This window comes from Tripterygium wilfordii, chromosome 8, assembly GCF_013401445.1.
Source record: "Tripterygium wilfordii isolate XIE 37 chromosome 8, ASM1340144v1, whole genome shotgun sequence".
Classification (NCBI taxonomy): domain Eukaryota; kingdom Viridiplantae; phylum Streptophyta; class Magnoliopsida; order Celastrales; family Celastraceae; genus Tripterygium; species Tripterygium wilfordii.
In genome coordinates, this window is record NC_052239.1 from 9,432,331 (window position 1) to 9,554,226 (window position 121,896).

The window sequence follows — 121,896 nt, forward strand, 5'->3', positions numbered from 1 at the left end:
TACGGTAATATATGTTAAGGCTGATGGAGTTTTTGAAAATGGCTTTTCTTGTTGTTCAGATGGATCCATCGGAGCGATACTGCTACAACCCCATTTTGCGATGGAACCCTCAGGTGGAGGATTACTTTTTAAAAGCATATGGAGCTGACCATTTCTCTCGCATCTCTAAAGCGCTGACGTAATTCAACGATCCTCTGTGTTGCCTCTGTTTGTTTTTTGCTTAAAGCCTTTATCTTTAATATTTGCAATTCCGCTAATTTTGTTATCTTCCAGATAACTAAATTTTGTTTGGAGTTCTTATGAATTTTCACGTTTGATATTCTCATTATGAAGTAATGAACAACGTTGTTTCTACTTTCTTGCTGTTACATTCCTTCTAGACGAGTTGGATATGTACTCAGATGAAGGTGATGCTGTCTATTTTTGTTCAGATATCCTTCTTGCTACTCTTCAATCCGGGTGAATCCGTTAAAGACAACAAGTGATGCTGTAATGGAGAAATTAAAGGAATTTATAAAAGAAACTAGAAACGGTTCATTGGAGTCCAAAATTTCCATTGACTCAGACGACTGTAGTATGGTGGCATCGGGACTGGCTGATGATGTAGCAAAGACCTTCGATGAAGACTTACAATTTGGCCCAGTCTCAAAGTGTCAAATACCTGGATTGGATTATGTCCTCTTTGTTAAGGGTTCTGGGCCACACACAATTGATTATGGTTATGCACCTGACAGACCTCCAAAGGAGGTACTTGTGAGTAGAAAATGTGCTGAAGCAGTTCTGCGAGGTGCTCAGGTAAGCTCATCTATGGCATCTGTGGAATAAGTGGGTGTGCAACCGCCAACCAATTAGAAATACTTACTATCTTGATTCCTTTCGTTGCATGAATAACATTCTTCATTAGTTGAATTTCCTGTTATAGTTATCACCAACCAATCAAAAGATCCATATTTTATACTTCAAGTTTTATTTGATTGTTTCTAGAATTGTGGTGTGCTCCATGGAAATTACATTCACTATTTTTCATCCAAGTTATGGATAGTATATTCTTTCACTTGTTTTCTCATAATTGTTTATTTTTAGGTGTATGTTCCTGGTGTGATAGCTTGCAGTGCCCATGTTGAGAAAGGAGATAGAGTGGCAGTTTCAGTTGCTGTTGAGCAACCCGGTGTTGATGGTAGATGGGGAGTTGGCATAACGCGTGGGACTGTTCTACAGGCACTAGAGTCAGGCACTAATTATTATTCCTCCCATTAAATTATACTCGTTAATATTGGTGCTTCTCTATATTTTTAGAATCATATGTTCCTGCCTATATTTCTTGAATATTGAAGAATGACTCATGTCATTATGTCATTGTAGATCCTTATCATTTTGAGAGAAGTGGTTTATATATTGGCCAAGGAACAACAATGTTGTCAAGGGCTGGGATTTTCCGTGTTCCAGGAGGAATTGCTGTGGACATGAATAATCAAGTATTTAAGTTGCCTTCTTTTAATGGTATATCTTTTATCAGGAACTTCTGTAATTGCTGCACTGGAAATGTGATTTACCACGATTAGGTCAATTTGATAACAGAAAATGGCTTTCTGCCAGTTGAGGGTTTTCCTATGTGCATCGTTTGAGGAATATGCATTCTCTTTCATTGTTTATCATGCTGTCATGCTTATAATTCGATTTAGATCTATATGTTATGAGATAGTTTTAGGTGCTGCTGTTGGATTTTCTTTACTGTTATTATGAATGGTTTAGTTAGTAGCTCATTTTAGGCAGCAAAAGGTTTTGGTTTTTCTCATATCTCCAATTTATCTTATAATTAACCCGACTCTTGGTAGTAATGATGCTTTGGTATTGAAATTGAATATAAGAAAATACATATAAAAGGACAAGACACTAAATTAATACTAGTTGACTGCCCTTGAGACATCAAATTTGAGGCTGAGCTTTAAGCTGATGGTAAAGTGAGGGCAATATTTGGTGCTTAATAGCAGAAGATTACATTGCCTCTTTTTTTCACAGAGTTTGTTTCCATAATCCATGCTTTAGATTAAATATATGGTGGCTTTCCACTAATAAAAATGGCGGTTTAAGTAATGCTGGTCTTTTGATACACTATCATTGTTTTACCTTTATGAGATGGATCTGCCCACTTAGTTACTTCATTGTTCATCTTATGTCTTTGTGAATGGTGCCTGATTGCGCTATGGGACATAGTTGTTCATCGTTTTTGGGATCCCGTGAAAGTTTTTTATTTTGGGGTGGTTTTTTTTTTCTCTACAGATGTACTTGAGGGGGAAATTTTTCTTCAAAATCTTCCAAGCATTGTTGCTGCTCAAGTCCTTGGTATATATCACAATCCCTAGTTTTATCTTGCTTTATAAAATTATAATGCATAATTATCTTCCAACAGTAACTATATTATTGATCGGTGGGTCTACATGTCAAATTTAAGTGTCTCCATTTTGATTTTGTGACTTAGATCCCCAAAAAGGTGAGCGGATATTAGATATGTGTGCTGCACCAGGAGGGAAAACAACTGCAATCGCAATCCTGATGAAGGATGAAGGAGAGGTTGTTGCAGTTGATAGATCTCATAACAAGGTACACATTCTGATATGGTAGATGCTATATGCATGAATACATGAATTAAGTTCTTATGGATACAGAAAGATAAGAAATGCAAAGCCACTTGCATCAAATTTCTATTCTCAGCATCCATATTTATGTTAGAAAATTTATGGTCCAAACTTGGGTTGTTTTACTTAGCAGTCATTACTTTATCATTAATTTGAGGGATTCTGCATTATACAATTTGATTTTTTTTGCTCTTTGTTATTTGAAAATTCTTTTCATTATTTGAGGAGCATAATTTTTTCCCGCATTTTTAGGTGCTTGATATTCAGAAGCGAGCTTCTGAAATGGGCTTGAAAAGTATAATGACTTATAAGCTTGATGCTACCCAAGCTGTTTGCCGAATAGTCCAATCCAGTGATATGAGCGTTGATCAAAGTTCTGACACACTGAGGCTGCCTGAGGAAAATTTGTCATCTACTGCTGGAGGATTTAGTGCTGATAAAATATACCAGCAAACTGGTGTGCAATTCTTTTTTCTTCTTTGATATAATGACTTAGTTACTCCTATTGAATCTAAATCATTTTTTACTACTTGAAGCCATGTCTTCTTTGATATAATGACTTAATTATAGAAGTTCAAAATGAATGATTGTGGTGATTTCTACTGTATGACGGCATCTATCTCTTCCTGATTTCCTTGAGTACCCATGGAAGAAAATTTGAGGAAAAGGAAAGAAAAAAATCATAAACATGGATCCCTCACAGGCCAATGGAGCAGTAGTTGTGTGAATAATTGAACTCTTATGATAAAAAGATAGTAGTTTCGCCTGGATTGTATTTGCATCGCTGTTGGCAGTTACAGTCATGGCTGTTTTTCTTCCTTATTATAGACATTATTTAATAAGAATTCAGTAAAAGTCATTTTCATGGACATACACGTCCTTTGCTTTGAGTTAAAGCTTCAGGATGCCACAGCATGGCATATTTCTGCCATCAGATCAAAGCTTGGCAATAAGTTTTTTTCCAATTTCCTAAAGTTTAATCTTGGTGGGGCAAAATATTATTGGACTGCAGTTCCTCTCTGTTATTGTTATTCTTGTTTGGTTCTAACGAGTGTTGATTATCAATAACTATCTGATGATGATGCAATGATCAGCAATTGTTTTTTCCTATTGCATTTTTTATGCCTCAAGAAAAATCTATGTAATTAGTGATGTCTCTAACTTTGACTATTTTAGTTAGCAATGAAAAAGCAAATGAGAGAGCTTACATTAGCAGAGCTGAGATCAGGAAGAATATGCGAAGAATGAGGAATGGGCCGGGAAGAAATCAGTGTTTGGGCAGTAGGGTTGAGAGTGCAAAAGGTTTCCATCCTAACAGCTTTGATCGAGTTCTTCTTGATGCTCCCTGTTCTGCTCTTGGTTTGAGACCTCGACTTTTTGTTGGTGAGGTAGGATCATCTGCTTGATGGCTTTTTGAAATTTAACCTTTTCCATATCATAGTATTTGTTTCTTTCTTTTGCAGTGCTGCAAGTTCTTGAGGATTTGAAGTTTGAACAGATGTTTAATAAGTTTGGGCCATTCTAGAAGTCAAATTCCTGAAATTTTATAAAATGTGTTATTTTCTCGACCCTTAATCCCGTTGATGCTTTAATTAGAAGTTAGAAGGTATTGTGTGTTTTGGTCAAAAAATATGCTGACATTAGGATTTTAAGGCATGCCTCAGACTGTGGGGCTGCCTTCTAAAAGTTATAGGATGAGTTGTGGCATTTTGTTTGTTTCTGTTCCTCTCTCTTTCCTTTTTCTGTTTTTCTTATGAGATACAGCTTTGTGATGGGGTTTCAATGGCAGCAGTTGCATGCTCTCTAACTTTCTGCCTTTTTTTATATTTGGTATATGTGATTTTTTTTAATTTTATATATGGGGGGAAGAAAAGGTGAATGCATTTTGTGCTCTAAAGACTGAAACTCATCTAAAAAGCAACTTAAAGAATAAATTTGGATTATCAAAAAAATGTGCTTGTCTTGCCTTTTGGCTTCATAAAGTCCTACCTGCTCTGTCATTTTGGCTTGCGGCTGCTGCTAATTCTCCTAACTAGTTACGCTGTTATCACTTGAGCAGGCTCTTATAAAGTATATGTATGTGATTGCTATTTGTCTTTAACTAGTTACGCTGTTATCACTTGAGCAGGCTCTTATAAAGTATATGTATGTGATTGCTATTTGTCTTTTTCTACAACTTAATTGTTTCTTTGTGTTCTTGGGAAAGTTGAATATGATTTGTTGTTTGTTTTCCAGGAAACAGTGGAATCTTTGAGAAGCCATGCAAAGTATCAGAGGAGGATGCTTGACCAGGCCGTTCAGTTAGTTCGACCTGGTGGAGTTATTGTGTATTCAACGTCAGTATGCAGGCAACATCCTTCTCATTGTTCAAATGCAAACTTTGATTTATATTGTATGTGAGTAGCAACAATGGAAGAATTTTTCCTGCCGAGGTGATGAAATTTGTGACCTTATGATATACAATATGATAGCGTCTTCTTCTCCTCCCTCTGTCAGTTAGATTTGGATCCTTGACCTATGTCAATGTCATCTTCTCATTTAATTATCTTAGCTCTTTTTATAACAGTAGTCTAAAGCAAAATCACCCTTTTAAATTTTAATTGCCTGTTATTTTAATACGCACTGTAGCTCAATATTGTAAATGCTTTTTCAACATCATCGTAAAAGATATTGAAATAAACCATTAATATCTTGTTCGTTCGTTTCTAGGTGTACAATTAACCCTGGTGAAAATGAAGGATTGGTACGATACGCTCTGGATACATACAAGTTCCTCTCATTAGCAGAGCAGGTTAAATGCCACAAGCACTGATTATGCTTTCTTGTATTGGGAACTATATTGTCTGCTGGGTATGATTTATTAAATGATATCAACCATGTAATTGTTCATGCAATGGAAATTGAGTGTCTTGTTGTGATGCATTTCAGCACCCAAAAGTTGGAGGCCCTGGCATTGTTGGTCGTTGTGAATTGCCGGATGGATATGTTGAGTAAGTACTGTTTCCAGATTACATGACTTTGTATACGCTTGAAATTCCATTTCCTTTCATACAACCTTAATTTTTTCACTTTGATTTTCTTTTATCCTTATTGGTTACTAGCTGTTACATTTGAATCTGCAGGGAATGGTTGAGACCTGGAGAGGAAGAACTTGTTCAGAGGTTTGACCCATCATCTCCCCTCGACACTATTGGATTTTTCATAGCCAAATTTTTTGTTGGATCTAAAGATGCTTGACTTGGGGAAAACATGCAACTGACCAAGAGCAGACCAGTTTGCTAAGTCCACTAGATGATATCCTATCTATGCTCAGACTTCTGTGGCCTTGTACCATTATGCCTTCTGTAAATACATTTTTTACTGTCTTTTTGCCCTATTAGAAGGCTCAGAATTAGCAGTGTTGGACTTCATTTCAAAAATTTATGCTGGCCTGTTACTTGTTAACAAGATTTTCAAGCTTATTTGTATCATAATGTATTCGTAACTTTCAACTTGAGATTCAGTTTTCCTGACAAAGAAACAGAAGGCAGTATGCCTTTGCTGAGCCCAATTCTGCATCAATAGAACTAAAACCATGAGTATGATTTAAGCATCCCTAGTTATAGTACCCGGTTTTCGTCCGGCCCAAAAAAATAGAAAAATAGGAAAAATTAAAAAAATATAATAATAATAATAATTCAAAAGCCTGTTTTGGAGCCCGTAAGCTCACAAAAATTCAAAGTCTGTTTCTTGGACCCACAAGCATGCAAAAAATCTTAAAGCCTATTTCTTGAACCATAAGTCCATAAAAATTCAAATCCAAACCCAATACAACTAAACCCTAGAAAATATCTAAAAAATAGGAGAATTAAATAAATAATAAATAAAACCTTAAAAAAGAAAGGTGACAACTTTTTAGGGTTTTGCAAAAACATTAGAAAATACCAAAATATTAATTTCTTAAGATTTTTAAGGAGAGAAGAAATAGGGTTTTGAGGACATCTTGGTAAAAAGAGAATGTAGGGTTTTATGTGATCACATTATATAAAGAAACGGACAATTGGCAGTAAGAGCACTTTAGACAACTTAATTGTAAAAAGGTCATGGACATTTTTAAAATTGTAAAAAAGTGCAATTTAAGGGTAATTTGGTCATCTGACTTAAGATATTTTTTAGTTTATACCTATAATACCCTCCTCTTTCTTCTTCTTCTTCTTCTTCTTCTCCCTCCAACTATCCAACTCTAGTGTGTCCTCTCTAAAGAGAATACTCATTCTCAGTCCAAGTCAAACACTATGGAGCCCATTCACAACAGCTAGCTATCATTTGTAATCATTTGTCAATGGAGCCGCTAGCTATCATTTGTAATCATTTGTTTATTTATAATCATTTGTTTATTTGTTACCGTTGTAGTTCTTTTCTGTACATATACTCAAACCGTGCTCTATTGTAAATTAAGCAAAGCAATCAATTCCAAACTCTTTTATGGTATCGGAGCAGGACAACTCTCCAGAAACCAATTCTTCTTTTTCCTCCATGGCATCAGAAACAAACCACTCACATGGAGATGGATCTGCGTTAATAGCAGCAAATGGCAAACCTGTGGTAGCCATTAATGCAAATTCCCAGCTTGCCCAAAAGCTGAAGCCCACCAATTTCACTTTGTGGAGAGTTCAGCTTGTTACAGTGCTGCGAGGATACAGACTTATGGGTTTTGTAGATGGAAGCACTCTCTGTCCACCCAAATCAGACTTTGCTGAGTTTGACTATTGGGATCGTCAAGACAGTCTCCTTCTCAATGCCATTGTAGCTTCTCTTCATGAAACTGTCTCACCGCTCTTGGGTGATGTATCCACAAGTGCTGAAGCTTGGAAGAAGCTTCACCAACTTTATGCTAATCAATCCAGATCCAGAAAGATCCAGCTACGACAACAGCTTCATAATCTTCAACGAGGCAACCGAACAATGGAAGAGTACCTTCACTACGTCAGGCAAATTGCTGACGAACTTGCACTAGTCAAAAATGCGGTCGATGATGATGATCTTGTACTCTACATCCTTGATGGTTTAGGTGCCGAGTACAAAGGTATTGTAGAAGCGATTCGAGGTCGTGAAAATCCCATATCTTTTGAGGATCTCCATGATCGTCTTGTCAGTCAAGAGGCTTATCTAAAGAAATTGGAGGAGAACCAGTCCATTAATGTGGCCACTGCTCACTACTCTCAAAAACAACATACACATAGATCTCAGAATTCTGGGCACTCCTTTAACAACTCACAACCAAGGTCCTTCCCTCCTCGTCAACACAATGGCGGGGGAAATGGTAGCCTAAAATCACATCAGCAAACCCATGGTGGATCTGGTTCTCATCACTTCAACAACAATGGTTTTCGACAACGGCCTCGTGTCATGTGCCAGATCTGTGAAAAACCTGGGCATTCAGCCAGAGTTTGTAGGAAACTCAAATCGTTTGTCACTGAGTATGCACCTAGTGCTAATTATGCTTCCAGTTCAGTTGGATCTGCTCCCTCTACTGTGCAACCGTGGCTGGTGGATTCAGGTGCAAGCCACCACATGACACATGATCTTGGAAATCTTTCAATTCACTCTGAATACGATGGGACAGATGAAGTAAAAATCGGTGATGGATCAGGTTTGCATGTCACTCATGAAGGGTCTTGTAATCTTCACACACGACTTCACAAATTTACACTTGCACACACTCTATGTGTTCCTGCCATTAAGAAGAATTTGATTTCAGTACACCAGTTTACTAAATCCAATAATGTGTTTATTGAGTTTCACCCTAACTATTTTGTTGTGAAGTCTCAGAATTCAGGGCTCCCTCTGGCTCGGGGCAGATGCATTGATGGCATATACCAATTCACTCCTTCTCTACCTATCTCAGCTCATTTTGCTCAAAAGACAAGTCTCAATATCTGGCATCAACGCCTTGGTCATCCCAATCACACTGCCTTACAATCTCTGTTGAATTCAATTCCAATTTCCTATTCTAAGCATGAAAGATTTTCTGATTGTAACTCTTGCAGTATCAATAAAAGTCATCAGTTGCCTTTTAAGTCTTCAACTCTGTCTTCATCCGCTCCTCTTGAAATTGTGTTCTCTGACGTTTGGGGACCAGCTGCTACACCTTCAATCTTTGGTCACAAATACTATTTGCTTTTTGTAGACCAGTTTACTCGTTATACTTGGATTTTTCCCCTAGTTCAAAAATCTGATACAATGTCTTTTTTTTTGCAATTCAAGAACATTGTTGAAAATCGCTTTACTACCAAAATCAAAACCCTCTATACCGATAATGGGGGTGAATTTCTCAAGCTAAAATCTACACTCTCCCAACTTGGAATCTCATGGATGCAATCCCCTCCTTACACTCCTCAACACGTAGGACTAGTGGAGCGAAAACATCGCCACATTGTAGAGACCGGAAAAACTCTTCTATCTCAAGCCAACCTTCCATTCTCCTTTTGGTCTCTTGCTTTTGAAACAGCTACTTATCTGATTAATCGTCAACCTTTAACCCCTCTCAAACACCGTTCTCCTTACCAGCTACTTTTTCAACAACTACCGAATTACCATAAGTTAAAAATTTTTGGGTGTTTATGCTACCCCTGGCTTCGGCCTTATACCAAAAGCAAGCTTGACCCTCGCTCCACTCCTTGCATTTTTGTTGGCTACTGTACTTCACAAAGCTCATTCAAGTGTTATGATCCTCAGACCAAGCGTCTTTATCTTTCTCGTCATGTTGTGTTCAAAGAACACCTCTTTCCTGGCATCTCAACCTCTTGCCCTCCTCCATATGATTCCTCCGATGTTATCTATCAAGGACAATTGCCCAACCCCAACCATCTTACCTCCCTCCCTGCCTCTTCCTCCTTAGATTTATCCTCTCCACCTTCCCCATTATCAGCCTCTCATGATCCTCTTCCTCCTACTGGTTCCCCATCTAACTCATCTTCTTCTAGTCCCCTTATTGTTGCTGAACCCATCTCCTCTACACCTCTTCCTGCATCTCTTCCTCCCACTCCTCCTCGTACTCACTCCATGGTTACACGATCTATGAATAATATTCATAAATCCAAAGTTTTGCACCACTCCACCGTTCATCCTACTCCTGAATCTCCTGAACCACATTCAGTCCGTGAAGCACTTAAAAGCCCCCATTGGACAGCAGCAATGACAGAAGAAATCCAAGCCTTACAAAACCACCACACATGGACCTTAATTCCCCCTGATTCCACTCATCGCCCTATTGGATCCAAATGGGTATTTCGCCTCAAACGAAATCCCGATGGCACTATAAATCGCTACAAAGCTCGGTTAGTTGCTCAGGGTTTTCTTCAACGCCCTGGGTTTGATTACTCTCAAACCTTTAGTCCGGTGGTCAAGCCAACCACTATTCGTCTTATTTTCTCTATTGCTATTATGAAAAACTGGCCTCTTAAACAACTCGATGTCAATAATGCATTCCTAAATGGCACATTGACTGAAACTGTTCTCATGAAACAACCCCCCGGATTTGTCGATCAGCAATTTCCTCATCACTTATGCCTTTTACGCAAGTCTTTATACGGTCTCAAACAAGCTCCCAGAGCTTGGTTCACCGCTCTCCGCACCACGCTGCTTCACTTGGGTTTTGTTAACTCTAGAGCTGACTGCTCACTCTTTATTTACACATCTACTTCCGCTGTTCTTTATTTACTGGTTTATGTTGATGATATTATTCTAACTGGCTCTAGTTTATCTTTAATTCACAGAATTACTGCAGCTCTCGCCCATAAATTCTCTCTCAAAGAGCTTGGTGATCTCTCTTATTTTCTTGGTATTGAAGTTGTTCGCACTACTGCTGGTCTCTTTCTCTGTCAACAGAAGTATATTCATGATATTCTCCACCGTGCTACTATGCTGGATTCTAAACCTGTTGCGACACCCTTACCTTCAAACTTCAGTCTCTCACAATTCTCTGGCACTGCCATATCTGATGCATCCCTCTATCGTCAGCTCGTTGGCGCTCTTCAGTACCTGTCTCTCACGCGCCCCGATATAAGCTTCGCCATTAACAGACTCGCTCAATATCTCTCTCGTCCTACCACTGCTCATTGGCTCACTCTCAAACGCTTGCTGCGATATCTCAAAGGCACTTGTCATCATGGAATTTTTCTCCCATCGGATTGCTCTCTGAAACTCAGAGCATTCTCTGACTCTGATTGGGCCGGTAACCCTGACGATCGCTCATCTGTCTCCTCTTATATAATTTTTCTGGGTCACAGTCCCATCTCTTGGCGCTCTCGCAAACAACGTGCAATTGCTCGCTCATCTACTGAAGCGGAATACCGCTCCCTTGCTTCTACAGCTTCTGAAGTTCTTTGGATTTCCAGTCTTCTCCATGAATTGCACCTTCCTATCCTTGCTCGGCCTGCTCTTTACTGTGACAACCTTGGTGCCACGCATCTCAGTCTCAATCCTGTCATGCACTCCCGAATGAAACATATAGCCATTGATCTACATTTCCTACGTGATCTCGTCAACAAGAAAGCTATTTCTGTGCAGCACATTGACACTCACAATCAACTCGCAGATATTCTCACGAAATCCCTTCCGCGATCACGCTTCTCTGCTATCAGGTTCAAGATCAGCATCCGCGATGGATCCTTGATCTTGCGGGGGCATAAAGAGAATACTCATTCTCAGTCCAAGTCAAACACTATGGAGCCCATTCACAACAGCTAGCTATCATTTGTAATCATTTGTCAATGGAGCCGCTAGCTATCATTTGTAATCATTTGTTTATTTATAATCATTTGTTTATTTGTTACCGTTGTAGTTCTTTTCTGTACATATACTCAAACCGTGCTCTATTGTAAATTAAGCAAAGCAATCAATTCCAAACTCTTTTACTCTCTTTCTCTCATTCTTCTCTACTAAAAGTTATCTCCTTCTTTCTCTCCTTCTTCTTCTTCTTCTTCTTCTTCTGGTTCTCGATCTGGTTCTTCGTTGTCTTCTTCTCCGTTTTTGGCCGAGTTTCTCCTCTCTTCATCTCCTTCTTCGTCGTTGCTCAATCTGGACTGCGTCGAGTTGCTCTGCTTCGTTTTTGACAGATCTGGACTATGCTTCATTGTTCAATCTGGGTTGTGCTTTGTTTTTTTGCAGATCTGGACTCTGGTTCGTTTTTTGCAGAGATGTATCGCTATAGTATCACTATAGTATCACCAACACCAAAAAACCACTAAAATGATGAAACTAGTATGCATACTTCATTTTCCTAACTACTTTTCCTTTCTTGATTACCTCTCTTGTTCGTTTTGAAAAAACATTTACAAGTGCAGAGATGTATCACTATAGTATCACGAACACAAAAAATTCATTAAAATGATACAATTGAACCAATATGCATACTTCTTCTTCCTAATTACTTTTCCTTTCTTGGTTTTCTTTTCTTGGTTTGTACATCTCTTGCTCGTTTTGGAAAAACATTTACAGCTGCAGAGATGTATCACTATAGTATCACGAACATCAAAAATCCACTAAAATGACATAATTGAACCAGAAAGACATGTAATGCTATCAAATTTACATTCTAACATTTAATCATCATTTTATGAGCCAAAAATATAAATTGAACACTAAATTGGATCTTCTATTTAAAAGTATCACTATTGTATCACAATTCGTGGAGAGAGAAAATCAAAATTGAGGTTATTTTGGTAAAAGATGATCCCCAGTGTACTTTTTTAAAAGGATGTTTTAGTGATTGCACTTTTTTACAATTAAGTATAATCTAGTGTACCGGCCTCCAAAAGTCCCGTAAAGAAATGTGGAGCTTTTTGTAAAGGGGGGCCAACAATAGGAAAGAGGGAGCCGCACAATTGAAAGGAGAAAAAAAAAAAGAAAAATCGGAAGGCAGAGTTGAGAGAAAAAGGGGAGAAGAAAAACAGAGGGTTTTGAGAGAAGGGGAAATCGGGTCAATAGGGTAGCCAGATAACACAAACAAAAGGCAGAAACACAAGTAAAAGAAGGCAAAAGAAGGGTTTCTTTTGGTGAAGGTGTGCGCTGCACAAAGAGGAGGAAAAGAGTAAAGGAAATCGGGAGAAGGTAATAATATACACTCTAACGTGCCTATGTAGTTCCTCATTTCATACTCGGCATTCAATTTGATTGGTCTGTGATTGCTGCTCCATTCCTTTGCATTCAAATCTGATTCACATCGTTGGTTTGTGTCTTGTTATATATGGTTCGTTGGTTTGTGTATTGATTCGATTCCGCTTGTGTTGGTTTGTGGTCATGTGGTTTATGTTTGCTTTGATTTTCTTTATTAGAATATGTGTTAAGTTTACTTGGATCTCTGCTTTTTCGCATTGTCTATTCAAAGATCCAGTCGAAGCTAAGGGTCAGCTTAAGATATTCATTTTTTTTGCAAATATTGTTTGGTTTGATTTGTTCACTGAATCAATCTATTAAGTCGTTCCACTTCTCTTGCGTGATATTCACATAGTGGCTTATTTTATTCTTCGTCTTGTTTTTGTATATATTTCGTCCGATTAATGTCGGATCTCACCTCATCAGTTTAAGATCCGTCTAATAGATGATGTGGTTGGTTTTGTTCTGTTTCATATGGATAGATGGTGAGTAATTGAGTCAATAGAATTAGCACTATCCTTGATTTCCTTTATCCTTGTTAGAGCGTGAATCTCGTATGTAGGACGGTCCAGATCTGAATTGGAAAAAATATGTTTATATGCATCATGAAAAATTATGTGTATACCTGTGTTAGATTGGATTTGGATTTTGACGTTACATATTAGTATTCACTTTTAACTCAATCTTATGTTTGTTTTCGGATTTGGATCGTGTTGGATCTTACTTGGGCCGGAGTGTGCATTCGGAGATTGGACCGGATTTGAGCAATTAACGGGCTTCCAATTAACGGGCTTCATGGATCATATTTGTATTGTATATATAATACTTGTATTTAAATTTTCCTTGTATATGTCTCTTGGGTTTTTGTTCTTTTTGACATGTATATATCTTTGTAAATGTAAATATGTAATAGGGTAGTGAAAATAATGAAAAGTAGTATAGAGTAGTGTAGTTTAGTTTCATTTATTTTTAACATGATTAGTATGCATGTTTAGAGGTTTAGTTTTGCCAATCTATCAATTCAATAATCACGTCTTTACCAACTTTTCACATAAACAAATTAATGGATACTATATTAAAGTCAATTAGGAGGAGGACTTGATGACATTCAGCTCCTGCCTAGACTTTAATTGTGTTATCCTTATTTAAACACGATGATAAATTAATTTACTAGATACCTAAATTAAAGTTCATTAGGAAGAGGACTTGATGACATTCAGTTCCTGCCTAGGCTTTAATTATGTTATCTTTTCAAATTAAAGTGTCATTTGTATTTCTAAACACAATGATAAATTAATTTACTAGATACCTAAATTAAAGTTCATTAGGAGGAGGACTTGATGACATTCAGCTCCTGCCTAGGCTTTAATTATGTTATCTTTTCAAATTAAAGTGTCATTTGTATTTCTAAACACAATGATAAATTAATTTACTAGATACGTAAATTAAAGTTCATTAGGAGGAGGAATTGATGACATTCAGCTCCTGCCTAGACTTTAATTATGTTATCTTTTCAAATTAAAGTGTCATTTGTATTTCTAAACACAATGATAAATTAATTTACTAGATACGTAAATTAAAGTTCATTAGGAGGAGGAATTGATGACATTCAGCTCCTGCCTAGACTTTAATTATGTTATCTCTTCAAATTAAGGTATCATTTGTACTCGACAAATAATGGTAACTAAATTGAAGTTAATTAGGAGGAGGACTTGATGACATTCAGCTCCTGCCTATGCTTTAATTATGTTATCTTTTCAAATCAAAATATCATTTATATTGGACAAACAACTTTTCAAGAAAAAGCACATAGATCAATCTAGATAACCTTTTAGGGAGTTGTGGGGTGCCTAACACCTTCCCCACACTCAGTAGACCCCCTTACCTATTCTCTGGTTCGTAGACCATTTTTAGTGTCCAATTGCACTTAAATCAATTGGTGGCGACTCTAAACATTTTTTCATCCTTTCATCGCCGGTCCACGTCGTAACCCCGGTTACGACACTAGTCCTGCTACAAGCAGCAATAGCTAGTAGTTGAATCAGTAGAAACTCCACTGTAGAACTCTGAACAATATCTGCTACAAAAGTAAATTCAACCATTTCATCTATGTACATGTAAGCCATTGATTCATTGCCTGGTAATGTTGAGTTCATCATCTCCATCATACAAGTCTTTCAGTGTTCTTACAATTATCTTTACACATTTGAGGTGAGAGGCCATTGTGTTGAGTTTTACTTTTGTGATACAGTATATTCTTTTTAGATGTTTTTGCTTGACTTAATGTTCATCAAGTATAAAAGAGAAACATATTACTTTAGGTATTTGTTTTTGTAGCTAAAGGAGTCTGAAGAGAAGGTCATAGCTCTAAGCAAAGAAAAAGAACAACTTATTAAGCAGAGAGATTCCGCTTTCAAAGTGGCACATTTATGGCGTTCTGAGCTTGCAAAAGCTAGAGAGCGTGTTGTCATATCAGAAGCTGCTGTTGTGAGAGCAGACAAGAAGGTCCGGGTAGTGGAGGCAGATGCCGAAGCTAGAATCAAAGAGGCTGCACAGAAAGACGCAGCTGCAGTGAAGGACAAGCAAGAGCTTTGGGACGCAACGGAGCTTCAAAGGTTTAACATCTTGCCCCTCTTAGAATATTGCAACTTTTGTTGTAGATCAGAGAGCTTTGGGAAGCAAGTATCTTTTTGCAAGTAGAAAATTATTATGATGTAGATTGAGTAGTGTGATAATGTTTGTAAGTAGTCCTAGAATATTTGTTAAGTATCTGGCTGCCAAACTTTCCTGTTTGACGTTGGAGGTGAACAATTTCCCAAGGATGTAGACTTGTTAGAAGAGAATGTTGTTAAAGCTCGTCTTAGTCCCAGTCTCTGGAGAGAGTGTAGTCCACCACATGGCAACATATCAGGTCAACTTCTGGACCATAAACGAGGGTAAATGGAGTGATATTCAGGCAACAGATGCTAGGATAGCTGATGTAAGAGAAATTGCTGCAGAAACAGAAGGAAGCAGCCTGGATATTCCTGTTGTTAGCTCACCAATAAGTAGTCACGAGGACCAAGGAGCCAATGCCTTTCGTCAGCCTTAATATGAAACTTGATACCTTTACAGAGCACAAAGGAAATTAACTGTAGGAAGTGTGACACTGTCTAGTGTTCTTTTTATTTGGCCAATTAGAGGAGATCTATAAACTTTCTCTCCTTTTTCCCCCTCATCAAGTAATTGACACTATTTGATAGGCAGATTTGGAAGGAATGTTATGGTATGTCAATCCATGTTGAAGGAAATTTGATTACCTTCTTTTTGTGTATTTTGATAGGCTCAGAATAATCTCTCTACTGTTACTAAGTGAGAGTGTAATTATATATCATTTGTTTTAACAAAAAAAATCTGATTCATATGTTAAGTTACTTGTTTGAATCTCTTAACGTGTGTGGGAGGTTATAAGTTTTAACACCCTCTCTGTCGTAATTTAACGTTATATCTGCACTAGGTTTCGGCTAAAGACTTAAACGGTCCACGTAATTTGCGAGTATTGTATGTGGCTCGTAAATTTACCATTAGAATAGAGTACGTTGAGCTGTGCTTTCCCTAATAAAAATATGAGTCCCACACCCATTGATATAATAATATTATTTTTGAGACACCACATAGGCCCGTTGGGCAGGCCTAAACAGCAAGTGAGGCCTGAAACCCCAGGCTGGCCCGGGCCAAGTCTAGACACAGCAAATGACCCTTAACCCATGTGAATGCCCAGCTTTGATCACTTCTACTCCGGAAACAACAATAAGAATTAACTTTTGGCATGTAAAACTTAAATAACAAGAATCCAATTGAGTTTTCAAAATTGTTTTGATTGTTGAAGTAGTCGCTCATCATTGCAAAGAGCAAAGCAAGTAAGCAACAAAGTGAGGAAAACTAACATACTGAACAAGTTCAGAAAAACAACTTAGTACAGTATCATTTATCCAATCCAAGATCCCAATGTACATGGTATAATAAACAACTCCGCTCAACCAGTTTACACACCATGCTTTGTGCTTACCACACAAGACCGTTTTGGAATGGACTCTCATTCAATGGTTTCTCACAATCAATCAAGTTTCATTTCATGTGGAAGGGAACATGACTATTTTCTCACCCATCATCTCAAATGGTGAAAAAACTCAATGCGGTTTCGACAACAGTACTCCACTGATTCATCAGTAAGATACAACTGATTTAGAATGCGTCGAAGGTTGCTGCAACTGAGAAACAGCAGTGTCATTTTCATCACAATCGTCAAACACCATGGGTCTCCCATCCACATGCTTCCTCTATTTCACAAACTATAGTCAGATTTTTTTCTTTATAGAACTATATTCAGAGTTCATACGAGTGGAAGGTAAAGGCAAACTGATACCAGTAAAATAATAGAAATTGACTAAACTTTTGTTGACAATTTTACTTGGAACAAAGCCCCTATGAAATTGCATTCCTAATCCTACTCAACAATAAATAGATTGAGATGAGAGTATGAGACCAACCTGGTTATTTTTAACTAATAGATCACTCCTTAGCAGACATCGTAATCCAAAAACAACACACACAGTGGCGAGCATACCTTTGAGAAATGAAACTCTCTTCAGAAAGTGCCTTTTCCAACCTCTCCTCAAATGGTGTTGCATGCCACCTCACTTTCTGATCCTGCAACAAAGGCAGATTTCAAAAATGACAATGGCAGATTTCATAAATGCTGCTTCCAAGAGGCAAACAATAGGAGGAATAAAGAAAGCCCTGAAACATACTTCCTTATACTTGTTAGTTGAATTTGGAATTCCATTCCCATCCCACCACTTCAGCGAGATTTGAGGTTGCTCATTCTCATTCCAATGAGCAGCAACAAGCCCAATGATAGGTCGGTTGACCGACACCAAAGTGTGTGTGTGTACTTACCCCAAGTGTAGGGTATCGTCAAGTAATAAACCGGTGAGTGCGGTATCGATCCACGAGGAAGCAATGCAAATTTGAAGTGAATGATATGCAAATGACTAGCTAACACTAATAAACACAATGACTATCAAATAAAAGCAAGTAAAAGAAATGGGCCGAATGACTCGGTAGCATGAGCGATTTTATAATCAAAGTAAGCACAAATTGGATTTAAAACAATTAATTAAAAACCTAGTCTCTAATCCGTCCCGGTGGTTACTCGGTTCTCATACTCAAGGTATCATTGCAAACACACACAACCATACACAATGCATTGTGTGATACTATCAATCATGCATATGCAAAGAGAATTGAGATATAAGACTTCAATTCATACATGTAGGCCATCGGGTCTCTTAATCTACGATGAACGCAAAGGGATAAGCACCTAATATTATGGATTAATGTTCCCCCTTGGGGCTCGGCTTGGCTAACACCCTAGTTTCACACTCAAAGATCAATTAACCATAACTCTCCCATGCACATTCCTAAATTAACCCAAAACCCCATCATCAATACACATAATTAATAGCTATGCAATGGAAAACTCAATTAATTAAGGAAATCATGCAATGGGTTTAACAATTCTCAATCTAACACATTAGATGCAATCCCTAGACTAGACAATCCAAGAATACAATCAAATATGTCATTCTCATATATCCAATCACACAACTATCACGAAATTAAAAGAGAAGGATCGAAACTACGACCCTTTGAGCATACCTTGAGTAATCGAAACCGAGCACCCACCGTTTGGGACTAGAAACTAGAAAGAGAACTTAGCCACCCATCATAATGGACATAAACATCAATTTTATAGATGAAAATCAATGTCTACACACGAAATCACAAGAAACCAAGAAAAACTTAGAGAGAGAAATAGAGAGAAAAACAATGGAGGCAAGAAGTTGGAGGAGATGAATTGTGTGGAAGCCAACCAAATCTTGGGGTTTTCTTCTCTTTTTACAATAGAAAATACCTAACTACCCTTATAAAATCGTTTCCCATTGGTTACATACATGATTTACCCCAAATGCCCTTGAAATTTCGGTGCAGAAAATTGCAGATTCGCCGTAGGTGTCCGGACGGGTGTCCGGATGCTTCATGCCTCCAACTTTGTCCGAACAAGGTCTGATTCCAAGCTCTTGTGATTTCCACCATTGGATCTTTTTCCATCTTCAAATCTCGACCTTCAATTACATGTGCAAATCTTGGCATGTGCACTTGCAGCCATCTTTGACCATTTGATTAAACTTGCACCAAATCTTGACCTTGGTATCTCCAACAATTTTGTCATCTTTGACCATTTGATCAAACTTGCACCAAATCTTGGCATTGGTATCTCCAACAATTTCCTTTTAAATGTGTAGCAACTTGCAGCCATCTTTGACTCCAAAAATCAAGTAAGATCTTCTTTTAAGTCAAAAATTGCAAGCAAGAATGTTGTCTTATGCACAACCATTGGATTCACCTTTAAATGATCATCTTAACCCTTCAAGTCTTGTTGTAATCTAATCCATTCATAATTCAAAACAATTCAATCTCGGCCATAGATTAGTGTACCGTTGGAGCTTGTAGTCTTCAAGAATATCTTCATAATCTAAGTCCCGACACCTCACAGCAAAAAGTGCCCAAAAAGTGCTCCAACTTGCCCAATTCAGTCATTTAAGCCCGATTTCCTGCAGAACCAACGGGAAACATGTATAAGGGTAAAATTACTTTATTTAAACACAAATGAATTACTATAAGCACTAGAACCTCCTAATTAGATAGTATTAGGACCTCAAAATAGAGGTCCGGTCACACCCCCCAACTTAGACGTTGCTAGTCCCTAGCAATGCAAACACTTCTAAAAATAAAATCCTAACTCACTGACGTAGGCATCACGGTTGCATTTAGCATATGCAACAAGCCTTTAAACCCCTAGGTCACCCTAGTGGACGAGTTGTAGTCTCGTGAGGGCTTATCAGAGCGATACCCACAAACACTTGCCAAGGGATCCACTATTACTTTGAAAGCACCATAAATGATTCTTAAGTTCTCACATGCAAGAAATAGAGCTAATCCCCCAATTCCCCCGCTAGTCGAAAACATGCAAAATCTTTAGACAACCAATCTCAATCCCCTCAAAGATGACTAAGAACATTTTATAATATGTAAAATATATGTGCAATCAAGCAAGACAACTCAACACATTCACACAAGTAAAACCTTGTTACGGAACCTTTTGGTGTTCATAAATCCCCAATCCCAAATGTACACAAAAATATAAAAACATTGTGCTAAGTAAATGACTTACACAATTGGATTAAATGTATGTGTTTATAAAAGATAATTTGGATGGGCATAGCTTTGAGAAAGAAATCACCTACAAGAGCAATTAATGCATCCGCCAACTCACTTGCTTACCTTGAATCAAATTCATCAAAAGGTTAAATGGTTTGTAATGTGGCTAAGGGACAAGGTAGGAAGAATTTGGACTAGGTAACAAGTTGCAAGGTTAAGTTCAAACATGTGAGCTAAATTCTCATTTTGTCACCCCTTCCATTGCACCACAAATTCAAACACTTCTCATCCTTTACACACAAAGGATTAACTTTATTGCATACACCTCTTTTTGATTTTTTTCTATGCACTTTTTTTTTTTCTCGAAAATGAATAACATTTGAACAACAACCCTCAAATTTTTTTTTTCAACATAAGAAAGGGTAATATCACTACCAACTTTTTTTTTTTTTTTTCAAGCTCCTACTCAACCTTGCAACAAAAAGTGGGAAGTATTTAAGGAAGTGGTGCACACAAGGCTTGTAAGTGAAATAAAAAGGCTTAAAGAAATTTAGGCTTATAATCACTCACAAAGGAATAGGCTAAGCTCAAATCTCTCAACCTAATGAATCATTCAATCCTAAGTTCACAGGCAAGTGGCAGAATACAAAAATCACACTTCTCAGTAATCAAATGTAATGGATGCAAAGCTATTGAAGAACACGTACATAAGATGTCAAATGAATATCAATGAATAGCATCACCCAGAACCCAATGTATATCAAGGAAGAATGGCTCAAAAGATTGAGAAGGGATAAAAGGTAGTTTTCCAGACAAAATGATCCAAAAACGTAGTCATACATATGCTTCAATGCCAAGATGCCCACTTAATCACAGTTTTGATATCAAACTAGGTCCCAATCATCCCAAGAAAGATTGATCATAGTCATCCTACTCAATCACATGCTTCGACTTCACAAAAGAAATCAAGAAACCTACTCTACACTTGCACGTTCGAACAAGAATAAGAAATTAACGTTGAAATTGGTAGTGAATCCCAAAAGCATCTACCCTTCCCTTCCTAAAGTCCATCTAGCATGTATGAACAACAAAGCATAACACAATAGGATAGAGGGTAGGAAATCATACCATACTCTTCAAAAGTGATCGGAATCATGAGAAACGAAGCGTATCCTGAAAAAGTTAATACCAACCACACTATCCAAGCATGACACAACAAGATTTTATTTTATTTTATTTTTTTTTAATTTTAATTTTAATTTTTTTTTTAATATTCACAAAAGCACATCAAAATAAAGCAAGTTTACAATGAATTCACAATATTCCCTCACCCCCCAACTTAAATGAGACATTGTCCCCAATGTCAAGCATGATAAACAAGGCAAGAACAAATTGTAAAATGCATTGTGAACATACAAAAACACACCAAAAATGAATGAAAAATAATCTAACACTACATATTTACAAGAGAGCTCTTTTCATGCACACTAGGAAGGAGTGGGATCCACAAGGTCCCATTCTTCGGCCAATTCATTAAAATTTTCCAAGTATGGTTTCAAACGTTGGCCATTAACCTTAAAAGTTTTTCCACTCCTAGGATCATCAATGTCAATGCTTCCATATGGGGAAACCTTGCGGACAATAAAAGGTCCGGTCCATTTGGTACGTAACTTCCCGGGAAACAAGTGTAACCGGGAGTTGTATAAAAGAACCTTTTGTCCCTCATGAAAAACTTTCCTCACAATGTGCTTGTCATGGTATCTTTTCATTTTAAGCTTAGCAATTTTGGCATTTTCGAAAGCATCATTCCTCAACTCCTCAATCTCTTGGATTTGGAGTTTGCGATGCCCCCCAACTTGATCGGTGGAGTCATTCAAAGTGCGAATGGCCCAATAGGCCTTGTGCTCCAATTCCACCGGCAAGTGGCAAGCCTTGCCATAGACAAGTCTATAAGGAGACATTCCAAGGGCAGTCTTATATGCAGTACGGTAAGCCCACAAAGCATCAATCAATTTTGAAGACCAATCTTTTCTATTGGGACCAACCGTTTTTTCAAGAATACGTTTAATCTCCCTATTTGCCAATTCCGCTTGGCCACTTGTTTGTGGATGATATGGGGTGCCAACTTTGTGCAAAATGCCATATCGTTTCATCAAAGTTCTAACCGGGGCATTGCAAAAGTGAGACCCACCATCACTTATGATGGCTCGAGGCATCCCAAATCTTGAGAAAATGTTTTCTTTTAAAAATTTTATCACAACTTGGTGATCATTTGTTCGAGAAGGGATAGCCTCTACCCACTTTGACACATAATCCACACCAACCAAGATATACAAATAACCAAATGAATTAGGGAAAGGTCCCATGAAATCAATGGCCCAACAATCAAAAATTTCCAAGATGTTAATAGGTTGGAGGGGCATCATCTCACGTTTTCCTAAATTACCTAACCTTTGGCAATTTTCACAAGATAGGCAATAAGCATGGACATCTTTGTGCAAAGAAGGCCAATATAAGCCACTTTGAAGAATTTTGGCCGCGGTCTTTTTGGAGGAAAAATGGCCTCCACAAGCATATTTATGGCAAAAGGCCATGACACTTTCAAATTCATTATTGGGGATGCACCTCCTAATCACTTGATCGGAACAATACTTGAACAAATAGGGGTCATCCCAAAAGAAGTTTCGCACATTGCGAAGAAATTTGGATCTATCAATCTTGCTCCAATGAGATGGCATTTTTCCGGACACCAAAAAGTTGGCGATGTCCGCATACCATGGAGTCAATTTGGAAGAGATGGCATTGGTGAGGAAGAGTTGTTCATCCGGGAAATGTTCATTGATGGGTATGCCATGTGAAATCAAATTTTGTCCGGGAAGTCTAGATAAATGGTCGGCCACTACATTCTCCACTCCTTTCTTATCTTTAATTTCAAGGTCAAATTCTTGAAGTAAGAGAATCCATCTTAACAACCTAGGCTTGGCATTCGCTTTTGAAAGCAAATACTTTAAAGCCGCATGGTCGGTAAAGATGATGACTTTCGAGCCAACCAAATAAGATCTAAACTTGTCCAAAGCAAAGACTATAGCTAGTAATTCCTTTTCAGTGGTGGTATAATTCACTTGAGCATCATTCAAAGTCTTACTAGCATAGTATATAACATGAGCATTTTTTTCTTTTCTTTGTCCTAGGACCGCCCCAACCGCCACATCACTTGCATCACACATGAGTTCAAAGGGCATACTCCAATCGGGAGTTTGCATAATGGGTGCGGTGGTTAGGGCACCTTTCAAATCATCAAAGGCTTTTTGACATTGTGGTGTCCATTCAAAAGAGACATCTTGAGCAAGCAAGTTACTTAAAGGTTTGGCAATGGCACTAAAAGAATTAATGAACCTTCTATAGAAACCCGCATGACCCAAAAAAGATCTCACATCTTTAACACATGTAGGGGGAGGTAACTTTTGAATTAATTCAATTTTTGCCTTGTCAACCTCTATCCCTTTGGATGACACAATGTGTCCCAATACAATTCCATGTGTCACCATGAAATGACACTTTTCCCAATTGAGAACCAATTGGCTCTCCTCACATCTTTTTAACACACATGCCAAATTAGCAAGGCATTGGTCATAGGTATCTCCGTAAACCGAGAAATCGTCCATAAAGACCTCCACAATCTTCTCAACCATGTCACTAAAGATACTCATCATGCACCTTTGAAAGGTAGCCGGAGCATTGCATAACCCAAAAGGCATGCGTCTATAAGCAAAAGTTCCAAATGGACATGTGAATGTGGTTTTATCTTGGTCTTCTAAGGCAATCTCTATTTGATTATATCCGGAATACCCATCGAGGAAGCAATAATAGGCTCTACCCGCCACTCTCTCAAGGACTTGATCAAGGAAGGGTAAGGGGAAATGGTCTTTTCGAGTAACCATATTGAGTCTACGGTAGTCAATGCACATACGCCACCCGGTTTGAATTCGAGTGGGAACCAATTCGTTCTTGTCATTCTGAACTACCGTAACTCCGGACTTTTTGGGGACCACTTGGGTAGGAGATACCCATTTGGAATCCGCTATGGGATAAACTATCCCCGCGTCAAGCAATTTTAGTACCTCCCCCCTAACTACCTCCTTCATGTTCGGATTTAAACGTCTTTGCATTTGTCTAATGGGCTTAGCTTCCTCTTCCATGTAAATCCTATGAGTACAAACCAAAGGACTAATACCCTTCAAATCAGCAATTGTCCAACCTATTGCCCTTCTATACCTTTGCAACACTTGAACAAGTTTCTCTTCTTGGGAAGAAGTAAGTAGGGAAGATATCACAACAGGGTATGACTCATTCTCTCCCAAAAACACATATTTCAGCTCACTTGGTAAGGGTTTCCTTTCCGGTGTTGGTGGATGCTCTAAAGATGATTCAAGCTTAGTCTTGGAAGGTTCTAATTCCTCAATGGGTGGGTTGAATCGTCCTATGCTATGGATAGCTAAAGACTCCAAAACCTCATTAATTTCCTCTTCCTCAACTAAAAATTGACTACCTTTTTCACTCAAAGCTAGCACACCTTCCACCGAATCCCTAGCAAGAGTTTTCTCTAAGTTCTCCTCAACATATGAATGGATCCAATCTACTTCCCTAATGTCTTCAAACTCTCCCATTTGCTTAGACACATTAAAGATGTTCATCTCCGCTGTCATATTCCCAAAAGATAGCACCATGACACCATTCCTACAATTGATCAAAGCATTTGAAGTTGCTAGGAAGGGTCTACCTAGAAGGACCGAGATTGGTTTGCTAAAGCTAGGGAGGGGTTGAGTATCTAAAACCACAAAGTCAACCGGGAAATAGAATTCATCCACTTGAACTAGCACATCTTCAACTATTCCTCTAGGAATCTTGACGGATCTATCGGCTAGTTGCAAGGTAATTCTTGTAGGCTTAAGCTCACCTAACCCTAATTGTTGATAGACCGAGTATGGAAGGAGATTAACACTAGCACCTAAATCCAACAATGCTTGTTCAATCCTATGGTTCCCTATGACTATTGGAATGGTAGGGCAACCGGGATCCTTATATTTAGGTGGAGTGGTGGCTTGTAAGATGGAGCTTGCTTGCTCCGTAAGAAAAGCCTTCTCCTTCACATTCAATTTACGTTTCACGGTACACAAATCCTTGAGGAACTTTGCGTACGAGGGAACTTGTTTGATGGCATCTAAAAGAGGTATGTTCACTTTCACTTGTTTGAAAAGTTCAAACATCTCTTTGTGTAGAGCCTCATTGGTTTTCTTCCCTAAGCGGTGAGGAAATGGTGGCCTTGGGATACACTCTCTATCCTTAGATGTGTCTACCCTTGTCCTATGTGATTGCCCCTCACTCTCCTCTTCTCCTCTTGGTATTTTCTCACATTTTTCTGAATTTCTGGATGAAGTGTCCGGACAATCCAAAATAGGTGTCCGAACACTTGCACCTAGTGAATCATTTTCCTGCACAAATTTCTCCAAACTCTCTTCCTTTCCACTATTTCCTTTGTCCTTTTTCCCCACTCTATCACCAAAATTCTGCACATCATCACTTTGATCAACATTCTCATTTGGTATGGGTCTATCCACAATGCGTCCATTCCTCAAAGTGAGGATGGATTGGGCTTGTTCATGCCCACTCACCCCCCCACTAGTAGATTCTAGTAAATTGGCTTGTTTGGATGGATTGGGGTATGGTTGAGCTGGGAATTTACCCTTCTCATATGTGGTGAGAGCTTGGGTGACCTTAGTGATTTGACTCTTAATATCCTCAATGGCCCTATTGGTTTGTTCTTGGAATTTGGTGGCCTTTTGATTCTCCCCTATTTGAGCTTGCATGAAAATGTTAAGAGTGTCTTCAAGAGACCTCTTAGGAGGTGGAATGTAAGGTTGTGGAGGTGGTTGTGCAACACTTGGAGGAGGCAAATGTTGTTGGGGTGGATTGGGGAGTGATTGGGATTGATCATTCCCATCATTCCTCCACCCAAAGTTTGGATGATTCCTCCAAGGGTAATTCTCATTGTACGAATTGTTGCCTTGGTGATTGGTAGGGTAGGGCTTCCTAAAGTTCTGAGAATTGTTCCCATTGTAACCTTGCCCAAATAGGACTTCCTTACAAGCCGGTAAGGCATTACACTCATCCGTCCTATGATCCCTACTTTCACACAAAGTACAAGCAACTTGTTCATCAACACCAACTGCATTTATAGGGGCCTTTTGTGACTCTAAGGACTCCAATTTCTTGGACAACAAAGCAAGCTTAGCATGCACATCATCATTTTCATTCAACACAAACTTGCCACTAGAGCTTGGCACAACCTCATGTCGGGTTAGGGGAGGAGCTTCCCAAGATCGGGATTCCTCCGCCAACCCATCAAAGAAAGTAAATGCTTCATTGGCATCCCTATTCAAAAAGTCACCTTGAGTCATAGTGGAAACCAATTTCTTCAAAGATGGAGTCAAAGATTTGTGGAAGAAATTCACAATTTGAAATTTTTGAAATCCATGGTGAGGACACATAAACAACAAATCTTTAAACCTCTCCCAAGCTTGGAAGAAAGTTTCATGTTCTTTGCAATGAAAATTCATGATTTGTGTTTGATAAGAAATGGTACGGTGGGAAGGAAAATATTTGTTGAGAAATTCTTCTTGCATTGCCGCCCAAGTCGCAATGGATTGGGGGCGCAAGTTCTCAAACCATTGTTTTGCATGATCCTTCAAAGAGAATGGAAAAAGTTTGAGTCTCAAAATTTCTTGTGTGCATGTAACATCACCAAAAGTAGTACACACCGATTCAAAATCACGCACATGTGAATATGGTCGTTCCGATTCCATTCCATGGAATTTGGGAATCATTTGGAACATTGATGGTTTAAGGCTCACGTTTTGTTGGTTCGGTGGCATGATGATGCAAGAAGGTTGAGTTTGCCTTGCGGGATGCGTGAGCTCCCTCAAAGTGCGATGCTCTTGGGCATGAATGTACTCCACAGGAGGAGGTGCATGTAAATTTTGCCCAAAAGGAGCATATTGTGGCACTTGTGGCATTGGGTAATACATAGGATGCACATAATTATATGGGGGAGGCATATGGTATGCGGGAGGCATATTGGGAGGTTGGTAGACATTTTGTGGGGCAATTTGTGCCGCATTGTCTTGTTGAAGTGGTTGAGGTGCATTTTGCAAAGCATGCTCAACTTGAACATTTGGTAAATTCTGGGCATTTGGCACATTTTGGGCATCTTGCCCTTGCGCCGGATTCATCAATTCATCAATGTTCACACGTTGCAAAAGACGACGTAATACATCAAGATTGATATCACCCCCACGTACACTCCCCGCATCACTCGCATTTATGTCACCACCTCTCCCATCTCTATTAGACCCATGCCCACTAACGCTATCTCTAAGATGAGACATGATGGCAAACAAAGCTATCAAGTAACACGAAAGATGACCACCAACCAAGTCAAGTAACACCAGATTTTTTTTATTTTTTTTTTTTTTCAATCAACAAACAACCAAGAGCAATATCAAGCAAGAACAAGAGCAAAGATAGGAATAGAATGACAATCAACCTCAGGAACAATTACACACCAAGATGTAGCAAGTAGTGATAGAAAGAAAAATGCGCAAAGCTCTCTCAAACAACGTATCACTACCAAGCAGCAAACAAGGTGGCATCCATCGCCCACAGGAATCTAAGTTAGCCCCATCCGCCAAGTTCTCCTCACAATTTTTTTTTTTCTCTTTTCAGCAACTACACTAATTCAACTACACTAGAAAGCAAGTAAAAGGGAGGAACGAAGTTACCCTTGAAGCGTGACCGTGCTCCTTCCTTATTTGATGACGTTTAATAGCATAAAGCTAGCATCTACAAGCCACCCAGCTCCGTCTTTAACACTCGCTTCCCCGGCAACGGCGCCAAAAACTTGACCGACACCAAAGTGTGTGTGTGTACTTACCCCAAGTGTAGGGTATCGTCAAGTAATAAACCGGTGAGTCCGGTATCGATCCACGAGGAAGCAATGCAAATTTGAAGTGAATGATATGCAAATGACTAGCTAACACTAATAAACACAATGACTATCAAATAAAAGCAAGTAAAAGAAATGGGCCGAATGACTCGGTAGCATGAGCGATTTTATAATCAAAGTAAGCACAAATTGGATTTAAAACAATTAATTAAAAACCTAGTCTCTAATCCGTCCCGGTGGTTACTCGGTTCTCATACTCAAGGTATCATTGCAAACACACACAACCATACACAATGCATTGTGTGATACTATCAATCATGCATATGCAAAGAGAATTGAGATATAAGACTTCAATTCATACATGTAGGCCATCGGGTCTCTTAATCTACGATGAACGCAAAGGGATAAGCACCTAATATTATGGATTAATGTTCCCCCTTGGGGCTCGGCTTGGCTAACACCCTAGTTTCACACTCAAAGATCAATTAACCATAACTCTCCCATGCACATTCCTAAATTAACCCAAAACCCCATCATCAATACACATAATTAATAGCTATGCAATGGAAAACTCAATTAATTAAGGAAATCATGCAATGGGTTTAACAATTCTCAATCTAACACATTAGATGCAATCCCTAGACTAGACAATCCAAGAATACAATCAAATATGTCATTCTCATATATCCAATCACACAACTATCACGAAATTAAAAGAGAAGGATCGAAACTACGACCCTTTGAGCATACCTTGAGTAATCGAAACCGAGCACCCACCGTTTGGGACTAGAAACTAGAAAGAGAACTTAGCCACCCATCATAATGGACATAAACATCAATTTTATAGATGAAAATCAATGTCTACACACGAAATCACAAGAAACCAAGAAAAACTTAGAGAGAGAAATAGAGAGAAAAACAATGGAGACAAGAAGTTGGAGGAGATGAATTGTGTGGAAGCCAACCAAATCTTGGGGTTTTCTTCTCTTTTTACAATAGAAAATACCTAACTACCCTTATAAAATCGTTTCCCATTGGTTACATACATGATTTACCCCAAATGCCCTTGAAATTTCGGTGCAGAAAATTGCAGATTCGCCGTAGGTGTCCGGACGGGTGTCCGGATGCTTCATGCCTCCAACTTTGTCCGAACAAGGTCTGATTCCAAGCTCTTGTGATTTCCACCATTGGATCTTTTTCCATCTTCAAATCTCGACCTTCAATTACATGTGCAAATCTTGGCATGTGCACTTGCAGCCATCTTTGACCATTTGATTAAACTTGCACCAAATCTTGACCTTGGTATCTCCAACAATTTTGTCATCTTTGACCATTTGATCAAACTTGCACCAAATCTTGGCATTGGTATCTCCAACAATTTCCTTTTAAATGTGTAGCAACTTGCAGCCATCTTTGACTCCAAAAATCAAGTAAGATCTTCTTTTAAGTCAAAAATTGCAAGCAAGAATGTTGTCTTATGCACAACCATTGGATTCACCTTTAAATGATCATCTTAACCCTTCAAGTCTTGTTGTAATCTAATCCATTCATAATTCAAAACAATTCAATCTCGGCCATAGATTAGTGTACCGTTGGAGCTTGTAGTCTTCAAGAATATCTTCATAATCTAAGTCCCGACACCTCACAGCAAAAAGTGCCCAAAAAGTGCTCCAACTTGCCCAATTCAGTCATTTAAGCCCGATTTCCTGCAGAACCAACGGGAAACATGTATAAGGGTAAAATTACTTTATTTAAACACAAATGAATTACTATAAGCACTAGAACCTCCTAATTAGATAGTATTAGGACCTCAAAATAGAGGTCCGGTCATCGGTCCCCAGGAGTTCTACCAAAGTGACGCTCTCTGTTAGAAGGCGGCTTCAGCCATGAAGACAAGCTTGAATCGGCCTTCACATCATTGTTGACTGATGTTTCTTTTGAACTCACTTCTGACATAGCAGTTGCGAGCTCTGGCTGTTCAAGAGATTCTCTCAGCTCACCTGAAAGTTGATGGGTGTTAGGATCGCCTTTCTTCAGTTCCTTCCACTGAGACACATTCTCGACCGGGTTTGAGACTGAGTACACATACTGGGATCTAATTCGAGGCTTTCCATCAGCTAAGTTTTCTAGGTTTGCAGGAAAAACAGTTCCAAGAGTTTGCATATCATCTGAAACCTTCAATGGGGTTGGATTAGGTAAAGGCTTTGATACACTCAGATCACCTAGGATCCCGGTCCCCCAAAATATTGGCTAGAATTTTCAGATGAAGAACCTTTTGAGGATGATACGTTAATATCACATTCGAAACGCACAGACTTGTTCCCATGCTGAACATCTACAGCAACCTTTACCACATTAGTAATTGTTGTCTCATTGGACTGGGTAGAATTGATAGAAGTCTTGGTGTTCTCCACATTGGATATGCAGCTATAGAAAAATTGACATGAAGCAAACATCAGGCAGTTGCGTGATTGTTGGACAAATTAAAAAGTATAGAACATCCATGAAAGATGCACACAAAGTATTCAGATCTCTATGAGACCTCAGTACACCAAAATCAGAATGGGCAGCATATTTAACAATTTGATGCATTCTTCATTTTCCAAGACAAAATAAAAAGAATTTTAGTTAGGTGGCCTCAGTTAGCTTCCTGAGCTAATGGGTGATACAACTTTTTTTTTTGAGAAGAAATGTAGACTTCATTGAACCAAACTGGGGTTACAATCCGAATCAAGAACAATTCTAAGGAACTCTGGACACTCTCCAGACCAAGATCTAGAGTCAGAGCAAGAAATGGCCTTTTTGGCTAAAACATCAGCAGCAGAATTAGCAGTCCTTATAACATGGCTGCATCTAATCACATTGAAATGACTAAATAGCTCCTTAGCACTACTAACACATAACCCGCCTTCTGATAGAGCATGTTCATCGCTCCTCAAAGCTGAGATCACCAAAGACGAATCACCTTCTAATACTATGGATCTACACTGGATAGAAATGGCAAACTTCAACGCCTCTTTAGCAGCAAGACACTCTGCAAAAAAAGGATCCGAAGGGGCTACCATGCAATGAAAGCGAGAGGCTATATGATTCCCCTTATCATCCCTAGCAATCACACCAATTCCAACATGAGGGGATTTGATAGCAGCATCAAAAGTTGATCTTGACTACATTTAATGGAGGGGGGTCCCAACATGTTCTTGACATCACTGCCAAAGAGGTCCCTTGCCTGTCATTTCCAATGGTCTGGGCCACCTTGTAATCAAGCTGCATACACTCAACTAAAATCCCCACCTCTTCGGGTTTGCCAATATAGGAATTGTGAAGGACTTTATTCCTCACGAACCACACTTGCCATAAGCTAATAAGCACTCGATTAAAATCTTCTTTAGTTGCATCCAGGTACACATCACAGAGCCAATCAAATGTAGAAGCACTCCTCACAGGCTTTGTTATATGAGATAATCCAGCTGCATTCAAGGACTTTCGGATACAACTAAGGGCAGACTAGATTGATCAACAACTCATTCCATGTTCATGTGTCCTGGACGAGTAATATAATGTGCAACAATTATTTGGGAACAATTAGTAAGGCCAAAGTTCAACCTCCTACGTGTGTGCTCCAAAGATTCCAAGTCCTTTCTCAACTCTTCACCAAGCTCAATAGGAGCATGGGTCAGATCGAGTTGCTTGTCCAACTACAGCTTCTGGATTGATGAGTTGGGTAGCCAAGAACGGAACTCTAAAGGCTCTGAATCTCTGTGGCAGTGAGAAGAACCTTTCAACTGCTTAGAGGCTTTTCGGATTTCAGTAGGAGTCCCTGACAATGTATCACAAACCTTGAGAAACTTGGCCTACAGAAGCATAAGCAAGAAGAAATCTTTCAACTGGCAAGTTAAAATTGATAATGCTTCTGGAGAATCAAGTCAAAAAGACTAACATAGTTTATAAGGTGGTATAACTACAAGGAAAAATAGCCAAGAGTTAAAAATGTTTTTCTTCGTATATTTAGCTAATCAATCTCTGGTGGAGTGGCAAATGTGAGAAAACCCGATGAAGGTTTGGTTGAACCTAAAATGACAACAATTACAAAACTTTGAAGACCAATAGTTGCACAAATGTTCCCGAGAAAATTACTCCCAAAACATGATTAAATACCTCTTCCATGAGTTCGTTGTCAATCTGCGGATAAAAATTTCCCCTTTCATTGTCAGGAGAATTTTCGTTCTCTTTTAGGGGGAAAACAAAAACAAATTCCATTAAGTAGCATTATGAATGATTGAGAAGAATAAGGATAAAATTTAATATATGGTCCAACAAAACCAGAACAAAAATAACGATAGAGCGATGTCAATATTTACACCTTCTGACAAAAATAATGATGGTAGGTGATTCTTTGATACCACAGTCTCCTGAATAAACAAGTATAACGCATAATAAGCAAATGAATTCATTATGCAGTAAGTAAACTATGTATAAACAAATGCATATCTTAGAATTTGAAGCAACCTCAAAAATGATACAACCAAGAAAATTCAACTGGAAGCAGAATTTAGCTAATCTTAGGCGCCAAACAGGGAATACCAAAATCAATACAGTCTCGATTTCAAATGATCCAGCTAATCTTAGGCGCCAAACAGGGAAACATTTCGTAACAAGCGAACAAAAAGACACCACCTTTATCCATTTTTTTTACTAAAAAGGACCAAAATACCGAGGAAAACAATTATCTTCACTTAGATGAAAACGAAAGCACAAAGCTTCAATTTTCGTTTTTTTTTTTAAACCAAAAAAAAATAAAACAAGAAACAAAATTATCTATTTCTTCTCGGCAACCAAACAGAAAGAAATAAAGAGAATGACGTACAGTATATTTTGATCGAGCAGAAGCAGAATCGGAGCCGCTAACCCCTCCTCGTCGGCGGCGACTGTCCCTGTGACGGAAGCAGCTAAGGAAAATGCCCATGGCTCTGAAAAAGGATCTATTAATAAACCTCACAATCGATCTCCAAACAACCCCTAACTCTCGCTTCAAGAATGCGCATATCATGTACACACTCTCCTTTTCTTCCTTTTTATTTTTTTTCCCCTGAAAACAATCCCTGAATTTCAAGAGATAATACAAAGAGTTGTTGTGTCATTTTTGAAATTTGAACTAATGAAACGAGGAAAAGGCCCATTTTTCCCTCCGCACACTCTATGGTGGTACTCGCTGTAGTTTTGGTACAAGTGTCTTCTCGGTTGGGTTGCCATATTAGGCCCATTAAATGTACGAGCCCACCATTGAGACTATGCTTTCAGTAGAAATCGAACTTTGACCACACATATGCCTATCTCAATCGATTGTTAATCGAATCACCTCTCCTTGATAGGAGTGCAAGAGTCCTCCCATAAGTAATGTCCAATTTGGTTTTAACGTGCCAGGCAAAAACTATAATGAAATGTCATCCTCACAATATTTTCATTTTTGCATTTTTTATTTATATTTTTTTTTGCCTTTAATCATCAATGTGATGCACTATTACTTTCAAGAAAGTGTAAGTAAAGATGAGGAAATAATGTTAGACAAGTTGATCATTAGTATTGTTTACAATAATAATGATAAGAAATCTGGATCTATCTTCTCAATTATGTTTGTTTTCATCTCAATATTTTAACTTATAGAAACTCTACTTAACAATGTCAAATTCCCTTAAAAAGAAACAAATTAAAGTGAAATACATTTTTATCAAATATATCCCTTCATTGATAAAAAAAATTTCAGAGCATAATAAAAACAAATCAAAACTACAAAATGTAAACACAGTGGTAATGAGAGTAGAGAGGATGTGAGAGTTTTTTTTTTATGTGGTAAGATTGTATTGAAGACAACACACTTGAGGAAAAGACATCACTAATGCTGTAATACAGAGAAATCAGGTTCTTCATACTCCAAAACCCTATAGACCTTCAACATTTTTATGAAAACGAGACATAGTTATTCTGTGTAGGTTGCTTTCTCGGTTTCTCCTAACCTTGTGATTCATAGCCTCCCTCAGAGTTGATGAAGATGACGAGGAGGATGTCAAACCTGGCCGACTATTCTCGGCCATGTCCTTGTAGAATGCCTTCTGCACTTCGTCTTTAAGTTCCACGAAACGCGTCTTCTTAACTTCCCGCTCTTCTATAGTGCCCTTTTCAAGGTACAGAACATCAGGCATATCGTCGTCCACATAGTTATCAAGTACTGTTGAGCAGTGGGGGAAGTACCGCCGACCTGTTTCCACTGTGATCATAGAAAACTCAGAAAATGCTCAAGGAACACAGGGGAGCTACTGAGGGGACATGGTGGAATATTTCTTTTCCCACAAAAGGGTAGTGATGAATTTATCTAAAAAAAAGTAAATATTAGAACAAAAATGTGAATTCTATCACTTGATTATGTTCAGCAGGATTTGGTGAGAGAGACAAAAAAAGTATAACTGGGAATGTCACTGTCAATCAAGTTCCCTCGCCAAGACTCGATCGGTTGTTGCTGTGAAGTTCCCTAAAAGAACAAGACTTATAGTGCAAGTTGTTCTACCCCACATGCAGCATGCAGGGTACAAGTTTATAATTTGAACACATGACACCAAGGTCGCAATTCAACAACGCTAAAAGTTATGGAAGAGCCAGGCCCTCGTGCTCTTGATCGTAATGTTTGAAGTTATACTCAGGCAATTTTGATGTACGTGATCATTTAAAGAATCAAAGATCAACAAACTCAGACAAAATCACTAAAATAGATGATACCTGTTTTACGAAGGGCTTGCATTCTCATTTGCAGTCTTTTGGTCCGCATTGAAGGGATTTCATTCAGATCAACCTCCCTTAAATTCCCACTTGAACCTTTTGATTTTGAAGCCAGTAGGCCAGTGTACACAGGAGTTGAATCTGCAACAGCACTCTCCGTGGCTAACCTGGCTTCGGTTGGGAAGAATAACCTTGCAAATGCCACTGCACATATGAGAAAAAATGTTTGGATTATGGATTAGGAAGCCGAGGCTAGTGATTGAAGATATTTACCCACATATATATAAGTGTATCTACATTCAATTTCCAAGGGCTCTGAGGCCCACAAGAAATTCAGTAGATGAAGGTGCAAATTACTCTTATTGTTTCAAGACTACGAACAACAATATGCATGCCAAACCTTCTTTCCCCAGCCCCCAATTCCAAAAAATTAAAGAATTAAGAAATAAAAAGAAGAAAGAGATCAACCAAAAATACTGCATGATACTAGATAACTAGCATCACCATCCACGCACATAGAAACACAACATCCCTGAATATGAAACAGATCAGTTCTCAGCAGTCCGAGTGGGGTCAATGAATTGCACATGGCAAACTGCTATATGTATAGTTTCAGGGTGTGGCTACTGGTGGGAAATGAGAAAAGAAAAATCTCTTAATAACTATCATGAGTATAAAATGTATGTAGTTCATTTTTATTAGATAAGAAAAGAAAATCCTAACGTACGTATTGGAGTGCCATGATAGCAATGGTGATCAAAATTTTATCATGCAAGCTGGTCAAAAGAGAAGAGAAAGAAATAGGTTAATATTTTAACCATGTATGATAAGCTATAAACTCTTTTCATTGTAACAATTACTTTTTCATGTTTCATTGTGGAAAAGATGGCCATTGGATACAAATTATACAATCATCGCAACAAACAAAAAGGGAAAAACAATGCAAAAGGTTTGAGTTTAAAAAACTGGTTCAGACATATGATCCCCCAAGTAGTCAAATCAGGGCACTAGTAACAAAACAAGACTAATGTTCATCGACACAAAATTAATAATCCCAAAGCAAAAATTTGAAGAAACATCATAATCAATAGTAGAAAACTAAATGCATGATGCCAATAAAAGAATATCACCTCTATTTTCTAGGTAGTCCAGCCTCATTTGTAAATCATCAGCTATCACTTCTGATGATGAGGTTGACATGTTCCCAGACATTGAATCCCTTCGCAGCTCTCTCTCTAGTAGATCAATGCACAGCCGGTCTCTGTTTGACTCTTTGCACCGCTTCATGCCCTCATTGTAGTCTTTTGGCCTAGTCAACCTTCGACAAATTGCCACGGCAGTTTGTCCATCCAATGTAGCTTCTGATGCACAAGCACCATTACTCAGCAGGGCTAGTAGCACCGATGGCTCCTTACGCCTAGCAGCCACATGGAGCACCGTCTGTCCACGGGAGTTCCTGATGTTAACACCAGCCTGGCCTAGAGCCAGAACCTCCTTAAAAACCTTAGGATCACTGTAGGCAGCAGCATAGTGGAGAGCATAAGCATCATCTAGACTGACATACGATTCATCCAGGAGAAGCTTCAACAGTGGGATATCATAAGAATCCAAAGCCCTGTGGATTCTCCTGATTCTCTTTTCGTGCACGGGATCCACTTCAGGAACAATACTTGCAGGATCTTCCAGAGATTTGCGAAGCGATTTAATTTCGTCGAAAACTTCATGAGGAAGCTCTTTCTCTAGACATATATTGTCGAGGTCTGACCTCACTATTCTTTGGATACATTGAGAAAGAAGGAGGTTCAGTTGGCAGTGAAAAGCAGCTATAACAATTGGGATGATATCTTCTGGTAGAGCCTTCTCAATGAAGTTCAGGAGATAGCGCTGCAAGGGTGTAAAAATGTTCAGTAAGAATCACCCTAGCCATAGGCCAAGCTCTGATGTAATGGATCAGCCTGAACAACTAATATAATAAAAAATAGCCAAAAAGCAACTTACTGTACTGCTTACCTGAACAAGTAGAACAAGCTCTTTCACCTGAAATGTGGCGGAAGCATACATCAATTCGAGAGCATAGTTAATAGCAGGAAGACAAGCATCATGAACGCAATAGTCGTCTACGCATGTCGACACTTCTGGTGAAGAGGGATTAAGCTTTCCGGTATATATATAATGTAAGAAAACATTAAAGGCTTCAAATCCAACACGTCCATGAGGCACCAAATCAGACATAAGGTACCTCGGTTTACCTTCTTCCTTTGAACCGTCATTACCCTTCCTAAAAAGCTCGTGAAAAAAATGACTTCGAGCAGCCAAAATACACTGATGCACACCCTTTGGGACACCCTCAACCACGATCTCTGCGTCGGTATAGTCATATTCCGCATCAAGCAATAGCCTTTCAAGACTCCCACTAAGCTTGCTTAAACTCACATTTTCAAGATTTGCTCCAGGTTCAGAGCTAGAGGGGGCTGATAGATTGTGGCCACTGCACCCATTTGATGCATATGAAGATGAGGCAAAGCTCAAGGATGACGAAATCTTATCCCCACTCTCCATAATTAACATTCTAACCATCCCTGCTTAAGTCTAGCAAGCATTTGATCACTCGAAGAACCATGAAACTGACTCCATAAAGCTCATCAAATCGAATTTCGAGACGAAAAGTATTGAACTAATAACAATTAAAACTGACCCACCCGACTGAAGTAGAAAGCAAGAACAATTCAATCTGCTACAAGAGCCTGAACAAAAGAGCTTATGCAGGATCTCACAGTCGACTATTAAAAAAATTCAAAAATCTTCAAAATTTCAAGAAGCATATTAGATACGTCGAAAAGGGGGGCTAAATCCAGATTATTCTGATGAATCCAAGAACTCAAGGAACATAAGCCGAAAAGGAGGAAAGAAAGGAAGAAAAGTGAGAGCTGATCAATATTACTTGAGAATACAGAGACTGCAAATAGAGGAAGTAGTAGTAGCTGGCGATCAATCTGCAACAAATGCTTGAACAAGAGAGCTTCTGCTAGACTCTACTGTTCACTATAATTGCATACACATGAAAATCGAATCGAGTTTCATTCAATCGAATTTGGGAGACGAAGGAAGAAGGACTTGATGGGTTTTCCTGGAATTTGCAGTAGAAGTAGGCGACTTTGTGGGTCGTCTGGAATCCTACTGTTCCAACTTCCAATAGAGATTCTTGCGCAAAGGAATAAAGCAGCAAGCAATAGTTGACTGACTAATCATGTGAGAAGCACAAATAAATAATTTTTTTATTCATATACACGGACACGGTGTATGAATATGATGACGTAGAGGGCATATGAATATCATGACGTAGGTACAATTTTCCACGTATATAACACTAAACAAGCGTTTTTTATGTTTATTTTTATTTTTTGGATGGAAAAATTACTGGCCGTTGGATTAATTGGCGAGAATCCTCACCGGGAATCTAACTGTAGATTTGTCAATAACAGGTGGCCGTTAGATAAAATGGGCCTGTACCAATCGTGAACTATCTGCTGGGCTATCCATTTACAGATTGCAGGGACAGACCTGTCATTTCGGTGCAGAAGAGGGAATTAGGGTTTTGAGCTTATGAGTTATAACATCGCAAGTCGTCCTACTTCAGAACTGCTCGTTCTCGCATTAGCTTCGCAGACACTCGCACGTAGAGACTGTTCTGCTTCTCAGGTTCCAGGTACCTTTCCTTCCTCTATGTCTGTATATATACAGACGATTCATCCATATACCGCCCATGAAATCGGGATCTGATTGGTATTTTCTCTTTTGATTTTGCAGGGGAGAACTTGAGCATCAACTGCAATAATGTCAGGGTATGTAACTCTTTGATTAAATGGACAATCCCTTAAGATTTTCAATTATGTCGTAGTTCTTTGTCAAGTTCACTGTTTTAGTACGAAAGTCAATGGTTGGTTTGAATGCATTAGATGCTTATTGATGGTTGTCTTCTTAGCCAGATTTATTATTTAGAACCACTTGTATGAAATTAAGGAACTTGGTTTTGGATTATTCTAGATTTGGTCGAATAGGTGGTGTGGGCGAAGGAAAAGTAAAGCTTAGTGTAAGACGACCCCCGTTTAAGATTGATATTGAACAGATATGTCGTGGTTGGTTGCTAAGCAATTAATTTTGGCGTAATGCCAGTTTATTTATAACATAGACAACGGGATTTTGAATCTGCAATATTTGGGGGAAAAAGAAACACTAACACTGATGTATTTTTCTATATGCGCCTTTAACGTTGAGAGAATGTTTGATTGATAGTTCATAATGGAATGCAAAAGCTTTTATAATTATGTAGGTTAATGAATTGGTGTATGTTAGTGGACCTGTTTGCTATGTTTGTGCCTGTGGCTTTGCTTGTTTTTCCCTTCAATATTAATGTTCTGGTGGTTTGAGGGTGTGGGAGGGGGTCTGTTGTTTCTAATGAGATGGAAGCATTCATGATGCTCACTTGGTTTACCTGTTGCTATTACAGTGAAGAAGTTGCTCCTGCTGCTGAGGCCCCTGTAGCAGCTCTCGGTGAGCCGATGGATTTGATGACAGCCTTGCAGCTTGTGCTTAGAAAATCACTTGCTCATGGTGGTCTTGCTAGGGGTCTTCATGAAGGTGCAAAAGTGATCGAGAAGCATGCAGCCCAGCTGTGCATTTTGGCAGAGAGCTGCGACCAGCCTGACTATGTTAAATTGGTCAAGGCACTTTGTGCTGATCACAATGTGAACTTGTTAACTGTCGAAAATTCTAAGACCCTTGGTGAATGGGCTGGTGTAAGTGTTTATGTTTCTGCCATGTGATTTTATTTTGTTTTATAATCTTTTATTCTTTTTACTGTTAAGTGGAAAAAAGTTTCTTTAATTATGTTGTACTTTATCTATGCCTAAATGTAAAAGATAAAAAGGTTAATTATTGACGTACTGTCAGGCTTTGTATTGGTGATTCCTACATTGCCATTTTCCTTTTGACTCTTATGATTTTGCTATAACTACAAGTTTGACTGTTTAATTTAGCTTCGCTTTTGCAGTTAAAGAATTAAATTCAGTTTGATCAGTTTTCTTATTTAATTAATCTTGTGTTCCTGATCTAATTGTGTGCTTTATGAAAACTTGCTTCTTTGGCTTGATTTTCTATTCGGGATTGATCAAGTTTTATTTATCATTATCTTGTAATCTCATTGTTGTTGCTGAATACAATTTGTCTAATATGATTTTGGTGCTGTCGTTTTGTAGTTATGCAAGATTGATTCCGAAGGAAAGGCCAGGAAGGTGGTTAGTTGCGCCTGTGTTGTTGTTAAGGTATGATGAGTCCACATGAATATGGCATGTTGTAGTATTTTAGTTTGTTTGAGTTGACTTTATATTTTTCTGCCTGATCGTTTGCAGGATTTTGGAGAGGAGACTCCCGCGTTAAATGTAGTCCAGGAGCACTTGAAGTCAAACTAAGTTGAGATGGATCCGACTTTGTTGCTTACTTGATATTGAATTTAGGGAATTTTGGATGTTTGAGTTGCTTTTATTCTAGGAAGATTTGTTTTTGTTGCTGCATTGGATGTCTTTTTGAATATATGCTACTCGTTGATATATGCAAGATCAGCTTTGTCATGGTTCTGGTTGATAACTTCTGCAGTGTTTTATTTTCTCCAATGAATGACCATGATGATATATTAAAGCTTAATTGTAAGCATAACATCTCCATTTCAATCAGTTATCATTATAAACAGGAGTATTTGGAAAACCGCTTACATCCACTGAAATGTGCATTTTATATCTAGCTGTGCTTCTTTTCCTCTCGTTTCAGTAAATTGTTGAGTCTGTTTATTGGGAAGGAGCACGAAGGGTGTACCAGTGCATTTCGTAAGCTAGGTTACGAATAGGGTCCAATACTAGCACATTTATGTTATCTGTAAGCGAGGAAAAAGGACGGGGAGAGGATGGTTGCTCAGATCCATGACAGGTTCAGCATCTTGTAGCAAGTCCTCCAAATGTAAGTTGCAAAACCATACACTTAAGGGTCCTGCTATTTGAACTCCCACTTTTACTTTATAAACCCCCTCTACTCTATTATTTATCCCATCAAATCATTTATCATCATCAAAAGTCACTTCATCTTAAATGATGTCTTTTTCTCTCTACTTTTATACCCAAATCGAATTTATATTTCTCTTTTTTACTTCACCCACCTCCCTCTTTTATATTTCTCTTTTTTAGTATTTATTTTTAAACAAGTGGGACCCATATGACATTTTTCTCTCTACTTTTACGTTAAAAACTGTCCATATTCGGTTTTACAATCTTGCCCTTTCTATATATTGTTGTAATAACGTGTATATATAAAATAAATTATTTTTATTCAACGTTATTATTTTACTTTTACTCAATTGCTTTTTCATTACGATGAGTTTGAAAATGAAGTTACAGGGGGCTCATTTCACTCTCAATGCAATGCGAAAGGGTAAGACCCATTTGGTTGGACTTTGATCCGCTTTTTTTTTAGTTTTCTTACTTGTGGAGTACCTACCTACTCATCCTTACTCTCTCATTCTCTCTCTAGCCATAGCTACAGCTAAAACAGTCTAAGTTAATATTTCTCAATCTATCACTCCAAGCCTATGTAACAAACTAACCCTGAACACTTGTCTACTTTTCACTGAGATATCACACTAACTTAAATGGTGATGTACCATTTGTACTTGACTCATGGGACTCACATAAATTTATCTTGTCAAACTTTAGTCTCTCTCTAAAATGGTTGTAGTTTCACGTATTGGTATCTCTTAAAGTTTATTTGTCACAAGAATTAGAAAATCGTCAAGTCTAGAGAAGTAGATTTGACCTTAAATTTGATACGTTTTGATGATGATATGACTATCCTACCGGTATAGGATACATAAGTATCCTATCGGTAGGATACAGTAATTATACAAAATATTTTTTTAAAAATTTTTTCAAAAAAATAATATTAAAAAATATTCATGTAGGATATATATTGAAGTTCATAGTTTTCCAAAGAAAAAAAAATGTTATCGTCAAATATTTTTGTTTGCGTGTGTTTAACGTATCAAATTTATACCCAAATCGAATATTCAAATAACAAATTTAAATGATGCCTTTTTCATTAAAAATGAAATTTACATGGTGGTGACATGAATCGACTATTGAAATATATATATATATATATATATATATATATATATATATATATATTTCTTAACCCAAGTGGAGGTTACAAAACAGACAAGAGGAGAGAGAGGGATGGGGCAAATTCCAAGGCAGTAGGGGCACAGAGAGAGAGGAGATACAATAAACAAGAGCAGTGTGAACAAAAGTGAGAAATGCAATCGAGGCTTTATGATTGAAGAGGAGAGAGAGTCTATGTCTGTGAGACTTTTAATTAAAGAGTGTTATTATATAAACCCACCCTATATACCTACCTATACCTATTTTTACCCCTTTTGACTTTTGAGCACGGATTGCAATTAGAAGGAAAAAAATCTCATCATTTCTTCTCTCTCCTTCCCTTTCTCTCTCTTCCTGTCAATCTCTCACTTCTTCAAATCCGATTCTTCCTCAGCCTTGCTTATCTCTATGCGTGTGACTCTAAGATCTTGGTGTAATGGTGTTCATTAAGAGTATCTGGTCAATTCATTAAGAGTATCTGACACAAGGTGAAAAGCTGCTAGCTAGTACTGACAGTGGGGGTGTAAAAAGCAATTTTGGGGGTACAAATAGCTCTGCCGTACACTTAAACACCTTAACTTTTTGTGCAGCCAGAGGTAGATGAGTACTGTATACAGTGAACTGGTTTGATCATAACTTAGTTTCTCTTCAAGATGGAGGAAATGATGGTCTGAAATACAAGTTGATGACGCTTGGGACCATTGCATCCCCGAGGAATGCCTCGAAACCCATTGATAAACCTCCAATCAAACTAGACAGTTTGTTCTTTACAAATCATACTTATTGTTGTGAAAGTAAATCTGAGAGAATTTCTAGGCAACTTGGTATCCTTCACCAACTCTTTCTTTCTTTTGTTTTTGCTCTTGTTTTAAATTAAATTCTCTTAAACAATTCATACATGGATCCTGAGCCTCAGAATGAATACAAGATGAGGGAAGTGGATTTTGAAGAAGCAGCAAATATGGTGAGGTCAGTACAACGACTTGTCCTTCACCATCATCTGTCAAATAGCCTCAGTACAGCTCCATTTCAGGTGAGGTCTACCGCTGCCAAAACTGTGAACGCACACTTCACAAACATTGCGGTGAGTTACCTGACAAGCTTGAAAATCTTCAGCACCATTTGCAACTTCAACTCAACAGAGAAAAAGATGCAACTCTCTGTCACTGACACAGGGAATTTCAAGTTTTAACACAATATGATATGGCATACATTTCAAAGATAGAAGCAACTTCAGTTGAAAATACGGACACAAGAAGAAAATAACAATTGGTTCAGATGAAGCCAAAAATAGCTGGAAATCGCCTTGGTGCATTTTGAAATTGTCTTTACATATGTTGGCATAAAACACTGGAAAAAGCATGTCGTGAATCGATATAAAGTTGTACCTAGCAACATCAAACCTTCAACATATCTACTGTCAAACTATTCAAATGCATTTCTTACAGCCATCTGCGTCCATAATAACCTATCCTAAATACAACATAATTAGATGGTTAACTACTGCACCTGTTTAGTGATTTTAGTCCAGTTCTTAAGCGGCCGCTGTCGTGGTGGCTGCTTTCTTCGATTACATCGTCCATTACCATCTGGATTGTATCCAACTATGGTCGGGACTTGAGATGGAGGCCCAAGACTTGAGTTCGTGCCAAATGAAGTACCCAGCAGCTGAGAATTGCTGCTTGATGGGTCATTCACCATTGCAATTCCCCCAGATGACAGTATCCTAGCCTTACGACGTTGAGGAGAATTCTGGCATTTGTCATCAGTCATCAGTGATACGAGGAATTCGAGACCCATTCCTTTACTCATCTCTTGCTTGGACGAGTTGATCTCAGTGGCATGTAAAATTGAAGTCAGCGACTCAACAGATTCCCTTGGCAATGATACGCCAGAGAGCCCATCATAAGAAAGAACGTAGGCTATTGCCAATGTTGAGACCTCAAGAACAGGAGGAGGCTGCTCATGGGGATGTGTCACCTACAAAGCAATTACCAAAGAGCATTAATTAGAGCAAGTGCTGATGCGCACAAACTGAGACGTGTGAATGCAATGAAAGTACTTACTTTAAATAAGATTGCTGCCGATATCCGCTCCCTCAAGCAGTAAATTTGAGCAAGATCAAGGGCTGTTGATGCAAAAGAAAGCCAATGGTCAACCACAACTTTAACTGGATTATCAGGAGAGGACAGGATCTTGTCTCCTGTTTGTCCAAGTAACGTATCATCCCTGTCCATTTTGCATTCATCACTATCATCCCCACCGCCATTGCTACTCCCATCATCACACTCATCAGCCTCCTCCTCCTCCTCCTCCTCCTCCTCATCCTTTGCAGAAGCCACAACAATCTCCGTTGCTAGCAGCAGCAATGGAAGTGGCCCAACAACTGAGCAATTCTTTATATACATACCCGCATCTCCACGAGTTATCTCGTCATACATAATCAGAGGGAAATCATAACATTTATTAAATGTTAATCTAAAATTGAGGGAATGAGGATGCAACCGAACTTTAGGGCCACTTGCAGTCTCCACGACAGATCGTTTCCCATCTTTAGGCGGAAGTAATCTCCCCATCATTGGATACAAACCTGACACAAGGACTGCATCGAGTATACCTGGGTCACGAGCATTCAAACTACAATGTGAAACATCATTTGGGATCAATCCATGCCGAATTAGTTCCATCTGGAGCTGCTTACGCATTCCATCCAGCATAGACATGGTGCTTGGAGAGACAAAGTACTGAGAACAAAACTGTGCTTCTAGGCCCCTTTCCTTTGCCCTCTTCCAGCACTCAAAAGCAGCTACGACTGCGAATTGATCACTTCGCCCACCATATAATGAAGCAAGCTCATATTTAGCAGCAATAGCTCTCTTTTTTTCATTTGGCAACATGGAAATTGTAAAAGGATCTCTAAAGTCCGAGGCACATGCCAGTGTTAAAGCTGGATCCAGGCAATTCATCAATATGGCAAAAAAAAGCATCTTGCTTGTCAATGGATGAACAGGTAAATAACCTAACTTCTCCCCTAGTTCTGTCAAACTTTCCTCCTGTGAGAGGGCCCCAATCAACTGAAGAACAGAAATTGCATTACGAATGCTTTCAAAAACTGGAGGGTCCAATGTCTTCAGCAAGAAATCCTCTATCTTGCAATCTGGGTCTAGCAATTTAACCTGTTTACAAATATAAAAAAAAAAAAAAAAAAATTAACACACATTTGACAACAAGTACCCAAGTAATTTCACAATATACACGTACATGTATACACAGAGAGTGACCAAGTTAGAATTTGAAATAAACAACAAAAAAAATTGTATTTCCAAATTGATTTATCGGGTCTTCCGTCGGAATACATAATTAAATAAAATTTCCAACGAGAAGAAAAATAAAATGGTATATAAATATATATTGTTGATATTTCTGCACATCTGCAATTTCCACTTCAAAAGGAAGTGGAGGGGGTGTTGAGAATGAAAAAGAAATTACCTGTAGACAAAGCTCCTCAATAGGCATTCTCTTAATTTCGGGAACCTGAAATTCTGGCAGGGAAGCCGCCCTTAGCTTTGAGAAAAGATGATAACATGTTCCAGGCTGACAGCGTCCTGCACGACCTTCTCGTTGCTTTGCACTAGCCTTGGAAACCCAAGAAGATTGAAGAGTAGAAACATTGTTATAAGGATCATAACTTTTTTCTTTCATTCGACCACTATCTATGACATACACGACATCATCAATTGTAATAGCAGTTTCAGCTATATTGGTCGAAAGAATAATTTTGCGACAACCAACAGGTGGACGATTAAAAACCTTCCTTTGCTCCATAGATGGTACCATTGAATGAAGGGATATTATCAAGAATCTCGAAGTATTGTTGAAGAATGGGTTCGCAATTAATCGTTCCCGTGTTCTTTTTATGTCATCCCACCCTGGGAGAAAGACAAGGATCGCTCCATCTTTTGAATCAGTGCAAACTTTCCTTAGCAACTGTTCTATAAGAACAACATCAATCAGTTCATGATCAATGGTAGCTAGATACTTGTCAAGTACTTGTTGCTGAACCAGGGAATCAGAAGAGGCATTTTCAATGTGCTTTTTTATTACATCAGAAATTTCTTGTTGGTTTTCTCGTTCAGCCAACTCCAACGCTGTTGTCCCATCCTTGGCCTGTAAAAGGCAGTCTACACCAAGAGAAAGAAGCATGCAAACATCACCTACTCTGCCCTTCCCAGCAAACACCATTACTGGTGTTAGTCCAGTAACAGAATGCTGGTAGTTATAAACTTGGGGAGATCCTTCAGAAGAAATTAAATCTAGAAGGGGAACAAATTCATCATTAGACCATGCCAAACTAATAGCTTCATCTAAAGCATCTTTATCTTCACTAGTTAACTTGTAGTCTTCATTTGGGACATTTAACATAGCTGAATCGAGATGATTATCACTAGCAGATTTCAAAATAGATAGTACATCCTCCAGATAGTAAGCTTCCACCTTTATAAAAAAAAAAGAAGCAAGAAAGTACAACATAAATATTTAAAGATTAAATTTTAAAAAGTACAACTGACAATTTTAGGGAATTTTACAGGATAGGTGAAGCCAGGGACACGGATGATTGGACATCCACCAAAATATTGTGAAAATCTATCAGCATCAAGTGTAGCACTCATCAAGATCTGTTGGAGTCAAAATCATGAATTAAATATCAACTAATTTGAAAGGTTGAAAACAAAGTGCAGCGTAAACCCTGAAGCAATTCTAGTAGTTACGAACACAAATATTACCAGCCGAAGGTGGGGATATGATGGAAGCATGTCCCTGCAAGCAAATCACCAAAAATCAAATTTAACAGAAAGGTGAGCCATACCAGCCATTGCGCTTTTTAATGATACTAAATTTTATACGAATAAAAGCTATCTCAAAAAAAATTGATTTCCACATTCCAAAATGATGTCAAATCAGGTTGGTAGTACAAATCTTCTGATAAATAGTATATTCATAAATAACATACAAACTTCATGCGCATACATATAATAAGCATGCACAATCCAAACAGCTATTGAAAAAAAATATATTGTAATATATTACCTGATAATTGCCAGCATGAAATCAGAGTAGCGATCTCTTTCATGAATTTCATCCTATGAAGTCGACATGAGAGCACATCAAAATTAAAGTGTGAACGTACATAAGAACGGAAAATCTATTGGATGCAATGCATGAAAGAAACCTCTTAAAACATGGTATTAGAACTAAATTATAAAAGATTATCATCTAAGAACTCGGACTTTTCAAAAAGAATACAACAAGAAGATGATATGAGGGTAACTTTTTGAAGAACAATGTTGCAGGTAACAGTCCTCAATGCTAAGATAATTATAATTCAATGGAGGAGCACCTCAAAGCGTCGATAACTGTATATAGTTCAGGACAAATAGCTTGAACACCAAAGAACATGTTTCATGAATGCCGAAGGGTAGAAACAATCTACTGGGAAATTATTGTTGATGAATTGCATATGTGCCCCACCCATGACTATATTGTCACAAACATTATCTACATGTCACTCTCATCATTCTCATTAGCAATAATTTTGCTTATCAAATTATTTCTTTACAGCAAGATATGGATGCATGTATCTCTCCTTAAAATTCAACGTTGGATATAGGGATTTTAAATAAGGAAACGGATTTTATCTGAAGGGAGGCTGAAGGCACATTGACAATGGCAGTAGCCTTTTTTAGCATTAGTGTGTCAATTGATTATGTTAGAAGACAGTAAATCATCAAAATGCAAGCTGTTACATTCTTCCAGCAGCCAGAGAAAAGTGAAGGGGGAGTCGAAAGGTTCACATCAATTAGTCATACTTCAACTTTTGATGATATATAAAATTCATTTCAACAGTTTAAATAAAAATGTCATTTTTGAAGAACACTGTGTGCAAAGTAAATATAATAGTAAAAACTATTTTATATCTTTCGCAAGGGTAAGAACCTTTCAACAACTGATGCAAGTTAAAGACATAATATTGAATGGAAAGTAAAAAAAAAAATCTTGAAAAGGAAAAGACAACAGTTTAGAATAAATGATAAAAATTCATAAAGAGAGGATGGTAATGGTACCACAATAATATGAGATATGTTGGAGATGTCCATCTTTGCATGTTTTTTTGATGTACCCCTCTTGGACCTACCCGCAGAAACCAGAATCCGCAATAGAATGCCATTTGTGCAAAACACGATTGATGTATGCCTCCCACCTTTACTTTCCAATCGAATCTAGCATTGAAACATAATGATACATCCATGATATCAAGTGTTAAAGTATTGGAGCATTATACTATGCAAACATTTACAGGAAATAAGATATCAAATTGGTACCAAGAAAATTTATAGTATAATATGTAAAACTGATATAAGCCAGTTAATGCTGAGCAAAAAATATTAAAAACAACTCTTACATAAGCAAATTGAATTACTTAAACTTAGATTGACTCCACCAAAGGAGCAATCAACAGCTCTCATCAATAAATAAAAACCGCTTACATTTGTCTCTAATTTACGCATGCTGAACCAAAATTGCTTAAATATTCAAAAATCCATCAAATATTAAAAAAAATTAAAGCAACATCAATGAAGTACATATATAAATATAATGCGACTGTTGAGAGAAGAAGTAACATCCCATGAAAAGATGCACTAGTACTACAGTAGGATACCCCAGAAAAGAGGAATCTTCCAACATCCCACAGAAACAGAAGCAATATGGCAGGATAGATACCCCAACAAAAGAATTTTCGTTCACAACTGAAATTCCTTCCCAACCACAGAAAGCCAATCAGAGTTCATGACAGGCTTACTACACCGATGGTTGGAAGGGAAGATTAGCACACATCATCTCCAATGTGAATGACCTATGTAATCCTCCAACAAATTGTACTAAGCATACTTAAATTCCTCAAACCATCAAATGCCAATATATTCATTACAAGGTAATGCACTACTTCGTCTACCAATGAATTGCACTCGTCTCATCAATTTGTGCAATGTAAAAAAATGGCATATGATTATGACCACCGCCCATTTCCATTGACAGCAAACTCAAGTGCCCAGATGAGGCCTTACCGTAAAGAAAATGGGAAAGAAAAAAAGAAGTTTATGAAGTACCTTGTATCCAACATCACCTCCAACATTTTCTCCTCTTTCAGAAGCTATTCTTTCAGCAACTAATCACAAATTGGGAAAAGAAAATACTCTTTATTGGTTAAAATGAAAGTTTTAGAAAAACAAGAGCCACAGGGAGCAGTGCACACCAGAGGTTGCTGAGATACGACGAGGTTGAGTGCACACAATTTTGCATGCCTTACCCTTACTCCACATATGGTCCAAAAGAAATTGTGGGACCTGGATTATTAAATTTAATTCATTAGTCAAATGAAAATCCGTGGTTCACTGATCATATATAACAAATTATTAACAACAAAAAGCCGATATCATTAAGCATCAACAGGTCAATACATACTCATGTACTTGTGTATATTCATATGCATGCATCTGTGCATATATAAATGTAATGCTCTATGCATTCATGAATGTAAATATGTAATGCTCTCTCTCTAAAATTTCAAGCCCAATTTTCAAGTACCAAAATAGGATAGTCATTCCATAACATGGGATTATATCGAACATGTTAAGCACGTGAGTTCTATGTGAGCTTATTTCATGACTAAGAGTTTAAATACTAAGGGAGAGATAAGCCAAGCTACACTAAAAGAAAACTTACAGAGATCAACTTCTTTTACCAACATCTACATATATTAATCAAATTAGTTATACATGAAAGAGCATAATTCAAGTTCTTACATACTAGATGTCAGGCTCATTTAACAATTGAGTCTCAATAAGAATCAGGCTTGAGTCCTTAAACAAGCAAGCTCTGCATCAATGGAGCCTAAGACCATGCGAAACCTAAGCAGCTAAAATTGTTTGTAGCCTAGCCCTAACAAAGTTGCCAACTAAAGTTTGGAGACATAATAGCCAAGCTATTGTTGACCATCTTTGACAAGTTTTATTACTGGGTTTATAAATGTATGACAGTCAAGTGTCAATCCATTATAAGAACTTCCCCCATAAAAGTACTTGAACTCCTAACTAGAAACTAATAATACAGCAACATTGACCAGGAATTGATTTAAAAGGCTAATATAATGAGGAGTAATGATGCAGAATTTTTCAGAAGAGAGTTGAGAAAGATAAATAATAACAAGAAGACGAAGAAGATTTTTTTATTTTCCAACAAATCTATAAGTTTCCAAAACGCTCCTCTAAAAATAAGGGAAACATAAATAAAACAAGATAAAAACTATTAACGTGACACAAAATATGACTTTATAATGACTAGAAAAGAGACCATAAAATCCCAAGTGGCCCATGATTCTAGGATTTCTTTGACGCTTTACCTTTGTTTTCTGATTTTTTGGTTGTAGACATCAACTAATATGTCCACAATATGGCAGATTAGATGGTGGAATGGACAACATAATCAGCACAATTGTAAACACATATAACCTTCCATCTCCCGTCTCCCCTTTTTTTCTGAGCTAAAAATGTATCAAATGTTTCAGTAATCTAATCTTATATCTCCAGTATCAAGCAAGAATGTATTTGGCTAGGAATAAAAGTTTTTTTTTTCTTTCACCCTTTTAACAAGACAAATGGGTGAGCATTACTCTATAATTCCTCCACTTCATCTTAATCAATGTCCAATAATACCTACCAGCTAGAGTGTGTAATTTGCATTTTTTTGGTGTGAACTGACAAGACATACAACTTGTGAAAGATGGTGCACAAATTATATCACATATATCAAAAGGAGGACAAAGCATAGATATGGCAACCTGAGTGGTCTTTCCGCACCCAGTCTCACCAGAGATCAAAACAACCTGCATTGAAACATATACGAACAATAAGTTCCAGAAATCCATAGAAAATTCAGACATGCATACCATAGGCATCAACAGAAAAGCAGGAAAAAAAAGTTTCTAAAAGGCGTATTAAAAAAAGGGTTTCTAAATGCTGTTCCAACAACATCGTAGCAATGAAATACCAATAACAAAATCAGGTGCAATCCCATCTGCAGCAGCATGGGTTCCAAACAGATCATCACAAAAGAAATAAACTAAGAAAAATAACCTGGTTAGACTCGATTGTGGATTTTATGATATCCTTGAATGCTGCAATTGGAAGCTTAGCCCTTTGCTGAACGATCTGTGTGTATAACAACATGAGTGCCAATAAATAAAGCTCTTGTAGGAACATATCAATTAGAAAAATACAGCACCCAACCCAGAATATCAACAAATGTTTAATTTGTGGGGTAAATTGACAGAACCTGTCTCAAGTTTGTAGCCTTCTTCATTTTAGAAGCAAGCACTTCCCTTTTATTCTCAATTCCTTCCTTGCTCAATGAAGGCTTGGAGAAAATATTTTCGCAGTGTCCTTGTACTGTCTCTCTCTTTCCACCACCATGACTTCCAACGGTATTGGCTATAAGCCCGTCATCAGGAGGGTATTGTGTAAATAAGTCCTGCAAAACCACTTTTGCCTCTTCTGAGAATTTAAAATATTTGAGTCTTTCCTTCGCTCGCTTAGCGCCAACCTGCTTCATAGTCTTGAAAACAGATACACGACGCTGATTTCCTTTCCTATTTAATTTGAGAACCATGAGCTATTACACAAGGGAAACTACACAAAAAAAAAGTATGGTTCTTTAAACTGTTAGCAGTTTACAACATGAATCATATTCCAAAAGGCATAGACATAGAAAGAACAAGTGAACAACACACCCTTGACTCTTGGATTTCAATCCCATTTTCCTGCAGACTATATGTACCACTGCACGTTCGCGGTTTGACAGGTTGGCTTTAAACGTGTAGACTGCAAACACCAATGACAATACAAAAATTCAGCCCAAGAACTTTTGCAAGCAAATTCTTCTTCCAAATGCAAACAAGTAAAACAACTGTAGATACACCCTTCAAAATAAACTGAAAAGCACTGTAAATCTTTTTCCAGTTTCATCAGAAATAGTTCAAAATAGGTTACGTTCCAATTCACAGCAACAACCTAACTGATGATGCAATGGCCGCTAAAAGACGAGAAATAAAGATTGTAAAGCGGGCATCACAACCACAATTGACTAAGAGATTCATTCATTTAGGCACCACCTTGAATCTTTATTTTCTAATAAATCCTAGTCGATGTACCTATGGTGCAGGTTCTACTCGATTCGACGGAATGGCCAGATAATCAAACATTATTTTTACTTGCGGACGAATAGCTAAATAAAGCCCTTATCTTGGATTACAAAATCGAAAATTTAGATCATAGATCTCCAGAAATCTTCAAAAGAGAGCCAAAATAAAACAAACGCGCACCAGCATCAGAATCACACAAATCAAACAGATAACAGAGAGCCCAAGAAAGTAACTTTCACGATTAAAAAGACCATGTATATCAGAAATTCATAAGCATTCGAAGTCTGGTTTTACCTTCCCTATTAGATTCTAGAAACTTTTCCAGAACTCGTCTTATGTTAATGCTAGAACTTTCACCCACATTAGGGCCCTGTCGCTGCTGGTGCGGCGTTGGATTCGTCTGCTGCGGCGTACTCGTCTGCTGCTGCTCCTTGTCCTTTTTCTTTCCCATGTCGGCCGCCTTTGCTCTTTTCCTCTTTCGGCCTTTCGTAGTAGAGGATTTCCTAAGGTCTCCTTTTGTGGTGTCCAGGATGTATAGATGTGAGTGTGTAAGTATATGTGTATCAGTAGCGCTTGAAGGAATTGATGAAGGAGAGACAGACGGCACTGTTTCGCTATGTGACGGGGGAGGCGGTCCCGATGTTTGAGTTTGCGTCGGCTGTGCCCTTTTGCACTCGTCACGGAATATGCCCTTTTAAATACATTAAGGAAAACACCAGCGATGGACGCGTGTCCTGTCTCGGCTCATCTCCTTTTTTTTTCCTGTGAATTTTCAGCTTCTCACCGAAGTAATCTTCGATCTTTTTCCTCCGCAACTTTCTTTTTCTTTTGCATTCGCGCAACTTTCTTTTCTTCTTCTCGTCAATTTATGTCAGCTCCACATTGGAAAGCATGCAGCTCTACAGGTTGTGCAGATTCAGATTGGGCAGGGGTACCATCAGATAGAAGAGCTACAACTGGGTATTGTACTGGTGGGGGTCTGGTCACTTGGAACTAGTAAAGAAACAAACAGTTGTAGCAAAGGTTCAGTGCAGAATCCGAATACATATGGCTCATGTATACTTCATTTGAGCTTATGTGCATTAAACATTTTCTTGAAGAAGCAGGGATTGATGGGAAGTGGCCTATGATAATCAAGCTGAGTTTCCAATTCAGTTAGCTGCTGAAATATTGGATCTGCAATCTTGGAGCAATATTTAATTATATTTAGAAATTGTGGAACAGAAATTGAGTTAGATATTTAGGATATCTGAAAACTAATTTGATTTTATGCCGGGACGACACACAATGGAAGCGATATGTTTATTAAGGAGCTTGAATAGTACATATGCTAGGATGTTTAGAGAAATAATATGGTGGAATTTGATGAAGAGATGAGTCTCAATTAGTTATATTACTATGATCTAGGATATGTATGAAGTACTCATGATCAATGTTAAGATTAATGGATGAGTTATATGAACTTCTCATTACAATAGATTTGTACAAGAGTTCAACACTAAGTTCGCTCTTACTTGTTATAGTGACGATGAACTAGCACGACATATTTAAGGTGATGTACTTTGATGCATATTTGTTAACAGATGATATAATTATAGTTATAAGAGATGAGATTATATTGAGAGTTAACTCAAAACTTAAATGATGAGATATTTTTAAAACTTACTCTCTTACTAATTTTTTTTTTGTTTGTTTAGAGCACAAGATGTCCTGGGAGGGCCCCACCTGTGGGAGGCACCTTTAAACCAGTACCACACCTAGACTAATCCCTACTAGCATCGGGTTGGCCCACTAAGGTGTAAAGTGCTGGCCAACAGGGTACTACTTTAACATACCAATAAGAAACAAAAACTCTCTCAATGGTCATGTTTGAATCACACCGATTAAAATGAAATGTGTCAGGTTCTCATTCGAAAAAAATAAATGGACTAATGGAGCATAAGCACCCACAGTGGGAGCTATATCTCACACTTGATACCCCACTTTTTGGAAAAGTTCAGCACTATACCCTCACAATGGGATCTTTTTACATACTTGATAAATAATGGTGTACAATGGAAATTTTAGAAAAACTTGAGAGTTCAAGTGTGAAGTAATTTTTCCAAAAGCCAATCAGAATGGGTCACCTGTCCTTGGTTGTTAAATACCCTAGATCAATACAGAGCATCGTCTTCGTATCACGCTCTTTTGCAAACGAACAACGAGACCAGTGTCACGAATTCAATTCTTCTTGCCTTCTTCATCAAGTGAGTAGCTTCGATTTCATTCTCTTTTTTTTACCCAAATCTGTATCTGAGACCCATATTAATATACTGTTGTTCTTCTTGGCAAAATACAGAGAAGATCGGGAGTGTTTCGATTCTAGCATCTTCTTCATCAATCGGTAAGATTTTTCATTTAAATTCTTGTTATGTACCAAATTAGTTGGATCTGAGACCTATCTTTCCCTAGGGATTCTTTAGTTTAGTTGGATTTGAGAGTGTTTTGTATTTTGGTTATAGTTGAGTGTTTCGATTCTTGTCTGACATGTTTAGATTTGTTGTTTTGAGCTTATTTTTGTTTTGTGTTTTGCGCTGATTTTTTTTTATTTATATAAGTGACGAAATTACAGTATCTCCATGTACTAAGGAATTCCTGAATCTTCATGTTATAATATCATTGTCCAAAGCTTTTGTGCTTGTAATTTGGATGGTTAGATACCACTAACGAAGTCTTAACAACTCAGTTTCTTTTGGGCAGTTGCTAATGGAGCTATCCTAAAGTTCCTAACCTAGAAAGACAGTAACCTTAAGTTTAGTGTGATATATATATATATATCAGCATGTTCAAAAGTCCATAGTTGAAGCTATTTATTCAGATACTTGTCCTGTCATTTTCGTTAAAAGTTGGACATATTTCCTCTTTAATGCAATATGGTACTTCATTGTCATCGTATACATGTTTGTAAATTCAATTTTAGTAAGTATTCCTTTGACTTTGTACATTCAAGAACTTTCTTCTTTGCCCACCATTGAAATTATGAACAAATTGGTAGTTTTTTAACTGTGAACTCCATGTAAATATATTTCAAGAATCAATAATACTTTTATTCTTTTGTTTGCTAATGGGGTTTTCTGGTTTTGGGAACTGAAGTGTCATTCAAAGTGGTTGATCCAACTTATGAATTATCACCAACCAATGGTAGATTGCTAGGTGGGTGGGTTTAATGATTTTATATACTCTGCAACTGCAATGACTAATTTTGGTCTAGTTTTTACATTTTCTCTGTTTGGTAGAGAACTATTGATTGCAGGAAGGGGACAAGCAATGCACGTGTGGGGTATCAAGTGTTTTGTGTGGTAAAGATTGGGTTGCATGATCTGCATTCTTTATTTGAGTTTATATATTTTGTTCATAGAACTCAGGGGAAAAATTTAGGTCCATGGATTTACTGACAGTTTAATTTATTGCACATTACAAAGAAAAAATCTCATTAGCAACACCAATTTTGGTGCTGCTATTGAGATTACTTTTACTCAGTTTTTTACTTGTCATTGCACCTGGTTACATCTGTTTAAATTGTTGAAGCAGTAGTTGAGATTGTGATTCATTTTCTTACTTGTTCATGTATACTTTTTCATGTCCATCTTACACAAACTCAAGGAATGGATCCCAATTCTCCCTCACACCACCATCATGCATCGATGAGCAATGATGTTGATGATGTCAGTCAGCAACCAAGGGTCAATCCAATACAATGGCCCACTGATTTGACATTCTCCCCGTCACAAATGAATGCCGCACAAGCAGCTGCCTTTGCATCATTCTTTCAGCAGCAATTTAGTGCTCAACAACATCCATCGGTCAACCTAATGCAAGCAAATGCAACGGGACAGTTTCAAGGACCTTCTGATTCTCGAATGCCCTCCTCACAAACCGGATCCCGATCAACACAGGGGTCCAATCGAAAATCTCCTAATTGGAAGGTGAATGAGGATGTCGCACTCTGTCAAGCATGGGTCAGAATTTCAGAAGACCCGATTATTGGAAATGGACAAGCTCATGATGCGTTCTGGTTTAGCATATGGACTGAATTCAAATTGCGGACGCCAGGGACAGAACGTGTTCAAAGAGCGTGCGAGAATAGATGGGCTATCATTCAAGCAGATGTTTCAAAGTGGAGGGCCATCGTGAAGAGGGTTCAAAGAGTTAGGGCAAGTGGGACTAATCCAAATGACGAGGTAAAATTGTGGTTTTTTTTTTAATTTTACTACTAATTTATTCCCTGTATGATCATTATAGTATTTTTGGTTTAGTACATACTTGATACTTTTTTATTTCTATTTTTGCAGTGGGGAGCTGCCTTAATGGTCTTCAAAAAAGACCATGGAAGAGATTTCAAACTCATACATTGTTGGGAGATACTTCGCACATGCTCAAAATGGCATATTTCTACCGATGAGAAAGAGGCAAGGGATGTTGGCCGGGGCGGCAAAGGTGGCAATAATCGATCAAGGTTTTCGAACAGTTCTCATGGATTGCCAGTTCACAATGTCTCTGCATCATCCTCACTGGGGCTCGATGATTATCCCAATTCTTACAGCCCTACCATTGATCCTACCCGTGATCCCACACCAACATCTGAATCACCTGTTCACATGGTCGGAAACAATGATATGGTGCACATCAGTCGTGAGCCAGCCATCACTAGACCATTAGGGTGAAAAGCAGCAAAGGAGAAACGTCGTCGCAGCATAGGAATTGGATCTCAAGCGTCATCCGCTGCAAGTGAAAAGCTCTCAGCCACTGTGAATGCTTGGAGAGAATCATCAGAGAGTAGATTAGATTCACTTAAGCAAATTAGTGAGGAGCAAGCATTCCATGCGACAAAGATGGCTAAGTTGGATGCTCTAGAGAAAGCTCTCAAGATCACCACGCAGTTTGCGGATGCTGAGAAGGGGTTGTTGTCCATAGATTCAGATCTGAACAGAGATGAAATAATATCTAGGCAGCTGGCAAGGGTGAAAGATCTTGACGATTTAGACAAAGAGTTCAAAAGTAAGTGCTATTTTAAGTTTGTTCATTATATTTAATTTGTATGTCCAATTGCTATAGAGATATATGTCATTCCATGTCTGAATTACAGGGATTCGAGCATTAGAGTACTCGCCGAAAAGTGCTACAAGATTGCGTGAAGGAATGGAAGGGACGAATTTGGATCCAGTAAATCTTTACAACCGATTCAATGCATCAGATCCACCAGATGATGAACTTTAGAACAATTTGTCGAGCCACAATGTCGAATGGATTTATTTGAATGGAATACTTCATACTGTGAAGTATGAACTTGCATTTGATAATTCTGGGAATGTATAATAATGTGTACTTGCATTATCTTTCTTAAGATTGTTGGATTATGAGTGTGGAGGATTATGAGTTTGTTGAATTATTAGTTTACTGCATTACCTTGAATAATACTATTTATGAGTTTACTGCATTACCTTGAATGATACTATTTATGAATGATATTGTTTTATGAATGATATTGTTTTATGAATGATACTGTTTTATGAATGATATTGTTTTATAAAAGATACTGTTTTATGAATGATACTGTTTTATAAAAGATACTGTTTTATGAATGATATTGTTTTATGAATATACTGTTTTATGAAAGATACTGTTTTATGAATGATACTGTTTTATGAAAGATACTGCTTTATGAATGATATTGTTTTATGAATATACTGTTTTATGAAAGATACTGGTTTATGAATGATACTGTTTTATAAAAGATACTGTTTTATGAATGATACTGTTTTATGAACATACTGCTTTATGAAAGATACTGTTTTATGAAAGATATTGTTTATGCATGCAATTTGTTATTGTTATTGCTACTATTAATTAATTATATGCATGCACGTTTGTTCCAACAATAATTACATATGGGCAGTCTCTCCACCAAAATTATTCCAAAGATGGATCATAAGGTCATTTCGAAGCCTACCATTGACGGACCTATCACGAACTTGCTGCATGCGTGAAGATATGAAACATCCCAGCAGCCCTTCATCATGCTCAAGTAGGTCGGATGGCATTACTTCACCGAGAACAGGCTGCCATGGTTCGATATTCAAATGCCGCTCATCTTCGATGATCATATTATGAAGAATAATGCAACAGTTCATAATATTTGTGACAGTTTCTTCATCCCAAAATCGAACCGGACCCTGAGTTATTGCCCATTTTGATTGCAACACACCGAAAGCTCTTTTGACATCCTTTCTTGCCGCTTCTTGTTTTTTTGCAAAATGTTTCTCCATCTCATTTTTCGGGTGCTTGAGTGTTTGGACCAATGTGGCATAGTGAGGGTATATGCAATCAGTTAAGTAGTAGGGAATGTGATACATCCTTCCATTTACTTCGTACGGAATGTTTGGTGTTTGACATTGAATGAACCTGTCGAAAAGCGGCGAGTGGTCAAGAACGGATATATCATTGTACGATCCAGGCATACCGAAGAAAGAATGCCATATCCAAAGATCTTGAGATGCAACAGCCTCTAGCACCATTGTGGGCCTCCCATAGTGACCAACATACTGGCCATGCCAAGCAGTAGGACAATTTTTCCATTCCCAGTGCATACAATCTAAAGACCCGATCATCCCTGGAAACCCACGAGATTTATTCTCATCTATCAATCGAATCAGGTCTCGTTCATTGGGAGATCTTAGATATTGCTCAGAGTACATGTCAATGATTGTCCGACAAAAGATACGAACAGTCTCGGTTGCCGTTGTCTCCGCAATGCTAAGAGCTTCATCCTCACGGTCAATGGGATTTCCGTAAGCAAGAATGCGCAAGGCTGCTGTAATTTTTTGGATGGATGTAAAACCTGCCCTACCAGTGCAATCATATTTCAACTGAAAATAAGGTTCAACCACTTCTATGTCGGCTCGAATACGATGGAACAACTCCCTTCGCATTCGGAAGCGGCGTCGAAACATGCGTTGTGGGTAAATGCAGTCCACAGCAAAGTACTTCTTGACAAGCTCGTTGTGCGCTTTGACACGATCACGATTTATGAATGTGCGTCTAGAAACTCTAGATGGCTCGTTCTCCTCTAAATCTGCAATACCTTGCTCTATCATGTTAATGTCATCAATCTCTTGTTGTTGTAGAGCCAAAAATTGTTCCATAATTTGTTGTTGAAATTGCCAATTAGAAGGACCTGCCATTGATGTAGCAAAAGCTAGAGAGTGAAGAATGAGGATACAAGATGAATCAGAATGTCGTTGCTTTGGTTTATTGTTGTTGTTGAAATAGTGGGGGTAGCATTGAAAACAAAGGCCTCCATTCATTGAATTGCACTAATATAAGTACATTAATTCATAAATGATATATAGTTGAATGAGAAGTTGAATGAGAAATTGGCTATTGAATGAGAAATTTCCAATTGAATGAGAATTTGATGTATTGAAATTTAATTTCACACATGCTAATAAATTCGTTGTAAATGAAACATTAAATTATTTATTTAATAATTTGAAGTATTTTATTCATATAAGAATTTATGAATTAATATAACATAATTTCATTATTATTATAGGAAATATAAAGGGAAAGTGGAGGTTGGTAGTTTTGCTCAATGGTTTTTTTATTTTTATTATAGGAGCTATTGAGGGAAAGTGAATGTTGGTTGTTCTCAAGAAATGGTAAAGCTTGTACCATTGTGAGAGTCTATGAACTACACACTCCAAAAGACATTGAGTGCACAAATTTTGAGACAATATCAAGTGTGTATGAAGGACATCCATTGTGGATGCTCTAACATTGAATTAGTGACAAAGACGATGGACTGCCTCCAGCCATTAAAGCCCAGTTCAGCACTGAACTAATTGGGCTACATGGCCGAAACAGTTAGATGGGCTAATGGTTGGTTTTCCAGCATTGTGAAGCGGAGCCCCAGCAAGAACAACACAGTAATCACGGCACCTTCTTCCTTCCCCTTTCTCTACAAAACCCCACAATTCGTTGGTTTCCTCCACGCAAAGATAACTCGTTTGCTCTCTGTCTCTCTCTCGAAGGTATCAAACCCATTTTTTTTAATTCATTTTCCTTGCGTAAACAATTAGCTTTTTCGACCACAGAGTGCCGGAGTATGAGTAGTTGTCACGCCTTTCGCTGTTCACACACCAGTAATTTAGTTTAATTTTACAACTATATTTGGGTTGAATTGAGTGCTTGCCTGTCCATAGTGCTGTTAATGCTTTGACGAATGAGATGCAGTGGAAATCGTTGATTTGGATTCTTTTTGGACTCTTTACTGCGGTTTAAACCTTTACCCGTTTCTGATTATTGGATTCGCAATCGGTTTCTCTGGTGCGTTCACTTTCTTCTGATCTGAATCGGCCCCCATAAGTGAAAATCTGGTTCTGGGTATTTCCGATTATGCTCTGTTTATTGCTAATTTGCCCCAATCTCTGTCTGATTATGGTGTTTTTCGCCGTACTGTTCCAATTATATCATATCTTGCTTTACTGCTACGGTTCTTTGGCCCTGGAGTTCACGGTTGCAGTTCTTTCAGTACTTTGTGTGTGTTGACTATTCTATGCCTCTGAGATGGGTTTTAAGTGTTTTGGCATATGAGTTGGAACCTTATATCGATTCTTATTCACCTCCATGGATAATTTTTGGGTACCCTTAAATCTGAAAATCTGATATTAAACAATCAAATGGGCATTTGATTCTAAAGCAATGGACTTGAAAACACCTCTGCTGTCTTGGCATTAGACTGTTAAAGATTAGATGTTCTTCTAAATGCTATCAGTTTTTTGGAAATAAATGTTCATCAGATCAATTTGTGTGTAAATTTACATGATAACATCACTGAGGCCTACCTAGGAAATTGTTTCTAGTTTTCTTTTCTCTCTCTTTTTTTTAAATTACTGATGACACCACTTTTGATGACGGGAAAGTCTATCTATAGATAATGAAGTAGGGCCTATCTAGATGTGTAACAACACTTCTGAGGCCATTTGCATAGCGTTGTTGTAATTCCTTTTTGCGTATCTTGGTGCTCTAATAAATCTTTTTTTTGTTTCAATAGAAAAGGTCTAAGTTATGGAAAGCTGTAGTTTCTAGAAAATAAAAGGAGTGTAATCGGTTGATGTAGTGTTTTCTGATAAATAAAAAAAGTTCAGTCAACCTTTCACTCTTAAGACAATTATAGAGTGAATATTTTTCTCTAGGGCAGCAAGTTCTTTAACTGATCTGTACGTCCTTCAATGTAGGCTCCTTCTTTTAGCTCAATACTCCAGGGTCTTCAATTCTAAAACTCAATGGTTCTATACTAGTTTAGCACTTTAGCTTATACTTGATCTCAGAAGTTAAGGAATTTTTTGGTTTGAAATTCCATATTTTCGAACTTAAATCAGGTCTTCTGACAAGCGGGACTATTAGACAGTAAACTAGTTGAGTTCTTTATGTTAGTATTGGTGATTCTTAAATGGGATTGTCTAATCAACCTCTATCACTCACTTGATTGAGTTAATTATCTAGCTCCATTAGAGGTTTTATTTATCTATCAAGGACGACAGTTCTTTAAATAAGGGGACAATTCTATGTCATGATCATATTTTTCTGTTATCTAGGTTTCAAAATTTGATGATGTATACTCATGTAGTTCTTTTTCAACTCAGGAGTTTAATATTCTATTATTTTCTTATAAATTGATTTTATACTTTGTCTAGTTTGCCAACTGGCAAAGCTTAGGCTTTAAATGAGCCTGCATTGTATCAAACTGAGGGAGCCAGCTACTTAGCTGGGATTACTGGGAGAATCTCAAGGTCCGACTATGCTCTTTAGTTTCATATCTTGACCACATTGGATATAGTTATTCTTATTTCTTGCGGTTTTATTTATGTTATAAGATCTTGCAATTTGCTAAAAGTTGCCGTTTTTCGGTTTGAGAACACTCAATGAGATTGACACAGTTAAGAAATATCTGTACTGGTACAGGTTCATGACCAGTTTATATGACTAAAAATAGGACAGTGATTTGGAAGTTTACATTTACAATCAATCTAAAATCAGCCTTGATAGAGCTACATTGGAACAAATGCAATCTAAACGTTAGGTAGAGCTTTTAGCATTTTTGTTAAGTTCTTTGTCTTGTCTCTGAAGTTCATCCCTATTTTTTAATCCACAACCCTGCCTTTGCCATGTTATGCAGGAAATTATCTCGTATTTTTCATTGAAGCTTATAGAACTATCCCTCTTAGTGTCTTTCTACAACTGTAATAATATATGGGCTGAGGTGCACTTTTCATGGGAGGTTTAGAGGATGATGAACCAGCCTCAAAACGCATGAAACTTGCCTCTGGAAGATTGAGAGATCTTTCTAACGGTTCATCTGTATCGCCCATAGCTGGGTCTTCTGGAGATTTGATGGCTCGGCCCCTACCATCTGAAGGGGACGATGGGGTTATTGGTTCAAAAGGAGTTATTAAAAAAGTTGAGTTCGTTCGAATAATTGCAAAGGCCTTGTATTCGCTTGGTTATAAGAAGAGTGGTGCTCATCTAGAGGAGGAATCAGGAATACCCTTACATTCTTCTGTCATAAATTTATTCATGCAGCAAATTCTTGATGGTAAGTGGGATGACAGTGTGGCCACATTACATAACATTGGTCTATCTGATGACAGCATTGTAAAGTCAGCCTCTTTTCTGATATTGGAGCAAAAATTTTTTGAATTTTTGGATGGAGAGAAGGTGATGGATGCTTTGAAGACATTGAGGACAGAGATTGCACCTCTTAGCATCAATAATGGTAGGGTTCGTGAGCTTTCTTCATGCATTGTGTTCCGTGGACAATATTCTTTAGTGGGGTCATCCAATCAAGACGTTGTGAGGAAAAAGTCTCGGCCTAGGCTGCTGGAGGAATTGCAAAGATTGCTTCCCCCTACGGTTATGATACCTGAGAGAAGATTGGAGGATTTAGTTGAACAGGCACTTTCCTTGCAACGAGATGCTTGCATGTTTCACAACTCCATGGATAAGGATATTTCATTATACACTGATCATAACTGTGGAAGAGATCAGATTCCCTCTCGAACTTTACAGGTATGACTATGTTTTTTCTCAGTGAAAAGTGCCCTACCTTCTGTCACCTATATGTTATTATATTTTTCTGTAGAGGCATTTATCCCAGCTTCCTTGTAATTTTCTTGGTTTCGCCCCTTGGCCCTTGGTGCCTTAATAAACTTCTAGCCATTAAAAAAAAACAATTCTGAAGATTCTAAAAGTTGTATTTCTACTCTCTTTGCAATTTTATTTGCCTTCAGTAGAATGCTTTCTTTATGTACTCTGGTATCATGTTTTATTGGGATCAATATCTTACAGTTTGTTTTCATTCTTGGGGCTATAGATATTACAGGCCCATACAGATGAGGTTTGGTTTCTGCAATTTTCACATAATGGAAAATACTTAGCTTCGTCATCCAATGATCGGTCAGCAATTATATGGGAGGTATTTTCTTTACTTGGAATGATTTCCAATTGTTTATCCTAGAGGTCACATGTTCAATTACTAGAAATAGCATCTCCACATATTATGTTAGGGTAAGGTTTGCATACATCATGTCTGTCTCCGACCCTGCCCACCGTGGGACTAGGAGCCTTGTGCTGGGGAGTTGGTTACTTTTTGTTTCTCTAACATTCACATGGTTAAACCAAATTTGAACATTGAGGATTGTAGGAAAGGGAAGGGAGTTATATTCAAGGTCCTTTTCCTTTTTTGTTTGTTCTCCCCCCCCCCCCCCCAATATTCCTAAATTAAGCCAGTGAGGTGGGTAAAAAGGAATGGAGGTTTGATAGCCAAAAGTAGCGATTAAAGCTTCTTTTTTTTGTTTGTGAGACTGTGGAGCAAAGAATTCAAACAATAGACAGCTTATTGAGAAATTAATTTTGCCGATAGATGTTTCCTAGGGTGAGAACTGGTAGCCTTATTGGTAAAGTTTCTTGATGACAATTTGGGGGTCACATTGTCAAATCCTGAAAACAGACTCTTTGCAATGCTGAGGCAAAGTTGCCGCCGCATATCGCTTAACATATAAATACTCGAGTTGAAAGTTGCCTCTTGGTGGCATAGAGTGAATCTCAATTCACACTGTTGGATGGAGGGGGTCCTAGATTGTGAAGAATATTTTGTTAGCATTTTCTATGGCATTTTAGAGGAGGAGGAGAAGGATGGTTGTTTTGTTTTTTAAGAGCTTGTGCAGGCGAATATCTTGCTCTAATGAGTGGTACTTTGTCTCATTTTTCCTAGGTTGATGTGAATGGCGGCGTCTTTTTAAAGCATAGATTTTCCGGTCATCAAAAACCTGTCTCTGCTGTTTCATGGAGTCCTGATGACTGTCAACTCCTAACTTGTGGGGTGGAGGAAGCTGTTAGGCGGTGGGATGTTGCGTCAGGTGAATGCCTTCGTGTTTATGAAAAGCCAGGTCTAGGCCTGGTATCTTGTGGATGGTTTCCAGATGGGAAATCAATATTCACTGGTGTTAGTGATAAGAGTATCTGCATGTGGGAATTGGAAGGTAAAGAGGTGGAGTGTTGGAAGGGGCAAAGAACGTTGAAGATTTCTGATTTGGAAATAACTAGTGACGGGAAGCAAATCTTAAGTATCTGCAGAGAAACTGCCATACTATTACTTGACAGGGAAGCTAAAGTTGAGAGATTGATTGAAGAGGATCAAACAATAACTTCATTTGCTTTATCTGGTGATAATAGGTTCTTGCTGATCAACCTTCTGAACCAAGAGATCCACCTTTGGAGCATAGATGGTGATATGAAGCTCATTGCCAAGTACACAGGTCATAGGCGCTCTCGGTTTATTATTAGGTCTTGTTTTGGTGGACTTGAGCAAGCTTTTGTTGCCAGCGGCAGTGAGGACTCACAGGTATAAATTCCACTTTACTCTTGATTTCATAATATAAAAGGAGTAAATGTATTTGTAGTTCTTTTGGATTATGCAACATATTCTCGGATGGCTCTCTCTCTGAAAATTGTCTCTTTGTAAATACTGTTTCGAATTGCTCAGCATTTGCACTGTTTTCTTTTTTTTAAATGGAAAACAAAATTTATTGAACACACACCAAGTTGGTGCCAAATTTACACTATAGACATGTCAACTCAATTCACAAACTACCTCCTTCAAATTGCAATCATAATTTACAGACCCTTTAAATCAGAAAATCAAATTATAAGACCAAGGACATTCAGTTTTACATAAGGATGCTTCCTCTCCTTGAAAAAATTCTTTTGTTCCTTTCCAGCCATATTGTCCAATAGGCAATAAGTAACCCAAGGCAGCATCACCAGCACATCCCTCTGATTCTTATTCTTGAACAAGTAAGATAAAGCAACTAGATCGTCTTTGACCTTTCCTACCATCCCTCTTCTTCACTTCAATTGTTGTGCCATTGCTTCACTTTGCATACTTCTCACTTTGTGACCTTGAGGAGTTAATCTGGAAATAATTTTTAGCATACTAGTTCTTGAATGTTTTAGAATCATCCCAGATATACTTACCCTTATTATATGCTTATGAGGACTCTTGTTTTATATACGACAGACTAGTACATTCTGGTGTATTTATGCATCTCTGCTGTGACATCTAAACTACTCAGTTAATACTCCCATAATTGAGCTCAAAACTGCAAAACACAAGACCTTTTACTCACATAAAGCTAAGACTATCTAGCTAATAAACTGTTAAATGCCTCTTGAAAAGCTGGTAATATTTCCCAAAATATCTGTTGGTCTGGTGTTATCTTTTATATAAAAACTGTTGGGAATGTTCTGGTTGATACGTCCAGATAAGTTCCTTGTTCCTTTGTGCTGATTCTTCATCTTCATCATTACCTTTGCCGTTTCTGCATTTTACAAATACTATTATCTTTTGCTTATTTGCAATTTTGAATTGATGTGTATATGCAGGTTTATATTTGGCACAGAGGCTCAGGGGAGCTCATAGAGGCACTGCCGGGTCATTCTGGAGCTGTTAATTGTGTGAGCTGGAATCCAGTGAACCCGCACGTGTTGGCATCAGCCAGTGATGATCGTACCATTCGGATATGGGGCTTAAATAATCTGCATATAAAGCGCAAGGATGGTCACAGCAATGGTGTCCCCTATTGCAATGGAGGAACTTAGGACCAAACAACGTACATTGGATCGCCGGTTAAATGCCGCCTCCTTTTGTCAAGGCTTCTATGTAAATACCTTTTTATCTGTTTTATTGCAGGTTGACATTCATCTCAAACGAGCATCTGAATTGTGAAGTAACATTCCGATAATAAATTTACTTTTCATTTCAAAGATTTGATTCATTCATAACTTAATTATAATTTCCACTCACTCGCCGGTTATCTTTACAGTTAAGCATGCATATACACTATGGTGTAAGTGAAGCATCACTGATCTTTCTTCATTGTCTCATTGCGCTTGACAAGTACGTTTTTGACTTAAATATTTGGGTGCTGCTGTTCTGTTTTGTATTACTTGAATAGTAATTTCATGAGGTGTGGTTCGACATGATGATGGAGTAAGCAGCAACAATGAAACATAGGAGAACTCCTCCTTTGTGCAGTGTCACGGAAACTGCACTGAGCATTTCTGCATTGAGCATTTCCTACTGAAACTTATTTACATGGCATCTAGCATTTCCTGGATAACAGTTGATAGATTTCAACTCATTCAAAAGGGGGTCCTTATGCACAAACCAATAACAACAAAGCTTCCTCCATTGTCCATCGACTTACTCGGGAAAATTTACAAAAATAATCGCGCTTGACAAATGATTCAAAGCAGACATGATGGTTGATTCAGATACATTTGTGCATGTTAAGCAACACTGAAAGAAGTAGCAGCGCTCTCGACGAATCTTTTAGCACCCTTGAACCACCTCTTGTCTCCAGCTTGTGCCTTGCAAATGTAGAGCTTACCGTCTTTGACAGTCGCCATGATCAGCTGGTGCTTACCACCTTCATCTCCATCAGCAGTTCTCGTCAGCACAGACAAGTAGTAATACGGTTTCCCACCAATCTCTTGACTTGAAGATTCTAATATGTTTGCAGTTGCCACTACATCTGGATCAAAACCTCCCTACATACACATACCCAAATGTCGAAATCAACTAGTTTGCTCACTTGGTATTCTATTAATACAGCTGATTTGTATTATCCTACACTATCTATATGCCATGAAATTACCTCGGACTCTGTTTTGCCTGAGTATGCTTGTTTCCCTAGCAAATAATCCACCTGCAATGAAACAGTATTTTTATCAGAACAAGAAGACTTCCATTGCACAAGTACAAAATAAATCAACACGAGCAATTAAATGAATACCTTAGAGAGGAAGGCCTCAGGGGAACCAAATTCAGTGATAGACTTCTTGTCAGTCGGACTGATCATGACAGAAAGATTGCTGGTGGTGTCAAAGTTGTCTTCATATCTAAGAACCTGACCAGGATATTCCACTTCTTTGCTTGGGTTCCACTTTGCTGGGATAGACAACTTGAACCCATCTCCATTGTATGGCAAGAAGTCTGTGTTTGTCTTTGGCTTCCCAAAAACATTAGCTGCAATTCAATATTAAGTTGAATTAATATTTAGATTTAAAAGGCAGTGATGATAACAAAACTATATATGTATATATATATATACACAGACCAGCTTCTCCATAAGCTGCGTCAGCAGGTGCAACTCTAGAGCCAATGGCAGCTCCACCAATGAGAATTGTGAGAGCCAATCTGCGAGTCATAGCAGTGTAACCGTCATGATCCTCCTGGAGTGTCTGCTTCTGTGCCCGGCAGACTAGGTGGGAAGGCTTGATGTTTAGTACATTGCGCTGTGACGATGATGATGATGATCTTGGGGTGGTGAGTGCATGGTGGTGCAAGAAGCAAGCGGTGGAGGCCATTCTTGGGTTTGAGAAATGAGAAGTAGTGTGTTTCAGGCTTTGTTTGATTGATGTTGGTTAGATGGGGTTGTGATGTGTGAAGGGAAATGGCTTTGGATTTGATATTGGATAAGGTTGCATAGACTCTCATTGGTGCCACGTGGCATACACCTCCTCCTTTTCAAGTGGCAACACATTCCATTTTCTGAAAGAACAATGCTAGAGACCCCTAAAATTTGACCCTCAAAAGTCCCCTAAATCTATATGACATTAAAATAATCATTGATTAAAAATACATATGTAGAGCCCACTTCACATCCAACACTCCACATTATTTGAGATCACTTTTTGAGGGTCTCAAGCATTATCATTTCTGGAACAACTAGGTTAGAATCTCGCGCTACACTCGACGGTGTAAAATGTGGCGTAAATCAGCAGAGTCCATTGGAAAAGACAATGTAAAACTAGTGTAAGTATTACATCTATTACATGGGCAATACTTAAAATGGTCACTCAATGTTAAGACGGTTAAATAGGCGCATCAAGAAATTGGAATAGAATATATTTCATGACGAAACATCTCGGAGACAAAGGAGAGTTTGCACAAATGAACGCATCGACATTCAAACCCAGAAAACACGACAGAGGCAGAAAACCAATAACCATATTGGTAGACAAAGTTTAGTCACTTACTGTATGAAGGGTTGTCCATTTGCTCAAGAAACTCCTTTATATCCACCTTCAACCTCCCCTTAACCTATATAATCAATTAGCCAAGTATATCAGAAACTTTAAAAGACAAAGTAATGGCATGAAATCAATTAAATAAAATTATCAACCTGATTTTGAACACCAACGTTATTGCAAATTCCACATGGCATGTAAACACAGACCCATGCCGCCTATGTGGCTTCACTAAAACACAGGAACACCTTCTCTCAACTTCAGCTTTATATTATTAGATAGATGGATGGATAGATAGATAGATTTATAGATTTAAGATGGGTTCAGGGGAGGACGGTGCACTTAGGGGTGCGCATAACTCACATGTGACCTGACCCAACCCAACCCATACCCATACCCATACCCGTGGATTGAATAAGGGTTTGTAATAGGTAACCCGATATAAGCTTGGATTGGTTAAGAGTTATGCTTATTTAAGATGGTTTGTTTTTATTTTTCAAAAAACTAAAATGTATTCTAAAAAGAAATAATTTTTATTTACAATTCAAGGGAAAATATTGAACATCAAAAGGAAAACTACATATGTGTTTATAATCAATAATTATTCCACCTATCACATAAAATTAAGGATAAAATAGGGGTCATCAGTTGAAGCTTTGTAATATTGCTCTTTATAAAATGAGCAACCAAAAATATTTTTTGGATTGTAAAATAAAAAAGAAACAGACCAAATTGATATTTTTTTATGATGTGACACATATATGCCTAATCCAATTTATTACCAACTGAGCCACAGCTCGTAGATATTTTCATTAAGTTAAGGTGATAAGTGGTGGCCATTTAGCATGCACTTTGCCAACTACTAGTAGAGATGAATAATTCATAATTTATTTTGTTCTACTTCTCCTTAATTTATTAATTTACTTTAGTGTTTTCCTTATGTGGAACACTTAACACTTTCACTAAAACCTAAATCTTTTGATTAATTATGTTAATTAGAATTGTTTTCTTTTTTAATTAATTGCTATGTGGACTTCAATTGGATTATACATGTCATCCCCGCATGGGTTGGATCTCCATCACTTCAATTTTAAAACAATGACTTTATGTACTTTAATTGCATGCTGTACACTTCACCTAATAAAATTAAATATTTCTTTTCTGTTGATGCAACTAACATTTGCTTGCTGATGTCTAACCAGTACAGAATTTTCAATGGACAGCTACAATTATAGGCAGCACAGTCAAATTGGTAACGTAGTGACTTGACTTCACAATCAAATCTCATATAAAGATATGTAATTATTATGTAATAACATTATCATTATATTTATTATTATTATTATGTAGGGATTTGGGAAGAAGATCACATCAATATATCAATATAATAAGAAAAAGTTGGTTGCTTTTATATTTATTTATTAATTAATTAATAACAACAATTAGAAAATATTTTTTTTGAAATTGAGAGAGGGATTCGAGCCCTATTCGTCAGGATGATAGACACCAGTCACACCACATCATACTTATCACTCCAACTAAGGGCTCCGGTGGTATGGAAACATAAAACAAGGAAATTTGCAATCCCTTTTATTTTCCTGATTAATCAGCATTTTACTGTCCTTCCTTCCCCCACAAATACAGAGTGGTGTTCCACTGCGCGGCGTACAAAATTGATACGTACTCGCTACCATCTGCGCCTAAATTGGTAGAATCCATTAGAATTCTCCACGTTTCATCCAAGACAGCGCGTCGTGATTACGCTGACGTGAGCGGGTATGGGTTTTCCCTGAAAGCGCCACCGTTTTGGTTGGTAGTTGGCACAATCAATCAACCATATAGAGCCCACAGCCAACCCCGCAAATTTTCATTTCAACCAGAACCAAAAAGACCGACAACCCCACCATCACCATTTCTCCATCTCTACAGAAAGTAAATCTTGATTTCCTTAATTTCCGATCGAGCCCTTTGATTTTTCTTCAATTTCCATCTACATCCGGCAACAATCAGGGAATTGGGATCGGAGTCGGCGGCGGAAGCTGCAAGTCCGGAGCAGTGAATAGTGGGGAAGGATTGGAAACGAAGAGAGGTTTCGTATGAGCTGGTTGAGGAAGCTGGGTTCCTATAATTATTTTTCCTTAAATTCGAATTCAAACCATTTCATAACGTGTTTGTTGATTTTTACCCTCCATTACTCTCCGCAAGTAACTCCTTCCCTCTTTAATTTTGAGAAGAAGCCCCTTGATCCCTTATTAATATCAACAATTCCCAACTTCAATTTTAATTTTAGTTATCGACTGTTGAATCGTCAATCACTGTTAAATGGATTCTCGGGACGGGAGTAATCGCCACCAATTACGTCGTGGTACGTTCATATCGCGATCCCTCTTTATCTGTTCATCTTAATCTGGATTATGGGGTGGAGTTTTGATGTTTAAGATTGTTTACCTTTTGATTTGCTTTGTCGGTGGGATATTTTTAGTTGAATTGAACTGTTGTACCGGAAGTGAAGAAAATGACATCAGTTAATTTTTTTTAATGTGTTTTGATTTTGCGGTTGACTGAATTTGGTATTGGTGATGATTTGTAGCTATTTGCTATTCAAATGCGGAGAGAAAGCCATCTGTAATAGTAATAGGTGGTGGCATGGCCGGGATTGCAGCGGCTCATGCCCTTCATGAGGCCTCATTTCAGGTACTCTACTAACTTATGATCTACTGAAAAAAGATTTCCTTTTGTTGACTTACAAAATACTTGGATTATGAGGTACTCTTGTTATGGCTTTTTAATTCTTGAATGGATCAATCAAAAATGATAAACAGTGATACAGTGGCCGACGGATCAGGGTACAGGGATATGTGATGTTCCTTGTGTTAGTGTAGTTATGATTGGAATCAAACAACGGAAACGGCCTCCATAACAATAACTGCTAAAGTGACGATAGTCATGCAGAAGGCATGAATTCCTTAAAAATTTGGTGACATGTGAAGGGTAGTGAGTACAGTTTTATCTTTTCAATCGTTTTTTTTTGGTTGAAAAAACCAAACTGATTCCATTTGCTTAAAAGAGCATTACAATCGTTTTATGATTTAAATGTACAAAAGTTAAGACATGAATTGAACTATCACTCTATCAGTCTTATGTGAATTTGTTCCCTGAATCCCATCTGCAAAAACAAAATGTTCCCATTCCTTCAGCAAATTGCAGAGATATCTGTTCTGAATGGTGTTTCTCACTTAACTATACTGTATTTTTCTGTCAGGTTATGCTGTTGGAATCAAGGAATAGAATTGGAGGTCGAGTTCACACTGACTACTCGTTTGGGTTTCCCGTGGACCTGGGTGCATCATGGTAAGCTCTTTTTTTTTTTGCCCTACATACCTTCTGCCAGGAGACTAGATCCGTTGCTAGTTGTTGTTGCAAAAACTGCACCTTAATGTTGACACTGTAGGTTGCATGGTGTCTGCAAAGAGAATCCCTTGGCACCGTTGATTGGTAGACTAGGGCTACCCCTTTACCGAACCAGTGGTGATAACTCTGTTCTGTATGACCATGATCTGGAAAGGTAGGTACTTGTCATGTTTGTTGGTTTTGATGTACCTGGTATTTTATATTGTTGTGTTTGTAGCTTGCGTTAGTGACTGTTGTTACACTTTTCCCTTTTCTTCCCTTATAACCTAAATTTGCTGAACATAATTGATGGCCTTAATTTCAGCTATGCACTTTTCGATATGGATGGGAATCAAGTTCCTCAGGAATTAGTTACAAAAATTGGGGAAGTCTTTGAGAGCATTTTGAAAGAGGTAGGCGTTCTTATTCTGTTGTTTTGATTATTCATTTATATTCTTCGTCGACTGATTGCATTGACTTGATATGCTACAAAAAAAGTTAACGAATTTCATTGACTTTTTGAATTTGACACTTGGAGGTGTTTCTAGCACTTGGCTCTAAGATAATGATGGTGTTCCATGCCATTGTGCGGCACCTTTGTAAGTCATATCTAATACTTAAAGCCACATACAATGATTAAGAATGAAATAAGTTGATTTTTTAAATTTGTTTTTAGGAGGTTTTCTTGGCTCATATGCATTGAAAATATTGATAATACATAATCAATTGGAATAATTGAGCCTAGTAGAAGATTGCATTCCATGAGTCACACTGCTAATTTTTTTTATTTCCACCCTGAATGCAGACAGACAATGTAAGACTGGAACACAGTGAAGACTTGTCTATACATCGTGCTTTCTCAATTGTTTTTGAAAGGAGACCAGAACTAAGGTTTAATGAGCAGACCACTAATTTCTGATGCTTTCTTAATGTTTTGTTTACTCCGGAGACTAAACTACATTTTCACGTTTTGCATGCAGGTTGGATGGGCTTGCCCATAATGTGCTTCAATGGTACTTGTGCAGAATGGAAGGCTGGTTTGCTGCAGATGCTGATACTATCTCAGTAAAATCCTGGGATCAGGCAAGTTTCCGTCAATAGAAATTTTAGATTTGGCATTGATCGTAAGAGCTCCATGGTATGAAAGTAAAATGATGAGAGCCTTTTTTAGAATACAATGGCATAATCTGATAATAGGTACATGCCATATAATGTGAGATTCGTGATGCCTATGAATTGACTGCCTCTTATGAGCAGGAGGAACTGCTTCCTGGTGGGCATGGGCTGATGGTCAGGGGCTACCTTCCTGTTATAAACACGCTTGCTAAAGGTCTCGACATCCGATTGGGGCACAGGTATATATTAATTGGAAATATAGCCATGTCGTTACATGTACTTCTTGTGTGTGAATTTGCTTCTCTCTGGTAATTATATTCATTTTTTCTGTTTTGCTCTAGGGTTACGAAAATTATAAGGCGGTATAATGGAGTGAAGGTAATAGTAGAGGATGGGCAGGCATTTATGGCTGATGCTGCTATTATTGCTCTTCCTCTGGGTGTGCTTAAATCCAAGATAATAAAATTTGAGCCTAAACTCCCAGAATGGAAGGAAGAAGCCATTGATGAACTTGGTGTTGGAATTGAGAATAAGATCATTTTGCATTTTGAAAAGGTGTTTTGGCCCAATGTGGAGTTCTTGGGAGTGGTTGCAGAGACTTCTTATGGCTGTAGCTACTTCTTAAATCTTCACAAGGCTACAGGTCATTCTGTCCTTGTTTATATGCCTGCAGGGCAGCTAGCCAAAGACATTGAGAAAATGTCCGATGAAGCGGCTGCCAATTTTGCTGTTATGCAACTCAAAAAGATCCTTCCTGATGCCACTGACCCGGTAAACCCAATTTTAATATTTCCTTTGCCCCAATCTTACATTGTGCTCTCATCAGGTCTTTTATACCTCGAGTAGTATGCAAAAGGCTGCTATTAATTATCTTGTTTATAATTATCATATGCAGATTCAGTTTCTTGTTTCTCGGTGGGGTTCAGACATCAATACGCTTGGTTCCTATAGCTATGACAAAGTAGGCAAACCCCATGAACACTATGAGAGGCTAAGGATCCCAATAGACAACCTATTTTTCGCGGGGGAGGCAACCAGCTCAAACTACCCAGGGTCAGTGCATGGTGCATTCGCAACTGGCCTGATGGCTGCAGAAGACTGCAGGATGCGCGTCCTGGAACGCTATGGAGAGTTGGATCTGTTTCAGCCGGTCATGGGTGAGGAGGCATCGTTGTCAGTCCCACTCTTGATCTCTCGCATTTAGCTCTGGGTCTGCCCTCTTTTAGATACAGATAACATATGCTTGTAGATATGTTAACATAGGATCTGGCTAACACATTATTGCCATTTGATTGGCCTGTGGGTTTTCCCATAGATAAATCAGTCAAAGCAATGGTTAAATGTGTAGTTATTTCTGTGTGGCATACCATATGGAACTGTTAATTGGCTGTGGAGCATGAATAATGCGATGCAAGTCTAGTTATTCAATGAACAGTTGAAAGAATGTAATTCTGGCCAAGAACTTTTTAGTGCATCTACTTTCATTGTGTGGGAAGGACACTGGATGCCCGTTGTTTGCTATTTTGTCTATCCAATAATGCTCTGTTTATTTATTAAAAATTTTCAGACTTTTCTTTGGTTCATGCTCTTTCTGTTTTACTTTTATGGTTTCTCTTCTGAAGTTGGCCGGGAAAGTGAACTATCTATTAATAATGCTAGAACTCGAACTCGAACACAAAACCAAAACAATGAAACAACAACTGCAGATTAAGGTCTACTTCCGTTGCAATGCACTTCTCTCACATATATGGGTGGGACCTACATGCTATAAGAAGAGGGGATGAATGATGGTTGGGATCAAACAGCCACATCGCTCATCTATACAGGCCTAGGCCGAGCCTGTCTCTCTGTTTCCTCTTTACGCGCCCTTGCAACGGTAAAAACGAAGCTTTAAGTATTTGAATCACGTCACCTAAGTTTCAACGATCCCAGGTTCAAACAAAGCACTTAAATCATATTCACGGATGATTGCAAAGTCATGCACCAATTTCCCACCTTCCTCAAGTCGATCAGATTATATTTGACGTCCGGGGATCTACGAAGTGCACACCACTTGTTCGAACAAATTCCTGAACCGGACATACGGACTTGGACCCTCTTGATTTCAGCTTATTCGCAACATGGGTTTCCTAGGGAATCTCTGAAACTATACGCCGCATTTCGATCAAAGAGTACGAGTCCTGACAATATTCTCCTTTTATCGGTTGCTAAGGCTTGCGCTAGATTGTGCGACGTTATTAAGGCGAGAGGGCTTCATGGTGATGTTATTCGGTTTGGGTTTGCCAATGATGTTTCGGTTGGTAATGCATTGATAGATATGTATGCTAAGTGTAATTCTGTGGATGGGGCAAGACAGGTTTTTGGAACTATGGTGGTGAAAGATGTGGTTTCCTGGACTTCCATGGCTTCTTGTTACGTCAGTAGTGGGTTACTGCAACAAGGATTGGGGATTTTACGTGAGATGCTGTTATATGGGGTAAGACCCAATTTAATGACAGTGTCGTCAATTCTTCCTGCCTGCTCGGATTTGAAAAGCATAAGTTTAGGGAGAGAGATTCATGGATTTGTGATGAGGCATGGAATGGAAGGGAATGTATTTGTGAGTAGTGCACTTGTGGACATGTATGCGAACTGCTCTTGTCTGAAGCAAGCTCATCTGGTTTTTGAAAACATGTCTGAGCGAGATGTTGTGTCTTGGAATGTAATCTTATCGGCATTCTTCTCGAATAAGGAATTTGAGAAGGGTCTTGGTTTGTTTTATGCAATGAGAGACAAGGGCGTTAAATTAGATCAAGCTTCATGGAATGCCATCCTGGCAGGGTGCTTGCAAAACGGGCGAAGTGATCTAATGCTAGAAATGATTGGCCATATGCAAGATTTAGGTTTCAAGCCCAATCGAATCACAATTACTAGCATCTTATCTGCATGTACAAGTTTGGAGAACATACGGTTAGGCAAACAGATTCATGGCTATACTTTTAGGCATTTGTTTATTGAGGATTTACAAGCTACGACTGGTCTGGTATGGATGTATGCCAAATGTGGTGATTTAGAGCTCTCACAAAGAGTCTTTAGTATGATGCCAAGAAAGGATACTGTTGCATGGAACACGATGATCATGGCAGCCTCAATGCATGGAAAAGGAGAGGAGGCCTTGTTTCTCTTTCACCAAATGTTGAACTCAGGGGATAAAGCCAATTCTGCTACCTTCGTTAGTGTACTATCTGGATGTAGCCACTCAAAGCTTGTCGACCAAGGGCTTTTGATTTTCAATTCAATGAGTAGTGTATACTCAGTTGAACCAGATTCTGATCATTACTCCTGCATGGTTGATGTGTTTAGCCGTGCTGGCCGCTTGAAAGAGGCATATGAGCTCATCCGACAAATGCCTGTGGAATCAACTGCTGCTGCTTGGGGAGCATTGCTTGGTGCATGTAGGGTGTATAAGAACGTGGAATTGGGAAAGGTTGCAGCAAAGCGGTTATTTGAGATTGAACCGGAAAACCCTGGAAACTACGTATTGTTATTCAACGTTTTTGTTGCTGCCAAACTGTGGGAAGAAGCTTCAGTGACTAGAAAATTGATGAGAGACAGAGGAATTACGAAGAAACCTGGTTGTAGTTGGATTGAGGCTAATAATAGAATTTATACTTTTGTTGCTGGTGATAAAACTAACAAACACACTTCTGAAATCTGCAGATTTTTGGATGATATGGGTGAGAAGATGAGATTGGCTGGTTATGTACCCAACACTGATTTTGTGCTGCAAGATGTAGATGAGGACGAGAAATTGGAACTTCTTTGCAACCACAGTGAGAAGCTTGCAGTGGCTTTTGGGATAATGAACCTTAATGGGGCATCTGTGATACGGGTATTTAAGAATTTGAGGATATGCGGGGATTGTCATAATTCTATCAAATTCATGGCAAAGATTGTTGGTGTGCATATCGTTGTGAGAGATTGCTTGAGGTTTCACCATTTCAAAGATGGGCATTGTTCCTGTGGGGACTTCTGGTGATTTCCAACAACAGGCATAGTAACTGGTTGAAACAACGTTGATATCAGTCTGTGAAAAACTTCTTCACCAGCTTTTCAGGAACTACATGCTGGGGCTGGGAGTAGTCGATTGGGCTTTAATGAATTGTGAAGGGTAGTTTAGGCTTTTCAAAAGTGGGATTTTTTTTTTGGGACATCTGGCTTGTCTTGTCTGTCGGATAGGAGTACTGAGTTCGGCTTCCGCGGGCACCTCACTTCCCTTCACCTCTTCTCTTCTTGAGGATGGATGCATACGTTTTTTGTCTCTCAAATCACGGCACTTCATCTCACACGATCAGGCCCACCTTGCGGCCCCGTCGCCGTTGCGTGCCTTCTCCACTTCCGTCCAATCCTATTCACAGGTGAGAAATTTTGAGTTTTTAGCGTTTACTTTTCTGATATTATGGCTTTTGTTCTGGGGTTTTGGCCTCTTTCAAGACCAAATTGGTGATGGAGGTGGCGGTGTTTCAAGGGAGAGATTGCTTTGATAGAAGGGGAGGGGGAGGGAAGGGGAAGAAGTGAATTAACCGGAAAAAAGGGCGTAATCAATAGGAGAAGGCACGTCGTCCACCTGCTTCGCTTCTTTCTTTAAATTATTATTATTATTATTATTATCTTCATTGTTGAGTTTGTGTATCAATCTCTTTGTTTTTATCAATTTCTTCACGTTTCTCTCTCTTTCTTCCCGTTTCTCTCTGTTTCTATAATCCTAAAACGGCTTCTTTCCTCTGCATTGACTGTTGTCTATTTTATTAATCCTTCTGGGATTTGGACTTTGACTTGTTCGCAAGTCATAATGTATTCAAATTACTTTTTTCTCTGATTTTTTTTTTAAAAAATAGAGTAATAATTTATCCAAGAAATTTTTGGACTAAAATAGAAGAGTTTACAATGGGCAGCACTTGAAAACAATGCCACAATTGATATTACTGAAAGGGATGAAGATGATCAAATTTGTAGGTTCTTATTGATTGGTTGAGCTTCACATGTATGTATTGTTTCCATACCGAAATTGTGGATTTTAAGATCATATTGAACAGCTAGCCTTACTGCATTGGGCTTTCTCTAATTTATATACCTCGATGGTGTTGGTAGGTACAATTCAGCTAAATGTATACAAGCATGTACAAGGTGAACTGCCCAATCTAAAAGTCGAGCAGCAATTAAAGCCTAATTACTGAGGCTCTCTCTTTTCATTGGACTGGAATATCATGCATATACATGTCTATGAGCTTGACTGAGTTTGATATTTTACTCCAATTAACTCCATATATATGTACATTTGAATTCAAACTGATAATTAATATGCCATTAGTGGGTGCTTAGCATATTTTGTGTTACGAGGTGTATATTCCTTCCTTCCTAAAGCTTTGATGCAGAGGAATATTGATAACAATTTCATTGGTATGGTACTGTGGTTGCTTGACATCAAATAGTTGGTCTATGATTTAACTACGGTAGCAGAGTTGATGCTATGATATTCATTGGATATATAAACTGATCAGCTGTCAATTTCATCATTGTTATTGCCTTGAGTATTATGTTTCATCAACAAGATTTTCTATTATGAAACTTGATACTTATCTAGGCACATGAAACGATTGCGCAGGTTGGCTTCTAGTATATTTATAAAGCTAGTGCTAGTCAGCTGACCATGCATTGATGACATTGAAATTTATTGTCTATGTTTCAGCTCAAAATTACATATTAGTCCGCTTGAGACCCAAGTTAAAATCCATGGAGGACTGAAAATAGTATCTGTGGGTATGCTGCCACCAAGAAAGTTCTTGCAGAAGAGGAAGAAAGTGGAGGTCTTCAAAGATGCAGCTGATGAAGCTGATCAGAAGAACTGGAGGAAACTCATGACTGAGATTGAGGAGGGAGGGTCCGCGGTTTCAGTTCTCAAAAGCAGGAGGTCCAAAGACCAAGCTCTTCCAAAAGACTTAGTTTTGGGTACATTGGTTAGATTCAAGCAGCTAAAAAAATGGAACCTTGTTGGTGAGGTAGGCAAAGACTTCTGTATTGCCCTTTACTTCCTGCTACATTTCTTCTGATTTCCCTTTTTAAAACTGATGATTATTAGTGGGTAGCAGGTTTCATTTTGATATTTTGAAGTCTAATTGGCATTAAATGGAGCAGAGTGAAAGAAATTGTGTTTAGTCATATGAAGTCCAGCAGTCATCTGAACTTGTTTTGTATGGCTACATCTCATAACATGTGTGCATCAAATTCATCTGTTCAATCTGTTTAGTTATTTCTTACAGTTAGTGGTTTTATTGTTGCTTCGATTGATTATTTTTCTGAACTAACACAAAAGCCAAAAATTGGAGGGAAAGGGAAAGGGAACATGGAACATTAGGAAATAAAGTTGCTTTTGTAGTTGGATTAAATTAACGTTTTGAAAATTTGGGCTGTTTCCTTTAGAGATGATTCTTAACATTGATTGTGGATAGCCTTGCATATTCTTAATAGCCAAAATTCTCTAGTTTTATTGACTGCATGAAGGACGATAATTTTTCTGTTCTTAGGCTATTTATATGATATATTTATTGTATGCTATGCTTTTGTTCTCTAGATTCTTGAATGGCTTCGTATTCAGCCTTGGTGGGACTTCAATGAAATGGATTTCCTGATGCTAATCACAGCTTATGGGAAGCAAGGGGACTTCAATAAGGCTGAGAAGGTTTTGAGCTTTATGAACAAGAGGGGTTATGCGCCAAATGTTGTATCCCATACTGCTCTTATGGAAGCATATGGAAAAGGAGCTCGACACAACAATGCTGAAGCTATCTTTCGAAGAATGAAATCCTCAGGCCCGGAACCTTCTGCTCATACATATCAGATAATACTTAAAATATTTGTTGAGGTAAGAGCTTATTAAAGATTTATCTTTAAATTCTGTTAACTTAATGTCAACCCTTGGTTTGCTGTCAAAACAAGGTTTTTGTTTTAGCTGTAATTCAGGTCAATGCAATTTAAAGACTGCAAGTTTGGATCTCATATGTGTTAAGTCTGACTAAGTTTGTACATGTCAAAATTCGTTTTACCAGTATATTCCAGGGCCCTTGAAAATTGGGTTCATGTTTAAATTGTTAAGCATTAAAAGTCAGTTATAGGGTAGGCTGGGACGTGCTTTGTAATACAGTGCAATGGTTGGGGGCTGCTGAGAGTTTACATATGAACACACTTGCTTTGACCATGAGGTTCAGCTCTTCAGAAAGCAACTTATAATGTTGACGGCCCTTATGATTTAATGAATGAGTATTGAAGCATAATGTTGAGGACCTAGTTAATAATCTCACAACAGACAAATCAAATCCAATTGAAAGCACTGACGAACAAAATAAAAGATAGACTTGATTGATAGAATTTAGAGAATTGAACCCTAATACAATCTATAGTGTAGAAAGCACATGTCGTCATAATCCTTCCAGGACGCTTCTTCCATAGGAACTCCTCTCCATTGCATCAAATCTCGCCCGGTTGTTACTAGGCGTATTCCCAGCAGCACTAGCATTAGTATCAACTTCCATTGTTAAACTGATCTCTTTTGGACTTGGAACATTGGTGGCCAAAAATTCCAGCAAGCTGCAAATTCCTTCTAGCCGAAATTCAAGGTGTAAAAGTCCAACCTTAGGCCCCCACCCAATGGATGGACAAGCCCTCTCCAAAATCTAACTCTGACACCCAACCTCAACCTTGACAGAGATTGATCGCTCAATGAAAGCGTCAAATTGTTGAAATCCGAGTAAATCCAAGTTAGCTTTAGAAATTCTTCCACTTCCATTCGGCATCACATAAGCAAGAGTTGCCTTACTCTGACCAGTACATGATTTATGTTTCATGCTGACTTCCAGCCTATAATGTTCTCTCTCTAAGTATTTGGATACCTGACTCGTCCAAGAAAAAGTTTTTGAATTCGTGTTTTCATCCAGCTTCTACTTTACTTCATCTTGTGTATTACCGGGCTATCGCAGGGAAACAAGTTTAAAGAAGCTGAAGAAGTTTTCGAGACCCTTTTGAATGCAGAAAAGTCACCTCTGAAACCGGACCAGAAAATGTTCCACATGATGATCTATATGTACAAGAAATCTGGAAATTATGACAAAGCGCGAAAATTATTTACACTGATGGCTGAGCGTGGAGTTCCACAATCTACAGTTACTTATAATAGTCTGATGTCATTTGAAACTAATTACAAGGAGGTCTCAAAGATCTATGACCAGGTAAATCTAAAGATCTATATCCTTTATTTATGATATTCTGGATAACTATATGCAATTGTTTCATGAGGAATACATTTGATATGAACCATGAGTTGCATAGTAGTTCTCCGAAAGTGCTTTTTATGGATCTAGTACAACTATAGTTTCTCAACATTTTTGGGGATCTTCATCTATAATTTCCCCTTTCTCCTACACCCATCTTCTCTATTTGATGATAAATTTGACCTAAATGCCTGCTTCTAGATGCAAAGAGCTGGTCTTCGACCTGATGTTGTGAGCTACGCCTCACTCATTAATGCTTATGGGAAAGCTAGGAGGGAAGACGAAGCTTTAGCTGTTTTTGAGGAGATGTTGGATGCTAAAGTCAGGTGTGATACTCCACATATTTTTGTGTTCTTTTTGCATGGAGCCAACTGCCAAGGTTCTAAAACTTAACTCTAGATATGGGTTTAATATAAGTTTGACTTCCGTAACTCATTTGAAGTCCATGCACACACAAAGAAAGCCACCTTAATGGGGCTTCCTTTGCACCTCATTTTTCCGTCTAAGACTATTGGAAAAAACGAGATTGACTTGTCAACTTTGTTTTGATTGTTTCTTTGCTCTAAAGACTGAGTATTTTATAAATCCCCAAGGCTCACCAAATTCTCACTTAAACAGAGCAGAGCTCTCAGGAACATAGGGTGGATAACCTACTGTGTTCTTTCTTATCATGTTTTTAATTTGTTTGGGATTTTTTTTATTTTCTTTTGTTTGTTGCTGTTTACTGTTCGCTAAATACATCAAATCATCGCTCGTAGAGGTCATGATATGCCATTCTTCTGTTTGTTTTTCAGGCCAACCCACAAAGCTTACAATATTCTACTTGATGCATTTGCAATCTCAGGAATGGTGGAACAAGCTCGTGCTGTGTTCAAGAGCATGAGAAGGGACAGGTAAAAACATACTATAAGTAATTCAAATTTCCATGAGGGATCCTTGCGTACTTAGTTTATGGGCAATAAAGATTCGTAGATGAGAGCCTAGGCTGCACCTCACATGTGGAATTTCTGTGTTTTATTGTCAGGGGATTTATTTTTAATTTTTGGGCTTTTTCTTCATTGTGCTCGTTCTCTCACACAAATCAACTTGGAGAAGTGTGCCTCCACGTTGGCAGTTTTTTTTTATACTTTCCGGGAACTCAAGAACATGCATGGTTACAAGCTGGTTTTTGGACATCGAATGGGTCCTGCTTAATTGATGTCATGGCCCTGCATGTGGGTTTCTAATTTAAAATAAAAAAAAATACATGGGATAGTGTGGGCAATATTTAAAAGGAAATCTGTTTTCATAGGAATATTATATTTGTTTCTTTCCTTTGCAGGTGCAACCCAGATATATGCTCGTACACAACTATGTTGTCAGCTTATGTGAACGCATCTGATATGGAGGGTGCTGAAAAATTCTTCCAAAGATTGAAGCAAGATGGCTTTAAACCTAATATCGTCACATATGGGACATTAATCAAAGGGTATGCTAAGTTAAATGATTCTGAGAAAATGATGGAGAAATTTGAAGAAATGCGGATGATTGGGATCAAAGCAAATCAAACAATCTTCACTACAATCATGGATGCATATGGTAAGAGCAGGGATTTTGACAGTGCAGTTGTTTGGTACAAGGAGATGGAATCTAGTGGGCTTCCACCTGACCAAAAGGCGAAAAATATCCTTCTATCTCTAGCAAAAACGGCAGATGAACAACTGGAAGCTAAGCAACTTGTAGGCAATTTTGATAATGATGGTAACGGACAAAAGTTCAACGTGATTTCTAGGTTTGTTGATGAGGAAGATGAGGATGATGTTGATGCCGACGAGACCATATCGTATGGTGAAAAGCAGGATGAATTGTTAGATCCTCATAGCAATCAGCAAACGGTCAATGAGGTTTCTCGGTTCATTGACGAGGATGAAGATGAATATGAGGATGAGGATGAGGCAGAAGATGCCATTTCTTCTAATGAGAAAGCAAGATGAATATTTTTGAAATATGGTCGACACAAGCCTGAAAGGCTTGTGTGATTTTGTAAAATTTATATTGTATACTGTTCAGTACCTAGCAGGCTAGCATTAGCGTTTACTTCATCCAGAGTTTGTCCTGGCCTTTCACAACGTATTTTTTCATGCACTATATGAAAGACGATTTTTGCTTAAAGTTGTAACTCATCACTGCATGTGTAAATTACCCTAGATTGTGATATGATTCAAATCACCAGCAATTTTCCTACGGTTATGATATGATAGCTTCGTATGGCCATTTAAGCAAAAAAAAAAAAAAATCTACTTGCAATTTTCTTCATGTAAGGGCATTAATCATGTCTTCTGATACATATGGCTACATCTAGACTATTAAGCTATCATTTTTGGGGAAATTTAGCAATTTGGAATACGGGGGATATTGATCCTGTAGACTTCTCTTGTGATTACCATACTTACCATAGATATTGAATTCAGATTCTGAGAATATGGGCTAAAGTTTGTTTTTTTTTTCTCCATAAGAAAGTACTTTTATTGTTGTGTATGAGTTGAATGATTATGAGACCAATAATCAGAGTATATGTGAATGTGAGTGCTTCCACATTCTCTTGTTCTCTATTTTTCTTTTTCCCTTGAGAAGTTTTTTCAACTGCTGCATATATCTGTAAATACTTTGTGTTGATACATAACTTTGAACTCATTTTATTTAACATAATATTCCATACATCAATGGTTCTCTCGTGACTCAGGAGAACCACATTCACCGAACACACACATACATCACAAGCTTTAGTGGGATTCCTCTTTATTCTTCAACCCCAATAGCCTCCACTCTAAGAAATCCTGCCAAAAGCAATTGGAAATTAAAGAAACTTGTTAGCAACAAAGTGAGATCTTGAAAGTCTTTGATTAATTAAACTGCAGACTAAAAGTGAGAGTTATAAATAATGAAGCTCACTTGCTGCAGTCAATATCCTTAGAGATGGGCATGCTGAATTCAATCCCACACTTCTTAGGTAGCTGGTTGGCAGCATCAGGCTTTATGCCCTGGTATTGGCTGGCTGCTTGCTTCACACATTCACAGGCTGCGCGCCGGTCTGTGGTGGTGGGCATAGAGGATTGCAGGCTCCTAACCCCACTGCAGCATGATTCCGATGGAGTGCCATCGTTCAGGAGGTAAGGCATGCATGGAGCCAGCATTGACTCAATCTGCATACAACTCAACCCCTCTCCTGGCTTCACCATGAACATCACCATGGCCAGACCCATCATCACTGCCACAACTGCACCCTTCTTCATGTCAAAAAGTTTTTTTTTTTCTTTGAATTGATAGATGAGAAGTGGTTTTCGATGTAGAAAATTTAAGGGTGTTATATAGTTGGTGATGGGAGACGTTACAGAACTTTGGCTTTCTTGTTTTTAGGCTTTAGGGGGGAAGCATGATGGCTTTTGTGCATTGCTGGCTTCCTTCTCCCTTTTGTTTGTATACTTGTCAATGGTGTTGGGAAGCTTTTTCCATAATAGGTGTCAATGAGGAGAAGAGTTTTTCAATGGAAGTAACTGAAGGTTGTTGAGCTCTGTTGTTTTTAGTGCAAGACTAAGCATGCTGCATGCATATCAACTAGTGTTATTATCTCAAAAAGGGACAAGTGCAATCCATATATGTAATGACAATTGCCACATATTGCAATACAACAGCTTATATCCCATTTACCCCAACTGCTGAGTGGTACACAAGAATTTTATGCGATATGTGAAATTCACAAATTCATTTGGATCTTGTGCGTCTAACTCAACAGCTCTGATAATTGAGATATCAACTGGTGTGATCTTTATCATTCTCGAAAAACCTATATATTCTATAGTCGTAGGGCGGACATTTTTCACGATTTCATTTAGAACCTCAAAAATAGGGATAACTGACATGTCAACTGAGGTTTTTATCGTTTTTGAAGGACTTGTAGATTCTATGGTTAGCCTGTTAGATCGGATGGGTCCCTCATACGTTGTCGTTTCATGGAGGTGATAGTGATACCACATTGTCATGTATTGGGCTTAGTAAAGTTTGGGCCTTAGATTTGAAATCAAGAGACTGTCTACGACCCACACGGCGCCACAACCCCAGTGGCCCAGACCATTTTGTCTCGGACAACGCGAATTGCATGCACGCGCCATGCTCGCGCATAAGAAACCTTTTAAAAAATCACAATCCAAAACTCCGCGCCATTAAACCGCCTCATCAAAAGCTAACAGCGTATATTACACGCGCAACCCTATCTCTTCCATAATTGGTCCGTTTCTGACACTGCCGTCAATACTCGTGAGTCTGACGCACCTATTCGTCTTACGATACTTTCCAAAGCACGGCTCTTGGATTCACGAACGCATTTCTGGCCGTAGATCTCTAAGACAGGGGATTTACATTTTGGAGAAAGAGCGAGTTCTAGAGAGAGAAACCCCTTTTTAGAGAGAGAAAGCCAGACGGAGAAGAAGATTGGATCCAAACCAAAAAGGTAACTAGCTCGAAGCCCTACTGTGTTTTGTCCTCCGAATCCCAAATCGTTCTGTATCTTTTGTCTATATTGATTGTACATATAGCTAGTTCTGTGTCGATCTGTGCTTGTAGAGGTCAAGATTCAGTGAATTGAGGGAGATTCGAGAGCGGCGTTTTATCTATATAGGGTTGGTTTGGGGAAAGGAACCCTATATTGAATTTTGATTCTTCGTGAAGTCAGGGTTTTTAGGGTTTTGCTGGAGAGACAAAAGCCCTAAAAGATTTGTTTTTGAGTGCAAGGAAAACACAGGGGATTAGGGTTTTTCCTGGGGTACATGTATGGCGTCGGGGACTATAGTTCGAGAAGGAACTGAAGGCAATAAAGAGAAGCAGCGCTATACGGAGAGCAAGGTGTACACAAGGAAAGCCGTTAAAGGTCCAAAGAAGAACAACACCGCTGCCCCGACCACTACCACCGACACGAACGCTAACAACAACACCACCAGCTTCACTGCCAATACTGCAAACAACAACGAGGACAACAATAATATCTCCAGTAAAGATGGTGGCATCGATAATGACGGGAATAAGAAGAATGACTCAATTCAAGAACTTTCCCAAGCCCTAGCCACTGCGGAAGTGGATTCCTCCCAGCAGCAGGTTGTTTCACGACTAGATGTGGGGTCGGATGACACTTCGAGTCTTAACAGGCAGCAAGAGGTGGAACCTGTCGTATGTGAACAGCCTTCAGGAAATGGGGCCATGAAGGAGGGCTCAGAGGATCGATGGAAAGTTAATGTGCCTTCATTGTCCAAGAATGAGGTGCGGGAGTTAAGGATGAAGCTGGAGGGCGAGTTGGCTATGGTGAGGAGTTTGGCAAAGAAGATTGAAGAGAAAAAGGGGCCTATTAGTGGTGGTGTCTCTGTCAGTGAGGGTAGTGGCAGGGGTGTGGTTAGTCATTCATGCGTGCCTTTGAACTTTGGGTTCAATCATGGAGTGAAGATGGTTCATTCTGAGGTGGCCTCAGCTCGAGTTCCAGTTGAGGGTTTTACTCCTAGGCAGTCTAAGTCCTTGAATCAATTGAGTATACCGACGTTGGAGAATAGTCAGGGTGCAGTTGAAAATGTGGAGAAAGAGAAAAGGACTCCAAAGGCTAATCAGTTCTATAGGAATTCAGAGTTTTTACTTGCGAAAGACAAGTTTCCTCCAGCTGAGAGCAACAAAAGGGCAAAATTGAATGGGAAGAAGCACGGAGGACGGGAAGTGGGACATGGGTTTAGGCCAGGTAGTAAGGTTTTTAAGAGTTGTAGTGCTTTGCTTGAGAGATTGATGAAGCATAAGCATGGCTGGGTGTTTAATACGCCTGTTGATGTTAACTCTCTGGGTTTACATGACTATTTTACTATTATTAAACATCCGATGGACTTGGGCACTGTGAAGTCGAAGCTGAATAAGAACCGGTATAAGTCACCAATAGAATTCGCAGAGGATGTAAGGCTTACATTTAGTAATGCGATGACTTATAACCCCAAAGGGCAAGATGTCCACATAATGGCTGAGCAATTGTCGAAGATATTTGAGGAGAAATTGGCTGTTATAGAGTCAGATTATAATCGTGAGATGATGCTACTCAGTGTTGATTATGCAATGGGAATTTATACACCAACTTCAAGAAAGGCCCCTCCTTTTCGGCCACCTCCACTTGATGTGAGGAGGATTTTGGATAGATCAGAATCAATGACACATCCTCCTCCCCTTCCTTCAGTAAGGACTCCTGCTCCGAAGAAGCCAAAGGCAAAGGATCCACATAAGAGGGATATGACATATGACGAGAAGCAGAAGCTTAGCACAAGCCTTCAGAGTTTACCATCAGAGAAGCTGGACAACATTGTTCAGATCATTAAGAAGCGGAATTCAACACTATTTCAACAGGATGATGAAATTGAAGTGGATATTGATAGTGTTGATACTGAGACTCTCTGGGAACTTGACCGGTTTGTAACCAACTACAAAAAGAGTTTGAGCAAGAACAAGAGAAGGGCTGAACTTGCCATGCAAGCAAGAGCAGAGGCTGAGCAGAATGTCCGACAACAAGTAAAGCCTTAAGTCATATATTCTAATTTTAAGTCTTTTCCGGTACAGTTACTAAATGTTTTGTTGTGCTTCTTTCTTTTCAGCTCCCAACCCCAGTTGTGGCAGAGGCACCAAAAGAAATGGAAATAGGTAATGTCTTGAGAACACAAAAATAAATATGTATTAAGTCTGTGAATTGCCTTTTCAATTGGACTGTTGATTTTTTTCCCCAGCAGATGGAAGGAATGGCGCCTCCTCTTTACCTGTTGAAGGGGGAAAAGGGGGGGATAATGCAAGTAGGTCAAGTAGTTCAAGCAGCTCTAGCAGTGATTCTGGATCTTCTTCAAGTGGTAATTGCTACAGTTTTAAGTTTCTAGCCAGTTTTGTGCATCTTATCTTTTCATTTAAGCAATAACATCCATGTCGAGTTGAGGTCCTTCCATCTCTTTTTTCTAAAATCTATTTCTATGTTTCAATATTGCAGACTCTGATAGTGACAGCTCCTCGACATCTGAGTCCGATATAGGGCATTCACCTAGGACTTGACATATTTTGTTCAGGTAGAATGGTATCCTTTTATGTTTTCCTCAAAGGTCACATATGTAGTATTTTTTCTTCATGTATTCTGAGTTATTTTCTTTCCTAATGATTCACTATATTGATATTTGAAATTTGTCACATACCTCTGATTTCCGGTTGTCATTGACTTGTCGCTTAACTAGAGTTTGGTTGGCAAGTGAGAAGTTTTTTTTTTTGTTGAAACTGATTGATTAGGGGTAACAATGATGATCCTTGGTAGCTCATACGTTGTCAGATTCAAAGCATGTATTAATGGAGTGAAATAATATTTTTGTGGAAAAATGCACTCACTCCTACTTGTAATGATGCCTGTAACTTTTTACTGTTCCAGTGGGGACTGTTCCTTTTAGTTTCTTGTGCATACTCCTAGCATCCACCCCTGTATGAATTGCCATATGACCCAAAAGATGGATGACTTTTTTACTAGAAATTTTAATGGTTTTACCTGGGCAGTTTTTCTTTTCCTTTTTTGAATAATAAGAGAATAGATAACATATATAAAAGCACCAAGGGGATGCCAAGCAATTACAAAGTGTGACTTTTCTACTACTCAAATAGTATATGCTTGCTTTTATGCTTTACCCCTACTTTTGACTGAACCAAAAAGCGAAGCTTACTTGAACATCGACCAAATTACAACGAAGCTAGATTCTGCCCACTCAAAAACTCTAGCACACTAACAGTGGAAGCAAGTACATCAGTCTTCCTTTCTCTTTTGAATTGGATTGAATTTCCGAGCCTTTTAACTCCACAATAGTTCCTTCACTTGTAGCCTATATCCGTTTGTAGGTTGCGATGTTCACCAAATGTTATGTAGGCTGATTGATATTCCCTTTTATTCCATTTACTGCTAGTTCACTTGGAACCATTATTATAGGATCTGGAATAGTTGGTTAGGGTTTTCTCTCCGATGGTGGTCGCAGATTGAAGAGAAGTTGGAAAAGATTGGTGCTGATATATGGATATGGATGGTGTGTGTAGGAATATTTTTGTATTTGGATGAGCCAATTATAGTGGACATTCAGTGAATATGTGATGCCTCTGCGATTGAAAAGCATGGTAGTAAGCTGTTGCACTATCTTCTTAAAAGACCCACAACTTGGAGATGGTCCAGATCTGAGAGCAACCTAACTGATGCAAGACACATAAAGGTCACTGGAGCAAATTCAAAGACAAAGGAATCTAGATTTTATTGTCTATTTGAGAACCAATAGTCTTTTCAAGGTAGTATTAAGATTTAAGACTTGTATGTCTTTTTCCTTTTTATGTAAAGAGTTTTTGGGTCAGTTTTATGGAGTTTACTTTTACTGGAAGGTTAGAATTTACAGGTTTGCTGGAATTTGAAAATAGTTGATAATGGGTTATGTTGGTCTCTTATTGTGTCATCCCTACAACTGCTAAAGACTTCCTGATGCACCTAACCACTACTTCCCGGTAAAATTTGTATTCAATACAGATAATCATTAGTCATGAAGGTTTAATTGCTTCTCCTGAGAATTGGAGAAGGCATCCTGGTAGACTAATTTGTATCTTAATCTCCTATTACTAAGAATAATAAGATCAGCTTTTATCTTTATTTTATATTAGGATGATGAAAGGTAAACTGGTAAAGATGAACCAAGGTTTCTAATATTGGCAATGTTTATCCCTAAAAGGTTAATCTCACTCTTATACCACGAGTACAAATGATGTGGCATCATAAAAATAAATTCCAGACTTCTGTATGATGTGTGAAACTTATTTACTTTGTGCTCGTGTTGATTTTTGTTTGTTTCTTTCCATTCAAAAAAGTTTGTATCTGTATCATGCTGAAGTGAAAGCAATTATCCTGGAGCTGTTTCTAAAATTTTATACGAGTTACTGAATTTCTAAATTACAGAACTGCAATTGTGCCTGCTCTCCCTGTATTAGTCTTTCTGGCAGGGCCTTGCAGCTCTCTTGATCTTCCATACTTCATTGTTTTAGATATGATGTGATTAGCTATCATGCCACTTGAATGTATTAGGCTTTTACTAACCTCTTTGTTTTTTGTTACGTTTGTTCAGGCTGTTCAGAAAGTTAAGACTACATTGGAATTCTACAAGATGGTGATTTTGGTCTTCATATTTCGGAATTGGGAAAAGCTCTCAATGCCGCCAAGCCTTCTTGCCACTGCAATGTGGGGTCTTTTGTCATCCTATCGGCTGAATCTGTCCGTGTCCCTGAACGTGGCTTATTCGCGTGGTTAGAGATTTGTATAATATAAGGTAGAATATGGAGATGGTGATTAGATACAAGATGGTTTGTATGCGTAGCACATGTAGATGACTAACTTCAGCTACACACACTAGTCTCAGCCTGACTGTACTTGATTATGTAGTGTTAGATTCAGGATTTTTTTTTGGGTGGTATTATACACAAGCTAGTCTGTAGGCCAAGTTCATGAAGTCGTAATTCACTTCCACAAGGGTTCTTCCTTGGTATTGCTTTGGCTTGTTCTGTAGTTGTTTGTCTGGACTGATTTTGATTGTACTATGAAAATGAACATGAGAGGGAGACTTAGCTCGGCCATGCTATCTCAACCTCTAACAAGGTTCCAACCCATCAACTTAAAATCAACAAAACCCTTCTTCATCTTCACAACAGTACTCTGCATGGTCGGAGTAATATTTCTTTCTGCATTATTGGGTTTGTTAGATTAAATTGGAGTAATATTCGACCTCTAGAGTGGTTTAGCAATATTCAAAACTTTTATCTAAACCAGAGTCTACCTAATGTCGTTGACCCTTTTGGTGTAGCTATCCATCCATCTAAACGACAAAAGATGAATTTCTCAATTTTGACTTTGCGTACCAAATCATTCCCCGGAGAAAATGGATACTAGAAGGGGAATGATTTACCTTATATGTATGAACAGATATGTTAATAAACAGAGGCATTCAGTCCTCTCGAACATTTAGGAGCAGAGTCGCAAGCTGTGCTTTGAAGCAAAAGCCAGCGGACAATGTTCTCAGAGTAAGCCATCACCAACACTACAACCTCTATCACATCCAAGAAGAAAGACTCGAGCAACAAACATGGCATTACTGTGAAATAGCGATCATGTGCCGTGGAGACGGCGAGTGCAGACCACTTGGGTTTCTTCTGGGCCTTCCCTTTCCGTTTCTTTCCCTTCTGATCTCCATTGTTGCATAGTCTGGATATTAAGAACTTCTTAGCTTCTACCGCCATTTGTGATTTTGAGAATAAAAAGGGATAATTTTTTGCTATATAGAAGTAATCTTTAAATCCTTATAACTTCTGGTATTTTGAATTCCCTAAATGTTCTGGTAAATGTTTTGATTCGGGATAATCGATTCTTTGGTATATAATCGATTTGTTTTTTGAACAATCCTATTCCTATGGTTGGTTTTTGTCTGTTTTGACTAAATTCGGTTACTTTCAGGATTGATCTGATTGACTTCTGTCTTGGGATTTGTGCAAACCGTTGCATATGTCATTGCTGTCTGTGCGTGACAATAATAGTGGAGCTGGCTCTGGAGCTGATCAAGGCAAGGCACCCATTCATGTCATGGAGTGGTTCACTTCTCAGATCCCCTGTTGATTCATTTCCATGGTCTCTCTGTTTATTGGTTTTGCCTTCCTCCTTTTATTCTCTTGATGTTTGATCAGGAGAAGTAAATGAAGGACTGTAAGTCTGGAACTCCCTGAACTGCGATAACACAACCAGGAGAAGACACAGTGAGAATTAGGCTCTGCAAGATCAAAACTTCCATTCTCTGAACTTGTTCTTACAGAGACATTAACGATTTTTTTACAATACCAAGCTAACACAACCAAAGTACATGGCCACAAAACAACTTTCTAGAACAAGCTAACTTGTCACAAAGCTTAGCCACATATTAAGAAATAACATAACTAAACTCAGTCTCTACTGTAACAAGGACTCTGGTTGGTCTGTTGTTTTGGTTTGGTGGGGAGAGAAGAGAGACATGGATAGACATTCATTCTTCTTTTATTTTAGAATGGTTGGAGAGACTGAGAAGACATCATGCTTATTGATCCTGTTAATATTCAGAAATCAAGCTCCTAACACACAGAATTCTAGCTCTAGTCTTGTCTTGAACTCAGATGGCATCAACACAGCTTCAGTCTTCAATCTTGCTAACTGATTGCAAACACAGACCACTGCCAAGCTAACTAGCAGTGACTAAGCCAACAGAAATACAACTTCACACTCACAGATTAAAAACAAGAGCAAGAACAAGAATCAGGAAATCACCACAGTATATCTCACAGGAACACATACATGTTTTTTCATTCAAAAGAGTACACCATCTTACATATGAAATACAACATTCCAGAATAAGAAACCTAGATATTTCTTCTAGATTGCTTATCTGGCACTGGCAGCACTACAAGCACATATTAAAATACTATAAAACCATATGACATGGCAGTCCACACAAGCTAGCACAATACAATACATGGTCAACATGACCAACTGAAACTACTAACACAACTTATGTCTAGGCTTATGTTTCAGCCCTAACAGATCCTGACATGATATTTGAAATCAATCACGTCCTTACCTTAAAAAAGACGCTCATCATTCATATAATTTTCATCCCAGGACAAACAAAAGACTTAATATTCCAACATCGTAATGCTGAGAGTACCAACCACCTTGCAACTCTTATTAAAAACCAAACACACACAGCAAAGCTAGAATCAAAGTTGAAAATGCACTACAGGTGTTTACAAAAGGAGTAATATGACCAAGTAGAGAACATCTGAATTACCTCGGGAAATTTAAACTATCTGCCTTCCCCTTGTTATCTGCCTTCGCCTTATCTGCCTCCTTTTTCGTTGCCTCCGACTAAAGGTTTCCACAAACCACTCATGTTTCCATGTGGTGAACCTGCGTCCAAAGATAAGTCCAACCACCAGTCCACTTCCATATCCTATAGCAATTATCATCCACTGAATATATACTGAAGAACCACCTGAGTTCTCGTCATCTTCATTGGTCGGAGCCAATGGAGGTGATTCCCCTACATTTCCACACGTCTTTGACAGCGGCTTCCCACACAATCCCATGTTTCCCTCGAATGAATTGTTCTCGAATGTGCCAAACTGTTTTCCTTGTGGTATATGACCTGAGAGATTATTCTGAGAGACATTGAAGAATGAAAGGAACGTCAACTGTGTCAGCTGAGGCGGAATCTCTCCCAAGAGCATATTGTTTGACAGATCTAATGATTCAAGATCCGTCAAGTTCCCAATGAGTGATGGGATGCGACCTGAGAGGTGATTGTTGGAAAGGTTAAGTGATTGCAGTTTCTTTAAAGTTGCGATGGATTCTGGAATCCCTCCTTCAAATTTGTTGCTTGAAAGATCAATGACTACAAAGGCATTTGGGATCTTGGGATATATCATATATCGACCTTTATTAACCAATGCCAATTGAATGTTAAAAATATAATAAAAGGTCCAATAATCAGACCTCAGCAAAGGTATACTTGCCTCCATGTATGACAACTCTTTCTCTTCAAATGCTCTCATATCATTCCATATTTGGAAATACTCAGAAGGAAGGATACCAGTAAAATGGTTATTAGAGAGGTCAATGATGCGCAACATGGAGAAATCAACATTTGATGCAGGCCTTCCAATTTCACCAAAAAGTTTGTTAGATCGCAAGATAAGGACTTGTAGTTTAGGTAGAGCTCCTAACCAAGATGGGAATGTATCGCAAATCTGATTGTCACCGAGGTTTAGAATCCATAACATCGTATGATTTGCCAACGATATTGGTATTCTTCCCTGGAATTCATTTTGGCTTAAGTCTATCATCCTCAAATTACTTCCATTTACAGATGCTTCAGGAATGCTGCCATGGAAGTAGTTGCATTTGAGGTTTAACACATTCATACTATTCCCCAAGTTGAACAAACATCGTGGAAGTGTGCCATTCAAATGGTTAAAAGACACATCTAGGGAAAACAGATTAGGCAGATTGCAAAACTCAATAGGCATTTCTCCACTTAAACTATTATTGAAGACAAAATACTCAATAATTGAGGGTGGTGGTATAGGGAGTGGTCCTTGCAGCTGGTTAAACTCCATTCCTATGTGTTTTAGATTGGAAAGGCTTGAGATGGGTGGAGAGCCCTCAAAACCAGTCAAGAAATTGTAACCAAGTGCAATATGCCATAGGGTTTCTCTACCGGTGTTCCATAACCAACTTGGAATCTTTCCATGGATGTTGTTGCCTACAAGATCCAAATATGCCATTTTGTGTTGATACCGAAGGAAGTTTGGGAACTCCCTCAAGTTGCACGAAGCGAGTGCGATATTCCTCCACTTTGGGAGTGTAGCATTTGGACTGGTTTCATTGAGCATTGAGAAATTATTATATGACAAACCGAGATCCACTAGATTTTCCAGGGAAAAAAAGAGGTCAAAGTCTATAATTCCGGTCAACTGATTTCTTTCCAAAGCTAGTTGTTCAAGATTGACTAGCTTTGAAATCGAAGCTGGAATTGGACCTTGCAGTTCATTATTTTCAAGGCTTAAGGCAGTTAATCGAGTGAGGTTTGCAAGCCAATGAGGAATTCGACCACTTAAATTAGTCGATTGAAGGTTAAGAGCATCAAGTCGACTAAGGTTTGCAAGAACATGTGGGATTTCACCATTTATACTGCATTTTCCAATGCCCAAAAGAGTGAGCTTGGTTTTCTCACCGAGCCAAGACAACGACCCACAAGTCAAATTACTGTTTGAAAGTGTCAAATTGGTAAGCTTTGTAAGGTTGGCAAATGAAGAAGGGATTTGCCCAAAGAAATGGTTTTGTTTGAGTCTAAGTATGGAGAGATTGGTAAGATTACCAAGTGAATATGGAAGTTGTCCTCCAATATTGCAGAGAGCGAAATTTAAAGTAGTCAAAGAATGAAGGTTTCCTATTGAAGCAGGTATCTGCCCTGAAAAATTTGTGCTCTCAAGCCATAATATCTTAAGAGGTGAGCTCCTTTGAAACTCAGGAAGATAACCAAGTAGGTTTTCATTCATCCCCATATTGAGATCCTGTAGGTTTGGTAGTTCAAAAATTCTATTTGGAAATCTACCAAGAAGTCCACAGTTTCCGAGATGAAGAGATGTCAACGCAGAAAGGTTTGCTATGTTGCTGGGGACAGCAGAAGATATGTCTACATTATCAAGGTAGAGTTCCTCAATATGAGTTAAATTTTGAACTAACCTCTCCAGGCCAAGTCCTGTAAGCTCCAACAATCTTCCGTTGATTTCATCCACACTTCCTGTTAGATCAAGCGAAGTCAATCTTGTCAAGTGTGATATTTCTGATGGAATTTGGCCATGGAATCCTGATGAGGTGAGGTTGAGGTATGTCAGTTGCGAAAGGTACCGAAATTCAGAAGGGATTTGAGAGTGGTTGAAGTCGTTGTCTGCAAGGTTAAGCCTTTGAAGGTGAACAAGGTTAAAGAGGCTGCTATTGGAGCTGATTGAGCCATACAACCAGCTGCTACTGAGGTCAAGGTAAATGACATGACCGGTGTTCTCATCACACTCAACACCATCCCATAAGCAGCAGTCTCCATTCCCTCCATGTTGATTCCATGATATCACCTTTGGGTGAGCAGAAAGGTCAAATGAAGCTGACCTGTCGAGGACAAAGCTTTGGCTGAACTGCAGCAACGCAAAGCTTTCGTCTCTGTGACATGGTGGTGGCGTGGAAGTCAAAACGTGCATTGGAAGAAACGAGGATGCTAAGACAAGCAAGGTTAGAAATCCTGAGGAATATTTTTGTGATGAAGCTGCCATGGTTATGATTAGATGAAGAAGAACTGAGCACCAAGAAGCCATTTATGAGCACAGCCAAACAAAGACCTTAAATTGCAAGTCAATGGCGTATTTTCACATTTATATCATCAAACAATTCTAGGTAGCTCAAGAATTGTCCAATGGAAGTTGCAGTAATTTTTATTTATTTATTATTGATTCTAATAAACTCTAGCAGTCCTCTGACATCACATTCAATTTGCTCTTGCCTTTTTTTTTTCAGTCAAAACTCTGATACATTGAATGACATGGAACATTCTGATGCAGAGAATTCAAAATGCTTTCATGTCAACTTCACAATTTCCCAATGGGTTACTCTGATAAGTGCTTTTATTTAAAAAATTCTCTCTTTTTTTCTCAGAATCTCCCATTCCGATGTCTGCAACTAGCCCATAGTCCATATTCATGTTTACTTCTGTAGGAATTAAGGAAATTATAAATTTCCATTTTTAGTATGTACAAAAGAAATTCTATTTAAAGCATCAATCACCTTCTTATTTCTTTAACTTACACAAACAAAAAAAAATGAAAAAATTGACCAAGTACAACATGCACCAGAATATTAATGTGTATTTTATTTATTTTATAAATATCAAATTAATTTTTATAATATTAATTATAAATATTAAATTTATTGGCAAAAATACTTATAAAACTAAATAATGTATTAAATATATATTATTAAAATTGTGAGACCCACATTAATTTAGGTAAAAAAACTCAAAAACATCATGATGAAAGTGGGTCCCACAAAAAAAAATGAAAAAAAAAAAGGAGGCAGCTTCCTCTGCCTCCGCTGTGGGAGCTTCTTTCTCGCTAGCGGATCCGCTGACCGTTTTTGCCCTGTTTGGCACAATGGAGCGGCAATGCCAAACAGGCAACTAATGATTCAAGATCCGTCAAGTTCTCTATGAGTGATGGGATGCGACCTGAGAGGTGATTGTTGGAAAGGTTAAGTGATTGCAGTTTCTTTAAAGTTGCGATGGATTCTGGAATCCCTCCTTCAAATTTGTTGCTTGAAAGATCAATGACTACAAAGGCGTTTGGGATCTTTGGGTATATCATATATCAACCTTTAACTAATGTCAATTGAAGGTTAAAAGGATAATAAAGGCTCCAATCTTCAGACTTCCGCAAAGTTGTACTTGCCTCCATGTATGACCACTCTTTTTCTTCAAATGCTCTCATACCTTTCCACATTTGGCAAATACTCAAAAGGAAGGATACCAGTAAAACGGTTATTAGAGAGGTCAATGATGTGCAACATGGAAAAATCAGCATTTGATGCAGGCCTTCCAATTTCACCAAAAAGTTTGTTAGATCGCAAGATGAGGACTTGTAGATTACGTGGAGCTCCTAACCAAGATATGAGAATGTATCGCTAATCTGATTGTATTGGAAAGATAATAACAGAGTAAATAGCACAAGAGAAGTAGAGATGAAAGGTATATTTCATTCACTGTCCAGTTTACAATTACACGAGGTATATATACATGTCTATGAGGAGGTAGTTTACAAGATAGAGTTAAACTCTATCTAGAACTCTATCTTATACATATGACATATCCTCTGTATAACAACTCACGTATACCAACTTTGGCTTGATCCTTTCCATAACAACTTTGCTAACAGCTTGGAGAATATCATAATTTCATTCTAACATTCCCTCGCAAATCAAGCACTCTGAGCAACTTGTGTTAACCTCCCTTGTCAACACTACCCCACAAACGAAACTGAGGAGTATGCACAGTGAGTTTATCTCTAAGCTTTTGAAAAAAAGAGACAGACAAAGGCTTTGTAAAAATATCAGCAATTTGTTCATGGGAAGGAACGTGATTCACGGACAGTTGCTTGGCCAAGACTTTCTCCCTAACAAAGTATAAGTCAAGTTCAATATGTTTTGTTCGTGAGTGGAGAATTGGGTTGGCAGATAAGGCCACTGTACTCAGATTATCGCACCAAATAACAGGAGGTCTGTGTTGATAGACTTGGAGTTCATGTAACAGAGATTGCAGCCACAAAATTTCTGAGGTTGCATTTGCAAGGCTGCGATATTCAGCCTCTGTACTTGATCTTGACACTGTGTGTTGCTTCTTGGAGCACCAAGAGATGAGATTATTACCAAGAAACACACAAAACCCAAATGTAGATCTCCTGTCATCCACATCACTTCCCCAATCAGCATCCGAAAATCCAGTGAGATTGAGGTAAGAGGAGGCTGTAAGAGTGATACCAGATGTGAGAGTGCCCTTAAGATATCTCAAAATTCGTTTCACTGCCTTCCAATGTGTGTCAAGAGGGGTCTGCATGAACTGGCACACTTTGTTCACACTAAAAGCAATTTCTGGCCATGTAATAGTGATGTATTGGAGAGCACCTACGATACTTCGATATTCTTGGACATTAGAGATTGGATCGCCTTGTCTTGAGGAGAGTTTCAAGCTACTAACCATGGGAGTTGGCAGTGGATTGGACTTGTCCATCTTTGCCTTTTTGAGGAGGTCCATAATATATTTCTACTGAGATAAGTGCAGTCCATGAGATAGATATTGAACTTCAACACCAAGGAAAAAATTGAGCTTGCCGAGGTCTTTGAGAGAGAACGTATGATCAAGTTTCCGGATTAGTTGGTGAATCTCAGAGGTGCTGCTTCCTGTGATAATAATATCGTCAACATACACAAGAATAAAGAGTTTGGATGCTGGTGTGATCTGTATGAACAAAGAGTGATCAGCCCTTGATGATTTAAACCCAATAGATCGAAGAAATAGACTCAACTTTTCAAACCATGCCCTTGGGGCTTGTTTCAAGCCATATAAGGCCTTGTGCAATTTGCAAACCAACTGCTGATGACCAGAGTGTTGCTCAAAGCCGGGTGGCTGTTGCATATACACTTCTTCCTGCAGAATACCATTTAGAAAAGCGTTATTGACATCTACCTGTCGGATGGACCATGCTTGAGATAAAGCAAGAGTGAGGAGTGTCCTTATAGTGGCTGGCTTAATAACCGGACTAAATGTTTCTGTGTAGTCAAAACCAGCTGTTTGTGAGAACCCTTTAGCAACTAATCGTGCTTTGTACCGATCAATGGCTCCATCAGGGTGTTTCTTGATTTTGAAAATCCACTTACAGCCAACTGTTTTCCGGTTTGCAGGTAAAGGAACAAGAGACCAAGTTCTATTACGCATTAGAGCTTTGTATTCATTATGCACGGCAATGGACCAATCTGCATGCGTTAAAGCTTCATGGACAGTAGATGGTTCAGATGTAGACAAATTTGCAACATACACCTTTGGTTTAAAAATTCCATCCTTTGCCCTGGTTATCATAGGATGAACATTAGATTGAACAGTAGGATTTGGCGCATTATTTGAAGGGCTAGCGGGGATAGAATTATCAAGTGTAGCAGGATGAGATTGAGGTGATGTATCTGAGACTTCTAATGGCGGAGGAAGCACAGTAGCTGATGGTGAGAAAGCAGGGACAGGAGATGTATGAGTGTTGGTCGCATGAGAGATGGGATATATAGGTATGGAACTTGGTGTAGCTAGAGAGTCTGAACTAGATTTTGTAGTTTCAGGTAAGGAGGGAGAATGAAAAGGGAAATGATGTTCATGAAATGTCACACGCCGTGATATGTAAATTCTGCCATCAGAATCTAAACATTTGTAGCCTTTGTGATTTGGGCTATACCTGATGAATGTGCAAGGGGAGGAACGGAATTGAAGTTTATGATCATTATAAGGTCGCAAATGAGGAAAGCAGAGACAACCAAATACTCTTAGAAAGGAATAATCAGGTTTAGTATTAAAAAGTACCTCAAAGGGAGACTTACCTTGATGAACTGTAGTAGGCACTCTGTTGATGAGAAATACTGCAGTAGAAAATGCATCTGACCAAAACCGAAGAGGAAGAGATGATTGAGCGAGAAGAGTGAGACCTAATTCAACAATGTGGCGGTGTTTTCTTTCGACAATGCCATTTTGTTCAAATGTATGAGGGCAAGAATGACGAAAAATGATGCCACTAGAATTCAATAGAGGTACAAGGGAACGAAACTCACCTCCCCAATCAGTTTGTAGGATTTTAAGCTTTGTGTTAAATTGTCGCTCAGCTTGCCGTTGAAAATGTAAAAAGGACTGATATACATCTGATTTTGATTTTAAAAAATAGATCCAGGTATATCGAGAAAATGCATCAACAAAGGAGACATAATATTTGAAACCATTGTGAGATGTTTGTGAAGCTGGTCCCCATAGATCTGATTCAACTAATTCTAGAGGTGAATGATATGTTGTATGGGAATGGGAAAATGGAAGTTTATGACTCTTACCCATAGAACATGCTGAGCATAAAAAAGGAATTTTATTTGCTTGATAAGGAACATTACATTGATTGAGACACTTAGACAAAACAGGAGAGGTAGGATGGCCAAGCCTCCTATGCCAAAGTTCTACTGACATTGAACGAGACAAATAACATGAAGAATTAAAAGAGACTTTATTTGTGGAAGATAATAAGCAGATGATTGTTGAGAATCAGATTTTGCATTTCCTGCGGCAGTAGATCCCTCTCTCGGATCGAACTTATACAGTCCATCAGTGACAGTCCCTTTAAGGAGGACAGTTTGCGTTGGTTGATCCTTCACAAAACAAACAAACGGATGAAATTCAAAATAAACATTGTTATCTTTGCAAAATTGTGAAGCTGAAATGAGATTTTTGGTGATTAGAGGAACATGAAGTAAGTTTCTGAGCTGTAAGGGTCGAGAGCAAAAAGAAGGTAATGAAGTATGACCAATATGAGAGATTTTCAAACCTGTGCCATTTCCTACATGAATCTTTTCATTCCCACAATACTCGGATCCAAAGGACATATTATTCAAATCATTGGTGATGTGGTTAGTGGCTCCAGAATCAGGATACCAGTAGTTCTCATCACTAGGTTCGGCTGAAGCTGTCAAAGCTGAGAGATTTGCAGTGGAAACCTTGTTTCCTTGACCATTATCAATGTTGCTGCCACCCGAATTCATATTAGAACCAGTGAAATTGACATCAAATCTGTGATAGCACTTTTGGACAGTGTGTCCAATTCTTCTGCATAGCTGGCATTGGGGTCGGCCAATGGACCTTCCTCTACCTCTTCCCCTGGCTGCATAAGTGTTTTGATTTGGATTTGACCTTCCAGCATTATGTTGATTGCCTCGGTAGGACTGTGATCCAGAATTACCCCATGGCTTCTTTGGTTGAACTGTTAAATTCACCTGCATTTGAGCGTCAGAAACAGACAATTGTTGCAAGGTTCTACTTTCAGATGCAAGGAGGAGTGATGATGCTGCCTTTAAAGAAAATGGTTCCTCTCTAGAGGTAATGACAGCAATTATGGGTTCATATTCACTCCCTAATCCTGCTAGTATGCTTAGGATTTGGTCAGCTTCTGGTATAGAGTGACCACATGATGCAAGAACATCACATAAAGATTTCATTTTGATGATATACTCCCTCATAGACATACTCCCTTTCTTTTGAGTTTGAAGCTGGAATTTGAAATGCATGACTTTAGCTGCTGATTGAGAAGCAAAGACTTGCTCGATACTGTCCCAAACTTCATGGGCAGTATTGCAGCCTACGAGCTGTGGCAATATACTCTGACTGATTGAAGACAGCAGCCAGGAGACAAGCAGTTGATCTTGTCGTTGATGTGAGACATACTCAGTGTTGATAACCTTTTCTTTTGATTCGTCGGTGACGAATTGAGACGGAACGGTTTTTGTGCCTTTGATGAACTCTTCAAGGCCATAACCTCTTACAGCTGCAAACACTTGTTGCTTCCAGAGAAGGTAATTGTTTTCATCCGGCTTAACATTCACCAGCTGGTTCGTTGGACTCAGAACTTGAATAGATGGATTTCCTACGATAGTAGGTGCAGAGGAAGAGGAGGAACTGTTAGGGTGAGCAGTAGGCTCCGATACCATAGTGGAAAGATAATAACAGAGTAAATAGCACAAGAGAAGTAGAGATGAAAGGTATATTTCATTCACTGTCCAATTTACAATTACACGAGGTATATATACATGTCTATGAGGAGGTAGTTTACAAGATAGAGTTAAACTCTATCTAGAACTCTATCTTATACATATGACATATCCTCTGTATAACCACTCACGTATACCAACTTTGGCTTGATCCTTTCCATAACAACTTTGCTAACAGCTTGGAGAATATCATAATTTCATTCTAACAGATTGTCACCAAGATTTAGAATCCATAACAGGTATGATTTGCCAATGACATTGGTATTCTTCCCTGGAATTCATTGTGGCTCAAGTCTATCATCCTCAAATTACTTCCATTTACAGAGGCTTCAGGAATGCTGCCATGGAAGTAGTTGTATTTGAGGTTTAACACAGTCATACTATTCCTCAAGCTGAACAAACATTGCGGAACTGTGCCATTCAAATGGTTAAAAGACAGCTCTAGGCAAAACAGATTAGGCAGATTGCAAAACCCGATAAGAACTTCTCCAGTGAAGCTGCTGTTTGCGACAGAATAGGTGATAATTGAGGGTGGTGGTGTAGGGAGTGGCCCTTTCCGCTGGTTATCCCCCATTGCTAGGTATTTTAGATTGGAAAGGCTTGAGATGGGTGGAGAGCACTCAAAACCAATCAAGAAATTGGAACCAAGTGCAATATACCACAGGGTTTTGTTGATGCAGGTTTTTGTTCGCCTGGCATCAACGCCTCCGTGCCTCGAACCCTTGATCTCGATGATGTGGGGGAGAGACACTACCACCACACCAAGCTGGGGTGGTGGTAGTGTCTCGGCCTCACACAAATGTGGTCACAGGTTCGAGACGCGGAGGTTCAACCTCTAGGGGATTTACGGGATACAGGTCACAGGTGAACAAAAGCCTACGCCTCCCCCCCAAAAGGCGCCTTTTTGTTGATGCAGGTTTTTGTTCGCCTGGCATCAACGCCTCCGTGCCTCGAACCCTTGATCTCGATGATGTGGGGGAGAGACACTACCACCACACCAGCTTGGGGTGGTGGTAGTGTCTCTCCCCCACATCATCGAGATCAAGGGTTCGAGGCACGGAGGCGTTGATGCCAGGCGAACAAAAACCTGCATCAACAGGTTTCTCTCCCGATGTTCCATAACCAACTTGGAATCTTGCCATGGATGTTATTGTCTGTAAGATCCAAATATGCCATTTTTTGTTGGTGCCTAAGGAAGTTTGGGAACTCCCTCAAGTTGCACGAAGCGAGTGCAAGACTCCTCCATTTTGGAAGAGTAGCATTTGGAGTAGTTTCATTGAGCAATGAGAAATTGTTATATGACAATTCGAGATCCACCAGATTTTTCAAGGAAAAAAAGAGGTCAAAGTTTACAATTCCAGTCAACTGATTTCATTCGAAAGATAGTTGTTCAAGATTGACTAACTTTGAAATCGAATATGGAATTGGACCTTGCAATTCATTTTTGCCAAGGCTTAAGCCAGTTAATCGAGTGAGGTTTGTAAGCCAATGAGGGATTCGACCACTTAAATTAGTCAAGTAAAGGTTAAGAGCAACAAGTCGACTAAGGTTCTATAACATGCGGGATTTCCCCATTTATACTGCATTGTCCAACGCTCAAAAGAGTGAGTTTGGTTTTCTCACTAAGCCAAGACAATGACCCACAAGTCAAATTATTATTATTTGAAACTGTCAAATTGGTAAGCTCTGTAAGGTTGGCAAATGAAGATGGGATTTGGCCAAAGAAGTGGTTTTGTATGAGTCCTAGTATGGAGAGATTGGTAAGATTACCAAGTGAAGAAGGAAGTGGTCCTCCAAAATTGTCGAGAGCGAAAGCTAACGTAGTTAGTGAATGAAGGTTTCCTATTGAAGCAGGTATCTGTCCCTGAGAAATTTGTGCTCTCAAGCCATACTATCTTAAGAGGTGAGCTCTACTAAAACTCTGAAAGATAACCAACAAGGTTTTCATTCATCCCCATGTTGGGATCCTACAGGTTTGACAGTTGAAAAACTCTATTTGGAAATCTACCGAGAAGTCCACAGTTTCTAAGATGGAGAGATGTCAATGCAGAAATGTTTGCCATGTTGTCGGGGACAGTAGAAGATATGTCTACATTATCAAGATAGATTTCCTGAATATGAGTTAAATTTTGAACTAACCTCTCCAGGCCAGGCACTTTAAGCTCCAGCAATCTTCGGCCGTTGATTCCATCCACGCCTCCAGTCAGATAAAGCGAAGTCAATCTTGTTAATTGTGAGATTTCTGATGGTTTGTGGCCGTGGAATCCTGATGAGGCGAGGTTTGGGTAGGTCAGATGTGAAAGGTATCGAAATTCGGAAAGGATTCGAGAGTGGTTGAAGTCGTTGTCCGCAAGGTTAAGACCTTGAAGATGAACAAGGTTGAAGAGGGAGCTATTGGAGCTGATTGAGCCATACAACCAGCTACTACTGAGGTCAAGGCCAATGACATGGTCGGTGATTTCATCACACTCAATACCGTCCCATAAGCAGCAGTCTCCACGTTGATTCCATGATATTACTTTTGGGTAAGAAGAAGGATCAAATGAAGCTGACCTGTCAAGGACAAAGCTTTGGTTGAACTGCAGCAACGCAAAGCTCTCGTCGTTGTGACAGTGTGGTGGCGTGGAATTGGAAACGTGCATTGGAAGAAACGAGGATGCTAAGAAAAGCAAGGCTAGAAATCCTGAGGGATATTTCTGTAATGAAGAAGCCATGGTTATGATCAGATGAAGAAGAAATGAGTACCAATTGAAGCAATTTATAAGCACAGCCAAACAAAGACCTTAAATATCAAGTCAATTGCGGAGTTTACTATAGAAGCTTTTTTACATCACATTCAATTGAGTAGTCTTCTTGACATTTAAAAAAGAAGAACGCAGTCTTCTTTTCTTTGAAATCTTAACACACTCTTTCATAGTTTTCAAATCATAGAAAATACGTACATGACAAAAACTTTGAAAAAGACTTTCAAAATGCATTGCCGACCAACAAATTAAGCTTTGCACTTAATCTATAGCTGCATAACTTGGAGTGATGATCGATCGTTGATCTTCACTCCAATTGAAGATGAAGACAGATTGCACAGATACTCCACAATAGGTAAGGCAACAAAAGTCTTCATGCCTTGTTCGATCGACGCGGCATGCATGTACTAAATTGTTGCATGCCTCAACTAATTTTCATTTTATGTAATTAGTCCACAAAGGCCTGCAAGAATTTATTTCATTGCATGTCTCATGGGTCCACTCACATGCAACAAAGAAAATTTATTGCATGTCGTCGTATGAAGAAAGAAGAAAAGTGGTTTTCTTTTCTTATAAATTATGTATGAGTTGTAAGAGATAGCATTGGCGAGCTAGTGAGATGGGTTGTAGTAGTGTGGTGCATGAGAGAAGATAGAGAGAGTTTCAAAGCAGTGAATTTTTTAGAGAAAAAGAGAAGAAAACCTCAGAGATAATAGTGAAAGTTTTAAGTGAACTAAAGTTCGATCCCCTCATTTTTACCTCTTCGAAAGTTTTCCACACAAAAATTCTTGTGTTATTTCTAGTTCTCATCTATTGTGTTATTTATTTTTCCCAACGATCAATGATTAAATATTGTGTTATTTTTCCCAACAATGATTAATTGAAACAAAAATAATAAAGATCTCAGTAATAACCATCCCGGCTAGAAGTATCCCAACAAAGTGTGGCATTCATTGATTGGTTGTGGTTTTCAATGGATCCCTTACTATGATGTCATCATACCTATACCCAATGAATGCATACCACTTGCTATTGAGATGCTTCTGGAATAGTTGTTACTGAGATTCCTAGCATTGTTGTCATTGAAACTGACAAGTCAAAGTCATATGGTGACTTTTGAGCCTTTTTTTCCCAGTTTTCTGAGACTTAGAGCATCCATAATGGATGCTTGATATTAGACTTATTAAGGATGCTTGATATTAGACTTATTAAGCACTTGCAACACTAGTTTCAAGTAATTATATTTACAGTTAAAAATTAAGCAACGACCACCTTATTTCCTTAATTTACACTAAAGAGAAAGGAACTAAATCAATGATCACCCAGATAATAGCTATATATCATCAAAACAGCGATGATAGTCGTTCTTTCTCCTAAATCTACACAAAACAATCAACTACTTATTGTTCTTCTTCTTCGGAAAAAATGAGCAAGTAGTGTTGGCGTGAGTCCCGGGACACAATTGTTGGTGTTACAAGTCAAGTCTTCGGTAATTGTCTTTATATGTCAAAGCCTGAGAGATTGTTCGGGTATTAACACGTGTTCCTATCGATAACTTACATATATATATACACACTGAATTTAGCAGCTTTGATTTCAAATCTTATGTGTGGATCCTTTTATCACCGGTTCGGGGGTTGAGGGTTTTTGGGGTTTGAAGCTTTTGAATGATTTGGACATAACAAGTAACAAAAATGGAAGAGAATTGGTGACAAAACCAGCCCTTAATTTTCTATATGGCAATAAGATGAAGCAAGGGAAATCAGCCCTTCCTAATAAGTCAATATCGTTAAGTCTGAACATCATTAGAGCATTCATATGAATATGGTTTTTAATTGTTGAAATATTAGTGTTTATAGCTGCACAAATTGGAGTGTTGGTTAACAGAAATTGTTAAGTCAAAGTCATGTTAATTATCATGACTTTTGAGCTTTCTTTTTTTTTTTTCAGTTTTCTCATATCTCACTTCATGTTTAGGAACTGCTAGTATGCTCGTACGGAAATCTGTCATAAGTTGATGTAGCCGTAAAATACATGACATGAATTTTTTAAATTATTTTATATGGACATGTACGACACGTGTCATTTTGTTGGAGTGTGAATCTACAATGTTCCTCTGCAATACCGAAACTCAGGGCTGACCCAAGCTCAAAGCAAGGGCTTTGGACACCAAACCGGCCAGGACCCAGTACTTCCAAAAAAAAAAATTACATCCCATCTAGGTAATTCCTAAAATCATCTCATGCTCGCATTTTATCTTGGAATAGCGGCTCCCAAACCATCTTTAGACTGCGTTTGGTAAAGTTTTTGTGTAGCATTTATGCTTCTGATAAGTATAAATGCTACTACCTTGCCAAATAGTGATTTCATGTCGGGTATTCCAAGGTAATTTTTTGGAGTATAAATGCTTCTTTCTCAAATGCTTCCTAAGAGGACAATTTTATCAACATTTTCGTGCACATTACTATTTTGTCCTCAACAATTAATGTTAACTCATTTTTACCCTTCAAGGCAAAAAACAATCACCGCCGTACGAGAGGGAGGGAGATCAGCTTCGGAGCGCTTCACCGGCCACTAGGATGATTAAAAATGTATTGGAGCCGGTCAAAATCCCACAAAACAAACAAATAATATAATTAAACAATAAATTAACTATTATTAAAATAAGTAAATTAATTAATTAATTATAATTGATAAGTATCTTTAATTTATTTTAATTCATTATATTAATTGCATAAATTAATTGTTTGTTTGGAAGCAACTATATTTTTCAATTACAACTTATATGCATAATACCCTTGTACGTAATTTATCACAATATGTTACACAACACAAATGTTAACAGCAAAAATTCTACCAAACAATACATCATTCAGGCAGCATATCTACTATTAAAATTATCTAGTATTTCTGTTACCACCATTTTTATTGACATATCTGTTACTTTACAATGTTTTACCAAATTGGTCCTTAGTCTATTTATGAAGTGGTGTTGCCCACTATTCTTATAAGTCGCCCAAAATGATTGTATCCAACTATCCATTACAAAGCCCATGGCCCTATCTTGCCCATCTCTTCAATAAAAAGTTCTGGACACTGATTTTTTAATAAAAAATTCCAGAAAATAGTAACATTGCGAGAAGAAACATTATTGTTCTTCTTATTATGTGTCTTCTCCGTTCAATTGTCTTTTTTTTTTATTTATTTATTTCTGTGATGTATTAATATCCTCTCAATTTTTTTCCCAATATGACACCACTTTACGGTACCACTTTGAACGCTAAAGTAACTAGGGTCAGCTCTATCTAAACTCATCTTCTCCAACTTGTTTACCTCTTTGTTTTTACTAAAGGATTTTTTTATTGATTAGTTCTTCTAGACCATAAAAAAAATGACTCTTCTAGATTAAGAACAATCACAATGGTAAAAAAAATTTGTTGGAACAACAAAATGTATTGGGAGATGTGTTTTGATGATGTGATTAGGCCAACAAAATATATTGGTACCATGGTGTAAATTTGCTGGCTTGATTTTGATGTAATAGATGTGGAACCCAGTATTATTTTTGGTGTAGTTGTGAATGTGGTACAAGTGGGTCCGATGTGTTGAAGCCAACAATGAAGACACCAATCTTCCCTTCTCTCATGTTGTTCCCAATAAAATTGGGACAACAAAATTGTTTCATTGTGCACACTTTTGTATTCATGTCTCATTAGATTAACACCATTGTAAGTGCTCTAACACAGACTTCATCTCTCTGAAATCTTAACCATCTCCTTCATAGTTTTCAAATCATAGAAAATGTATGACAAAGGTTTTCAAAATGCATTGCTGACCAACATAGCTTCTCTCTTAATCTATTGCTCCACAAATAGTTGGTCTTCACTCCAATTGAAGATGAAGACAAAAATTGCGCAGATATTCCACAAGAGATAAGGCAACAAAAGGCTTAGAGCTTTATTCCACACGGCCATGCAAAAAATTCTTGCGTGCCTCAATTTTCTATTTATGTGATTACGTATGCAAGAATTTATTTCATTGCATGCCTCACGGGTCCACACATACATATGCAAGACAGAAAATTTATTATTGCATGTCGTATGAAGAATGGAAAGTGTTTTTCTTTTCTTATAAATTCGTCCACACATATATATGCAAGAAAGAAAATTTATTGCATGTCGTATGAAGAATGGAAAGTGTTTTTCTTTTCTTATAAATTATGTATGAGTTGTAAGAGATACCAATGGTGAGAGAGATGAGTTGTAATCGTGTGTGGCGCGTGAGAGAAAATAGAGAAAGTGAGATCCAATTTGTGAGTAAATTGAAGTTATAAAATTATTGGATTGTGCTAGTGATTAATCTATGGGTGAAGTTGGTAATCCATTGATATTGTGAAAATTTGAAGTGGTCTAAGAATCCCATCATTTTTTACCTCTTTAAGAGTTTTCTACGATAAAATTCTTGTGTTATTTCTAGTTCTTATCCATTATGTTGGTTTTTCAACATTGATTAACTAAAACTGGTAAGTAAAAGTCATATGATTGACTTTTGAGCCTCCTTCTTTTACCAGTTTTCTCAAACTGTATCCCACGTCATGATTGTTAGTTCCTACTTGACCCAATTATACAAAAAAATAAATTTTCAAATGACCAACAGACACGTTGCCAACATCATCTGTCAAAACTCTGAAACAGTGAATAACAGGGAATACTCTGATGCAAAGAATTCAAAATGCTCTCCATGTCAAGTTCACAACTTCCTAATTTAATTTTATATGGTTGTTTGATGTTTCTTGCTAATTTTGGGAATCTTCTGGCTATGATTCTTGTTTATATCTTTCCAAGTAGGAAATAACAAGTGACTCTCTAACCCAAACTTGATTATCATTATAAGATACAGTTCACTTTTCCAAACTCACGTCCAAGTCCAACCCATCACAAGGCATTTAAGGAGCTTCAAGTGCTCATGGCTTTAAAACACGTCTCACCTCACTAAGTCAAGGAAAACAAGGGCTTATAACATGTTAATTAAGTCTTTATTTTAACAATGTGATGCTTTTTCTCAACAATCTTTTCTTGGTTAATTTGTCTCATTGTGATTTTTTTTATTCAAACTTGTATAATGGTTTTGCCTTCCTCCTTTTTGTTCTCTTCATGTTTGATCACGAGAAGTAAATGTAGGACTTTGGTTTCTCTGTTGTTTTGCATGGTTTGGTCGAGAGAGTAGAGAGCCATAGATGGACGTAGATTCTTCTTCCTTTTGTTCTTTTGTTGTAGAATGGTAGGAGAGAAGATAGTTGCATGCTTATTGGATATTTAGAAGAGAAATTAAAGTGACTGTCTTGTTAGGCTACTAGGCAAAGAAGCGGATGGCTAGTAATTAAAGGAGTTTTGGTTAAAGGTGGCAGAAATGTAGAAGTATTTGCAGAGGTCTTGTATTGATCCTCACATGAGATTTGATCAGTGGAGCATTGAGATATAACCAACTATCTGCACTTCCCAATTCAAAACTCGAAATCAATCCTATCCAATACATTGTTCGAGCGGAGCCCAAATTGCTTTAGAAATTAAGTAGGAAAAAAAAAATTACCTTACCTTAAAAGCCCTTCATCAATGGTTGCTGAACTCGATTACCCTGGGAAATCTAGCTTCAGTATATTGATCCCTCCGTAATTTTCATAAAAGGACAAATATAAAATTTAATATCCCAACATTGTAATGCTGAGATCGAGTACCAACCACCTCGCAACTCTTATTAAAAGACACACAGCAAAACTAGATTCAAAGTTGAAAATGCACTATTGGTAATTTCAAAAGGAGTAATACGAACTAGTGGAGTGGAGAGCACCTGATTTGCCTTGGGAAAGTTAAACTCTCTGTCTTCTCCTTATTTGTCTTCCCCTTATTTGTCTTTCCCTTATAATCTGCCTTTCTCTTATCTGCCCTCTTCTTTTTCGTTCCCTCCGACTAAAGGTTTCCACAAACCACTCATGTTTCCATGTGGTGAACCTGCGTCCAAAGATAACTCCAACCGCCACTCCACTTACATATCCCATAGCAATTATCATCCACTGAATATATACTGAAGAACCACCTGAACTCTGATCATCTTCACCTGTCGGAGCCAATGGAGGTGATTCCCCGACATTTCCACACGTCTTTGACAGCGGCTTCCCACACAATCCCAAGTTTCCCTCGAATGAGTTGTTCTCGAATGTGTCAAACTGCATTCCTTGTGGTATATGACCTGAGAGATTATTATGAGAGACATTGAAGAATGAAAGGAACGTCAACTGTGCCAGCTGAGGCGGAATCTCTCCCAAGAGCATATTGTTTGACAGATCCAATGATTCAAGATCCATCAAGTTCCCTATGAGTGATGGGATGCGGCCTGAGAGGTGGTTGTTGGAAAGGTTAAGTGATCGCAAATTCTTTAAAGTTGTGATGGATTCCGGAATCTCTCCATCAAATTTGTTGCTTGAAAGATCAATGGCTACAAAGATACTTGGGATCTTTGGATATACCACATTTAAACCTTTATTAACCAATGCCAATTGAATTTTCAAAGGATAATAAAGGGTCCAATAATCAGACATCACCAAAGTTGTACTTGCCTCCATGTATGACCACTCTTTCTCTTCAAATGCTCTCATACCATTCCATATTTGGAAATACTCAAAAGGAAGGATTCCAGTAAAAAGGTTATTAGAGATGTCAATGATGTGCAACATGGAAAAATCAACATTTGATGCAGGCCTTCCAATTTCACCAAAAAGTTTGTTAGATCGCAAAATGAGGACTTGTAGATTACGCAGAGCTCCTAACCAAGATGGGAATGTATCGCTAATCTGATTTTCACCAAGATTTAGAATCCATAACATCGTATGATTCGCCAATGACATTGGTATTCTTCCCTGAAATTCATTGTGGCTCAAGTCTATCATCCTCAAATTACTTCCATTTACAGAGGCTTCAGGAATGCTACCATGGAAGTAGTTGTATTTGAGGTTTAACACAGTCATACTATTGCCCAAGCTGAACAAACATTGCGGAACTGTGCCATTCAAATGGTTAAAAGACAGATCTAGGGAATTCAGATTAGGCAGATTGCAAAAGCCTGTAGGAACTTCTCCAGTGAAATTGTTGTTTGAGACAGAATAGTCGATAATTGAAGGTGGTGGTATAGGGAGTGGTCCTTTCAGCTGGTTAAAATCCATTAAAATGTGTCTTAGATTGGAAAGGCTTGAGATGGGTGGAGAGCCGTCGAAGCCAGTCAAGAAATTGGAACCAAGTTCAATATACCATAGGGTTTTTATACCGATGTTCCATAACCAACTTGGAATCTTTCCATGGATGTTGTTGTTTTCAAGATCCAAAAATGCCATTTTGTGTTGGTACCTAAGGAAGTTTGGGAACTCCCTCAAGTTGCAGGAAGCGAGTGCCATATTCCTCCACTTTGGAATAGTAGCATTTGGACTGGTTTCATTGAGAAATGAGAAATTATTATATGACAAACCGAGATCCACCAGATTTTTCAGGGAAAAGAAGAGGTCGAAGTTTATAATTCCGGTCAACTGATTACTCTCAAAAGATAGTTGTTCAAGATTGACTAGCTTTGAAATTGAATCTGGAATTGGACCGTGCAATTCATTCATTTCAAAACTTAAGGCATTTAATCGAGTGAGATTTGCAATCCAATGAGGAATTCGACCACTTAAATTAGCCGATTGAAGGCCAAGAGCATCAAGTCGGCTGAGGTTTGCAAGAACATGTGGGATTTCACCATTTATATTGCATGCTCCAATGCCCAAAAGAGTGAGCTTGGTTTTCTCACCGAGCCAAGACAACGACCCACAAGTCAAATTACTGCTTGAAAGTGACAAATTGGTAAGCTCTGTAAGGTTGGCAAATGATGAGGGGATTTGGCCAAAGAAGTGGTTTTCTTTGAGTCTTAGTATGGACAGATTGGTAAGATTACCAAGTGAAGAAGGAAGTGGCCCTCCAAAATTGCAAATAGCGAAATTTAACGTAGTCAAAGAATGAAGGTTTCCTATTGAAGTAGGTATATGTCCTGAGAAATTTGTGCTCTCAATCCATAATATCTTAAGAGGTAAGCTCCAGTGGAACTCAGGAAGATAACCAAGTAGGTTTTCATTCATCCCCATACTGAGATCCTGCAGGTTTGGTAGTTCAAAAACTCTATTTGGAAATGTACCAAGAAGTCCACAATTTCCAAGATGGAGAGAGGTCAATGCAGAAATGTTTGCCATGTTGCTAGGGATAGCTGAAGATATGTCTACATTATCAAGGTAGAGTTCTTCAATATGAGTTAAATTTTGAACTAACCTCTCCAGGACAGTTCCTTTAAGTTCCAGCAATCTTCCGTTGATTTCATCGACACCTCCCGTTAGATCAAGCAAAGTCAGTCGTGTTAATTGTGAGATTTCTGATGGAATTTGACCGTGAAAACCTGATGAGGCGAGGTTGAGGTATGTCAGTCGTGAAAGGTATTGAAACTCAGAAGGGATTCGAGAGTGGTTGAAGTCGTTGTCGGCAAGGTTAAGACTTTGAAGGTGAACAAGGTTGAAGAGGGTGCTATTGGAACTGATTGAGCCATACAACCAGCTACTACTGAGGTCAAGGCCAATGACATGGCCGTTGTTCTCATCACACTCAACACCATCCCATAAGCAGCAGTCACCATTTTCTCCATGTTGATTCCATGATATCACCTTTGGATAAGCAGAAGGATCAAATGAAGCTGACCTATCGAGGACAAAGCTTTGGTTGAACTGCAGCAACGCGAAGCTTTCATCGCTGCGACAAAGTGGAGGCGTGGAAGCCGAAACTTGCATTGGAACTAAGGAGGATGCTAAGAAAAGCAAGGCTAGATATCCTGAGGGATATTTTTGTAATGAAGAAGCCATGGTTATGATCAGATGAAGAAGAAATGAGTACCGAGAAGCCATTTATGAGCACGGCCAAGCAAACACCTTAAATTGCAAGTGAATCGCGTATTTCACGTTTATATCGGTAAAAATTCCAGCTAGCTCAATAATTGTCTATTAATAGAAGTTGCACTACATTCAAATGACTATTCTAGAGATTCTCATCATCTATAACTGCTGCACGACTTGGGCGATTGATTAACTGAATTTAGCAGCTCAAAAGTCATATTCTCGTACTCAAGTATCCCACTTCATGCTTATCAAAAAAAAAGTATCCCACTTCATAATTGCTGGTGTCTACTGGACCAATTATTGAAAAAGAAAGGGAAGAGAATTCAAATACCCATCAAACACATTATCAACTTCTTCGGTCAAAACTCTGAGAGCATCTACACCAATTTCTTTTAACATATTCGTTAAAATACAGATAAAACACCACTTCTTTTTATTTTATAGATTCTCTATCCAATCAATAATGCATCAAATTACCTATCATATTCTCTACATTATTAAAATAATATTTCTTTCTCTTTCCTTTATTGTAGCTAGGTGAGAGTACAATGTAGGGATGGCAACGGGGCGAGGAGGGGAGAGGCGGGGCTGGGGAGGGTATGCCATCCCCGTCCCCGAACCCCATCCCCGCCCTTTGAGATTCGGGGATCCCCGTCCGCGATGGGGATGGGGATATCCGATCCGGACCCGATGGGGAGAATTCAAATTTTTTATATTTAAACTAGTATTTAGAAAATTAGAGTATCGAGATTATCATAATAGTATATTTGAATATTTAATTTGTCATAAACTTTAAAAAGAAATTATATTAATATATATATCGTAGTGTAAAGCATTTAACTATTTATACTATATAATGTATAGGATTTACTTAGGGTTTATGACTACATAGGGTTTAGAATTTAGGGTTTACGAATATGATTATAATGATCCAAATTACAAAAAAAAAAATATTTTGGTTTTGTTATTTAGTTAGGTTTTAGGGTTTAGAAAGTAGGGTTTAGGGTTTATATGATTATAAATTTATAATGATCAAATGTTTTAATAAAAAATATATTTGAGTATTTGAGTTAATGATCAAATGTTTTAACAAAAAACTTATAATTTATAATTATATATAATATGGACTAGGAGAGCATATCATATTTTTCAGTATGAAAAATATAAAAAGATAAGTATACTAAATACAAATTAATATTCCTATATATATGTACAATATATTATACTCCCTCCATCCCATTTTAATTGTCATCTATTCCTTTTTGGGATGTCCCAAAATGCATTGCTCATTTCAATTAATTAAAACTAATTTCATCTATTTTTTCAATCTTACCCTTATTTACTCTTAAATTGAAAAGCTGATGGAGTGAATTCCTTGGGAGTCATTGACATCTTAATTGTCCTCTATAAATGAGGGTATAAATGTCAAATTGAAGGGAAGTAATGTAATTTCTTAAACTGTGTGTAAAATTGAAGGGGACAATTAAAATGGGGCGGAGGGAGTATATGATATATCTATATAAATATTTATTTATTTATTAAAGTATTAAGTTCGGGTCGGGTTCAGGGCCGGGTATGGCATTACCATACCCTACCCATCCCCACAATAATTGTTTCAGGTGGCACCTGACCCGTACCTGTACCCGAAATTTTGGGTCTTGGATCCCAGCGGGTCGATCGAATTGCCATCCCTAGTACACTGGTGATACAAATATTGATTTATAAAGAAATTCAAACTGAGAGTGCTCGTAAGCAACTGTGTTGAGCATATGCAGTGAAAATAAAGATGGAGAAGATTGGTATAGAGGAGACGAATGAGGATGCCACGATAATCAATTAACAATGGAGATTGAACATCGGTAGAGACCGCAAGTTGCAGTGATTGTAATAAGAGGAGAGAGAGAGTATGTGAGACAGAGGAGAGATAGTATGTCAGACAAATGAGAGAGAAATTATTAACTCAAACTCCACTTTTTGACAGTTTACAGATTTTCTATTCAATAACAACGACATCAGTATCTCTATTCTAAATGAAAGGGACTATTTGCACTCCACGTTTTCTCATTTACACCCCATTTCCCCCAAAATCCAAACGCGCCCCTGTACCACCACTCTCAAATCCCTTGTCCATTAATGGCAACATCGCTTCCCTGTTAATAGCAGTATGCTCATGTCTTTGAGCCCGATTTCAAAGTCTGTAACCTTTATCGATAGCTCACGGTTTGAGATCGGACGTCAAAGCCTCTCACACTCGCACCTCCGCTTGCACTTTACGAAATGACCGATCGATGGGGTCTCGTGCATTGGACTAGCCGATGCACTGTAGAAGAACCCACCACCACTGAAGAGTCCGGACCCGGGTCCATGAACATGACCAGGGCTTGATGGAGCACTGACATAAGGAGTGGAGCAGGTATTGTCAATGTATTGTTCAGGGACGGAGTGGGTTCTACCATTTTTAGGGTTTCCAAGGTCTTGGGTTGAGGTTTGGTTGGTTGGAGTTTAAAGCTCCATGCCTTTCTGTGCACGAAATGATCGATGGTGAAGAAGAAAATGCCAGTGAGGGGACAAATGGGGTAAGGGCGTGTTTGATGATTTTGAAAAATAGGGTGTGTATGGGAAAACGTGGAGTGTAAATAGTCCCCACCATTCTAAATCTTTACAGCATCAAAATATTAATTTCTTCTTACTTTATTATTACTTGTCTATATTATCTTATTTCAAGTAAAAATTAAAATGTTTCATTATATATTAATTTTAGAAAAAATAATTAGCATTAATTATATATAAAAATAATGAGTAAAAAATATAATTAATAATAAATCGAAAATTATTAAATTATAATTTGCAGACATATATGAGCAAGTTGAAGATGGTTCTCCAACGCCAATACTGGAACACTTATGAACTAATGAGTTTCGAAACTTTATTGACCAGCACATTCGCATCCGAGATAGAGAAACACATACTCAACTTCAAGCTGACCTTGTGGAGCATTTGTGGAACATTCATAGCAATGCAAATTTCTAATTTATATGTATTATTAATGTGTAATTTCCTAAGTTTTAATATTTTCTATTTTAAATTTAATAAAATAGTATGTTATTAATGTCTTTCGTAATGTTTGAATATTGCAATGATTTGATAAATAATGAATATTTTATATGATAGATATTAGTTAATATTAATTAATTATAAATAAAAATATGACGTAGAGATCAAGCATTTACAACATTTATTTAGTATTAAAAATAAAGGTATTCATTATTTTACTATTTTAAATATTTACCTACTTGCTTTTTGGTTATCTACTAGATACCCATTTGATCAAGTATCAGAAGTAGATAATGTTAGGAGATACCAATGTAGTGTGTTTTTCAAAAGACAATTTATATGATTTGTTATCTATTTTACATACACCAATGTGAGTGCTCTTATAATTGGAAGAGTTTAGGGAATTTGATGCAGAGATGTTTTTTAACAAGTTATTTATAATTGTTCTCAATTTTACAGATACTCATGTTTAGGTAATTTGATGTGGATGCTCTGATATAGCATGTAGAGCATTCCGAATGGGAGATGCAATGAGGATGCAAATGGCCTTAATTATCATTTTGCATCCCTAAACCACCAAATCATGAGTGAGATGCAAAAATGGTGATCCACCTTCTTGGATGCAAAAATGGATCAAAATGAGAGAGAAATGGAGAAGATGCAAAAGTTAATTATTACACATGATTTCGAATTTTGAAATTGATTTATTTAAATTTATTTAGGAAATGATTACTCATTTGGTTATTTGGGTTAAAGTTGGTAATTTTTTGTGAAATCAAATGAGATATTAAAATACTGTAACAGTAATCAAATTGGTGTTTTAATCTCTCGTTTTGGTTAGTTTTATTGAAATGGCTTACTCTCACAAGTACTTCTATCTTTTATTTAAAAAAAATTCTCCCTTTCTTTTTTCATGGAATCTCCCACTCCGATGTCTGCAAATGACCCATAGTTCATCATCTTCATCTTTTTTACTTGTATAATAATTAAGAAAATATAAATTTCCATTTTAGTATGTACAAAAGAAATTCTATTAATAGTTAAAAAGCATCAACCACCCTCTTATTTCCTTAACTTACAGAAGCAAAAAAAAAAAAAGAACTAAATCAATCACCTAGCTATCATAAAAACAGCAATGATAGTCGTTCTTTCTCCTAAGTCTAGACAAAACAATGAACTTATTGTTCTTCTTCTTTGGAAAAATTGACCAAGTACAAGTACAACATCATAAAACTACTACCTTCCTTAGTGATCTTCAACTAAAGAGAGCTCCATAGAGAAGCACATTCCAAGTGTCTGGTAACCCAGGAAGGCACCAATGACTGCAGTCTAACCCACTGTGTAGACCACTATAATATGAAGGATGCGCATCCTTCCTGTACTGTGAGAGTGTTGTTATGTCAAGTAGATACACTGGTTTCTTAATCCTACTCAATACTTTGTTCACTACTACCCACGCCATTGGTGTCCCCGCTGGGTACCTCGTCCCGAAGTAAGGGTTTATCTCTTTCGCGCACGATTTCGACGGCTCGTTCCAGTCCTTCCCCCTAATGACATAGCCAAGATCATAAAAAAAAACAGAGAATGCATGCATGTACTAGTCATTATATATATACATAGGGCCTAATATAAACTTTCGTCACTCGACTATACCCATGGTTTCATTTTCGTCCTTAAAACCCTTTTTTTTCTCTCCAAATTTCATGTCTCAACTATGATGAGAAAGTACCAAGTTCGTCCCATTTATAAGTATTATCTATAATCTCTAAAAAACAGAGAATGCATGGGCGTCAATTAGCTTACTCGTAATGAACAGGAGAGATGCCTTGGAAGAAGACTCTGGTTTTGGAAGGATCAACATTGAGGTTGACCCATCTAGCCCATGTAGTCAAACCTTTGTAGTACGCAATCATACGATTCATGTCTTTGTACACTTTGTTCCCATCCTGTACATAATCCCATCTGCAAACCAAAATAATTCAGAACACCACACACATATATCATAAGCATGAATGAAGATGAGAGATGTAGCATGATCATACGGTTGAGATCTTCCGGTGTGGGTCCACCAATGCCAGGAGTTAAAGATCAACATGTCCATGCCTTTCCAGGCGTTGCCACCTCTTATTGAATTTAGGTTGAGAACTCTTCCTTGCTTCTCACTCACAATATCAACTAGATAAGGTGTTCTATATAGCAGTATTTGTAATCCATATTCCTGATCACCACAACCACAAAAAGTATACTACATTAACAAAATGCAATGTTATGATTAGAAATTAAAATACGAACAGCTTAGTATTTTAACTTTATTACAAATCTCCGCACTAATCTCGTCCAGCCCAACCCATTAAGGGTTACTGGGCCGGACCAAGCAAGGCTCAAGCTCATTGATCTTTGTCAATGAGCCGTGCTGGCCCATCCCCCAAACAGACCAGGCCATTCCGGCCTCAAGGCCCGGCCCATTTGCCACCTTTACTTTGTCATTACCCAGAAAGAATTTAAAAAAAATAGCTGACCTGGAAATTTGTAATAAAGTAAAAAGTACTTATTATTATTATTAACAAGACAAAAAAGGAAGGGACTGAGTCTTGCTTAAAATTTGGGAAACATTTACTACCACACCACAGACTCTCTCACTGACATATCCCCACGAAAGAGGAACAAAGACCTTTCCCGCCACCAATCACGCTCCTCTTTCAATGCTTCCACGTACACGCTCTCTTTTTTATCCCACAAATACAATAAATGCTAATAATAAAAACAAAATTCAACTAAAAAATCATCAGTAATGATGCGGATCCAAATAATTAGTATTTTAATTATCACAATAATTAAGTTGTATGCATAACATTTTATGTGAAAGATGTAAAAACCACGAATTTACTTGAATCATATACATCCAACTCAAATGTTGTAATATTAACTACTAAAATGTTTATTATTTTCGAAAAAATTACGTTGACTTCAAAATATTTTAAATAAATTTTATTACAAAATATAAAAAAAAAATTACATTTATTGAAGTCCTAATACAAGTGATTAGAAGTAATTATGAAATTCTTGATTAAAAACCCCATGCATTTAAAGTTAGACTGTCTCTTTATGGCTGGCTAATTCTGACCAAAGCCAAACTCCTTTCAAAACCAGAAACTAAGAAGGAATCAAATTCAAACACCAAAGACAGCTTTTTTTTCTGTCTAAAAAGGCTATAAAGAAAACGACTAATCATTCTGTTCTATGCTTAATATAATGAGCCGAAAATTAAGTTTGAATTCAACAAACTCACCTGAAAAACAACAGACCCTAACCCATCTTTCCTTACGAAGGTGTACTTAGCATTTGGAACCCACGCGTGAATCATACAAGCCAATGAAGTCCATTGATTGAAACTCAGCGAATCACCCACAAACATTATCTTCTTCCCCCTCCATTTCTCCAGAAAATACAACCCATTAAACCTTCAATAATCACAACAGTAACAGCATCAGCATTGTCACAATTCAAGTTTGTAATTCGATTAAATAAATAAATTAGAGAGAGAGAGAGAGAGATACCTGGGGAGGTTGCAGGAGAAGGGCTGCCATCTGTATTTGAGGTACATATTATCAGGGCGACCATACTTCTGACAATTGAATTGTGGATCTATGAAGGGACATTTGAAGGAATCGTACAGTGGGTATGAGGAATCCCATACCCATTTTCCTTGGAACCAATTGCATTTACTTCCAAGCTTTCTTGCTGAGTTGTAAGTACTGGAAAGAGCACTTGTGCCATTAATGGAAGTAAAGTCTTGAGCTTTTGCAACTGCAGAGTCGTATAAAAACAGAGACAAACAGAGGATCCACCAACTACAGCAGGCTTTGAACAGGAAACCCATAATTCTTGGGTTTCGATATCAAATCAGATCGATTTGTTGTGGGGGAAATGACGAGGAAGTGGTAGAAAAAGTCTTGTGCGGACAAGCGTTTAAATAATGTTCTCTGTAATAGAGAGAGAGAGAGATTTCACATGGAATTTGCCACATCCCACAGGCCACAGGGGTGGGTTGAGGACTTGAGCTTCATTTTGATATTAAAATATTTTTTAAGATTATAAAATATATAAAATTTGGACTGTTTAATTGATTGTTTGACCTTTTGTAATTGTCCTAATCCTACCTAATGGGCTAATCCTACCGTATCTTTTGTTTCATTTCAATTTATTATGTTGTTTATGAATTTTTTCTCAAACAAAAAAGACCCTATTAAATACAAAATCTTGTATATTTCTCATTTTCACATAATTCTTTTAAAATTTTAAAAGGCCAAATGGGCCCACTTCAAGCTCGACAATAAATTACTCGTTGTCCATCCTTTATTTTTTTGATAAAATTAAGGATAAGTCCCTCATTGGAAAGTTTTGTTCCAACAAGAACACTCTTAAAAGCCTTATTCCATAAAATCC

General features: G+C 38.1%; 19 protein-coding genes and 1 pseudogene across 41 annotated transcripts in view; 10 read left to right on the plus strand and 10 right to left on the minus strand.

Moving 5' to 3' along the window:
• LOC120004395 (tRNA (cytosine(72)-C(5))-methyltransferase NSUN6) overlaps positions 1-6,132 on the plus strand; it is a 6,305-nt gene extending 173 nt beyond the window's left edge. Inside the window, exons 2-13 of one of the 7 annotated variants that reach the window (XR_005469522.1) lie at positions 60-178; positions 432-795; positions 1,084-1,231; positions 1,363-1,500; positions 2,281-2,343; positions 2,480-2,601; positions 2,889-3,093; positions 3,813-4,024; positions 4,872-5,032; positions 5,346-5,486; positions 5,565-5,626; positions 5,759-5,838. Coding sequence is in view for 4 of the 7 variants with exons in the window: in XM_038853740.1 (XP_038709668.1) it covers positions 60-178; positions 432-795; positions 1,084-1,231; positions 1,363-1,500; positions 2,281-2,343; positions 2,480-2,601; positions 2,889-3,093; positions 3,813-4,024; positions 4,872-5,032; positions 5,346-5,427; positions 5,565-5,626; positions 5,759-5,873 (1,791 nt within the window). In the remaining 3 variants the exon portion in view is untranslated. Of the gene's footprint in view, positions 1-59; positions 179-431; positions 796-1,083; positions 1,232-1,362; positions 1,501-2,280; positions 2,344-2,479; positions 2,602-2,888; positions 3,094-3,812; positions 4,025-4,871; positions 5,069-5,345; positions 5,487-5,564; positions 5,627-5,758 lie in introns of those variants that run through there. The other 6 variants (XR_005469523.1, XR_005469524.1, XM_038853740.1 and 3 more) reach the window with 6 other exon arrangements.
• A 20,432-nt stretch (positions 6,133-26,564) lies between these two features.
• LOC120004713 lies at positions 26,565-26,664 on the plus strand (annotated as a pseudogene).
• A 4,863-nt stretch (positions 26,665-31,527) lies between these two features.
• Positions 31,528-33,146, minus strand: LOC120003730 (protein JASON-like). The gene is made up of 2 exons (XM_038852787.1): positions 32,906-33,146; positions 31,528-31,892 (listed from the first exon to the last, which is right to left on the minus strand). The coding sequence occupies exons 1-2, from the start codon at positions 33,086-33,088 to the stop codon at positions 31,737-31,739; spliced, it is 339 nt and encodes a 112-aa protein (XP_038708715.1). The 5' UTR covers positions 33,089-33,146; the 3' UTR covers positions 31,528-31,736.
• Positions 33,147-33,760: 614 nt separating this feature from the next.
• Positions 33,761-38,030, minus strand: LOC120003254 (BTB/POZ domain and ankyrin repeat-containing protein NPR1-like). 2 transcript variants are annotated; one of them, XM_038852157.1, is made up of 4 exons: positions 36,820-38,025; positions 35,940-36,693; positions 34,810-35,013; positions 33,761-34,303 (listed from the first exon to the last, which is right to left on the minus strand). In XM_038852157.1, exons 1-4 carry the CDS (start codon positions 37,384-37,386, stop codon positions 33,978-33,980), a joined length of 1,851 nt encoding a protein of 616 aa, XP_038708085.1. In that variant the 5' UTR covers positions 37,387-38,025; the 3' UTR covers positions 33,761-33,977. The 2 variants fall into 2 exon arrangements, with proteins under 2 accessions (XP_038708085.1, XP_038708086.1); XM_038852158.1 differs by having other exon boundaries at positions 34,273-34,408; positions 36,820-38,030.
• Positions 38,031-38,391: 361 nt separating this feature from the next.
• Positions 38,392-40,452, plus strand: LOC120003457 (40S ribosomal protein S12-like). The gene is made up of 5 exons (XM_038852457.1): positions 38,392-38,515; positions 38,617-38,651; positions 39,317-39,605; positions 40,065-40,130; positions 40,218-40,452. Exons 2-5 carry the CDS (start codon positions 38,644-38,646, stop codon positions 40,275-40,277), a joined length of 423 nt encoding a protein of 140 aa, XP_038708385.1. The 5' UTR covers positions 38,392-38,515; positions 38,617-38,643; the 3' UTR covers positions 40,278-40,452.
• Positions 40,453-43,290: 2,838 nt separating this feature from the next.
• Positions 43,291-53,285, minus strand: LOC120003456 (DExH-box ATP-dependent RNA helicase DExH6-like). 2 transcript variants are annotated; one of them, XM_038852454.1, is made up of 14 exons: positions 52,561-53,285; positions 51,856-51,946; positions 51,402-51,714; positions 51,203-51,277; positions 50,908-50,952; positions 49,324-49,414; positions 49,178-49,236; positions 48,134-48,289; positions 47,100-47,152; positions 46,796-46,829; positions 46,598-46,687; positions 45,501-46,505; positions 44,078-45,187; positions 43,291-43,991 (listed from the first exon to the last, which is right to left on the minus strand). In XM_038852454.1, exons 1-14 carry the CDS (start codon positions 52,715-52,717, stop codon positions 43,512-43,514), a joined length of 3,759 nt encoding a protein of 1,252 aa, XP_038708382.1. In that variant the 5' UTR covers positions 52,718-53,285; the 3' UTR covers positions 43,291-43,511. The 2 variants fall into 2 exon arrangements, with proteins under 2 accessions (XP_038708382.1, XP_038708383.1); XM_038852455.1 differs by having other exon boundaries at positions 51,402-51,754; positions 52,561-52,594.
• Positions 53,286-54,400: 1,115 nt separating this feature from the next.
• Positions 54,401-57,742, plus strand: LOC120004160 (glutathione S-transferase T3-like). Its single transcript, XM_038853427.1, has 5 exons — positions 54,401-54,512; positions 54,605-54,649; positions 55,909-56,486; positions 56,598-57,303; positions 57,392-57,742. Exons 3-4 carry the CDS (start codon positions 55,911-55,913, stop codon positions 56,967-56,969), a joined length of 948 nt encoding a protein of 315 aa, XP_038709355.1. The 5' UTR covers positions 54,401-54,512; positions 54,605-54,649; positions 55,909-55,910; the 3' UTR covers positions 56,970-57,303; positions 57,392-57,742.
• Positions 57,743-58,187: 445 nt separating this feature from the next.
• Positions 58,188-59,486, minus strand: LOC120003620 (putative nuclease HARBI1). The gene has a single exon (XM_038852637.1). It carries the CDS (start codon positions 59,484-59,486, stop codon positions 58,188-58,190), a length of 1,299 nt encoding a protein of 432 aa, XP_038708565.1.
• A 694-nt stretch (positions 59,487-60,180) lies between these two features.
• LOC120003895 (WD repeat-containing protein 26 homolog) lies at positions 60,181-66,638 on the plus strand. 10 transcript variants are annotated; one of them, XM_038853039.1, is made up of 7 exons: positions 60,198-60,335; positions 62,001-62,096; positions 62,269-62,386; positions 62,483-63,372; positions 63,677-63,778; positions 64,577-65,206; positions 66,247-66,638. In XM_038853039.1, the coding sequence occupies exons 4-7, from the start codon at positions 62,578-62,580 to the stop codon at positions 66,460-66,462; spliced, it is 1,743 nt and encodes a 580-aa protein (XP_038708967.1). In that variant the 5' UTR covers positions 60,198-60,335; positions 62,001-62,096; positions 62,269-62,386; positions 62,483-62,577; the 3' UTR covers positions 66,463-66,638. The 10 variants fall into 10 exon arrangements, with proteins under 10 accessions (XP_038708973.1, XP_038708971.1, XP_038708967.1 ...); XM_038853040.1 differs by lacking the exon at positions 60,198-60,335 and adding an exon at positions 60,356-60,630; XM_038853041.1 differs by lacking the exon at positions 60,198-60,335 and adding an exon at positions 60,672-60,687.
• A 363-nt stretch (positions 66,639-67,001) lies between these two features.
• Positions 67,002-68,283, minus strand: LOC120003896 (oxygen-evolving enhancer protein 2, chloroplastic-like). The gene is made up of 4 exons (XM_038853050.1): positions 67,983-68,283; positions 67,659-67,891; positions 67,521-67,571; positions 67,002-67,413 (listed from the first exon to the last, which is right to left on the minus strand). Exons 1-4 carry the CDS (start codon positions 68,230-68,232, stop codon positions 67,153-67,155), a joined length of 795 nt encoding a protein of 264 aa, XP_038708978.1. The 5' UTR covers positions 68,233-68,283; the 3' UTR covers positions 67,002-67,152.
• Positions 68,284-70,760: 2,477 nt separating this feature from the next.
• Positions 70,761-74,936, plus strand: LOC120003801 (polyamine oxidase 2-like). Its single transcript, XM_038852895.1, has 10 exons — positions 70,761-71,260; positions 71,486-71,589; positions 72,158-72,246; positions 72,347-72,460; positions 72,611-72,698; positions 73,091-73,176; positions 73,266-73,368; positions 73,543-73,640; positions 73,743-74,172; positions 74,297-74,936. The coding sequence occupies exons 1-10, from the start codon at positions 71,218-71,220 to the stop codon at positions 74,603-74,605; spliced, it is 1,464 nt and encodes a 487-aa protein (XP_038708823.1). The 5' UTR covers positions 70,761-71,217; the 3' UTR covers positions 74,606-74,936.
• A 145-nt stretch (positions 74,937-75,081) lies between these two features.
• On the plus strand, positions 75,082-77,450 carry LOC120003799 (pentatricopeptide repeat-containing protein At1g20230-like). Its single transcript, XM_038852889.1, has one exon. It carries the CDS (start codon positions 75,380-75,382, stop codon positions 77,417-77,419), a length of 2,040 nt encoding a protein of 679 aa, XP_038708817.1. The 5' UTR covers positions 75,082-75,379; the 3' UTR covers positions 77,420-77,450.
• Positions 77,451-77,537: 87 nt separating this feature from the next.
• On the plus strand, positions 77,538-83,928 carry LOC120003800 (pentatricopeptide repeat-containing protein At3g59040). 4 transcript variants are annotated; one of them, XM_038852890.1, is made up of 8 exons: positions 77,538-77,798; positions 78,532-78,567; positions 79,130-79,439; positions 80,012-80,302; positions 81,414-81,662; positions 81,906-82,030; positions 82,499-82,597; positions 83,026-83,928. In XM_038852890.1, the coding sequence occupies exons 1-8, from the start codon at positions 77,680-77,682 to the stop codon at positions 83,675-83,677; spliced, it is 1,881 nt and encodes a 626-aa protein (XP_038708818.1). In that variant the 5' UTR covers positions 77,538-77,679; the 3' UTR covers positions 83,678-83,928. The 4 variants fall into 4 exon arrangements, with proteins under 4 accessions (XP_038708818.1, XP_038708819.1, XP_038708820.1 ...); XM_038852892.1 differs by lacking the exon at positions 77,538-77,798 and adding an exon at positions 78,065-78,424; XM_038852891.1 differs by lacking the exon at positions 78,532-78,567 and having other exon boundaries at positions 77,541-77,798.
• Positions 83,929-84,350: 422 nt separating this feature from the next.
• LOC120003209 (non-specific lipid-transfer protein 1-like) lies at positions 84,351-85,019 on the minus strand. Its single transcript, XM_038852088.1, has 2 exons — positions 84,636-85,019; positions 84,351-84,520 (listed from the first exon to the last, which is right to left on the minus strand). The coding sequence occupies exons 1-2, from the start codon at positions 84,974-84,976 to the stop codon at positions 84,511-84,513; spliced, it is 351 nt and encodes a 116-aa protein (XP_038708016.1). The 5' UTR covers positions 84,977-85,019; the 3' UTR covers positions 84,351-84,510.
• Positions 85,020-86,049: 1,030 nt separating this feature from the next.
• On the plus strand, positions 86,050-91,391 carry LOC120003964 (transcription factor GTE4-like). 3 transcript variants are annotated; one of them, XM_038853137.1, is made up of 6 exons: positions 86,050-86,190; positions 86,304-88,265; positions 88,349-88,394; positions 88,478-88,594; positions 88,729-88,804; positions 90,869-91,391. In XM_038853137.1, the coding sequence occupies exons 2-5, from the start codon at positions 86,511-86,513 to the stop codon at positions 88,788-88,790; spliced, it is 1,980 nt and encodes a 659-aa protein (XP_038709065.1). In that variant the 5' UTR covers positions 86,050-86,190; positions 86,304-86,510; the 3' UTR covers positions 88,791-88,804; positions 90,869-91,391. The 3 variants fall into 3 exon arrangements, 2 of the variants coding, with proteins under 2 accessions (XP_038709065.1, XP_038709066.1); XR_005469415.1 differs by adding an exon at positions 89,805-90,047 and having other exon boundaries at positions 86,082-88,265; XM_038853138.1 differs by having other exon boundaries at positions 86,085-88,265; positions 88,481-88,594.
• A 205-nt stretch (positions 91,392-91,596) lies between these two features.
• On the plus strand, positions 91,597-92,585 carry LOC120003808. Its single transcript, XM_038852903.1, has 2 exons — positions 91,597-91,939; positions 92,248-92,585. Exons 1-2 carry the CDS (start codon positions 91,722-91,724, stop codon positions 92,468-92,470), a joined length of 441 nt encoding a protein of 146 aa, XP_038708831.1. The 5' UTR covers positions 91,597-91,721; the 3' UTR covers positions 92,471-92,585.
• LOC120003621 (receptor-like protein 6) lies at positions 92,471-97,724 on the minus strand. Its single transcript, XM_038852638.1, has 5 exons — positions 97,493-97,724; positions 93,621-96,664; positions 93,146-93,217; positions 92,899-93,012; positions 92,471-92,557 (listed from the first exon to the last, which is right to left on the minus strand). The coding sequence occupies exons 1-5, from the start codon at positions 97,722-97,724 to the stop codon at positions 92,471-92,473; spliced, it is 3,549 nt and encodes a 1,182-aa protein (XP_038708566.1).
• A 6,512-nt stretch (positions 97,725-104,236) lies between these two features.
• LOC120003622 (receptor-like protein 7) lies at positions 104,237-105,407 on the minus strand. Its single transcript, XM_038852639.1, has 2 exons — positions 104,754-105,407; positions 104,237-104,557 (listed from the first exon to the last, which is right to left on the minus strand). The coding sequence occupies exons 1-2, from the start codon at positions 105,405-105,407 to the stop codon at positions 104,237-104,239; spliced, it is 975 nt and encodes a 324-aa protein (XP_038708567.1).
• Positions 105,408-111,303: 5,896 nt separating this feature from the next.
• LOC120003623 (receptor-like protein 7) lies at positions 111,304-114,405 on the minus strand. The gene has a single exon (XM_038852640.1). The coding sequence runs from the start codon at positions 114,403-114,405 to the stop codon at positions 111,304-111,306; it is 3,102 nt and encodes a 1,033-aa protein (XP_038708568.1).
• A 4,078-nt stretch (positions 114,406-118,483) lies between these two features.
• On the minus strand, positions 118,484-121,465 carry LOC120004200 (protein trichome birefringence-like 39). Its single transcript, XM_038853471.1, has 5 exons — positions 121,008-121,465; positions 120,740-120,911; positions 119,493-119,668; positions 119,254-119,412; positions 118,484-118,997 (listed from the first exon to the last, which is right to left on the minus strand). Exons 1-5 carry the CDS (start codon positions 121,328-121,330, stop codon positions 118,706-118,708), a joined length of 1,122 nt encoding a protein of 373 aa, XP_038709399.1. The 5' UTR covers positions 121,331-121,465; the 3' UTR covers positions 118,484-118,705.
• Positions 121,466-121,896: the final 431 nt, after the last annotated feature.

Coding starts and splice junctions, on each gene's coding strand:
- LOC120003730 (XM_038852787.1), bottom strand. CDS start 33,088: ATGATATGCGCATTCTTGAAGCGAGAGTTAGGGGTTGTTTGGAGATCG. Junction 31,893..32,905: donor CTGCTCGATCAAAATATACT/GTACGTCATTCT, acceptor ATGCTTCTGTAG/GCCAAGTTTCTCAAGGTTTG.
- LOC120003254 (XM_038852157.1), bottom strand. CDS start 37,386: ATGGTTAGAATGTTAATTATGGAGAGTGGGGATAAGATTTCGTCATCC. Junction 36,694..36,819: donor AGCTTGTTCTACTTGTTCAG/GTAAGCAGTACA, acceptor ACACCCTTGCAG/CGCTATCTCCTGAACTTCAT. Junction 35,014..35,939: donor GGACTACCTAGAAAATAGAG/GTGATATTCTTT, acceptor TCATATGTGCAG/TGGCATTTGCAAGGTTATTC.
- LOC120003457 (XM_038852457.1), top strand. Junction 39,606..40,064: donor CCCTTGGTGAATGGGCTGGT/GTAAGTGTTTAT, acceptor GTCGTTTTGTAG/TTATGCAAGATTGATTCCGA. Junction 40,131..40,217: donor GCGCCTGTGTTGTTGTTAAG/GTATGATGAGTC, acceptor GATCGTTTGCAG/GATTTTGGAGAGGAGACTCC.
- LOC120003456 (XM_038852454.1), bottom strand. CDS start 52,717: ATGGGAAAGAAAAAGGACAAGGAGCAGCAGCAGACGAGTACGCCGCAG. Junction 49,237..49,323: donor TCGTATCTCAGCAACCTCTG/GTGTGCACTGCT, acceptor ATTTGTGATTAG/TTGCTGAAAGAATAGCTTCT. Junction 46,506..46,597: donor TCCCTGGCTTCACCTATCCT/GTAAAATTCCCT, acceptor TTTTTTATAAAG/GTGGAAGCTTACTATCTGGA.
- LOC120004160 (XM_038853427.1), top strand. CDS start 55,911: ATGGATCCCAATTCTCCCTCACACCACCATCATGCATCGATGAGCAAT. Junction 56,487..56,597: donor GGACTAATCCAAATGACGAG/GTAAAATTGTGG, acceptor CTATTTTTGCAG/TGGGGAGCTGCCTTAATGGT.
- LOC120003620 (XM_038852637.1), bottom strand. CDS start 59,486: ATGGCAGGTCCTTCTAATTGGCAATTTCAACAACAAATTATGGAACAA.
- LOC120003895 (XM_038853045.1), top strand. CDS start 62,578: ATGGGAGGTTTAGAGGATGATGAACCAGCCTCAAAACGCATGAAACTT. Junction 63,373..63,676: donor TTCCCTCTCGAACTTTACAG/GTATGACTATGT, acceptor TTGGGGCTATAG/ATATTACAGGCCCATACAGA. Junction 65,207..66,246: donor GCGGCAGTGAGGACTCACAG/GTATAAATTCCA, acceptor GTGTATATGCAG/GTTTATATTTGGCACAGAGG.
- LOC120003896 (XM_038853050.1), bottom strand. CDS start 68,232: ATGGCCTCCACCGCTTGCTTCTTGCACCACCATGCACTCACCACCCCA. Junction 67,892..67,982: donor CGCAGCTTATGGAGAAGCTG/GTCTGTGTATAT, acceptor ATTGAATTGCAG/CTAATGTTTTTGGGAAGCCA. Junction 67,572..67,658: donor CTGAGGCCTTCCTCTCTAAG/GTATTCATTTAA, acceptor GTTTCATTGCAG/GTGGATTATTTGCTAGGGAA.
- LOC120003801 (XM_038852895.1), top strand. CDS start 71,218: ATGGATTCTCGGGACGGGAGTAATCGCCACCAATTACGTCGTG. Junction 71,261..71,485: donor TCGCCACCAATTACGTCGTG/GTACGTTCATAT, acceptor GATGATTTGTAG/CTATTTGCTATTCAAATGCG. Junction 73,177..73,265: donor GAAAGGAGACCAGAACTAAG/GTTTAATGAGCA, acceptor TTTTGCATGCAG/GTTGGATGGGCTTGCCCATA.
- LOC120003799 (XM_038852889.1), top strand. CDS start 75,380: ATGCACCAATTTCCCACCTTCCTCAAGTCGATCAGATTATATTTGACG.
- LOC120003800 (XM_038852890.1), top strand. CDS start 77,680: ATGGATGCATACGTTTTTTGTCTCTCAAATCACGGCACTTCATCTCAC. Junction 78,568..79,129: donor TGTATACAAGCATGTACAAG/GTGAACTGCCCA, acceptor TCTATGTTTCAG/CTCAAAATTACATATTAGTC. Junction 81,663..81,905: donor TCTCAAAGATCTATGACCAG/GTAAATCTAAAG, acceptor GCCTGCTTCTAG/ATGCAAAGAGCTGGTCTTCG.
- LOC120003209 (XM_038852088.1), bottom strand. CDS start 84,976: ATGAAGAAGGGTGCAGTTGTGGCAGTGATGATGGGTCTGGCCATGGTG.
- LOC120003964 (XM_038853137.1), top strand. CDS start 86,511: ATGGCGTCGGGGACTATAGTTCGAGAAGGAACTGAAGGCAATAAAGAG. Junction 88,266..88,348: donor AGCAGAATGTCCGACAACAA/GTAAAGCCTTAA, acceptor CTTTCTTTTCAG/CTCCCAACCCCAGTTGTGGC. Junction 88,595..88,728: donor TTCTGGATCTTCTTCAAGTG/GTAATTGCTACA, acceptor TCAATATTGCAG/ACTCTGATAGTGACAGCTCC.
- LOC120003808 (XM_038852903.1), top strand. CDS start 91,722: ATGTTAATAAACAGAGGCATTCAGTCCTCTCGAACATTTAGGAGCAGA. Junction 91,940..92,247: donor GGCGAGTGCAGACCACTTGG/GTTTCTTCTGGG, acceptor GGTTACTTTCAG/GATTGATCTGATTGACTTCT.
- LOC120003621 (XM_038852638.1), bottom strand. CDS start 97,724: ATGATATACCCAAAGATCCCAAACGCCTTTGTAGTCATTGATCTTTCA. Junction 96,665..97,492: donor TGCCAAACAGGGCAAAAACG/GTCAGCGGATCC, acceptor CTTGGTGCTCAG/TTCTTCTTCATCTAATCATA. Junction 92,558..92,898: donor GACTAGAGCTAGAATTCTGT/GTGTTAGGAGCT, acceptor TTGATCTTGCAG/AGCCTAATTCTCACTGTGTC.
- LOC120003622 (XM_038852639.1), bottom strand. CDS start 105,407: ATGGCTTCTTCATTACAGAAATATCCCTCAGGATTTCTAGCCTTGCTT. Junction 104,558..104,753: donor CTACTGTCCCCGACAACATG/GCAAACATTTCT, acceptor CAAATTTCTCAG/GGACAGATACCTGCTTCAAT.
- LOC120003623 (XM_038852640.1), bottom strand. CDS start 114,405: ATGGCTTCTCGGTACTCATTTCTTCTTCATCTGATCATAACCATGGCT.
- LOC120004200 (XM_038853471.1), bottom strand. CDS start 121,330: ATGGGTTTCCTGTTCAAAGCCTGCTGTAGTTGGTGGATCCTCTGTTTG. Junction 119,669..120,739: donor TAGGGTCTGTTGTTTTTCAG/GTGAGTTTGTTG, acceptor TGTGGTGATCAG/GAATATGGATTACAAATACT. Junction 118,998..119,253: donor ATCTCTCCTGTTCATTACGA/GTAAGCTAATTG, acceptor CTATGTCATTAG/GGGGAAGGACTGGAACGAGC.